This window comes from Myodes glareolus, chromosome 8 (genome assembly GCF_982192425.1).
Source record: "Myodes glareolus chromosome 8, mMyoGla1.1, whole genome shotgun sequence".
Lineage (NCBI taxonomy): Eukaryota > Metazoa > Chordata > Mammalia > Rodentia > Cricetidae > Myodes > Myodes glareolus.
This window is the reverse complement of record NC_142033.1, coordinates 30,320,478-30,457,814: the sequence shown is the minus strand read 5'-3', so window position 1 is coordinate 30,457,814 and position 137,337 is coordinate 30,320,478. Positions and strand designations below refer to the sequence as shown.

General features: G+C 45.2%; 1 protein-coding gene and 4 long non-coding RNA genes across 7 annotated transcripts; 2 read left to right on the top strand and 3 right to left on the bottom strand.

The window, feature by feature from the left end:
* Positions 1-21,055: 21,055 nt before the first annotated feature.
* On the bottom strand, positions 21,056-47,492 carry Hopx (HOP homeobox). 3 transcript variants are annotated; one of them, XM_048446340.3, is made up of 3 exons: positions 47,129-47,492; positions 28,061-28,217; positions 21,056-21,814 (listed from the first exon to the last, which is right to left on the bottom strand). In XM_048446340.3, the coding sequence occupies exons 2-3, from the start codon at positions 28,202-28,204 to the stop codon at positions 21,737-21,739; spliced, it is 222 nt and encodes a 73-aa protein (XP_048302297.1). In that variant the 5' UTR covers positions 28,205-28,217; positions 47,129-47,492; the 3' UTR covers positions 21,056-21,736. The 3 variants fall into 3 exon arrangements, with proteins under 3 accessions (XP_048302297.1, XP_048302296.1, XP_048302295.1); XM_048446339.3 differs by lacking the exon at positions 47,129-47,492 and adding an exon at positions 28,900-29,043; XM_048446338.3 differs by lacking the exon at positions 47,129-47,492 and adding an exon at positions 28,400-28,538.
* A 28,033-nt stretch (positions 47,493-75,525) lies between these two features.
* Positions 75,526-81,941, top strand: LOC146893817 (uncharacterized). Its single transcript, XR_015002548.2, has 3 exons — positions 75,526-75,589; positions 80,365-80,459; positions 81,074-81,941. It is a non-coding gene; the product is annotated as an uncharacterized LOC146893817 (long non-coding RNA).
* A 16,903-nt stretch (positions 81,942-98,844) lies between these two features.
* On the bottom strand, positions 98,845-109,140 carry LOC146893815 (uncharacterized). The gene is made up of 2 exons (XR_015002680.2): positions 108,409-109,140; positions 98,845-101,092 (listed from the first exon to the last, which is right to left on the bottom strand). It is a non-coding gene; the product is annotated as an uncharacterized LOC146893815 (long non-coding RNA).
* Positions 99,349-106,329, top strand: LOC146893816 (uncharacterized). The gene is made up of 3 exons (XR_015002679.2): positions 99,349-99,435; positions 100,396-100,486; positions 106,204-106,329. It is a non-coding gene; the product is annotated as an uncharacterized LOC146893816 (long non-coding RNA).
* An 8,136-nt stretch (positions 109,141-117,276) lies between the features above and the next one.
* Positions 117,277-124,082, bottom strand: LOC146893814 (uncharacterized). Its single transcript, XR_015002678.2, has 3 exons — positions 123,353-124,082; positions 120,845-120,921; positions 117,277-117,934 (listed from the first exon to the last, which is right to left on the bottom strand). It is a non-coding gene; the product is annotated as an uncharacterized LOC146893814 (long non-coding RNA).
* Between the last annotated feature and the right edge of the window lie 13,255 nt (positions 124,083-137,337).

Below are 137,337 nucleotides of genomic sequence, written 5' to 3'. Positions count from 1 at the left end.
TTTGGAGAGCATCTGCCATTTCCTTTTGTGGCACTACCTTCCTCAAGACAGGGTTTCTCTGTGTAGCTTTGGAGCCTGTCCTGGAACTCGCTTTGTAGACCAGGCTGGCCTCAAACTCACAGAGATCCACCCACCTCTGTCTTCCTAGTGCTGGAATTAAAGGCGTGGGCCACCATGCCCAGCAGGCTGTGAGTTCTAAAAGGCTTGTCTGAGGAGGTCCTGGCCACTGGCCTGCTTTGGCAACAACCATACCAGGGGCTGTGAGGAAAGGGTGCCTGGAGACATTCATTCTTTCAGACTTCGTGTGAATTTTCCTTTTCCATCTGGGAGGTGTTCCCAGGTGAAAGAATGCTCCCACCCACTGTAGCGTGCGTCTGCCTGCCTTTCTGGTTCCTATGGTTAAGGTGCGGCCTGCTAGGACTTCTCGGATGATGGGCATCCTGGAAGGGATTACAAGAGAGCGTAGGCTTCTAGCCAGGGATAGGGAAAGGTGGCTGTAGGGAGTGGAGATCGGGAAGCAGAAGCCTTCAGGGTAAGTGGGAAGTGAGCCACACCCAGGTGCCAGGAACACAGTGGCCACGGGTAGGCAGCTTTGTGGAATGACTGTAATGCCTAAGCTTGCATATATTCCTTGGGACTTGAAGAGTTTGAAAGGACCCCCTCCCTTCCTGGCTTCATCAGACTTAAAACATGGCCAGTGTCAGGGGGGCATTGTAAATTAAGGCTTCTCTGGGATGGTTACCACATGGTTAGCTATTTGTAGAGGAAAAAGAAATGTATCATGTGACTTCAAATGTTCCAGGGAAGCAGTGTAGATATATGAGGAGAACGGAACAATATGATGCCATGTTTAACCCCTCTGGGCCTCCATTTTATCACCAATAAAATGGAAGCCAAAATACTATTCTTAAATCCTGGCTCCCAAAGACCACCATGTAGCTTTGGAGCTAATAGCTTGCTGAGGTACGATGCATCAAGACAGCATTAAAGAATGCAAAGGTTTTCCCTCTTGGAGTAGTTTAGACCAAGAGTGAGCCCACTTTTGTCTGCTCTGTTGTCTGTCTCCTGTGGTCTGCCCATCATCTGTGTGTCTGGTGTCTGTGGCTGTGAACTGATGCTGGGGCCACATCAACTCTTATGAAGGAAATGCCTCCCACGACAGGGCTGGCTTCCAGGTGCAAACGTTTAGCCCATCGTTGTCACGGCAGGAAGCATGGCAGCACGCAGGCAGACGTAGTTCAGAGTTCTACATCTGAACAAGCACGAAGCAGGACGAGAGAGTGACAGGACACTAGGCCTGGTGTGAGCTTTTGAAACTTTAAAGACCACCACCTGTTGCATGCTTCCTCTAACAAGGCCACACATCCAAAGCCACTCCCCAGGAGTTTATGGGGGGCCTTCTCATTCAAAACACAACAGATATTTGCTGAGTTTTTATTGATTTTTTATTTATTTATCTATTTTTTTTTATTTTGGAGACTGAGTCTCTCTCTAGGTAGTCTATCTCGTGGTTGGCCTGGAACTCACCGTGTAGACCAAGCTGACCTTGAACTTAGAGATCTCCCTTCCTCTGCCTCCTGAATATTGGGATTAAAGGCAAGGGCCACTACTCTCAGCAAGGGATACGCTTTCTGCAGAACTCTTACCACAGTTTCACAAGGAAAGACTGACCCCACCTAACCCAGTATAGCACAGGCTATTAAACAGGCTGAGCACCAGTAGGAAAACAGAGTGGTTTTGCAACATATTTTTAATGATTATTTGGGAATTTCACATAACACACCCTGATCACACTCACTTCTCAGTCCTCCCTCAACTCTTGTGACCGCCACAAAAATGGGAAAAAAAACCCCACAGGTCCAATTTGTGATGTTCATATACTCACTGGAGCAAGGTCAAACTCCCAGGGGCCAGCTCTTAAAAACAATAAATAAACAACAAAACTGAATCCTTCCCCACCCGCACCCATGCCAGTAACCATCAGTTGTTGAGGGCTACATCTCAGCATCTTCACCACGTTTTTTTTAAGAGTTCCCGATCGAGCAGTTTTAAATGGTCTCAAAGCATATTATTAATGTTGCAATGTTGGACAAAAGTACACATTTCTGAAGGGCAAGACGTTTTCAGATAAAGCTATCCCTAAAGTACAGCAGCTTGGCTGTGGCAGCACCTACCAAGGGGAGGGCTTGTGTGTGATATTTATGAGATTTAAGGGATCTTACCTAAGGTATATCTTTCAGGAGGAAAGTCTGCTTAAGATTAGACAGAAGGGTGACAGGTATTCAAGGTGAGTACTGCCTTGGCAAGCTGGCGAGGCTACTGGGATCCGTTTAGGATGGTAACAATAAAGGTTATTGACAGTTTTATCTTTGTGGGCAGGCTCCCCGGAGTCATATTCCGATGGTGGAAGTGAAAACCAGGCTTACAGAGACAGTAAACTGTGTGGTGTAGGGGTTTGAGGTCAGGTCTCTCCAGTTGCCTTCAGCACTGCTGTAAAGATGAAGGGAGACAATGAATGAGACGCTCTGGCTCCAGATTCGTGCACGGTCAATCCTCACAGACTGTTTCCGTTCATCTTGTTATCATCTTATCCGAATTCCAGCCTTCTTATCAGCTTGCTAATGTGTAAAACTCAACCTCCAGAATTATTTTCTCATGACCTACGGAGTCATCTCTTTCAAGAACGTAAGCACATTCAGAAAAAGGTGTCTCATTACATGTTAAGAACATTTACACCTCAACAGGATGCTATTTATAAAATTCGAAAAGGAAAGTGTAGAAGCTTAAAACACAAGCCTTCCTAAGCCATTAGAAAAGACAGCTTCAGAGGTCCTCCAGTCATCCCGGAAGAGCCTTGCCCATGCTCACTCAAGGCAAGACAGACAGACAGTAGCACCAACCCAAAGCCTCTGACTCTTGTTTAAGATTAATTTTGATTGGGGCTTGAGAGATGGCTAAGCAGTTAAGAACACTTGTTGCTTTTGCAGGAGACCCAGTTCAGTTCCCAGCACCCACATGGCAGCTTACAACTCTCTATAATTCCAGTTCCAGAGGAGCCAACATTCTCTTCCGGTTTCCACAGGCAGTGCACACATGTTGTGCACAGAGACACACACAAATAAAATACGTAAGTGATGGAGGAGGGTTATCTGTCTATTGTGTTATTTTCATTGGTCAATAAAGAGACTGCCTTGGCCCATTTGATAGGACAGAAAATTAGGTAGGCGGAGAAAACAGAACAGAATGCTGGGAAGAGGGCTATGAGGCAGACGCCATGGAGCCAGCCACCAGGTCAGACATGCTGAATCTTTCCCGGTAAGCCATATCTCGTGGTGCTACCATGAGATTATTAGAAATGGGTTAATCAAGATGTGAGAGTTAGCCAGTAATTAACTCTCTAGAGATAATGGGCCAGGCAGTGCTTAAATGAATACAATTTGTGTGTTGTTATTTCTGGGACTAAGCTAGCCGTGCAGGAGCCGGGCAGGATGAAAAGCAGGCCTGCCCGCAGCCCCTCACAACACGTAAGGGCATAAAATAAAAGTAAACAAATCTAAAAATTTCTTTAAGGTTTATTTTTATTACCTTTAATGGTGTGATGTATTCTGTATGAGTATGGACTTGTGGTGGCTTGCATAAGAATGGCCCCAGAGGTTCATCAGGGAGTGGCACTATTTGAGAAGGATTAGGAGGTGTGGCCTTGTTGGAGGTAGGCTTGGAGGTTTCAAAAGCCCATATTAGGCCCAGTCTCTTTCTCTCTGCCTGTGAATCAGAATGTAGTTCTCAGCTATTTTTCTAGGACTGTGACACCTGTATGCCACATGCTCTCTGCCATGATGATAGTGGATGAAGCCTCTGAAACTATAAGCAAATCCACAATTAAATGCTTTCCTTTCTAAGAGTTTTGCTGTGGCCATGGTGTCTCTTCACAGCTATAGAACTCTGACTAAGATAAACCTCATGTATGCAGTTACCCACAGAGACTAGAAGTGGGCATCTAAATCCCCCGATCTGGGTTTAGAGGGGGCTGTGAGTCACCTGGTGTGCTTGTGGGGACAGAATCTCTGTCCTCCACAAGAGCAACAAGTGCTCTTAGCCACAGAGACAAATCTCTGTCCCTGAGGCTCTGACTGTTAGCATGGGGGGTCAGCTCTCTGCTTCACTCGGGTGTGTCCAAGCCTTTGGTATTGGGGTGTCCCCTGTCACAGAAGGGAGCTAAATATGACGGTGGTAGAAGGAACGCTCTGTTATCTCAGGAGAATAAATCAGGGTTGGTCTTTGTCTTAGGGTTCCTATTGCTATGAAGAGACACCATGACCCCAGCTTTTCTTTCTCTCTCTCTCTCTCTCTCTCTCTCTCTCTCTCTCTCTCTCTCTTTCTCTCTCTCTCTCTCTCTCTCTCTCTCTCTCTCTCTCTCTCTGTCTCTCTCTCTCTCCCTTTCTCTCTCTCTTTTTTCCAAAACAACTCAGCATTTATTTGGCTTACATTTCCAGGTCACAAATCATCATCGAGAGAAGTTAGGGCAGGAACTGGAGCAGGAACTGAAAGCAAAACCTTGGAGAAATCCCCAGCAACTTGGGGTGGCTCCCTTACAGTTCAGAGGTTCAGCCCACTTTCATCATGGCAGGAAGCATGGCAGTGTTCAGGCAGACACAGTACGGGTCACATCTTGATCGGAAGGCGGCAGCAAGTCAACTGTGACACTGGGAGAGGCGTTAACATAGGAGAACGCAAAGCCCCTTTTAATTAACTGCTCTTATCTAACTCCTTACTCCCTTTCTGTAAAGGGTGCGGAGAGAAAACTTTAAGCTTACTTTCCAAAGGTATCGGCGAATCAATCCCACACCAGTTATGTTTTAAGGGGTTATTTATTTTGGGGGGTAAAACTTACATACACCATAAACCGTCAGGAAGGGAGCCTAGTCGCTGGAGCAGGAGCCGGGAGCAGGAGCTGGGACCAAGCGCCGGGACCAAGCGCCGGAACCAAGAGGGCCTGACCCGGGATCTGTGGCTCTTTTTAAAAGGGAAATATACCATGCCCCAGTGGGCTGGTATTTCAGTGGCTATTGGCTGACGGAGCGGAAGGCGCTCCCCTTCGCACTGTGGGCTCGTGCTTCAGCGACTATTGGCTGAGGCAGCGGAAGATACTCCCACAACACAAAGGAGATTTTTAAAAATCATTATAAGATAAAATGAGTTGTACATTAAAGGCACAAAACATTTCTCAGTGTTTTTAAGGTATGTGCAGTTGAAGGGGTCTGGCTGGGGTCTTCCATCTGCTGTGGAGACACATTCTAAGCACATATGACTTGTTCATTTAAAGCAGTGTGATATGAAAACTATGTCTTGCAATGCAAAGACCCATTCTTTCTGGCCTCTGAGAGGCGCCTTTAGCTTGCAAATATGTGAGCATGATCTGCAAGCCCCAGGTCAGGACTCTGATATTTGAAAACGCCCAAGGTCTTCCTAGGTTGGTGTTCACCACGTTGCCATTCTGTTACCGACAACTGCTCAGCAGGAAAGACTAAGTCCTAGAAAAAGAACATTCCAGTGGCGATGCTGTGAAAGCTTAGATGAACAATGGGACTGTGTGCCCCTCGCTACTGTCTCACCAGCAAGAACCACGCGGGACACAGGATCCTTCTGCAGAAATAGCTTTTATGTCTCTTGGGAGCTAGAGCATAAGCCACATGGCGGAGACCCAGATATGAAGGAAGCCATCCCTTATATATGAAACAGACCCTGCTTCGGACGTGTCACTCTTGGGTTGGTCCGCTGCTCCCAGTCCCAGGTGATGCCTCGGGAGTAGGCGGGGACACAGTGGGAAATTACCGAGCACATGTGCGTTCACCTGGCGGTGAAGCCGGATGTCAGCGCCATCTTGATGATGGAGAATGTGGCTGTGGCCTTCTACAACTGTGAATAAACACAGCATTTCCATAGTAAAAAGCCTGGAAGAAATAAAATGCTTGGCACAAGGAGAATAATACTGTGCTCCAACTCAGGAGACAGCCCTGGGAGAAAAGTCTGAACATGTTTTGAACACTGAAAGCAACACTAAATCAAAAACACAGCCCCTTTCCATTCCAGAAATAGTTCCCTTATTCTCTGTTTCCTATGGGAAAAATCAGAATTTAACCATGAGAAGAAGCCAGAACCTTGCTGATTTAATAGAACTTGCCTCTTTGAGAAGGTAGACCAAATCCAGACATTTAGTTCACAAGTGGAAAAAAAATCAAGTTGTGTTCTGGTGTTGGTTGCTTCTGTTGAAGAACTGGATTACTTCACGCTGTCAGGATTCCTCCTTACACATCGTGGGGCAGTGCTTGTTGGGACTCTGGGGAACTTGGAAACAAGGCTCTGACAATGATGATTGGGAGTCGTCAAAGGCAGAATTACAAGCACAGCCTTGGAGATGCTGATAAAGACTGGGAGATGAGGAGAAATTATAGCAGCAAAAGACTCGGGTGTCGAGTGTGGCCCCGAACCACTAAACTGATGTCAAGTATAAGCGACGTGTGAATCACGATCTCTGAAATCCCATGATCTCTAGAATCCCGCGATGTCTAGAATCCTGCGATCTCTGGGGTGGCACAATCTCTGGAATCTCACGATCATCTCTGGGGTGGTGCGATGAGTAAAAGCAAATTGGATGTTTCCAGGGCTGGAGGGATGAGAGGAGGCAGGGTGAAGAGGGGAGGCAGGGGGAGGAGGGGGAGGACAGGGGGACTAGCACAGAGGACTAGGACCATGATTCTGATGGGCACCTGACATTGTATATTCATGCAAGCTCACAGACTGTGCAGTGCCACTGTGAATTCGGCATTGACTGTGAACTTTAGTTAAGAATGACCTCTTCATTTCGGTCATCAATTCTTATCAACTGTATCCTGCTAATGTAAGATGTAAGCTTCGCTGGTTTTCTATCTGTAAACTTAAAACTCCAGAAAAAAAAAAAAGGAATCTAGGCTTTTTTGTTTGTTTGCTTTTTTAAGTAAATGGGTGGCAGAGAACATTGGCTGTGTATTACATTCCTGGGGAAATCATGACTCACCCGATCGGGCTGAAACATGCTGATTTGCAAGGTGTGAAGATTAAGGACCAAATGAGAAAAAGACCTTGCATCCATTGGCAACATAAGCGTTCTCCTTCAAGAGACTCCCATGAGTATTAGTCATTTACTCAGATGAATCAATTTTATCTTTTAGGGAAAGTTCCAAATCTCCCTTAACTTGTTTGTGAAGTAAACACTGTGTCTTAGCAATTCTCACCATAGGATTATTCCCACCACCAAACATATATGAAGGTGATTAACGAGCTGCTTTAAGTAATGGCAATTCAAAGGTGACTCATGCTTTTTAAAAGCCATGGCAAGATTAGTGGCGAGAAGCACGCATCTTTTTGATCTGAAGCAGCACATTACTTTTACTCAAGCAGAGAAATGAATAAGTCTTCAAGTTCTCTGCAGCGGTAGTTTGGACAATCCAGAGACTTCAGAGTGGCTCTCCACAGTCAGATTCCAACCTCCTCCAGCCCCGAGGCTACCTGCTGCTTTCTTTTCTACCCCACTAGCCAACTTTTGGGTAGCAAAACCCGAGCACAAACTTACATCTATGAAATACGGGACTTTATAATTCTCCTTGCTTTCTGACTCTGAGCCTTTCGCCACCCAGCTAGTGGGAAAACAGTTTCATATTTTTCTGGGGTTCCCAAAGACTCTTCAGCGCCAGGATATGAGGGGAATAGGGACAAGCATACGGAATCAGGAAGACCTTTGGGTGCTGGTCCCCTGGTTACTGCTGAGACAAGTTGCTCTCTCCCCGTGTTCTCGTCATGTCCTCTTAACTTTCTAGAGGGGCTGCCTAGATGTGGGTGTGTGCCAGGCTGCCACCCACCCTGCTGGCTTGCACATAGCTATTCCTTTCTAGGGCTTTCTTTCCTTCCCGGTGACTGTGTTGACAGACACCATCGTTTCTGCTCTCACAACCTCCCGTCTCCTTCCCCCACTTTTTTAAATTCTCCCCTATGAACACCTCTTCCCAGTTCAGAGATGGCACAAATTCTTTTTCTTTGGTCACCTTCACAACACCTTAGCCCTAGAATATTCTAAACATCTCAGCTTTTGGAATCAGGAGCAAACCCAATTTCAAGCTGTACTCCTTTTTTCTCCTGCTGTGTTCTTTCCCCGAGGCGATGAGGCCGGAGCCTGACAAGAATAGAGGAAACAGAAGTGTCCTCCAGGGAGACAAAAGAAGAAACTTGCATATCGCTTGGCCATATATCTTAGAGTTGGCCCTTCTGTATTTTTGTAGTTTTTTTTATATTGAATTTGTAGGTTCTGTAACTACAAATTCAACCAAAACAGATAAAAACATACAATAAAGCCCGTAACCTATATGCATATCTAATATTTGCATCTATATTGGACATGTACAGATCCACTTTTTGTGATTATTCCCTAAACAACTGTTTATAGAGCATTTTCATTGTATTAAGTACTGTAGGTAATCTAGAGGTTTCAATAATATGTCAGGGCCTGCATAGGTTATATGCAGATATCTCAAGCATCTGTTGACTTGGAATTTCTGCATGGGACATTGAAACCCCGTGGACACTGAGGGCCACGGTACCAATCTGTGGTATTTTGCCCTCTGGTATATTTTAAGCTGCCTCATAGCAGGTTTTTGGTTTTGTTTTTTGTTCTCCTCAGCAGGGTAGACTCTGAGGTTGCCCCTGAGAGTCTTGGTGTGCCCCGCCCTGAAGACTTGGTCAGTACTGAGGAAAGTTTGGGGTTACCCTGTGGGTTCTAACAGCCACACACCTGCTGCTAAGTCACAAGACTTTCCATCCCAATCTTTGCCAACAACTGCATTTTCTTTCGGTCACCTCTAGAGACACTGAATACCTCTAGACAAAAGTTCGCCAGACTGAATGGAATTTTAAAGCTGCTTCTCATGAAATGGAAAGATTCCAGTCCAAGCACTTAAAAGGATGGCAGATATTAAAAATAACAGTGCTGCAAGGAGAGAATTCCAGAATTCACACAGCATGCCCTGTTGAGCACAGGCACCAAAGACTCATCGTAAAGCCTAAACACGAACTTGGGGGTTACTAAACAAGTGAGAACCCCAGAAAGGATGACATACAAGGCAGGTAAGTTTTGATGGAAGGAGGTGGGAAAAGGGGAAGAAAAGGCCATAGACTCCAGGTGGGCAGAAATGGAATGTGGTTCTCAGACGCTCATCCTGAAGTTCCCTTGGCCCAGGCTCAGCCCTGCTTCTGCAGAAAGGCAATGCTCTGAACGCCACTGCGTTCCTTGTTGAGAGCTGTCCCACGAAAGCATTAGTCATTCTCCTCTCAACTGGGCACAGGGCCCAAGGCTGCGTATTTATCCTGGTATGCGGTTCCCAGGGGTTTCTGCTCACTCCATGGGATAGAGTCCCGGGGTCTAGGCAGTGGTTCATGCCTGGGAGGAAAGACCATTTGCTCTTTGCCCAGTGTCTCCATCACTTCCCCCTCGGGACTGCCGGTATTCTCCAGCTCTTCCACTGTAAGCCTTCGAAGGTCATTAATGCTTTTCTTTTACCCTTCCAGCACCCCCCCCCCCCAGGAAAGCACGATATATAGACATAACTTCACCTAGACAAACGTCTGTTGCCTGCGGGAAAAGGAAAACAGTTGTGTCGCAGTCATGATTTCTGTTTAAAAGGTTCTGCAATGCGTGGTGAGAACGGCCTAGGGGACTCTGCAGGGACATCTTGGCTCTGGGGTGGTGCAGTGAGCATCATTTGGGGAGTCGGCTGGGTCCCTGTCCCTTCTCCTCTAGTTACACAGCTTTGCAGCCAGGATTTTAGCTTCTCTCACTATCGCCCAACTCTTTACCTTTGCAAAAAGCCATCCTGTGGCAGATGTAGTGGTGCACACCTGCAATCCCAGCACTTGGGAACCTGGGGAGACTGAGCTCAGAGAGGGGCAGGGGAGATAACAGGACACTATATATGTTACCAAAATGTCTGTGCCATCAATAGACAAGCAGCCAAAGAAAATATCACACTTTGGGTTTTATCAGCATTAAGGACTTTGGTGCTTCTAAGGACAGTGACAAAAACGTGGTTCTGGGGCTGAAGCAGTGGCTTGGTCATTGACAACATTGGCTGCTCTTCCAGAGGACCTGGGTTTGAGTCCCAGAACCATTTGGTGACTCACAATCACCATAACTTCAGTTCCAGGGGATCCGATGCCCTCTTCCAGCCGCATAAGCACCATGCATGCATGTGGTGCACAGATACACAGACAGGTAAAATACTCATATACATAAAATATATATGCTCCGAATGGGGAAAATATTTGCAAATTATACATGTGGTGAGGCTCTACTATACAAAATAGGTAGAAAAAATTTTTTACGACTCAGCAAACATAAATAACCCAACTTAAAATGAACAAAGAAAACTCTTGGCATGGTGAAGTACATTTTAGATTCCAGACCTTGGTGTGTGGAGAAGGAGGATAATGATTTCAAGGCTGACCTGGGCCACTCTAATGAAACCCTGTCTCAAACGTGGAAGGGACAAGTAAAGACAAGGCCTTCACGTTGGGCTTCTCCAAGGACGGTGTGTGAATGGCCAGCGAGCATGCGCAGCAGTGCTCACCGGCATCCCTTAGTCATTAGAGATGAACCAGTCAGCGAACGTCACGTTACACCTACCCGAGCGGTTTCGTTTGTTTGTTTTCTAAACGGAGACTGTTGACATTCTCCTGGTACAAATACAGAATGATGCGGCTGAACGCAGTTGGCCAGCTCCTCAGAAAGTTACATCAATTCAACACGGGCTCCAACCAGGCCACTCCTACTTACGTTTTGGAGAGTGGGAAATATACGTTCAGAAAATAGATGCTTGGGTGCAGAAGTTCACCACGGTGTCACTGAGCGCAGCGGAGGCGTGGAAGCACCGTGAATGGCTTTCAGTTGACGTGCAGGTGAAACACTACTGAGCCACATGACAGAGTATTACTTCACCTTGAAAACATCATACCAGGTGGGGAAAAGACATCATATGCCACAGTAGTCTATGTATTTGAAATGTCCAGACAGGCTGCGCACGGTGGCTCACACTTCTGCCTAATACTCCAGCCTGAAATAAAAAATGCTCGTGAGTTCAAGGCCATCTGGGCTGCAGACTAAGATCCTGGCTCAAGAAAAGAAAAGAAAAAAGAAGCAGCAGAAGTGGAGAAGGAAGAGGAAAGGAAAGCGAAAAGCTGATGAAATGCTTCAAGGGCCAATTAATGAAAGTGGAGACCTCACTGGGATGTAGGAGCTGCGGGGTGAAGGGGACCAACTGACTGCCACGGCCCTTAGTTTCTTTGGGAGGATAGTTTAGTGGCGGTGGGTGATGAATTCCCACAAACTAGGTGGCTTATGTAGATGATTGTTTCTCAGCTCTGGAGATGAGGAAACCAATAGTCAAGGCGCTAACAGGTCCCTTGTGTGCAGAAACCCCTCCTCTTGGACGGCAGGTGGCTGTCTTCACTTTAACACGGCACAGAGCAGGAAGCTTTTGTGGCACTAATTCCATCCTGTCCTGTTCTCAAAGGCTCTACTCTCGTGACCTATTGCCTCTAAAGACACCACCTCCATTCCCTCGCATATGCGGATTTCTGCACATAAGGATCAGAAGGACACAAATATCCGCTCCAACACAGGGGCTGATGAAATGCCCTGGCAGTAGATAGCAGTGATCAACATTTGAGAATAGTAGAAGAGAAGCCTCTAAGTCATGCTTTCATGTGAATTACATCTCAGTTAAAATTGTAAGTTACTACTATTGTATGTGCAACATAAACTCGTGTGTTTAGTAACCTGCTAAATACTCTCCTGGATCTAGCTTCTAGAACTGAGAGCTACAGATCTTACCTTCCTTTACACGTTAAATATCACAAGTGAGCTTGAAAACATCCGGATGCTCAGACTACATCCCAGACCAGTGAAACCAGAACCTCTACAGTACGGTCCAGATCAAGAGCGGCTCGCTGTCGTGGTTTGGATAAAATTGGCCTCCATAGGTGTATCGGGAGTGGCACTGTTAGGAGATGTGGAGTAGTACTTGTTGTAGGTGCAGTCTTTTGGGGAAAATTGTAATTCATTCTCTTCCTGCTGCCTGCCCGTCTGGATGTCGAACTCTCAGCTCCTCTCCAGCACCATGTCTGCCTGCACTCCACTGTGCATCCTGCCATGATGATACTGGACTGAACCTCTGAACTGTAAGCTAGTCCCAATTAAATGTTTTCCTTTATAAGAGCTGCCATGGTCATGGTGCCTCTTCACAGCAATAGAACACCGACTAAGACAGTCACAGCCCTGGAGTACCACAGTCTGCAGGTTACATCCATTATGGAACACGGTTTCTCATTTTTGTTTATTTTTATTGCTAAGACTATTGTAGATAGGGTCTCGTTATGTAGCCAGAGCTGGTCAGAACCTTCCTACATAGCCCAGGCTGCCCTCAAATGTGTGAGCCTCCTGACCAACCCACTAAGTGCCGCAGGTACAGGTGTGTGCTACTGTACCCTGCTTCCTGTCCACTACTTCCTGTCGGCTCCCAGCGGTGCCACACCCGCAGCTGAAAGTCAGAGTGGCCCCTGCGTTCCTGCTAATTCATTTTTTTTTTAACTTTTGTGGGAACTTGGGATGCTCAACATTTCAGAAGAACTGATACTTTGGGCTCTCTCTTATCCTCCTTGGATTCGATTACTGTGATTCCGCTGTGGGACAACACGCATTTGCTCCATGTTAGAGCCAAAGCTGGAGTCCGTCCAAGCGTGCTGGTACCTCTGCTCTGAAAACCCTAGATGTTCTATGTAGCGAAATTCTAGGCAGAAACTCAAGATCTCAAGTGCCAGGGACATGCAAGTGCAAACACATGCCTGTGCACCCTCTTCGATGATCTGACTCAGACACCCCGGCCTCTGTGGGCTTGGTCTCCGGTGTACTATGTCCTCCCTCGCTAGCGTGGCACCAAGCCTCTTGGCTGTCACATCCATAGTTTGGCAAATGTGTCTGGGATGCTAACCCAAGCCACAAGGGACTCAATCAAACTCACCCATTAAAGAAGAAACTTTTCTTAATCACTCTTCCCCAGAAACTGGAGCCAGCTGGTGGGAAAGATTTGACTGAGTAAAGCAACAAAAATCTGAAGGGCAAGGAATGGCCTGGGGAGCAGAATAAAGGTGGTTTCTCCTCTGAGAACTTCCGTGCTCACCGATGTTGGCGGACTGCAGTAACAAAGCGCGTGACTCTCAGCGGCTTACACACACAAAGGAAAACATTCCTCACACACTTCATCTCTTAGTAAGAAAAAGTCAGTTCTCTTCAGGTATCAGGCAATAGCCTGTCCAGGGAAGATAGGCCCTATTGTGGGATGTCTTTCTGTATACTGTGAAAGTTTCATTACCATTGGTTAATAAGGAAACTGCTTTGGCCTATGGCGGGGCATAAATTAGAGGTAGACAGAAAATCCAAGGAGAGTGAGAGAGAGAGAGAAAGAAGGCCAAGTCGGGGAGCTGCCAGCAGCCACTGGGGAAGGAAGATATGAGGTATCAAGCCACAAGCCTTGTGGTAAAATATAACATAATAGAATTGGGTTAATTTAAGAAATTGTTAATTAAGAGCTAATTAATAATAAGCCTGAGCTAATAGACCAAACAGTTTGTGATAAATATTAAGTCTCTGGGTAGTTATTTTTGAACTGGCGGGCAGGAGAGAAACCTCCAGTTACAGGGATTCAGGAATGTGCTGTTGCTGGCCTAAGCCAACCATGGCAGTTCTACTTACTTTTGGTTCATTTATCAAATCTTTAATAAGCTCCTGCATTAGCACCAGTGTGTACTGATGTACCAATTATAGGCATGAAGTGGGTTTGTGGCTGGATGCCTAACGATGAGAAGGAAGGACAAGACTGATGGGGAGATGCTGGGAAAAGAGCTTTCCTTCTGGGAGAAAATAAACAAAGAGATGCCTAAAAGGGGAAGCTGGGCTTTCTCCTTCAGGGTTTGGACTCTGGCTATGGGATGTGATGCCTGGAACTGAAGCTGTTATTTTGTGACCATGAGGAGAAAAGAAGAGAATCCCAGGAATGGTGAGAGGAAGAGGGAGAGGCCTGGCCCAACTGCTTAACCAAATCTGGAACCTGCATCTGCCTCTGCTGTGCAGGACGCAGGCATTAGACTCTCCATTCTCAGCTAAATACTCAGGCCCTTGTAGCCAAAAGTAGCCTAAAAGATACACACTCTTCCCCCGTTATCATTTTTGGGTTAAAAAAAGTAAATATATTCATAAAAGGATAGAAAATTTGACATATTTACAGTTTGATCATAGAAAGATTTCTGTTTCAAGATAGCTTTGTAAACATCATGTTGTGTGAATTGTATTCTTTGTGACTACAATGGCTACTTTTGACTGTTCATTTGATACAATGTAGAACTTTCTGGGAAGAGAGTCTCAATAAGGGGTATTTGGATTAGGCGGACCTGCCAGCATGTCTGTGAGAGGCTGTCTTGGTTACATTGAATGAGACCAGAAGATGCCCCTCACCCTGGGTGGCACCATTCCCTGCGTGGGATCCTGGGCTGTGTAAAAATGGAGTGAGCAAGCTGAGCACCCGGTTGCATGACTCTGTTCTGTCTCTGTTCTTGCCTGTGGATGTGACCAGCTGCTTCCAGTTCCTGCCTTGACTTCCCTAAAACCAATTGTAACTTGGAATTGTGAGTGGATAAATCTTTCTGTAGTAAGCTTTCTTATTAAACTATCTTTGGGATACCAGTCTGCAAAATAATGACCCAGAGACTTAATAACAATTATGAAAGCTTGGCTTAGGCTTTTCCCCAACTAGGTCTTATAGCTTAATTAGCTCATTTGTTTTTAAATCTACGTTCTGCCGCGTGGCCCAGTTATATCATCTTAGTACAGCACATCCAACTTGCTCCAAGTCTTCTGGTGAAATTGCATACCTAGATTCTTCCTCCCAGTCTCTCTCTCTCTGTCTCTCTCTCTCTCTCTCTCTTTCTCTCTGCCTAGAAGTCCCGCCTATTCTCTCCTCTCTAGCTATTGGCCATTTAGCTCTTTATTAAGCCAATCTTAGACAGAAACACATCTTGACAGCGTAAACAAGTGTTCCACAACACCTTTCTCCCTAAAGTTGCTTTGTCAGGGTATTTTATCCCAGCGATGATGGTTTTTGGAGGTCTCTCTGAATTTTGCCCAAATAGTAACCTAGCAAACACCCTATTCTTAGTCAAAACTTCCTGGCTGAACTCAATGGAATCCCAGCTAAGGAGTCAGGTTAGCAAGCCAATGATATTCAAATAAATGATGGCAATTTAAGATTTAATTTTTTAATTAATAGGTCAAAAGCTGTTTATTGGAAGAGTTGGCTGAGAGTTGTGGATATTTTGGGTGTTAGTTCTTTTGACGGTGTTACTAAAGGGACCATCTAACGCACTGTGAGATTCAAGTGCAAATGTGTGTTTGCCTTGATTATTACAGATCCAAAAGATTTCTGTGTTTGCCCATTTCTCAAGTAGCTGGCTGCTTTGACTAGCAGCTACCATTTAAGGAGTAAGTATTATGCTGGTCTAGATGTCAAGTGACAGTATGTGACAGCTACCACTGAGGACAACTTGATGAAGGAACTCCACAAAGAATATTAAAGGACACCAACAAAGAATGGTGTAGTATTAGGGGTGACAACAGTTATCACTTCTAGGCTTAGACTGGGCCAAGGAGGGAAATGTTGCGGGAAGGCAGAGAGACGGAGTTGTGGCAACTGTCTGAGCTGAACTTAGTGACTGTCACGCCGCAATTCTGGGCATGCAGAGGCAGGTAAAGTCACTGAGATTCTCCTTATTTCTCCTGTGACCTCCCACTAGTGACTCTCATGAGCCAACCTAAGTCAGAGGGCAAAAGAAGCTGGCTGAGGCGACTGTGTCTCCGTCCTTGTCCACAGAGCAGGGTGGAAAAGAAAGGTTAGTAGATCCGGAAGGGCAAGTAGACACTCTCCAATTGGGTGCCCTGTCTTTCCTTGTCACTGACTTTAGAACCAGTTAGTAGGTAGGCAGCATTTTGATCCATTCTTTGATGACTCTGTGCTTTTATTGTTTAGGACACAGACTGGAGTCAGTAAGATGCTTCATTTGTTTCTTGTCCAGGTACTTTACTGCATAAATGTCTGGGACTGGAGTGTTGGCTTGATGATACTGCTCAGTTCCTTGGAACCTATTCTTGCTGTTGAAGAAGTAATTCCAGTTTGGTTTTTCCTCTTGAATTGAGAGTGCTGCCCCCTTGGGGTGAGATACAGTCATGTGCCTCACTTTGACCAATGAGATGCTGAGTCCAGTGCATGTGTCACTAGCTGCCAGGGAACTTTGTGAAAGTACTTCCCTGTGGAGGGAAGCTCTACTGAAAATTACTCTTGAGAGGCTGAGGGTCTCTTACTAGAGGCCAACCCTGGGCTACTTGGGAGGAGCCTTTCCAAGATCCCAAAGTGGCACATACCATTTCCTTGGCATGCTGGGTGTTTGGGTTATCTATTACCTCATAGAGCATTATTCCGAAGCTTAGTGCATTAAAGCAACAGACTTTAAGTAGCACAAACAATTGCAAGAGTGGCCTAGTCGAGTAGTATCTATTCAAAGGCTGCCATGGTTTGACTCCAGCAGGAAGATGCCCCTCCAAGGACAAGAGGATGTCTCACCCAGCTCACACACGTGGCTGTTGGCAAGACTTCTCATGGTTGCTGGCTGTTATCTGGAGGCTTCCGTTCCTTGCTAGCTGGGCCCTCCTGAGAGCTGTTCAGTAGGACAACCATTTTCTTCACTAGGAGTCACAGAGGAGGGAGGAAGATGGCAACTGCTGTCTTTGAGAATCTAATCAGGAGTGACTTCTTCTGTAGTGTTTGCTGTGCCTTGTGAGTCACATAAATTGCTATGGTGGGGTTGGGAGTTGTGGTCTTTAAGAAGTGACTGGGTTAACAAAAGAGAACAATACCCTCCTTGGGGGAGTGGGATGGACTTGGAGCTGTAAGAGTGGGTTTTATGACCAGGGCAGCTCCCATATTACATTTCTATCATTGCTCCTGGCCCTTTTTTACTTTCTTCATGTTTTATAGGAACTCAAGACCATGACAGATGTGACTGCTCAATCTTGGACTTCTCACCTTCCAGAACCACAGGCCTAAGAAAGCTAGCTTCCTTTAGAGGTCACTCAGGCCCAACTATCCCCCACAGAAATGGAAAACAGACTAAGACACGGAGGAAGATGTATCCTATTTTGCTTCTCTGTTCTTGTGATAAAATACTGACCAAAACCAACATGGGGAATACAAAGCCTATTTCATCTTAGAGCTTACAGGCCCTCATTATGGGAGCTAAGGCAGGAACTCAAGTCAGGAACCTGGAGCTGGGAACTGAGCAGAGACGGACCATGGAAGAAGCTGTTTCCTGGCTTGCTCAGCCTGCTTTCTCATACAATTCAGGACCCCCTGTCCCCCTGCCCAGGAGAGGCCCTGCCCACAATGGGTAGGGCCTTCCCACCTCAATCATTAATCGAGACAATGCCTCACAGGCATGCCCACAGGACCGTCTGATGGTGACAATTCCTCAACGGTGGTGGTAGCACACACCTTTAATCCCCCACTTGGGAGGCAGAGGCAGGTGGATCTCTATGAGTTCATGACCAACCTGGTCTACAGAGTGTGTCCTAGGACAGCCAGAACTGTTACATAGAGAAACCCTGTCTCTAAAAACAAAAATCCAGGTGTGGAAAAGCAGCTTCCATTTGGAAGAAGAAGAAGAAAGAGAATCTTTTCTGCATCGCTGAACTCGGAGGATGACTCAGAGGAACTATGAGCCAGCTCAGCGCTGTTTGACGCACTTAGATATGCCGCTCAGTTGAGATTCAAATCTTCTTACGTTTTCCCCAGCTTAGGCAGCAAAGTCTCACAAGAAGTCACAGTTGCTGTGGGCCTGGAAGATCATCTCTTCAGGGCGTACACTCTGCCTTTGGTGCAACCCAGATGGTGTGCAGTCCCTGATCCCGGAACTTCAGGTTCCACTGGTTCCCTTCCGGGGCGGCTGACAATTACTATCATGGGCTTGTTAGGTTCCAAACCTGGGACAAATGGCTGAGGTGCCTATTTCACATATCCCAGCAGACCTGGCCGCCAGGTTCTCCCAGCATCCCTAGGTCCCTACCTGTTATAAGGCCCTCTTGGCTGGCATACCCACCCCTACCCTGAACTCTTCAGCCCAGGGGACTGGGCTGCCCTTCCCCAGGGGCCCTTCCCTATATAATCCACCATTTTGTTGCTCAGCCTTTGCCTTCTTTCTTTGAACCTCCTGGCTGCTGCACCTGGTTCCCTCCTCCCCCTCCCCACATGGCCCAGCTCAGTCTGATCAGGTCCACTCTGGACTAATCCAGATGTCCCTGCCTCTGGCAGTGCTCTCCCACATAGCTATAGTAAACTTTCTCACTAGGAATGGTCTTGTTTTCTTTCCTTTGTATTTATTTCTTTTTTTCATTCATGGCTCTCCCTCACTTCCATCTCTTATCTCTCTTAAAATGCCCAGGCAGCCTCCTACCTAAACTCCCGGGATCGACTCTGGATTTCCCCACAACAGCCTCTCTTCCTCCTCCTCCTCCTCCTCCTCTTCCTCCTCCTCCTCCTCCTCTTCCTCCTCCTCCTCCTCCTCTTCCTCCTCCTCCTCTTCCTCTTCTTCTCTTCCTCCCTCTCTTCTCCCCTTCCTTCTCCCCATAGTTTCTCAAAAATATCAGGATGTTTTCCTAAACAAAACTTAGGAAGACTTTCCCACTTAGGAAGACTCTCTTTATTCTCTCAGGACAAAGAAAGGGCTTGAGCTGCAGTTTCTAATATGGCTCCGAGTATATTATTACCCCCAATACGGTACACTAAAACAATAGGTTAATACGAGGGTGGTGGGATCCTGGGTAATTTTTATAGTTTTTTTTTTTCAAACATTGTTGCTAGTTCATGACAAAGGACACTGCCTGCTCTGTGTGTGTCTTTTAATCAAGAAATGTGAAGTGGCTCCTTCAAGCGCTGCCCCCAGCGCTCTAACTTCTCATTAAGCCTTGTGTGGCAACATAAACCATCCCCAGTCTTCTCCAGTACTTGTAGGGATAATAGTCGCTTATTTGCAAAACTTTAATAAAGATTGCTGTCCTTGTTTTGTAATTCAAAAAATGGCAAGTCAAGTTGATTAGAACTTGCAACAAATTCCCATCTGAAAGTCTCTTTGCCCTCCCAGCACGTGCCAGTCAAGGACTCTGGATGCTTGGGTACCCAAAGTGGTCTTTCAACCTGGTAAGATATACTTTGATTAACCTTCCTTGTCCTGAATTGTTCTTGCTTGCAGCATGGCTCAGACATACTTGAAAGACTTCTAACCTTGGGCTGATAAAGGCGTTGGCCTCCAAACTCAGTGATCTGAGTCCATTCTCGGGAACCCATACCGTGGAGGAAGAGAACCAACTCCTGAGAGCTGTCTTCTGAGGATTACAACAGCAGAGTGACCCCCCCCCCCCCCCGTCATACATAAATGTGAAATGGGATCTGACCCAGGGTTAGACCTTGCTTGGCATCCCTCGCTGCCCATGGACAGATCTATGCAACGTCTGCTCTCCCCACGGTCATCTTCCCTCCGTGCATAGATGGTATCAAGAGAAAGAAAAGGAAAATTTACTCTCTCTGTGCTCTCTGTCACTGTATGTCCACCTTCCTGCTTTGTCCCCACCTTTGCCCTTCTTCTTGGCCAGAAGGAAGTCAGAATTTAACCTGGGTGCTGACAGCTGCTCAGAACACGAATTAGGTTACAGGGCAGTGTGCCAGACGCCAGGCCATTCTGTTCGGGCTCTGCTTCATAGTGTATTTGTTTACAGAGAACTGTTTTAAGGTAGACAGAGAGGAAGCTGACCGAGGATGTTTAATAGGATCTTGTAAACATTTGTATTAGCGACGATCCTTAGTGTCCTACTCACGGGCTCTATTTTGAAGAAATGGAAAGACTGAGCCAGCATGGTAGGTGAGAGTTCAGAAGTGTGTCAAGCATCACTCTTGGATGGCTTAGCATGAATTTCCAATCTCCATCCTTCCCTGCTTTCCCACATTCACAACCTTGATTTGCTGGTCATGTGACCCACCTACCTCCCTATGAAATGCATACTCCGTATCTCAGCATCCATCCATTTAACAGCCAGCCAGGCATTAAAGGTTTTGAAGTGGAAATGCTGTGCACCTGAAATCTCAGCCCTTGGGAGGAAGAGGCAGCAGGAACTTGGTTCAAGGCCAACCTGGGCTACATAGTGAGACTGCCTCGTAAATCAATCAACCAATCAATAGTAGCAAGTGTGAAGACAGAATGACCTTAAATCCCCAATGACATTAGGGAGCAACTCTAACCGCTCAAAATTACCTACAGAGTTGATGAGCTGATGACTTTGTTTGCTTTGCTTTTTCAGAACCAGGGTTTCTCTGTGTAGCTCTGGCTGTCTTGGACCTCGATCTCTGTAAACCAGGCTGACCTCAAACTCAGAGATCCTCCTGCCTGCCTGTGCCTCTCAAGCGCTGGGACTGAAGGCCTGTGCCATCATGCTAGGCTCAGCTGATGCCTCTTAAAAAACCAAGCAAGCAAATGAACATACCCTAGGCATTTGACCATTGTAACCAGGTTACTCTTCTGTGTGACGAGTACCCCATCACCTGAGATGTTCTGTCAGACAAAGGGCTGGAGCCCCTTGAAGCAGTGTGGCTCATTTGTGGGACCTTGTGGGAAATGCAAATTCTGCATCTGAAGGTCAGGCCTGTAGCCTGAGTCTGCATGCCTTATAAGCTTGTAGTTAATACTGATGGGGTAGATCCTGGACCACACTTGGAGTAGCAAAGAATTGGAAAATGGAGCCCTTTCAGCGATTGTCTCCTCATAGGCTTCCTAGTCAGCTTTAAAATTGAGTGAGTGAATGAATGAATGAATGAGTAAATCTCCATGAATTTTCAACAAAAACTCTTTTATTTAGAATATCATTTTTGAAACAAAAAGCAGTTCATTTTATTCAGCAAAATAAACTTAACAAATTCATTTAAATAAGGTAAACTCCAGACTCTGTAAATTCTTTTCTTAGCTACTTGCTTTTCTGCCACTTCGAGTCTGAAGCTGCTAGCTTAGGGTTCTTCCGAGGTAACACAGAAACTTTGACAATACACCCATGTGCTCATTCGACTACCAGTGAACTCAGTGAAATAGAGGGAAAGGGCACAGGGGGGTGAATTCGGGAGAAGTTCTGCCTGTTCTAATAGCTTTTCTGTAGAAGCCTGGTGGCTCTGAAATGAATGGTACACGTGATTTGCTACTGGCAGCTGATTACCGTAGGCAGACAGAAAACCATTCCACAACGTCTTTCATTGAAATCCAAAGGGAAACGCAAGCCCTGCCCCTTTTCAGCCAAGCCATCGCTTTACACAGAACTGCATTTAGCTTCCTGTTATTTTCTTTTTTAGTTATATACATTTTTTAAAGAAAAAAACAAACATTGTATTAAATAGCAGGCCAGCGAACGACGGGACACACAACACTACACTGAAACATCGAAAGAGCCTGGGTGAGCCCAGGTGAGGAGCCGCAGGTGGAGTTCAGGAGAGCCAGGGAGGCTGCCGGTGCCGCTGGCTCCCTAATCTGTGACAGACCTGCATTCGGAGGGCAAGCCTTCTGACCGCCGCCACTGGGCCAGGCGCTGCTTAAACCATTTCTGAAAGAAAGAAATGTGAAGAATTACCTGTCATGTACTGAAAAACTGAAATGTCTATTTCATGTCTAAGGGTAGTTTGTGTGACCCAATTGGGAAGGAGAGAAACAAGGCCTGTGGGGGTGGTTCTCTCAGCACAACCCCAACCGTGCTTGCCCCGGAAAATCTGTGCATGCCACATAGTCTTCCAACTCTCTCTCTCTCTCTCTCTCTCTCTCTCTCTCTCTCTCTCTCTCTCTCAGGTTCTCCTTATTTTCTGTTTTGTTAACCTCATAGGACTTGCATTTTTCATTGCCTGAACACTCTTCTAGAAGGATCCATGAACACCAAGACTGTTCTCATCTTATCATCCCTGCATCTTACCCCCCCACCCCCGTACACAAAGTCTCGAGATGTAACCAATTAATCCTTCCTTAGGCACCCATGGAGTGGAGCGCTGAGCAGTGAGAGAGGTGGGTTTATCCAGGACTCATAATCCAGCTCAGTGTCCCTCAAATACTGAACCCTGACCACTGTCAGTAGCACTTCTGGGGAGGCCTCAATGAGAGGCTTCTGGAACGGATAAGGGTGGCCTACACGTTCCTGTAAGCTGTAAGGCAGGGTGGCACTTTTCACGAATTGGCAGCCTTTACAACATCACTTCAGACTCAGGGCTTTGGAGACAACGGAATTAAATCTGTACTGGGGGACAAGGTCTGAACCAGCAGCTCAGAAGGAAACTAGGATTTGAAGAAACCAACTTTGAAAGGCACTGTTAAGGAAACAGAAGAAGCAGGCTGCTCTCCTTGGAAGACATAACACACAGTTTTCTCTTGACCCCCGCACCTCCCGTGTCATGGAGGACACAGGTAATGGTCAGATTATACAGCGCTGATCTAATCGATCAAGATGTTAGTGTAGGTGAGCATTGCGGGAGGAGCCAATAGTCAACTCTACTGTCACTGACTGGCTGCAAGAAGTCTCTAGGAACAGTATCAGTCAGTCAGCTCATCTGTGAACAAAGAGGTAAGCTTTGGTGGTCTCTGTTGCCCCTTGTGGGTTTCCTAAGGTTTCCCTAATCTAGGGTTAAGAAGGCGGACAGGGTAGATCAGTAATAAAGCCGCTGTGGGGTTGGCTGATAGAGGTGGCCCTAGTGGGAAACATCTATTCAGCTTTCATGTTCAGCCTTACAAGTAGACTGGGCCCTGTTGGAGAAAAGCTGGTCTCTCCTGAGATCTAAGGAGCCCAAGATCAGAAGAAAGGATGTGAACCACAGGACGGAAGAGCCGCTGACAACCTGGGGGCAGGCTGTCACTCAGGCAAGGGCTCTCAGCACACTGCTTTGCAGCCTACACGTGCCTGCGTGCATGCGTGTGTGCACTGGGTCAGGGCTCACTCTCTCAAGCTGCAGTTCACCTGCTGAGTCTCTGCCTCTACCAGGACCAATTGTCCCTCCACCCTTATCCTGGGGGTGGCAGCAGAGAACATCAATAAAAAGCCAAAGGGTGAAGTGGGGGGACCATCAGAAGGAAGCCTTCTCTAGGGCACTTGCTTCCCGCATGCCTCATTTCACTCTGGGGTACCACTCTTTTCTCTCTCTCTCTCTCTCTCTCTCTCTGTGTGTGTGTGTGTATTATTTATTTTATTTTCTTCCTTTTCCTGTTACTGCTTTTGAAACAGGCCCAAGTTGCACAGACTGTCCTTGAATCCGTTATGTATCTGGAGACCTTGAACATCTGGTCCTCCTGCTTCTACCTCCCAAACACTTGGATTACAGGTGTTCCTGGTGCCTGGTTTAGTCAGTGCTGAAGATGGAAACTATGGCCTGGGCATGCTGGGCAAGCACCCTACCAGATGAACCACATCCCCACGGGCATCACTAAAGAGAGGGCTCATGAGAGAGTGGTTTGAACCCAACTTTGATGTGACGAGTGGGCACATTCTTTTCTTTTAATCTGTGTATGTGCTCAGTCAAGTCTGGGTCTGGTTTGAGAGCAGCATGGTGCCAATTTCGTTAACGAGGTAACTGTGGGGGTTTTGAAGCTGCAAGTGCTGATTAAACAGGGTTTCCAGGAACTAGCGCTGCATAAATAGCAGCATTTTAAAGACTAATTAAAACCTAGAAGAGAGAAAAAAACCCACACTTTCTATCAGGACTCATTTAAGACAAAGTGGTTAAGCTGGCCTCATTCAAAAGAGCCCCCCCCACCCCTGCGTCTTCACATGAAGAATATTGATGGGTCATTACCCAAAATAGCTTCGACCTGAACCACATTTGTGAATTTGCAAGGTACAATCTAAATGCTTAACAAATTAAGTCTCTGGTACTGAGAGATGGGAAGAGGTGTGAGAAAAGCTCAGCTGCTTCCTGAAGAAAGGAAGGAAGGAAGATAGATAGATAGATAGATAGACAGACAGATAGACAGACAGACAGATAGGATAGGTAGATACATAGGTAAAAGGGAGGGAGGGAGAGAGAGATTGAGATTGTCAGTGCAGGTTATACATCATAATCCAGCAAACTAGCTACTGGTAACAAAATACACAATCTCTTGCTAGCTCCTTTTCTGTCTAGCTCTGGATCTTGTATCTCCTGACTCCCATAAATCCTAATTTTCCACCTGGCTTTGTCTCTTTCTCTCTGCTTTGTTCCAGCCATCCCCCGGGAGAGACATTCATCCCTTGTTTGCCATGAATGGGTGCTCTCATTACCCCTGCTCACGCATGGAAATTTATTTACTCTGGGTGAACAGATGATAATTGGATACTGGGGTTGGGAGGGGTCGGGGCAAAACAACATTGTTCTTGTCCTTTTCTCTAACAACTAGCATTTCGTTCTCTTCAGAGCGAGACCTTTAGAGGTCTTATCCCACTGCTAAAACTTGCAACAACTAAAAACACTGGATCCTGGGAACAAGCCCAGAACACCAAAAAGAGATAAAAAATACTGGGAACTTCCTCAAGAAGCAATGCCAACTACACTGTACTTGTGTGTGTGCGCAACTGTGTGTGGAGAACACTATGTCTATATTCAAGTGTGTGTGAAGAAGACTCTGTGTGTGTGTGTGTCTGTCTGTGTGTGTGTGTGTGTGTGTGTGTGTGTATGAAGACGACCGTACCACTCCGGCCTCTCGGGGTGAAAATGAAGCACTGTTCCCAGTCCCTTTTACACTGACTTCCATACAGTAAAAGCCACAGGGAGTAGGATTCTGTAGGATTTCATTTAACTTAAATGTAGCAGATATACAGAGGAATGAGAAACATTCCTCCAAGGATCCCAACAAAAGCAACTAAAGAAGGCCTCTCGCCATGAGGCCCTTACTGCCCATTGGCTTCCTAGAATTCGGTTTGATAGTGGGATTGTTACAAGGTCTGCAGATGTACCGGTGACTCATGAACACAAGGACTGGCTTTTCACACCATGTTCAGAGACGTGCCTCCCTCACACCTTATGAGGATATTGGTATAGCACCCATGCAGGATGGGGGGAGGGGAGGAAAAGAGGTCTACAAGGGTTCCCAGCCAGAATGCGTCTGCATTCTGGTCTTCCTCGCCTTCGCTAAAATGTCCACAGTGTGAATCAGGAACGACCTCTCAAGAGTGGATCGTGTGTATTTCTCTGTTACTAACATAATACTTGGCCTAGGGAAATAATGTGATGCTGAATATTGTGATACCTCTCTGTAATCCCAGCAGTCAGAAGCTGAGGCAGGAGGATTGTGAGTTCATGACCAGGTTGGACTACATAGGAAGAGCCTGTCTGTCACACTCTGTAAGGGGGAAGGGGCCTGATTCTGTCTCTGGAGATGGTTGGTGTCAGGATGGGACCTGGCGTCTGTGATGAAAACCGTTTTGGCTGGGAGAGGATCATACTAGTGAAGAGAGGCAGGGGCTGTGCTGACAGTAGGTGTCAGGGGAGAACCAGCAAGTGCTGGCCTCCACAGAGGTCTATGAAGCATCCCTAAAGACCTTCTACAGATAAAGGCAATTGTCTTAGCTTGCAGTCTCATTGCTGGACTTTGTGTCTGCAGAAGACACTTTTCTTTTTGTAGAGGACATCTTTTAAAATGTAAATGTTAGAGAAGAACAGACAACCAGTATGCTGAAGCTGGTGTGTGGAGCTAAGAAAGGATGCGGAGGTGGGACCCAGTCCAACCAGAAGTGACAGGGCAAGCAGGAGCCTCCTTCAGAAGCCTCCTGCAGAGAGTCTGAGCTCTGGGTTCCAGGTACTTCCCTACGGGTCTAGACAGGAAGATGGGGGCAAGCTGAGCTGCAGCAGGCCTCTGGAGGAAGAAGGTGTTGGCCCGTGGCAGGAAGAGGAAGCCAGGCCCTCCCAGGAGGCTGACTCATCCACACCCTCTTGTCATACTGGCTGCACCATTTGTGCATTTAAGGGTGGCAGAAGAGGCAAGGCAGAACTACCATGGGCACAGATCCCTGTCGTGCGAATTTCTGCATTTGTTGGTCTCAAGCACTGAAAGGCAGACACCTTTTCTTTCAGCCCCTGCTGGATTTCATTGCAATTCTTTCACAGCAGAGAGATCTGGAGAAAAGGTTAGCAATAGCCTGGAATGCCCATTACTTAATGCACAGGCAAACTGATCTTTCTGTCCTTCCTTCCTATATCACACACACACAGCTGTTTCCAGCCCTCCTCTGTGGAGGTCGTAGGGCACAGAGTCCCAGGGTCTAAGGCATGGAACCAGACTGTTGCAGTTTTAGCAACTTCAGCTTTCCGGGCCTCGGTTCCTTTCCTGAGCTCACAGGGCTTGCTCTCTTAAGACAGTGACAAGACAAGTGGTGTTACACTCAGCAAGTATCTGAAACAAAGCATGCCAGGTATTTGAGCCATAGGGCAGGTGGCTCAGCTTAGTGGTACAGGCTATGCTTAGCATGCTCAAGGCCTTAGCTTTGATCTCCAGCACCACACATGCACACATGATGGTAAATACAGACAAACATGACTATTCTTTGCAGGTTGAAGAGACTTCAGGGTTAGTCCCTAATTGGTACTGTGTGCATGATATACAATAGCCTAGTTCTTAAAACCTGAGATATCTTTATGATCACAAAATACAGTGTGGATTTCAAACTGCTAGTACTTCAACAGCTTGTCTTTCCATGGGCTCCAAGACACAGGAGCTTTTAGACTTGGATTTCAATAAACCATCATCTTCTATTGGGTTCTGATTCTGGTTAGATAGCCTTTCTATTAGATCCGGGACTGGAAGGATTACATATGGGTAAATTCTCCGTGTTGCCCCGGGCTTATTAAAGATCATTTAGGGCTTGGGGCTCAGGATTTTGGTCCCAGGATCCCGGAGAGCACTCATTACAAAATTTTAAGCTTCAACTGAGCAGGGTGAAGAGAGGACAAAGCCCCTTCTTCTTCGATCTACTAAACTGGAAGGAATAAGAACATCCCAATTTCAGCACAGCATTGAGAGGCGTGAAGTGCTTGGAGGAAGGCAGGATCGGTTCATCGTGCAGAGCAAATCATCTTTCCGTGACCAAAGGGAAAAGAGAAGTCAGAGTTTAAACAGGACTAGGCAGGGAAAGTCGGCTAACCGCTCCAACACTGCGCCAGGCGGCGCTGCAATCTTTACCTTAAGCAATTTTCTGGATTAGTCGGATGACAAGGAAACCTGTAACAAATATCATCACGCTAGGGGGTTTTGCAGCATAACGTCAGCGGGCTACCTTCTTGGAAAACTCCAGGGAAAGACTCTAAGCCTCAGAACCAGGGGATTAATAGAACAACAACAACACCCGATCCGAACCACGGCAACGAGCCAGTTAGGTTGTGTAGCCGAGAGGCATGCAGCACCGCAATGTGGCAATGTGGCGGGAAGAGCGACTTAACGATCCTGGCAGGTGCCTGCCACCCCCGCCTTAGGTTCCTCCTTTTTGACAAACCTAAGGACTGAATTTATAGCTGATCGCCAAAGTCCCTTCCAACTGTGATACCCCTGATGAAAACAAACCTTCCTGAAGATCTCCAGCACAGAGTAGGGAGTTCCTGAGCTGGGAAACAGAAAGCACAGCAAGTGAACTGCTCCAACCAGAGGAGAAAGTATGGTTCCGGCTCTGGGAGGCAATGGAAAGTCAGAAGGAAAGTAAATGGTGGTGGGTTGGGGTTTGGGAGTGGAGGTGGACTGGTCGCTCAGGGAGCTGCGGAGTGATACACGGACTGGGATCCACGCAGTGGAGTCCCGCGAGAGGCGCGGGGACCCGACAGTCTCCGGCGCTGCGCTAGGCTTGGGGACTCACCTGCGTCTCCTCCTCCGTGAGGCCCGCCTCGGCAGCGATGAGGCACAGCGTGGTGGGGTCGGGATGCTTGTTGACCTTGTTGAAGTTGTATTCCAGGATCTCTACCTGGTCCTCCGTGGGGCCGGTCGTGGTCTCCGCTGACATGGTTCTGGTACGGCTGCGGGGGAAGAAGAAGCGCCGGGTGAGCGAGGCCGGCCTGTCCCCTCCCGCGGTCCCACGGAGCCCCCCTCCGTCCCATCTCCGGCGAGCTGCGGACTGCGGAGCTCGCGGGCGCCCTCCCCGGGGACCCGGAGGACGAACTACGGAGCAAGTTCCCAGCCTCCCCGCACGGTCCCCAACCTAGCCAAGGATGCAGAGGAGGATGGGGACGCCACTCGGAGGAGACAGTAGAGGAAGCGCCTCAAGAGCTGCCTCTGGAGATCCGGAGCTGATCCGGAGCTGCCCTGGGGACTTAGGACACACGCGGGGCAGGGCTCCCGGCCGCCTGGGCACGCCTCCCGGGCCGCGCACCCGGCCTCCGCAGCTAGCTAGCACGTGGGGACCTTGCCAGGGAGCGCTGGGCACCGCACACTTTGGAAAGACGAAAAGACGCCCACAGCACAAGTTGGGAAAATGGAGACCGCACATTTTAAAAAAGAATAACACCAATAGACATTTACTTTTTTTCCTGATTACAAAATAACTCATACTATAGAAAAACCTGAAGTACATGAAAATCACGGCGGAAAAGTTAAATTGCCCACATAGTTACAAATTACAGCTATAAAATTTTAGAAGACGCTTTAAAGATCTTTCCAATTTACAGATGTGGAAATGAAACTACAAAGATAATGACTTACTTTGGAGTGTTGGAATGAATGGAGAAGACTTATCCACCTGCATGCCTTGCCGGGACCGCTGCCACCACCTTTGCCCACTTTCCTGGCAACTTCTTAACCTAAGCTGTGAACCCCAGACTTGCTATTGCCAGGCCGCGCTCCCAAGAGCCCACCCCACCGTGCTGCCCTGTGCGGAGGTGATAACTTTCAAAACCTACACTATTAAGCAGGATCAAAATCAACTGTTACTTAAAACCTCGAACTTCCTCAAAGGAAAACAGGTCCGCCTCAGGCTTCAAGGTCTCTTACCGGTCTTCACTTTTAAGACAAATATTGCTGGCAGACTGGGGCGTGACCTTCCTGCTGTGTCCCCTCCCCATCTATGTAGTAGCTTCAGACTTGGGGCTAAGAAAACTGACAGAGGTACTCCCCCGTCCTGTGCCGCGGGGTTGAAGACTGGGAGGTAGAGAACGTTGGTCTTCAAGATATTCTCCGCTGTAGATTCGGTACAGGCTTGGCCAAGCAGCAGTGTGCTACGCAAATCACCCTGATTTGTTGCACTAACAAACAATTGCAAAAGTCCTCAGCAGAGACGGGAGCCCGTTAGGATGTGGTTTGTGCCTGGGGGTGAGCTACCTGCATAATGTGCCCAGTGCTTAGACCTCTTCACTGTGGCCTATACCTCCTTCTACTTCCTTGAGGAGGTTTCAGACAGGACGAGAAGCTTTGCAACTACGTGGGGCTGGGGTTCAAACCACTTGTCAGGTCGCCATGAAATCATTATCAGGCAACTAGATGTTCCTCAAGTTAAAACGTGTACCAAGTCTCTGTACCCAGGTCATCGGGGGGGGGGGGGGGGGCCATCAGGTCAGCAATACCTCTCCCATTAGCCCACAGCCTCCCTTCCTAAGACACACTCTCTCTGGAAAGTTATTTCCTCACAGCCAGGGACATCGAGGCAGAGAACCCAGAGCTCTGCCCATTTCCAAGCATAACCAGTGCTCTATGGTACACACACTGAACCTTGGCTCAAGGCTGGTGTTTCGCTAGCCTCTTTTCAGTAAGTCAGTCTGTCTTCAGGTTAGTGGGAGAAAGTAGGAGGGTAACAGTGTGAGTGCAAGGAGGGCTTGTTGCCACGTTCAGTGGGTGTGTTTCTAGTTAGACACGAATCCCAGCCAAAGCCGTCCAACTGAAGCCACCCACCACTGTTCAAGCTGCCAACCTAAAGAACGCAGCAAGGACAACGCTGCCTCTGGTCTTCTTGCCCTGGAATGGTTTCCGGTCCTGCTGGCTCTTCCCCCAGAATCCCTGTTACTGCCTTGTAGAATCCTTGGGCCTCCAGAAATATCACACTGGGAACCCCATTCAGATTTATGGACATGTTTTCCTGTCTCTTTTGTAACTGCTGCTATCTAACTGTGGGCTGCTAACATGCCTCCGTGGGATCAAGTGGTGACAGGGGTGTTGACTTCGAAGGATTGCTAGGATTAGTCGGCAGGACCATTGATGACTGCTAAGGAGACACGTGGGAGGGTCCTCCGACAGCACCTTGCTCTCCAAGGTACACTAAACAAGCGTGCTTGGTTTCTAGCCATGGGGATGAAAGGGCTCTACCGTCAGATGGATTTGTTACTGCTCTACAGAACTCAGGCACTATTATTTCAGCCCTCTCTCATTGGCAAATGTTTGCTTTTGCTTTGTTTTCTCTCTCTCTCTCTCTCTCTCTCTCTCTCTCTCTCTCTCTCACACACACACACACACACACACACACACACACACACACACTCACACACACACACACACACACACTGTATAAAATCACACTGCCCTGGTAACCTTGGCCTTGTAAAGGTTCTTAGCTGTTTCCAGTAAGGAAATAAGGAAACTCTTGAGAAGTTTCTCTGAAGATAGTCTAAATCATGTCAGATACAGAGAACTAAGAACGGTTTCGAGGCTGCTGAACATTTAATCTCGACACCAGTTTCACAGTTGCGGTTGTCCACCGCTTATGAAACACTTTGGAGAGCAATTTGTCCTGTCATTGTATTTTTCTTCTGTGGTTGGCGAAGTCGTTGCACAAGCCTTTTTTTCGAGAGGTTAAATGAAAACAGCTGGCTTTTTTCTAAATCAGTTCCAAAGCCTGGGCTGTCGGTGTGTGGGTCCAACAGCCTTATGTCCCATGAGCCCACGGTCCTTTGCTTTGTACATACACCTACGCTAAGTAGCTCACATGAAGTGCTGCAAACTGGTATGCATTGGCCACCTTTTATCTCCTTCCTCTCCCAGCATTATGACCTCTCTGTTATGCCACTCACACCGAATCCGTAGAGAAACAAATTCCCCAGGAGTCGGCCACAAGGGAAAAGTGGGTGAATTCTTTCCCCCACCCCTTAAGACAGGGTCCCAAGCTTGCTATATAGCTATTTATGATTTTTGAACTTCTGAGCCTCCTGATTCCACCTCCTGAGTGTGTGTGTGTGTGTGTGTGTGTGTGTGTGTGTGTGTGTGTATCTGTGTATATGCTGGGGAGTGCCTGCTACCTACCAACTGTGAGGTGGATCATTCCTTCGGGATATTTCCCAGTTTTCCTTGCCTGTATTTTTGTTGTGTTCACTGTGAACTTCCTAAAAGTAATTGGCTCTGAAAACATTTTATCTTTTCAAGTGAAAAATAAAATGGTGTGTGGCTCCTCCTCCAAGAGAAGTGATGGGTGTCTGCTCTAGAAGACTGGGGCTCCTTCTACTTGTTGGTTCCTTGACCACCGCTCCACAGAAGGTAAAAGGGGGCTCATCCAAACTTTCAGTATCTCTGAGAAACTGACGAAAAGGAAGACTCTGTGTAAGGGTTTGAATGAGGGTGGCCCCCATAGGCTCATATATAGATGTTGGGCTCCCAGAAGGATTAGGAAGTGTGGTCTTTCCCCAGGAGATGTATCACTGGGGTGCGGGCCCACACCAGGCCCAGCCTTGTGCTCCCCGCCGGCGGCCTTCCACCTGTCACCGGAATGAAAGCTCCCGGCTACTGCTCCAGTGCCATGGCTGCTGCCGCATTCCTGGCCTTGATGCTCAGGAAGCAAGCCTTCAACTAAATGCTGTCTACTATATGTTACCTTGGTGATGGTGTCTCCGCATAGCATGGAACAGTGACTTAGATATTTGGGGTAAAGCGCAGTGGGTAGAACCTAGCATGTGCAAGGCCCTAGGTTCTATCTCTAGCCCTCGTGGATCTGCCCCTACATTCTGGCACCCATGATAGACACGCCCGAAGAGGTGTCCTTTTACATAGACACCTCCTTACTACTGTCCTTGAGCTAAGAGCAGTGGCTGTCAAACCCTGCTGAGTCCTAGGACCGTCGGTGGCTGTGTCTAGGCCCACTCCTCACCTCCTGAAGGAGAGCCACATTTTAGGAACCTAGAGTGGGAGAGAGAGGGACAGCATTTCAGCTACTCTCACATCTTGCAGTTTAACGACTCGAATTAACTGTAAACATTTGGAAAGTTCCACGGCTTACCTACCTCTTCTTGGCTACGCGTCCCCTCAACGTTTGAGCAGATGGTAGGCTGAGATAGTTTTAGGAAAATTAGTTTAAAGATAAGTTTTAGTTTTTAAAGATAATTTTATTTCTTGGGCAGTGCCAGGGGCTGAACATTCTTGTGCATGCCTTCTGCAGCCCCGCTAGGGGAGTTCTCTCGGTGATTATGAGGTCTGGACCTGTTGGTTTACAGGAAGCACAAGTGTTTCCCTTTGCAGGGTAAGGACAACATTTGCTGGCCAAGCTCTCCAGTAAAACTCTCATTTGAATGGCGACCGCATCCCGAGTCCCTGCCTCAGCACCAACTGTGCTGTCGACCTAATCTCTACTGGAGCTGTGTGCTCTGCCCTCCAGGGGGCCGTCCAAAACTCTTGGAGTTATTTTCATCCCGGCTGTGTGACCTCTTAGGGTGAAAGGCCCCATCTGATTACTGTTTGCTGTGTAAAAGTATTTCCTGTTCCAGCCCGTAACGGGATTTGAAGTATTTTCTTTTTTAGAGCTTGGATTTGGTCTCCAAACTAACTTGGTTGAGTCCCCTGGTCACTGGAACAATGCTGAGATATGGATAGAAAGCTAGTCACTAGGAATTCCCGTCGGTGACGTGCTGAAAGCCTGGTCATGTTGCTTCTCCAGAGCTCTTAGAAGCCAAAACTTGATTTTGCCCTTGAAATGATTTAGTCAGTTAACCCCGCACACACACTCACCAAGGAACTACCAGTCTCCAGGTGGACACTAAGTGATGGATGGGAAGAGGATGGGTGATGGACAGACGACTACAAAGTGGGGAATGCATGGTGTATCTGCATGGTGATCACCGTGTGCTGAGCTGTGGACACTGTGTGGTGTATCTGCATGGTGATCAGCGTGTGCTGAGCTGTGGACACTGTATGGTGCATCTGTACGGCGATCACCGTGTGCTGAGCTGTGGACACTGTGTGGTGTATCTGTATGGTGTACAGTGATCACCGTGTGCTGAGCTGTGGACACTGTGTGGTGTATCTGTATGGTGTACAGTGATCACCGTGTGCTGAGCTGTGGACACTGTATGGTGCATCTGCATGGTGTATCTGTACGGCGATCACCGTGTGTTGAGCTGTGGACACTGTGTGGTGTATCTGTATGGAGTACAGTGATCACCATGTGCTGAGCTGTAGACACTATGGTGTATTTATATGACTGTGTGCTGAGTTCTGGCTTTTCTTTGGCATTTTAGTTTCTTTCAAAACGCTCTTTTTGAAACCACAATGGAATCGGTCATGTTCTACAATCAAGAAATGTTTACTAACTTGTCTGCAGGGTCAGGGGAGGGCTGAAAACTCCCTCTTTTGTTTTAGCTGCAGGAAGGAGAAAGGGCAGCTTCTGATTTCATAAGCATCACGGTTGGTTCATGCCTCCAAATATGTTCTCCTTATGCTGTCTGGCTGTCACAAGCCCCAGGCTTTCGCTGCAGCACCCATTTGAGTCTTTGACTTAATCATCCATCTTCACCTTGGGGGAAGAATTAGTGTGGTGAGGACTGAAGATCCTTGCCAAAGTGGCCTGGGCCATTGCTGACCTGCTGTGGTCGACCTAATCTTGCTCCCTCAGCTTCTGGGATGACATCCATGTGGACTTCTATGCTTCTCTTTCAAAACTCCTTGTGTTTTTCTTGACATTAGTCAACAGCGGTGATGGAATATACCCCGTTAAAGCCTTGTCCCGACACCATGTGACAGGTGAAGAAGCTGAAGTATGCTCTGTAAGTATATTCATGTATGTATGTTTAACCAGTTGACAGTGACAGCACAGCCAGAGCCACCAATTCACACTGACAGGCATGCATGCATGCATACTATTGCGAATCATGCTTCGTATGACTCAAGACTAAAAGATTGAAATGCCCACTTCACCCGAATCCATGCTATACCAACTGGTTGCCAGCAACCAGACCAAGTGTAGGAGCCCGCTCTTACAAAGTCAGCGAGGGTTGACTCGCTCGGGATCCTCGAAGCCAAAGGCAAGTCAGGTGAAAGAAGCTGAGACAGAAGACAGGATAGAATCCGGAGGTCTGCCCGGCGGCCGACTGGTCAAACCAAGCAGCCACACAGTCCAGAGTTTATTTCGGAACTTACATATATACAAAAGCAGGATAAAGTATGGCACAGACGGTCAATCAGTATCTAGCCACGAGACCATCCCTGTCCTTGAGCGAGCAGCCTCCTCTCCAACATGTGCTTGCTGCTCGGAAGCAGCCTCACTTTCTATCTTGATGTTCCTGAGGTTTGTCGTCAGCAGTATACAGTCTACTAGATAGAGTGTTCTTTTCTCACGGGCTAAATCAGAAGTCTCTCACAGTCCTCAAGGTTATAGGAAAAAACAAAGCAGGCAAACTTGAACTCAAAAGACTTATAAGTCAGAATGGACTCCAGATGGAAACTGAGTCACACATGGGCACCCACAACCACGAGCCTCATTCCTGCAAGGTTTGCCTGGTAGAGGTGACATCATGCTGGGGTTCTGATATTTTGACCCTGCTGCAGAATTGGGCATCCATCAAGGAGTAATCCGGGTCTTAAAAATATGAAGCGTTGCCTTTTCTTTTTAGTTCTGCATTTTCTGAGCTTTCATAAAGGCCCTGTGCTGCTTTTGATTCCGTTCGCTGTTCCCAATATTTCTCCCTACGTTTGCTCTCTCTCTTCTTGCCTTAGAAATCCTGCTGCCCTAAGAAATGTAACAGAATTAAGGACAAAACGGCAAGATGGCTCTGTTGGAAAAGTGCTTGCTGCCAAGTCTGAGGGCCTGAGTTCAAATCCCCAGAACCCATGTAAATAGTCAGATGTGGTGGCAAACATTTATGATCCTAACAACAACAAGATGGGAGGAGGAGACACACAGATCCCTGCTAAGATTGCTGGCTAGCTCTTCTAATTTACTTGGTGAAGTTCCAGGCCTGTGAGAAACACTGTCTCAAAGAAAATGGGAAGCACCTGAAGAATGAAACCCAAGATTGTCCTCTGATCCCCACATGTGTGTATGTACACTGCACACACACGCACACAGGCACGCACATGCACACATGTATGCACACACACACTTGTGCTCACACATGAAAATGTGCATACACAGACGTGCAAATGTACGCACACACATTTCAAAATGAAATTTGAGTTAATATAGGAAAATAAAACCCATCAAATATCCTGACATCTCATATGCTAAGCATTAGAGAGCTCACTTTGCTCACTGCTACAAGGAGATACGCTAGAGCGGTGCACACCTTACCCTCCCATGCTGTGTTCAAAGCACTTACTCACAACAATACAGTATTTCTTGTGTGATATGCTGCTGTTCTTAAATGCATGAGAACTGAGGATCTCCTGGCCGGACACCTGGAAAGAACCGTTTGTGCCTGACTTTTCTGGGTTACAATCTCTCCCTTTTAATCTTCATGGACTGGGAAAGCCCAATGGTGGACATTGGAACTGTTCTTTATAAGTCCAATGTTGTGGATGAAGCCTCATTGTGAGAGGATGTTGGTGGGAGATCTGGAAACTGACGGGTGGGGTGGGGCTCTCATCTGCAGTGAGCCTTCTGCGCAGCGCACATTGCTTTGTGCTTCCTTGTTGGTCCTCCCGCATAAGAGAGTGAATTTCTGCTCCTTCCTCGCCACCATTTCCTTGCTTTCTCTTTCTTCCCTTTCATCCATGAGACTATATTCATAGGATGGAAGAGGAGGCCAGGGAGGTGGATAGGGTGACGCGCATCTTAATTCCAACAATTCTACGGCAAGGTTGGAAGTGGAGGGAGACGCTTCAGATCTCAAGGTTTTAGGGGGCAGAATGGAGCCTCAAATGCAGAAAAACTGACTTCTCCATTCATGCCCTTTACCACCACACCATATTTCCTCAAACCCAGAAAGCCCGATTTCTCCACCCACATTCTTAACTCCCACGCCGTATTTCCGCTGTGCTGAGTAGCCGAGTGAACAGATGACCCTTGCTGTGTGTAAGAGAAAACAGGACTAAGTGATGCCGCAGGGTCACAAGTGAGGCGATGCCCCATGTGCCTGTGGCATGACCCAGCCCATTGGAGGAGTCAGGAAGAGCAGCTCACACCACCAACTAGGCTGGCTCTCCTGCTGCACATGCTCCTCTTTCGCTGGTGCAGATGTAGCCGAGAGAGGACACTGGTGGCGAATGTGCCATACAAATGAGAAGGCATTGCGGCATTCAACAGAATGGAGTGGATCGCTTACCTTTGGGGAGAGCAACAAGGGCTTAGTAGCTGTTGCTACCAGTCCATCCCTACATCGTACATTTGCATTGAATCGATCCAGGAAGTTCCTGAAGCAGGTTGCAATGGTTTAGATTTTTCTATAGCCTCTTTGGAAAACGGGAAGATAAGAAAACAAAACCACCAGAGGGGCGGGTGTCTGGGAACGACTTCCAGCCATGAGTCAACCATTTAGTTGACCCTTAACATCCAATTCTTCTCACAGGCACCGGACTCTTTTCACTGAAAGCCTCCCGCCTGCCTAACTGTTCCGGTCTTGCATATGAAGCACCGGGAACAGTGAAAGACCAGAATAAAGCTTTAGGCTCCTCTGAGCAAGCTGCAAAATGAGTAATGAGTTCGACCCAATCTCTTTGGAGATAAATGGACAAGAGAGGAAGACCTGCGTGAGTAAACAATCTGCCTTTTATAATGAGGTTCACGAGCTCAAAGGAGTCTTCCCCAGAAAGATTATGAACTTAGATAGACTCCCAGGCTAGCTCACAGCAGAGAACACAGCTAAAACGCTGTATGATTGTTACTATCAGAGGAAATTATCCTGCTGAAATAGCCCAGTGAAGCCATTTGCTTATTTGGAAAGCAAACGTTTTTCTTAAGACGATTTTAATTAAAAACTGGCTTGGAAAATGAGGTTTTGGTGTAGATGTTCATGGAACTTGCAAGAAACTCTTGAAGATTTGGGGACTTATAGCACAATTCTGATTATGCCCGAAACTAGAAAAGGTCCTAAGGCATGGTCAGATCTTTTGTGTCATTAAAGCTGTCCCTGTGACGTGAATGGAATAGGGAGGGACAGGGAAGAAGAGAGTGGACACAGGTTATCTAAGACATGGTTAATTACACTGTTACTGCTACCAGCAGGCGATGGGGGGGCAGGTGCCTGCATTTTCCTTTCCTCCTCATCCAAAAGACGGGCACAGGTTGCAGTTTTGTGCCCCACTCTCTTAGCATGCCACCAAGTGGCACTATCACACAGGGACAGTTTAGTCACCCATAAGGGTTTGTGGCAGTTAGAACAAAGCAGAAGCTAGGGACTTTAGGGTATGTAGCATTCTTTACAGACAGAATGCTCGTGCATCTGGGTTGGGTACATTGTGGAAGTTGCATTTTAAATCCTCCTTACTGGATGAAAAGATTAACCAGTGTGGAGTGATGGGCAGGACACGGGCAGGGAGCCAGAGATGGATTCCATTTTAAACTCTCCACAGTCCTCAGAGGACCTTGGCTATGTCCTTTAACTTATTTGAAATTTGATTCTCTTCTCTTCAAGTAAAGTATGTCCAGAGACTCAGCGGAGCCGACAGGCAAGGAGCGGTGACCGGTAGTGGCGATGCTCACGGAACAGTTCAGAATCGTGTAAGATGACACACAGTTCCACAAGATTATAATTAAGTCTTCATCCACAAAAGGAAGGTTTGGACCAGAGGATCTGGAGGTGATCTCTGTTCTGAGTAATGGTGTTCTGAACAGTGCAGATATTAAATGACCACGACCTTTGTTAATAACAGTGTCCTGGGGCCACTCGTGGGAGAAAGAGGCCTCATCTGAAGACTACAAAGGTTTTGATTTGATGAATATGTTGTACCAAATTTCTACTCCAAAGGACTGCTGAGTGACCCATGAACCATAGTATAACCACGTGCTTTTTCACAGTCAGTCTGTTAAATTATATGTAATACAATTTGTCATCTAAGCTACAACACTTATGGAATAAGGGCACCTCTACAACAGGCCACAGTGGACGCATCCCAAGCAAACCAGAGCATCTGGTCCCCTTACTGTCTGTCAGATGTGTCATTTAGGTATGGGACAGGAGCTCCTATGGGACTTAGCATGTCTGCTGCTGTTTGGATTAGCAAGATGCAGGCCACATTAATTAGGATGAAGGTCATTTTGAAGGAGGGTAACACTGGAGCTCCGAGGCTAAGATGATGTTCTGGGCCCTCCTACCTCCTGAACGCTGGTTTCTTTTGCTGTATCTAGACGTTGTCTGGGAGGAAGAGAAAGGCTCAGGGTGTCCGCCCGCCGTGGGGCGGAGTGTGGTGCGCTAAAGTTTAGCAACTACAAAAATCCACTTCGCAAAAAGAGTTCATTCTGCCGCCAGACACAAATAAAAGCCTCAAACCCTTCATCCTCGAGAATTCTAGGGGTACCCATGTGTTTAGGGAACTTCAGACCAGAGAAAAAAGAAGGACAATATCTGGGGAATACACAGAACGATCAAATTCACCTTTGAAAAAAAATTGATGTTTATTGTATCAATTAGAGATTTTCATGGGACAAAATGATCGTATATCCTAAAGAGAATCATTAAAGATGAAAATATTTGTATGAGCAAGCATGGACACAAATAAGAAACAGATCAATTTTCTATAGTTTGTAACGAATAAAAAGTTGTCCCAAATATGCCAAAATGGCAGCTAATGGATTTCTTAATATGTCTTGGAGTGTGTTACTCAATATGGTTGCTCGTTTAATTCTTGAATTAAATTTGTATAGAAAAGTATTAATTAGCTTCATTAGATCAATAGCTTGCAAGTAGGGTGATGTGTCTGTCATGTGAAAGTATTCGGATGATCAAAATGTAAAAGTGGATGACAGAGATCAGTTTGGTAATCTAAAACATGTATACAGTAAGGGTAGGTTATACGTGGGTGGGTAGACAGCATAAAGGAAGACTGTGGAACCTGGGTATGGCAGTAACACAAGCATCTAGGGCTGCCCAGGACAGGAACAACTGGAGAACCACCATAAACGGGCTGCCCAGGCTCAAGCATTGCCAGGGCATAAATGGTGGTGATGATGATACATGGGCTATGGAGAATGAAGTCAATAAACTAGTCGTATTCTGCAGCTATTTGGACATTTTCAAATATTAAAAATTAAAGAATTAAAGTTTCCTTTGTGAGTTCGAGGCCAGCCTGGTCAACAAGAGCGAGTTCCAGGACAGGCTCCAAAGCTACAGAGAAACCCTGTCTCGAAAAACCAAAGAAAGAAAAAAGAAAGAAAGAAAAAGAAAAAGAAAAGAGTTTCTTTCTACAAATATTCTCAGTCTCGTTATTTGATCTTGGACAAGGTTGTGCATTTGTAACTCTGCAGATGTGGCACCAGGATTTATTGATTTATTTTGAGAATCTGTGCTGAATTCTACAATATTTTTACTCAAATCCAAATGACAGGGTAAGAAACAGTTGTTAGGAACCTATAGTATTGCGCATGGATCAGGAGGTGAGGGCCCTGCCTGGACTTCCTTAAGTCATTGCACTCTGCCTAAAGCGAGCAAGGATGCTTCCCCAGATGGTCTGTGCATCTTGAAAAACCCAGGGAAGACTCACTGACAAAATGGAGGTATCACTTTGTCCAAATACGCTTTAATCAAGTGTTACTTTTTATGATCCAACTACCATCCTTATTTTATGACCGCGATTAGGTAATGATGAAACGGCACACCACGGGCACCTGTACAATGCCAAAATATGCCAAAGTCCAACTACCCCAGCTGCCTGTTGCCAGGAAACTCAGTTACACTTTTTCCACAATTGAGCCTTTTTTATGAACAGGTGCTCAGCTAGTGGGACAAAGAACAGATGTAAATATTTAGCCTAGTCATTAACACCACACACACACACACACACACCTAAGAGGACAGATATACTAGAAAGTTCTGTGGAACCCAGGGTAGTTCAGACATGCTGCAGAAAGAGAGTGGATGGAGCTCCAGGAAGTCCGAACTTTGGAAATGCGACTCAGTCTCCACGTGATGTTGCACAGCTCACACTTGCTGTGGACCTCCGGGTCTGAATCTTCCACTGCTGCCACCTTACTCCAGCTACCCCACGACATTTGTGTAGGAGTCAATGAGATGTCTATGAACTGCAAACTATAAACACTATTGACATTCACGGTACGAACCCAGCTTTCCCAATGGCTCAAAGTGCAATGTTGGGCAACTGAATGGCATCCAATTTTAAATCATTAAATGGCAAAATGACTTAATGTTTTTTTAACTCAAAACTGAAGAATGACATGATTTCTTAGAATATGTCATTTGCTTTGTCCAGAAAGCCACTGCACCCCTATGTGTGCACCTGGTCCCCAAACAAGAAAGAGTTGAATCCCCTGAAACTGGAGTTACGGACATTTGTGAGCTGCCATGTGCGTGCTCACAATTGTATCTGGGTCCTTTGGAAGAGCAGCCAGTGCTCTTAACCGCTGAGCCATCTCTCCTGTCCCTAGTTAACAAATGCTTTGACATGAGACAAACAAATGGGCAAACACATGACAATCAACAGACTGACGGTCTGTCTATTTTCCAGAACTTGCTTGTACATCTTTCTGTACCTTTGCATACAGATGGTACTTGAGGGCATGAGAACCCACCGAGCTGTGGCCCACACCCATCCCTGACCTTGAATTGTTTTCCTTGAAGGTCAAAGTGAGTAACTGGCCACTGGCACAACCGCCTTTCAACAGCATAATTAAGTGAATTTTAGTCTTCTCCTAATCAAGTTAAATACATCAGGTCCCCTTGCAGCTTCTTAGAGATCTGCCCCCGAGGCTGCTTAGTCATTAGACGCTCTCAGAAGAGCTTCAAAAGTCTGAACTCTGAACTGGATTGAGTGAGCAAATGACAGGGAGCCTCTCGCCCCCTTTAATCCTGCTTCACAGTTCCCAGAGTTACCAGGTGACCCCGAAGAACAGAACGAAGAGTGAGAGGAACACTTAACGTAGTGACAGGCGCTTCCAGCATCACTTACTTATAGAGCGTTTCACTCCCAGCCACCAGCAGACTAGGGAGGTGGGCCGAGAGAACTGCTTATATAAATTTCCTTAGGGAGAAGCCACACAGGCAGGAAGTGGCAATACATCAACAAAGATTGCACTGTGTAATCAGATCTGCCACGACCTGAAGGATTCCAGGAAATTTCCATCTAGATCCATCTAGATCCAGAATGACTGTCATTGGTTTCCTGATTAACAGTTTCAAAGGTCAGAACCCACTCGGTGTCTACCTTGGGGTTTTCTTGTTTGTTTCCACCATATGCGGATAGACTGGGTCACTTGTAAACAAACGGGCAGGGTTTTCATTTTATAGAAACCACCAGAGTAAGTTATAAGAAACATGGAAATGGGTAAAACGAACGTCCCTGTTTTGGACAGCACGTCAGTTGCTACCTACGTGGCCACGAATGAGTAATCACCTGAAACAAAGCAGCTCAACCTTGTGAGGATTAGCCCCTTAAGCCCCCTACATTTATTCTGAACTTCTTTTTGCTTGACTGATATGAACAGTGATCTCCTTTCAGTGTAAGCACCCGGCTTCCTTCAGGGAACCCGTAAGACAGGGGAACAGTGCCTCTGCGGTGTTGGGAGACCTGGGTCCCTGCGCCTGCTTAGCTGAAGGCTGAATTCCAGGGAATTAGCTCGCTCTCTTGAACTTTCATGGGTTGTAATCAGAGATGATCAGATCATTTGTGACTCCAGCCAGGGAAGACAGGGAAGATGCAGTTATTTAGACTCCCCTTGGGCGCCTTCGAGATGGCTCAGCCAGCAAAGGCACTTGCTGCCAAGTCTGACCATCTGAGTTCCATCCTCAGAACTCCTTGTGGCAGGAGGGAACCAGATCCAAGGTGTCTTCTGACCTAGACACACACACGCACATACACACAGACACACACACGAACGCACACTGGCACATGCCCATGCCCCCTCATACACACAACACACATACACATTGTGGCACATGGACCCACCCACACCTGACACACACACACACAACACACACATTGTGGCACATCACACACGTACACACACACACACACACACACACACCACATGCTAAAAACCCAGTTAAGACTTCTAATCTTTGGGTCTCCTGCTTTAAAATAGCATTGCAGCTAAGAAGGTACTCCCTGCTCTGAGGGCTGGGCCGTCTTCCTCCAGGACTAGTCTGTGCTCGTACCTGTGAGGAACTATTCAACATCTCACCGAGGATAGATGCAGGGACTTTCCTGGCAGCTGAAAGGGATGGGCAAACCTGCACCTGCCTTGTTGTATGCCACCCACTCCAAATTTCACATATGGCCGGGATCAACAGTGTTAGACTGGCAAGCCTCCAATGGGGCCAACTGAAATACAGAAGCTGTGAGCCGGGAGGGTGTGCCATCTGCACCAGGCCACACTTCCTCCGTCTGCGCAGTGGAGATCATCTGTATTCCCATCAAGCCTGTGCCCACCAGCATGCCCTGGGTAAGCATGCAGGAAGGTGTTTCTTCCACGCTTGTTTTTAACTGGGTGGGCGGGTGCTCTGTGCATCCCTCCAGGCTACAGGCCACATCCCTGTTACCCACAGCCGCATTCTCTCAGCATTTTGGAAGTCTGAGGAATTCATCAGTGTTCAAAACCTAATCCAGGTTACACACCATAGCCATTAAAGACAAAAATCCAAGGGACCTTTGAAATGAGCCATTCTACACAGGAACAGTGGTGAAGGAGATGTACACAAAAGAAAGTCATCGAAAGAAGAAATTCTGTCACTTCTACACACATGATTGACCAGCTGTGTGAACCCATTGTTTGTCTAAAAACATTTCTCATGAACTCGAAATGGCAGGAAGTAGTTTTGACTTCAGAATAGCAGCGGTACCCAGTGTTGGCCTACTGCCCTGATGCTTACAGCCTAGTATTTTCTGAAAGGTTAGTTTCTGGGGTTCAGGATAGAGTTCAGCTTGAACAGGCTGCCTCCCCTACTACTGTCCTCTCTCTCTCTCTCTCTCTCTCTCTTTCTCTCTCTTTCTCTCTCTCTCTCTCTCCTGCCCTTTCTCTCTCACACACTAAAGCAAATGTATTTAACAAAGAACTGTCTAATTCAGAAAAGACAATTTAGCAAGGCCCAGTCTTCGATGGTGCCTATAGGATGAGACTGAAAAACCTATAATCTTGACACTCTTTCTCTCCGTGGTTTGGAATTAATTCTGATGAATAGGGATTATACATTTTTGCCTGAAAGTGGTTTTCTTAATTGCTTACTTTAAAATTCAAATGATAATTATATTTATATAACATTTCAAAGCTGGTGTGATAGCACAAACCTATAATCTCAGGACTCAGGATCTGGGGGTAGGAGGTTCAAAGCAGACAGCAACATATCAAATTTGAGGCCATCTGGGTTACATGAGATCCTGCCTCAAACAATCAAACAACAAAATCAGCAAAAAAAAAAAGAAAGAAAAAAAGAAAGAAAAAAGAAAAGAAAAGAAAGGAAAAAAGAGAGAGAAAGAAAGAAAAGGAGAAAGGAAATAAGAAAAGAAGACAGGAAGGAAGAGAGAGAGGGGGAGGAAGAAAAGGAAGGAAGAAGAAAGGAAGAAGACAGAAGGAAGAGGGAAAGGGAGAAAGGAAAGAAGGAAGAAAGGAAGAAAGGAAGAAAAAAGAAAAAAAGAAAAGAAAGAAAAACATTTGAAAGAACTCCCAGATAGGTTATCTTGTTAGAACCTATTTAATAACCCAGGGTTCATTAAGTAATTACTGTCTATTAAGATCATAACTTTAATTGGTTTGCCAAAGGTGGGTAAACAAATCCCTGAGAGAGGGAGACTTTGGAAATAGCACAGTTGGACGCTATCTTAAACACAGGCAGCTTGCCAGGGCAGGTTCAGTGGGGCCCTGTGGCCCCATCCCCACTCCCACACTAGCACCTGCGTCCACACAGGTGTGAGGAGGAGGTGAAGGATGGTAGGAATGGCCGAATCAGGAAGACAGATGTCACCCGCTCATGCTTTTGCCTGGGGCTGCCCTGCCTTTATACTGATAGATAGACCCATCCTAATGTTTCCTGGGGGAACCTCTAAAGGATGATACAGGAGGATCACTGTGAGTTTGAAGCCAACCTGGGTTTCAAAAACACCAGAAGAAAAGGGTATTGAAAAAAAGCCATTACTCCCCTAGATCTCATCTGCCCCCATACCCCAAGCCTCTTCTTGGTCCCCTTTTCCAGGCCACCACTGACCTGCTTTATCCCACCTCAGATGAGCTCACATACAGCGTATGCTGTCTCAGCCAGGTGGTGGTGGTGCACACCACCCAACACTTTAATCCCAATACTCAGCAGGCGGATCTCTGTGAGTTTGAAGCCAGCCTGGTCTTAGTCTACAGAGTGAGTTCCAGAACATGTTCCAAAGCTACAGAGAAACCCTGTCTAGAGAAACCAGAACAAACCAAAACAAAACACATGCTATCTCCCACCTCTTTGTTAGCACTGCCTTTAGCATCTCTGCTCTTGCTCCCAGACCCAAATGCTCTCGTCATAGCTTGTCTAGAACAAGACCTTTGCAGACATGTAACTCAGCTTCAGTTTCGTGGCTATGGAGAGCCCGCTGTGTCAAAGGTTTAAGCCCATCATCCCTGCTCCACACATCTGCTAGCTTCTTGATCCACAGCTTTAAGCTCCTTAAAAAAAGAAGGCTCAACTCTGGGGGAGCGGTGGCTGGGTGAGGTGGGGGGGTTGGGGGGAGAGGGGACTGTGAAGAGGGGAGGAGGGGAACTGATTGGGATAGAAAGAAAAATAAATATAAATAAACAAAAGAATAAATGAAAAAAGAAAGAATTCTATGCAAATAAAAAACAAAAATCAAGGCACAACCTTGATTTAGCATTCATGGACTTCCCAGGGGTCTAGAAAATGTGGATGAGTCTCCTCATTGGCTGTCCAATGCAGAGGAGTCAGACTTTAACCGCATACACACCCTCAAAAAAATGGACTCAGCCTCGGGCTAGGCAGTGGTGGTGCACGCCTTTGATCCCAGCACTCGGGAGGCAGAGGCAGGTGGATCTCTGTGAGTTCAAGGCCAGCCTGGTCTACAAAGCGAGTTCCAGGACAGGCTCCAAAGCTACACAGAGAAATCCTGTCTTAATTCCCCCTCCAAACAAAAGGCCTCAGCTTGCATTTATACATATCTGTGCATACACACACATGTACACAAACACATACATGGCAGTTAATAATCGAACTGACATGACAATAAAAGACAAAGGGAGGACATGGGAAGAGTCCCGGGGAACATAGCTAGGAAGGACTGGGGGAAGGAAAGGGAGCCGAAATGCGATAGGATTCTATTTCAAGTAAAAACATATTCTTTTTTTTTTTAAAAAAAAAAAACATCTTTAAAAGCAATGTGTTGGATTTGAACATAAGCCCAGCGCTCAAGTAGATCTCTGTGAGTTCTAGGCTAGTCTGATCTGCATGGAGAGTTCCAGGTCAACCAAAGCTACACAGTGTGAAACAGAGTCTCAAAAAAAAAAAAAAAAATGGCTGGGGTGAGGCTCCTTCGTGGTAAAGACCTAGGAATGGGGCTGGAATTCTAGCACATTCTAAAGCTTCATCGCCAAATCTTGCTTTTGTCTATTTGAGGCAGGGTTGCTCTGAAATTCTGTAGCCTCAAACTCAGCGCGATCCTCTTGCCTCAGCCTGCAAGAGCTGAGATTACAGGCAAGAGCTATCACATATGCCCGCACCTCTGAGCCCTTGACCCAAGCAGCTGAACTACGGATGTAATGTCAGTTCTCCTCCTTTGCCCCACTTGCATTTTCTCAGCATCAGTCAAGTCCAAGCCGTTTCCCCCGTTCTCTCCCACCTCCCCAGCCTGCATCTTCTGCAGTACCTGCCCCGGATACATAAGCCCTGTCCTGAGACAAGCTGCAGGAAATGGTTGGCATCTCTCTTCAAGACCTTCTCATCTGAAATACATGATACACTGTTCCTTTTATGCAATGACTCTTCCCCCACCTAACAGTTGACCTTGAGTACCTAGATACCCCGTTTGAGCTCAAAATCCACAAGCCTCTACTTTCTGGAAAACCCAAAGTGCAGCGTTTCTTTTCATTCTTAACCGATAGATATTTTCATTACTGCAGCTATATGGAGAACAAGAAATAGTAATATATATGTAGCACTGTGAGTTCAGAACCCAGCCAGAGAGTCACTTCGCCTACACCAAACACAAGATATATATTTTAAACACGATTATGTTTGATTTTCAGATAATAAACTGAGCAGTAAAGTAGCAGTAATTAGTATTTAAATGATGGAATGATAAATAACAGTTGCACAGGTGATGAAAATGGAAGCAAGAAACTGTAAACAACAACAAACACCGCTCTGCTTCCCGCTCCAAATTCACCACAATCTGGGGCACACTTTTTGCAAAAGACCTGGTTTATCACCCCAACAACACTCTGACTCTACCCTGGGGTAGTGAGGATGGGGCGGGGAGAACACTAGGGAGTAAGCATTATATTTTTATTTCCCCTTTCACCTCCACCATTCTCCAGCAGAAAAGAAACAAACAAACAAATAAATAAAAGCCCAAATGCTTGAAGTCTAGCATTTTGGGCTCATCTCTAGACAAATTCATTTTTCGCATTCAAGGCCAACCTCAGAAAGCTACTTACGTGTATGCCTGGGCGAGTTCTGGGCTGGAAGCAGCGGGTGCTGGTGCCTGCTGGCTTAAATAGCCTACTGTCTGACGCGGCTGCTGAGCGCACGTTTATTTACGCCTGGGAGTGCACACTCAAGCAAGGACCTGAAAAACCTGCAGCGTGGGCAGGCGGGAACCACTGAAAGTCTGCCCGCCCGCCTTGCGTCTCTCCCGGTTATGCAGGTTTGATGCTCAGGCGGTGACTTCTGAGAGTCTCGTGAAACTTTTCATTCAGCTCTGTCCCCTTAGCCACCAAGATTACTTGGAGGGTGCCGCTGAGAGAAGTGAACGAGCAGCAGGTCCCCGGCTCTTTCCCTGGCTTCCTTATTTGGACCCGGCTTGAGTTAGATGTTTCCGCCACCTCTCAAAGCTTTGGTCTGCCAGGCTGAATTCACACAGCCCTGCGGGCGACGCGCCAAGCCCAAGCGCCTGGACTGATGCCCAATTAATGAAAAGCTGTTTTCTTTCGGACACAGAATGTACAAACAACGAAAAACTAAATCAGAGGGCCGACATGAGACAATTTTCGGTTCCTTTCAAACACTCGTTTCGTTTCTTTTCTTTTCTTTTTTTCTGCATTTGCCCTTTGTTAATGAAATTCCTGTCTGAGAGATGAAAGATTCACGTTAAAAGGTAGTGTGGATGCGAGGCTGTGTGGAGGTAGAGCCAGGTAGGATTGTTCAAGGGCTCCTGTGACTGGTAGTGGAGATGCTAGGGTGTGGATGTGGGTGTGCGTGAGGACCCCACTGGTCCAGGTTTATTTTTGTTTTATTAGCTAGATAGGCCGTCGGCAGTTGCAGCACTGAGCACATGAGACTGTGAATTGGAGGGGAGGAAGGGACTCCGGGCTACTGAGATCATCTATGGGAGTATCTGTGTACACAACACAAACTAGTGCCTGCCCGGGTACTCGCCCTGTGTGCCTCACCTACCCGGAGAAAGAAGAGCCCACTTGATTCTCCTGGGAACTGGAATCACATTGAAAGAATAGCAGAGACTGTTGAGATAAAGGGAGACAGTGACTCTAATACATGTGTAGGAGCGAGAAGAGGGACATCCCGGTTCCGGGGGGAATTCTTTAGCTCTCTTCTCTTGGTCCCTTCACCCCTAACTCTTCCGCGACCACATCTGGACTCTTATGGCCCAGGTATCTTTGGTACGTGATCTGTGTCTCCGTGTTCTCCTGACCTGCAGGGTTATTATAGTCATGATCATGAGCATAGTCTAGAATGGGGTGGGGGAAGCTCAGGAGTGGCGCTCTTGCCCAGCTTGTATGAGGCTGTGTTTGATCCACAGCAGGGCAAGGACCAAACAAAACAAGCCTTTCTGTGTGATGATGACCTTGTCTGCTTTGTCCCTTCTTGAAACCCTAGCAGCTGGCATTGTACCCAGCATGTAGTCGGTCCTCAACAGACGTGTGTCGTTCTTTCCATTTCTAAAGTCTTTTGGAAGTCACACAAGATAAGGGGTTGGCAACAGCAAAGACTCATCTTGGTCCAGGCGAGCTTGTTCTGTCCTTGTGCAGCATGTTGGCATCTAGATCTTTCTCTTGCTCTCTCTGCATGCCATGGAAGTGTCCCCAGACATGGCTGAAATCATGAAGCAATGTGAGTCACCAATTGAGAATAAGACCACTACCACAGTTTAAAGTCAAGTTGCTGTGAAGCAGGCTTTAATGAAATACTGCCCAGGTGGATGGGCTCTGATCAGGTCCGGTTCCAGGAAATGGCCCAGAATCACAATTTGTAGTGGGTTAAGAAGCTGGGTGATGGTGATGCATGCCTTTAATCCCAGGACTTGGGAGGCAGAGGCAGGCAGATCTCTGTGAGTTTGAGGCCAGCGGAAGAAAGAAAGAAAGAAAGAAAGAAAGAAAGAAAGAAAGAAAGAAAGAAAAGAAGGGGGAGGAAGAGGAAGGAGAAGGAAGAAGAGGAGGTGAAACAGGTCCAAACAGGGGCAAGCACACATCCTGATATAACTCCAGCCTGTGGACCTGCCATCCACATGTGATCAAGTGTATCTTGTGAGTATGGGTCAAATAAACTTGTTTAGAAGAATGAAAAACATGCTATCTCCCATACAAAACAGCTCCCAGCATTTTGGGAACTGTCTGTCCTTGGGCAAGGGGCTTGCAGATCAGAGGCATTTTTGTTTCATGGATCTCTTAGGCATAGTAATTAAAATTTAAAATATAACTTTGGCTCTCACTGCTGTTTTTATATCCCTTAAGAAATCTGAGGGCATGTGGCTTCAGTGTTCAATGACGCAGTGATCTTCCCAGAAACCCTAGATTTTTCTCTTCCATCTTGTGAGATCTCCCCCCTCCAGTGCAATGGCATTATCTCCGGTCACAGTGGCAAGGTGACTACGGTAATTCTGTGCATCCTATCTGTGAAGAAAAGCCCTGGTGTTTTTAGTCTTCCTCTTTGTTCGTTTAGAGGAGAAATCTTTCCAGAGACCATGTACAGATGTTCACTTGTGACACCTGGGTCAAATGGCTACCACGGTAACTACCCCATCATCTGTAGAGAGGAAGACAAGCAGGCAAACCGCGACTCATCTCCCAGGTTCAGGGAAAGGAGTCATACGACGTAGCTATGCTGTTCTGACCGCTTGTCACTATCAGGACTTGGCTAATGGGGAGCGTGGCCCTTCGTATTTAGGCATTTGTACTGGCTTGCCCTTGGGGTCCTGACAGGATACGTCCTTAGCTGCCTCCACTAAGAGCACGTCCTGTGGACAATCACTATACTCCTTATAAAAGGTGGACCTTTGCCCCCCTCCTCCTCTTGTCCCCAGGGACTAGTCTCTGCCCTCTCCTCTCTGCCCCCTTCTCTCTCCTCTTCCAATAAACCTCCCATGTGAATCCTGTTGTACAGCGTGACTCCCTTCTGGTCATTTTTTTTTTTTTTTTACATTGTAACAATGACTAGCAACAGTTCTGTCAACCCCTGGGATGGTATAAGTGACGATCTAAGCTGTGTTCCTGCTTAGGCACAAGATCAGAACAGTTTTCTATCAGTTCTCTCTGGGACTCATTCATTCATTCATCCATTTCTCTAGTCAGAGAAGCTTCTGTTGCCTCCCAGTATCTTAAGACTATTTCAGTAGCTCCAGGAAAAGGGAAGCTGCTGGCTGCAGTGTCCTTCACAAGCACATTTGGATCCAGATCCTTGTATCAACATTGCTCCCCAGAGACCAGTGCACAATGGGCCAGTGTCCTTGCCTGCCAGATGGGACTGGCGATGCTACTGGTGACTTAGAACGGTTCTGATACTCCACTGATTCTAAGATGGGGAGGCAGGCTCCGGAGCTTTGAGGTGTCTTTTCTTCCTACTCCTCCTCATCTACTGTTTCAGGGAATTTCATTGAATTCCAACCTCCACACGGGACACATGGCTCTGTTCTCCTGGAAGCTAACAGACTGCAAGTGAGCGCAGGCGGGTAGGCTGTGCTTTTCCTCCCGTGTACTGCTGAGGATCTTCTCCTTGCTTTGAGCACCAGGAACTCCTTTCTTCATGGTGGTGGAGAAAAGAAAGGGGAGGGGGAACTTAGAGTCACAGCTCCAAAAGAGAGGGGATGCCTGGGATGGTTGGTGTTAGATCCATGTTTGCTCTGTTACTGAAAAGTTGGTTCTTAGGAAGGAAGAAATCTGGGCTTTTGGATCACACTTGAGATCAAGTCCCACCATTTCTGTTTACCAACTGTATGATTCAGATAAACTCATATAAGTTCTCCTGACCTATTTCCTCTTATGCAAAATATGAGTAATGCTATTTGTTGTATAGATTCATTACAAATGCTAATGGTTATACCTGGGAAGTACTTAGCAATGCTGCTGGGACAGTGGCAGAAGTAGCAGCCATAAATATTTACAACCTGTCCGTAGTTCTTTCCGAGGAACTCATGAAAGGTAGTTAAAGGTCAGCTGCCCGGGTGACACAGCAAACGTGGTGGCAGAGCCATCTAGAAAGCAGAGGGGAACAACTCCTCTCCTCCTTCTGCCAGAAGCTGGAGGGCACTGATTGCCAGGAAGCTGGTTGATGAATAGAGAGCTTGTGGAACCAAGCAGAGGGAGAGGGGAGGCAGGGAGGGAGAGGGAGAGAGAGAAGGTGAATGTTCTTGGGGGAACTTCAGACACTCCGGTGATGGATGTAACCGTCCAGAAGCCCAATACTGAGCTACACTAGGAAGCACCTCTGTCCAGGAATGAATGCACACCCCCTCAGGGTTCTACCGCCAAGCTATAAACTTGAGCATGGAAAGGCCGGCCGCTCTGCTGCTCTGTGCTGGTCTAATGGGAAGGCTCTCCAGGTCTAACCTGGCTGGGACCGGAACAGTGTGAGGAGCCCAAGGGGAACTGGCAGTTGACACGGTACCTGGACAAAAAGAACAGAGACTGGTCAGGAGGGAAGCATTTTCCTTCGGCTCCTGGAGGAAGTGTTCCCCAGTTCCCCACACTGATTCTTGGTGGCTTGTGGCAGACACAGAGCAATAAATCAGTCTTTCAGTGAGTGATGTGTGCTTCATCCCAGGCTTGGGTTCCATCCACTTATGACATGCTTGTGACACACTTATTGTCCTATAGAGTCCTAAGTCAGTTACTGTCAGGGAGTTAGACATGGCAGTCCACCGTCATACATTACAGTAGGTGCCTGAGTGAGGCTGTTCCGAACAGGGTAGCCTACGATAGTGTGTTCACTGTCCTATGTAGAACCAAAGTTCTCCCAATTCCTGCCCAGTGTCTAGTGAATAAGGAGATGATAGTTCTCAGTTTTCTTTATCATACTATGCATGTGGTTGGTTGAAAGTGAGATTCTTTTGTAACTGGGCGGGGGAGCATCACCCCTTTGGTGAAGAAAGGTACAGGGAGGCCTCGTTCTGTACAGCCAAAGCCCGGCTCCTCTCCCTGATACCAAGGTTTGCCAGCATCACCCCATTGGTGAAGAACAAAAGGTACAGGGAGGCCTCATTCTGTACATCCAAAGCCCGGCTCCTCTCCCTGATGCCAAGGGTTGCCAGCAGCTAGCAAAAGCTGCTCCAGAAGCAGAATGGTGACATTCTCAGGAGGGGTGGGGGTGCGGCCTCACCTGGAGACTTCTTTCTCCATGAATGACTGCAGTATACAGCAGGTTGGGGCCACCCAGCCTGACCATAATCTCAGAATCCTAGGGAGGGCAAGGAAAGTGTCCCCCACCCACTTCTGAAATGTCAGGGATGGGCCCTGTGTTCTCAGAGAGCAGTGGGCTGGGAGCTGAGAAGACAACTGGGTACTTAACCTGGACACTCTGGTTCTGCTGCCCAGCACAGCCTGAGAAGCCGCTTGTGTATCTCACAGCTAGAGAGACAGTGCCCCAAGTTCAACCTGCTTAAGACACTTGATGTCTGTGAATGGATTTTATTTGGTGACAGAGAGAGGAAAAAAAGGGAACTATAGTAATGAAAACATGAAGTTTGGAGACGAAGCTAAAAGAAAGTTAAAATGTTTGACACAATAGAGAAAAGGTGGGGAATTGTTTGAGCTAAAATTGTAGATAAAATATCTACAATCTACAAAATAAAAAGAGGGAGGGTCCTGATTTAAAGCCATGGAGTTAGTTTTACCCTACCCTCTTTCTCTATCCCAGAGGCACTAAGGCACTAACGTATGACTTGCAGAGACAGTCATATGCCCTTTGTGCCCTGGGATCCTTGTTTTAAACTCCTATCCTCTAAGGTGAGCCTGTCAGGCACAAGTAAGTGTGGAAGAGGCACTGACTCTCCCACAGGAGAAGGATTGGACTAGCACAGGGCTCAGAGGATGGTTCCCCAACTCAGGGCAGATGGAGAGAAGATCGGTGTATGGGTGTGGCTTTGTCACCTGACTGAAATCTCCTTTCAGATCCTCTCAAAGTCCTGGTTTTTCCAACAACCTGACCTTCCTCTGGGGCTTCCCATACTTCCTGGCATCCTGCAATAGAGGACACCACTGGGAAAGAGAGACACACAGGACTAGGGATCTCTCAAACAGGACTCTCCCAACTGCATCCTTCTATCATGAAATTGGGTAGGGCCTAGCTTTCCTCTGTGTCCATGAAGGCATGCTAGAAGAGGGAACCCTTGTGGTAAGGAAAAGAGTAAGGAAGAACGGGAAGGAGGGAAGATGAGTTATCCTTGGAAAGTGTCTAAAGGTTCTGACCTCTGGTTGAGGTGGGATGTGTGCTCAGAATACATTATAGTGAGATTTTCTTCACTAATCCAATGCAGTCCTGCTCCATGTATTCAGGCAGAAGCTTGACTTCATGTTCATATCTAAGTCTCTGGCACTGGCATCACTATAGCTAAGGATTTATAGTCTCTTTTAGGATGGCTTCTGATGTAGCATGTTACATGGATGTTAATTGTTGTACTTAGGGTTTCTATTGCTATGAAGAGACACGATGATCACGGCAACTCTTACAAAGGAAAACACTTAATTAGGGCTAGCTTACAGTTTCAGATGTATAGTCCATTACTATCATGGTGTGAAGCATGCTGGCATGCAGGCAGACATGGTGCTGAAGAAGGAGCTGAGATTTCTACATCTTCATCCCATGGGCAACAGGAAGTGAACTGAGTGTCACACTGAGGGAAGCTTGAGCAAAGGAGACTTTAAAGCCCACCTCACAGTGACACATTTCCTCCACACAAGGGCCACACCTACTCCAACAAAACCATACTTCCTAATAGTGCCACTCCCTTTGGGGGCCATTTTTTTTTCAAACTATCACATTAGTACACTCAACTTCCACATCTCTTAAGAGTCAACTGTTGTAGGATATTATTTCAAGATGTGTTTATTTGTTTATGCTGTGGAACATTTGTCTAATGATGTAAAAATGTGTTGCATTTTTTTATGTTGCATTTGTTTAACTCTGTGAAGCTGTTGCCTGTCTAAAACACCTAATTGGTCTGATAAAGAACTGGACGGCCAATAGTGAGACAGGAGAAAGGATAGGTGGGGCTGGCAGGCAGAGAGAATAAGCAAGTGGAGAAATCTGTGAGAAGATGGAGGGGTAAGAAAAGAAGGGGTCAGTCACCCAGAAAGCCATGGAGTAAAAAGTAAAGAAACGTATATAGAATAGAGAAAGATAAAAGCCAAGAGGTAAAAGGTAGACAGGATCATTTAAGTTAAGAAAGGCTAGCAAGAAACAAACCAAGCTAAGGCTGGGCCTTTATAAGAAAGAATAAGACTCCATGTGATTTATTTGGGAGCTGGGTGGTAGGCCCTCAAAAAACCAAAGAACAAAGAGTGAAAACAAAAACCAACTACAGTCAAGTCCCAGACTGGCCTCTCCAGTGGCCTCTGAGGGACCAGAGAGGGCTTGTTGTCCTGAGTTGATCTTGTGAAGCTGGCACACCTGACTCTGCCCTCTGACTCAGACAGAATAGACTCCAACCATTTCAGGATGCTCCAGTAGATACGTCATCTATCCCTTGAGTCAAGAGCAATTTAAGGTGGTGTTGAGGTTTGAGAAGAGGGTTTGGCAATAGTCTGGCCTTCAGTTAAACCTAGGGTGACCACATTCTAGTTTTTTTCTACAACTGTCATGATTCTAGCACCCTAAGTCCTGTGTTCAGAGAACCCTTGCCAGGCAATTCTTTGAGCATTAGTTTGATCATCTGTGAAATGAATGTTGTAATAATCTTAGTGTTTGAGGACTGTATTAGGGTTTGCTAGAGTAACTTATAGTATGACTATGTATGCTATATAAACATATGTATATTCTTATGTATACATATACACACATTCATGTGTGTGTGTGTGTGTGTGTGTGTGTGTGTGTGTGTGTGTGTGACACAGATCAAAGGATACCAGGTAAACTCTAACATAATTTCTTTATTATAAGGGGCAAACTCATAAAACAGGAACAAGAAGTCCAAACTCAGCTGTGTAGCATGGGAACCACACAGAGAGAGAACCCTGGGTGGCCAGCATTTTTCTCCAGGTACCCAAAAGGTCACACCCTAACCTGGTCCCATCTTAAAGATTATTGGCTGACAGAGATTCCCCATCACCTCCCCTTTTTGTCTAAATAAAAGAGTCCCAAACCCAATGCAAAACTATATACACTAAGAACAGATATTAAGTATAAAATTAGGATTACAACCAATAAAACAATATTAAGCAAGGAACACATGCTAAATATTTTAATAAACATTCTATTCTAAAGAGTCTAAGTCTTGCATTGGAAATGGCTTGGCTAAATCATAAGAAGATGGTAACTATGACTATCTAATCTTCAACCCCATTGAAGGCCTAAGAAGGGAGATAATATTACTTGAGTAGGCAGGAAGTGCAATCAAGCAGCTTCCAAAGCATGCAGTAGATGACAGAGACAACTGGCTACCTGAGCAATCACTCAAAGTCTCATTTGCAATGTTGAAGCAACCAACTTTGGCTAAGGCCTAGCATAACTGACAGACCATTTCCAGAGGCAGGAAAATTTTCAGAACCATCTTACCCTGTCTTAGCAAGGTTTGGCAGTCTTTCTCTTTGCGTCCTGCTTATCCAGCCCAGATACCATGTACTTTGTCAGTGGTCAAGGCATGGACAGTTCCTTGCCCAAAGGCTAATTGTGCCAAGAAGAAAATAAACTCCAAGAGGAGTGTTTTTGGTGCTCAACATTCTCTCAGGAATAGATTGGTGCTGTCAGGAGCAATTGTGTCTCATGTCAACATAACCCTAAATTATTTAAATGCCATATTTTACAGATCCTTGAGGTGATTGAAGATTACCTATCTAGACAGAACACAATCTCTATGTATCTAAAGAACCTAATTAATCTGACTATATATATAGCAAATATGAAAAACTGTTGACCTATAATACTTAATACCTGTTTAACTTAAAGACTAAGACTTCATAACAGAATATTAAATAATCTATAAACAACTGTGCAGTAAATGAGGACTATTTTTTTCTTTGGTTTTTTCGAGACAGGGTCTCTCTGTAGCTTTGGAGCCTATCCTGGAACTAGCTCTTGTAGACCAGGCTGGCCTCAAAACTCACAGAGATCCACCTGCCTCTGCCTCCTGAGTTCTGGGATTAAAGGTGTGTGCCACCATCACTCAGCTAAATGAGGTCTATTATCTCAAAATGTAAACATGTTTAAATGTTTGATCAGAGGTAGGACTATATAGTGCAATATAATAAATATATCCTAAAAATTATATGAATATACAAAATGTCTTAAACAGAGATAGAAACATGCATACATACAATCTGACAAAATAACTTTGCAAAGGTGTACAAATATTGTAAATAGAAATAACAAATATAATTTGAACTTGTATCAATATACAATAAATTATGCCAATGTAAATTGTCCATAATTAGTTCACAAGTATTCATTCTATTACTTACTATTATTATACTAGTGTGTATAAGTTCACAATAAATTACTTATTATCTCATTCAATCTTTCCTCTTTTTTGAAATCTCTGGGCCTACACAGTTTCCACCCCAGCCCTCTACCCTATACAAGATAATACTTTATAGTTTATAGCTATACTTCATAGCATATACTTTATAGTTCAGTTTGACCTTTCTATAATTGCCTGACCTGTAGAATTGTTTGATATACCTGTAATATGCTTTATATTATAATAAGAAAAAAAACTGTTTCATTTTCTTAGATACATATGCTGGACCATTGTTTGCCTTTATTTGTACAGGTATACCCATGATGACCATAACTTCTAATAAATTCGTGATTACTGAATCAGCCTTTTCTGAACTCAAGGCAGTTGCCCATTGAAAACCTGAAAAGGTATCTACGGTGTTGTACACATATTTTAATTTTCCAAATTCTGTAAAGTGGAACACATCCATCTACCAAATCTCATTCCCTTGAGTACCCTTTGGGTTGCTCCCTGTAGGTAGCAGTGTTTGGTTATAGAAAGAGCAAGTAGGTCATCTCTTTATAACCTCCTTAGCTTTTTCCATGTAATAGAAAACTCTTTCTTTAAACCTCTGCTATTGACATGATGTTTTTCATGAAATGCTAAGACCTTCAGCACACTTCCAAACAATAATCAATCAATTTCTGTATTACCTTGTGCTAGAGGACCTGGTAGATTCATATGGGATTGGATGTGTATTATGTATATGGAACAAAGCCTATTCCTGATTAAGTCTTGGGCCTGAATGAAGTCAATCAGCAGTCTCAATATTCAAGACAACTTTTTCTGCATGTTGCAAATCAGTAACTATATTGCCAGGTTCTTTAAAATCCCTTAGTGTCATAAGAATAGTATATAACTTTGCCTTCTGGACAGAATTATTAGGGCTTTATTCCATCTCACTTAATTCTTCTGATCTGTAACCTGCCTTTCCTGATTTATTTGCATCAGTATGAAATGTATGGGCTCCAGTCATTGTCACATCATGTACAGTTTGGGGAAGAACCCAAGTAGTTCTCTTTATAAGGTTAAGTCTATCAATTTTGGGATAATTGCTACTAATTTCTCCCTCCCAAAATTAGCACAGGCTCTTTGCCGTGGTTCATTGTCTTCCCATAACTTTTAAATCTCATCAGTAGTAAAAGGCACTAGAATCTCTGCTGGAATGTTAATCTGTGTATTCCATTGCTGCAATAGGTCATGACCCCATAAATTCGTTGCAATATTAGCTACATATGGCCTCATCCTTCCTTTCTGTCCTTCTAGCCCTATGCATTCAACCCATCTCATGCTTTGTTTCACTTGAGATAAAGTTTTAATTTCTAGGAACTGTATATCTGCCTCTTGAGGAGGCCAATTCAGATGCCAAGATTCTGGAGTAATGATACATCTGTACCTGTGTCTATCAAGCCCTCAATTACAGTGTCGTTTATACACACTCCTAGTTTTGATCTCTGATTATTTATAGAATCCTGCCAGAATATATGTTTCATATGTCCTACTGGAGTTTTTGATTCATTCTCAACATCTATTCCATCATCCAGACTAGTATGTTTTTTCTAATTTCCCTGATGAGATATATTCTCCGCAGTAACTGGGAATGATTGGAACACATTAGACTTGGGGGCCTGCAAGAGGTCCCCCAAGGAGTTTCCCAATGGTATCAGGGTATCAGGTTTTCTTGTCTGTCTTTTGTTGACCTCTGTTCAATGGTTCAATGTCAGTCTTTGTACCTTCTACATGTACCTGAAGGCTGAGTCCTCCTATTCTTACTATTCCCAGAGGAGATATTATTCCTAGGAATTCCTTGTCTACAATCCCTTCTCAGATGCCCTATTCTAACACAATTAAAACATTTGGCATTTTGGTGTCTCCTCATACCATTGGAAATTGCTTCTCCTACCCAAGCTTCAGTACTATAGTCAAATGTCTCAACATTCATTGCATATAAGATCCATTCATCTATTGGTGCTGATCTACCCTTTAAAGGCCCAGGTATCTTTTTGAATTCTAAGTTGGCATTTTCAAAAGCCAGAGATTCAATGAGTACACACCTAGCTTCTGGATCTGTTACTCCTACTTGTACAGCCTACGTTAATCTTTGTAAAAAAGTCACTAAAGGGTTCCCTCTGACCCTGTTTAACTGTAATATATGATTCAATTCTCTTTCCTGATTCCTGAATCCTGTCCCAAGCATTTAAAGCTGCTGTGCTACATAGGGACAGGTGTGTTCATCATAAAGAGCCTGGTCCTGAGGCAGACCAGTGCAGAATTTGATCTTGGGAAATCTCAAGTCCTTTTGCTTTTCCCTGTTGTTCTAAAATTTTTGCTTCTTCTTTCTAATAACACTTCCAAAAAAAGCTGTGGTTCTTCTTCTAGGACCACTGAGATTAATTGAAGCCAATCTTATGGGGTTGCCTTATTGCTTGAAGCCCTCATTTTGACCATTTCCCTAACAAATGGTGAATGTAGGCCATAATTAACTATTGCTTGTTTAATTTCTTTTAGATCACTCATACGTATGGGTCCCATGTATATTCTTTGACTACCTTAGGGTACTTGGTGCCAGGTGGTCTTTCTGAGGAGATCACTGGATTGGCAGTTAGAACTCTGGGTAAGCCATCCTGGTGTTTGGTACATACTGATGAAGCTGAATTCTGTCTTTGTACCTTTTGTCCCTGCTCATCAATTTTGATAAATTCCTCTCAATCTTTTCAAATCTTTTTGCCACTGCCACTTGTAAAGTCTGGATCTCCTGTCTGGTGTTCTGTTCTAATGCCTTCATTGAGGATTCCAAGTTATGAAGTCTGTCCAGCAAAAATAGCATCTCATCCTTGGACGTAATTTTTATAGCATACATATACCTTCCTGAAGAGATACCCTATCTGTTAACCTGTCATAACTGTTCAACAGATTCTGATTAATACATTCAACAGCACACATTCTCTCAGACAATGTCTCAGTACTGTATGATCATGTGTACTGCCCAAAATTCTGCCCACTTGAAGATTTCCCTTTGGCACTGTCTTTCAGGGTTGTCCCAGAAAGGGGCTAAAATGCTGCTATCCACTTCTGGGTGGTACCGGCATGTCATGCAGAGCCATCAGTAAATCAGACCATAGTCTTCTCTTCCTCAGTCACCTGACCATAGGTCATACCTCATAAGGCTATTGGTGTATACTTGGCAGGAGACAGCATTGTAATGGGAGTAGAAACCATAGACAACTTATTTATGTAATTTGGGCAACTTATTTATGTAATTTGCTTGCACCTTCAGGACCTGATCATATATGTACCACTTCCATTTGATAATAGATTACTGTTGTAACATCCTACTTCCTGACTTGGTGGGTCAGACAACATCCAGCTCATATGGGCAGCTCAAATCGCATGGTAATTTGGTGGCTCATGGTCAAATATTCAGTTTTCACTAAGGCCCCAAAACAGGCTAAGAGCTGCCTTTTAAATGGAGAATAATTGTCTGTAGATAACAGTAGAGCCTTACTCCCAAATCGCAAAGGTCTCGTCTGTGATTCACCTCTAGTGGCCTGCCAAAGGCTCCAGACAACATGACTATCTGCCACTGCCACCTCAAGTACCATCAGGTCTGCTGGGTCATATGGTCCAAGAGACAGAGCAGCCTGCACACAGCCTGGACCTATTAAAGAGTCTTCTCCTGTTCCAGGACCCACACAAAGCTAGCAGCTTTCTGAGGTATTTGGTATATGGACCAGAGTAACGCACCCACGTGAGGTATGTACTGTCTCCAGAACCCAAAGAGACCCACTAAACATTGTGCTTCTTTCTTGGTGGTGGGAGGGGCCAGGTGTAATAACTTATTCTTAATTTTAGAATGGCTGTCTCTGCATGCCCACACTACTGGACTCCTAAGAACTTAACTGAGGTAGAAGGCCCTTGAATTTTTGTTGGATTCATATCCCATCCTTTGATATACATATGTGTTACCAATGAGTTCAAAATAGTTGCTACCTCCTGCTCACTTGGTCCAATGTCATCAATATTGTGAACCAGTGTGACGTTTTGTGGAACAGACAGGTGACCAAAATCCCTTCTAACGAAGTTAAGCCACTGGGCTGGAGAGCTAATACGTCTGAGGTAAAACTGTAAACGTAGACTGCTATCCTTGCCAACTGAAAGCAAACTGCTTCTGGTGGTCCTTCTGGACAAACACTGAGAAAAAGGCATTTTCTAGACCAAGAGCTTCATACCATGTGCCAGGAGATGTATTAATCTGCTCAGGTTAGGACATCACATCTGGTACAGTAGCTGCAATTGGAGTCACTGCCTGATTGAGTTTTCGATAGTCAGCTGTCATTCTCCACAATCCACCTGTCTTCTGTGCTGGATAGATGGGAGAGTTAGAGGGAGATGTAGCGGGAACCACTACCCCTGCATCTTTTAAGAAATGGTGGCACCAATTTCTGCAGTTCATCCAGGGACGAGATGCTGGTTTTGATTCACTATTTTCCCTGGCAGAGGAAAATCTAAAGGCTTTCATTTGGCCTTTCCAACTGTAATAGCCCTCACTCCACAGGTCAGGGAACCAGTGTGAGAATTCTGATGGTGTCTAAGTATATTCTGTTTGGTTGTGTCACCCCAGTCCCTGGCATCCATATATCCAAAGGGTCTGGAATATTCGGGTGGAAAGTTCCATCCCAAGCCTCCTTCCCTGAGAGTTGCCTCAGTCCAGACTCCACCTCCGAGAAAGCCTGCCAGATGATGACCCTTCTCCAGAGATGCTCAAGACTACTCCCACAGGGTATTTAAACAGCACCCTAGAGAACAAACATGTGGTGTTCTGGTCTCCCTTCCCCAGCTCCTCTCTGGAGGACTGGAAAGTCATCCGGGAGCATTGGTATCCATTAAACCTGGGCTTTTTCTAATTTGGTCTGATTTGGTCTGATTTGGATTACTGTGTCAGTGGAGAGGTTTATCAGGGTGCATAAACTTTTCAATATCTATCCCAACTATACAATCTGGAACTAGGGAAATAACCACAGGATGAGTTCAGGAACCCACTGTACCTACTGTGAATCAGACATAAGCCAAAACTCTATTAATCACCTGACCTCCATGATCCTTTACTTTCACTGGAGGGATACAATATTTCTTAGACTCTCCCGAAATCATCAATTCAGAACCAGTTTCCAGCAGGCCCCGGAAAGTCTGATTGTTTTCTTTCCCCCACTGTAAAAGGTCTCCGGTCCCTCTGGGGAAGAATGGAGGAAGGTTAACTATAAAATGTTTAAGTATCTTATTAGGGTCCTTCCTCAGGGGAGCCTGGCCATCACTTCATTCAAGGAGTTCTGGGTCTGTCAACTTGCTCAAGTCTGAAAATTCGGTCACGGACCAAGATTCTCCTTTGCCTAAATCCAGTGTAGCCTTTTCTTTCATTTGCTTCAGAATATTTCCATGTACACACATCGAACAAAAATTCAGTAGGCTTATTATCTATTTCATGCCTGGAAACACCATAATTGATTATTCGGTACCAAAGGGCCATTGGAGTCATGCAACCATAAAATTCACATGACCTACAGTGACCATTACAGGTTAGGCCATTATGAACATGGCTTTGCCTATGCTGCCTGCTGTGGGACAATGGTCTGTACCCTGTCACTTACATTTTAAATAAATGCTGATTGGCCAGTAGCCAGGCAGGAAGTATAGGTGGGGTGACCAGACAGGAAGTAGAGGCGGGACAATGAGAATTCTAGGAAGAGGAAAGTTCTGCATGACCTAGCCTCAGAGGAAGCAAGAAGTGACTGCCTCGCCAAAAAAGGTACCGAGCCACATGGCTAACACAGACAAGAATTATGGGCTAATATAAGTTGTAAGAGTTAATAAGAAGTCTGAACTAATGGGCCAATCAGTTTATAACTAATGTAGACCTCTGTGTGATTCTTTGGGATTGAATAACTGCAGGACTGGCAGGACAGAAAACCTCAGTCAACAGCTGCCAATTATGATAACTACAATCACCTTGCCTTTGGCTATTCAATGCTGTCACCTGGCCCCTGTTATCTTGGGGCCCAATTAAATCCATTGCATTTAATTCAACTGAACAGCAGTATAGCATCCATGCTACTACGTGTATTACGGTACTACACCTGTAGCTCGGAGTCTGCACTACAGTTTCTCTAGAGTAATAAGAACCAAATGTTACATTTTCGGTTTTAATTGCTATGCCTAAGGATCCATGAAACAAAATGCCTCTGGTCTGTACGCGAATCTTGGGCAAGGGCCTGGAGATTTAAACACATACACACACAGACGGAGATCCTGGAATCCTGAGGAAGTAGGCTCCAATACCAGTGAAGGAATGGACTTGCTAGCAAGGTTAGAGCATGTGGGCAAAGAGCAAAACCTTCCTTCTCCCACGTCCTTCTAGAGGCTTCCAGCAGGTGAGGCCCAGATAGAGGTGGGTTTTCCCAGCTCAAACAACCCAGATTAAAGGTATGTCTTGCCAACTCGGAAATTCAGATTAGAAGCAGATCTTACTTCAAATTAAGCAAAAACCCCTCACAGGTGTGCCGTCCATTTTTACTTGACAACCAGAATAGCCATCACAGGTGTTATGCTTTTGGCCCTTTAAGGGGTAAGCCACGCCCACTCCCGGCGACCTCTGACCTCTCCCCGCCATCTTGGATCACTCACTGTTCTCTTTGGGGGTGAGTGCCTCTCCTCTCCCCCGTTTCCCTCTTTCTCTTCTTTCTCCCCTCTCTCTCTCTCTCTCTCTCTCTCTCTCTCTCTCTCTCTCTCTCAGACACCCCCTTCTTCCTTTCCCCTCCATAATCCCCTGAATAAATATTTAACCTCACTCTACACGTTGGGTCTATCCGTGTCTCTGTCTCCTGCCCGCCTGCCAAGTGTCTGCCTGCTGCGGGGACCAGCCACCACTGCCTGCCGCCACATGGCCGGCTTACTAGGATCTTGCAGGGACCCACAGCCAGTCTCTGTCTGGACTGGCTGCTCCCAGAGCCTGCTGCCTGCCGTCACATGGCCCGCCGGGGCCCGCTTGCCTACCTGCACCCGTTTTAAAAACAGGGACTAAGGATGATATATCACCATGTTGTCTAGGAAGGAAGTGAATGATCGACTTTAAAAAAACAAAAACAAAAATCAAAAAGCCTCTCACTCTTCTCGAAGGACTTGATGTTTCCTATCCAAGTTCATTTTTGGCTTTTTCAGACAGAGGTGTGAGAAAAGCAGTGGAGGATTCTGGAAGCTCTTCAGAAAGCCTCAAGCTCGGCTAATGCAGAAGAGTGGATTAAGAGCTCTCCCGGCCGTGTGATTATCTGATTAAGGGTAAATGGCAGAAGCAGCTGCCTGCATGCAGAAGTCACTTCTAAGGGCTACAACGAAGGAGTCACAAATAGGAGCTTATGAAGCCTTTTCTTTGCGGCTTCTTTGTTGCCCCTCTGCTGTTGCCTGCAGAGATTCTTAGCTAATAGACCCATTCTCAATGGCTGTATCCCAGTAACTACTGTTTAGTGGCCGAACAAGAAAAAGAAGTTAGTGTTTTCTAAGGGCTCCCTCGCAAGGCATTTGCTGCACAAGGGTGGATTTCACAGGCATCTTAATTCCTGGCTGCAAACGCGGGGAGCTGTCTTGGAGACCAGAAACAGCAGGCAAGCACTCTGTTAACAAAAGAGGAGCAAGCAGATTATTTATTCAAATATCCTGCTAGAAGGAGGCCTAATCAAAGATGCCATAGAAAACAAGCTGCGGGCAGTGAGGGAGTGTGTCAAAGGGATTCAGGCCCTTTCTAAACGGAAGGAAATGACTGGGTGTGGGGGTGAGGGGCACTGGTCTTCAATTATCGGGCAGAGTTAAATCAGAGCTGTATGCCAAAGGCTGGGGAATTATTTAAACTGCAAACACCTTTGCCATCTTGGCCCTCCCACCCCATCACAAATCATTAGAATCGCTGCCAGTTTCCCATTGAAACTGAAGGCCTTTGAAAGTTGGAAACTCAGTCTGCAAGACTCTGGCGCCTCTGCTGATAATGAACTTGTCCGTGTCCAGGACTGTTGGTGACATAGTTTTGCATAATTAGAACACCTTTGAAAACAGCAAGAAGGGTGATCTCCAGTCTATTTAAATTTGCTGATTTACATAAACATGCATGTAGCTAGGGGTTTTCACTTCTAAGGTAACCCCATTGAGAGCTGCTTTTGACATGAACGATCTGGCTGAATGCCAATGGGAGTAACAGGGACCGTTTTAGCCTTCATAGAATTGCTCACCAAACCCTGGGGAGAATCCACAAAGTAGATGTTTCTAGATTACCAAATCACCTCTTTCTGTTGGGCTTCTCACCCTTTCCCAGGGAAAATTGAATTCTGAGACAGTTGTTTTAAAAGTCAAGAAATTTAATTATCAGAGTGACGCCTTAAGGAACGACTTGTTACTGGTTCCTGCAAAAGAAGTTACCCCAGAGATTTCTGTGAACTGTGGTCTCTGTGGGTCAAGAATGCTATGATTTCAGCTGCAATATGGCTGGCACTTCTGCGTTCCAGGGCCACGCGTGTGCGGACAAGCCCTCAGGCGTGACCCACGTGAATATGGTTTCATCGTGTACATGTGACACAGCTGCCTGAGCCCTTGCGCACATGCGTGAGCTCTGTCATCTATGAATGACATAACTACGCTATTCCCCTGTGCACATGCGCTAGGCAGCTCTTAAAAGCTGGAGGCGCCATCTTCTTCTCTCTCTCTCTCTCTCTCTCTCTCTCTCTCTCTCTCTGTGTGTGTGTGTGTGTGTGTGTGTGTGTGTATGTGTGTCTCTCTGCACACCAACCTTCACCAGACCTGTACACCCCTCCCATAAACTCCTAAGCAGGTTTGTTGCGTGTTCCGTGTTTACTTCTCACTCGCATCGTTTTAATTTTGAAGAATCCAGAGAGGACTCAGTAGGGAGATTTTGCACCTAGGGCCTCGTAAGTGGCTGTGATGAGACTCCAGGGGAGCCTTGCCGGGCACCTCCCTCTGTGCCTGGTCCCAGGGCTTTTCCATCTTTTCCATGAGGTTTCTTCTCTTGACTTCATTTGAGCTTCTTTACACTATGGTGACCTCGGGTGACCTGCTCCAGTGCCAACTGCTCCCAATCCCATCCAGGCTGCAGCTGCATCAGCATTCACCGCCTGGTCTTAGAAACCATCTGGTGTCACTTCTGCGGCACTCTGTTGGTTACCAGCCTCGCCCACAAGACCTAGCGATAGAAGGAAGGCTCTAGAAGGGCAGTTCTAAAGATTGCAAACTGTTGTGACCCTTTCTGGGAAACACAATATACGCCACAATGAACAGAACTGTCTAGGGGAATCCTTGTATTTTAAGACATTATGTCACCCTAATAAATTTAAAAGTATGTCTAGAAGAACCTGCATCCACCACTTTAACCCCTTCTTCTCAGGGTTCCCTCTGATTCTTCAGTGCAGAGTGGCTAGGTGTAAGGGACTGTGTCAGCCTCCTGAGGTTGCTGGAATGAAGTGTTAGACACCAACTGTCATAGGCAATAGAGTCTTGCTGGAGTCCAGCTCCTGTGGGGTGCAGGTTCCAAAGAGGAGCAGTGGAATCAGCGAAGGGAGGGAGGAGACCGACGTGGTCTGAGAGTGGATCCTGGTGTCTGCCACTTGATTGGGAAAAGTTACACCTTTTATGCCCTGTAATTGCACAAAGGATTTAAATGGGAGAGAGGGGCTCATGATCTGGGGTGTGGCTTGTGATCAGGGATTGAGGAAGCTAGCATTGACCTTGACAAATTAATAGACACCAGGCACAAGTTCCTCCAAGACTCCCTTTTTAGCAAGCAGGAACTTTCTTCAAGCCCCTGAGGGAATGAGCACTTTTGTCTAAATGCCTGACCGTGAGAAAAGACTTTCTTGGGAGGAAAGGGATCAGATACTCCATTATAGAATATGGCCATGACTGGTATGGCTTAACTTATTCAAAGACAAAGCTAGACAAATATTGTGAACCCAAGCAGACCTTAGGAATTTATAAATCCTGATTATATATACCTGACTTAATCAAGCATTTGTTACCAATCTAAGTTTTCTAGCAATTTGGCATTAACTTGTGTGGGAGTAGCCAGACTTATGCTATATGATTTCACGACGGCAGGGATTTTTTTTCCAAACAACTATTTTGTTTAAAGAAGCTACCATTGTATACATTTTTAGTTGGACTTGACCTATCCCTCTCATTTTATCTTGAAGATGTTCGCAGATACATGGCCACTGAGTCTCACCCTTCTCAAGCTGTTGGCCTTGGGGAATAAACCTAAAACTATCTGTCTAACCTTCCCCCTGGAATGTCTTTTTACAGACCCTAAAACCTCTGCCTTACTTACAGATTCCTAACCTTATCCACTTTTGCAGTAACAAATGACCTACGTAATATTCCTTTAAAAATATGCTGGTGTGCCCAGCCGCACGGCCTGTCCAAGATACCCGGGCAGCGGACTCTCAGAGGAGCCGTGAGCCAGGCAGAGGCTGCCAGAGTGGTGCAGATTCCCCACGGCGAGCAGCAGAGCTGGCTATGGGCAGGCAGGCAAGAGACAGAGACATGGACATATAAAATGAGATTAAAATATTTATTTGGGGTTATGGAGGAAAAGGAGAGGAGGCAGAGAAAGAAAGGGAGAGGGGGAAGGAGGAGAGAAAGAAAGACAGAAACAGAGAAAAGGAGAGAGAGAAAAGACAGAAAACACGTGTGCACACACCAAGAGAGGAAACAGAAAGAGAGAAAGATGGCAACTGAGAGGTCAGAAGTCGCTGGGAGTGGGCGTGGCTTGTCCCTTAAAGGGACCAGAGATCAAAAGGAATAACACTATATACCCCTTAAATAACAACCTAAAGTGGGAGCTTTCTAATTTCTATCAGCAAACAGGCAGATTAAAAAGTTTCTATGCAGCCATGCTTAACTCTGGCTGGCCGGCATCTTACGTCCGTCTGCTTTTCTTTTCCCTGGACAGCCCACCCCCAACTGCCTGTAAACACTCCTTTTCTCACTCCTATTCCTTTTCTCACTCCAATTCCTTCTATTCTGTCACTGCTACCACTACCACTGATCCTGCAGAAACCGGCAGGACTAGTTGGATCCGCAAGGCAGCTGTTTCCCGTTCCAGCCCTTGCTTCCTGTGTAAGGGTAAAATGCTGTGGCACAGTTCCCTGAGGGGCGCAGCAGGCCACTGAGCGGTGGATGGGAGACCACGGTGGGCCATGAGGGGAGGCTGGGTCCACGACCGAAGCCTCCAGTGGGTCCCAGGTGGGTGAGAGGTGGGTCCCACGAGGAGCCACAGCAGGGGAGAGACAGAGATGGATAGGCATGCCATGCAGAGAAAATGGGTATTTATTTAGTGGGTTATGGAGGGGAAAGAGAAAGTGGGAAATGGGAAAAGGGAGAAGAACAAAAAGAGACAGAAAGAGAGGGAAAGAGAGAGAAAGAGAGAGAGAGAGAGAGAGAGAGAGAGAGAGAGAGAGAGAAAGAGAGAGAGAAACAGAGAGAGGAAGAGGGAGTGGGGAAAGGAGAGGAGAAGCTACCTCTTCTGGAGAGAGATGGAAAAGAGAGAGCTCAGGCTGGAAGCTGAGGCAAAGAAGATCTGCTTACTGTAATGGGGGAGGGAGTAGGTGGGGCTTGTTTCTTAAAGAGACAGTGCAGACCATTATTACACCCTGCTGCAAGGTGGCATGGTGGCTTGGTGGCATAGCGGTTCATGGTGCTGAGTAATTTTCCTGTCTACTTCATGTATGAAAGAATGTGTAAATGGTGTGGCCACACGGGTCTGATTCTGCTTTAAATGTATGTTCTACGTGGCCTCTATGTCTCTCTTGCTATTTGTATCTGTTTAAAATTCCCACCATGGCTCTGAATATGTGATCACCGCCATTTCGACTAAGGGCAGATCAGATAACCTCACTACCATCTTGACTAAAGGCAGGTCTGGTGACCAAGTCCCACCATCTTGACTAAGGGCACATTAGGTAACTAAGTTGCCATCTTTACTAAGGTATTCCTTGCCAAGTCTTGTGGTTTACTTATGTTTTGTCTCTAAAATCCTCTTACTAACTCTGTTACATGTATGTTTTGCACAGCAGTGTGCTTTCATCAGAGCCCACCAAAGCATCTACTTCACCCAATTCCTATTTAATGTGTGTGTGTGTGTGTGTGTGCATGTGACTTCTGAGTTAACTTTATGTATTAACATAAGTTAGCTTTAGCTCTGTGCTTATATGTGTATAAAACTTAAATTCAATTGTGTGTAAATATGCATATACCTGATGTTAATTGTTTTAAATTCTTTGTTCATCATATCTATTCCAGACAAAGAAAGCAAGAAGTCTCACTTTTAAAATTGGTATATACTTTTAAGTTTTTTACAAAAATACTGTATATGTGATCCAACCCTGCTTTAAAATGCATTAAGCTATTCTCCACCATCGTCAGTTCTGCCCTTAAGCTTCTATTGAAACGGTTTTTTCTTCTTTGTCCTTCACCAGTATAAATCTCACCTGCTAAGTTAATAGTCAGTACAGTCAAGCTCGGACTCTGTTCTCCAGACGAATTCTATACTGTAATCTTAACTTATCTATACCCAATAAACAGTCCTCAACTACTCAGAGATCTGGGGAAGATGGCACTTAAATGTTGAATTACTAAAAGACTTTCATAACAGAGAGACAGGTTGGTTCCTAGCGGCAGCGCTCTATTTCCTCCAAAGAAGATGAAGACAGATGGGCACAGAACAACATCCATCACAATTTGCTTCATCAAGTGAAAGGGCTAACCATGGAAAAAACTGCACTTCGTCTAAACTTCTGATGGTCTCCAGACAGTGGACAGAATCACTGGAATCAACAGCCTCGCGGCTGCAGGCTTGTCTTCCTACAGATTTTCTAATTTACAGGATCTTCTAGAGCCTGGCAGACCCTGCTTCTAACAGCAGAAGACAAATACAGTCCTGATGCACTTGCCCTCGACGACCATGGAGGATGCTAAGGAGTGGCTCTAGGTAGTCAATAGAGTAAGTCCTCTGTCATTTTTTAAATTAATAATTTAAGTAAAAGTTTATCCTTCTCAAAGATCTCTGATGCAGTTTGACAGCTGGGAGGTTTTTGTCAGTTTAAAAGGACAACCTCAAAAAAAATAAAATAAAATAAAAGGACAACCTCATCAAACAAATTTCAGTACAGCTTCTTGACTTGTTCTAAATGAAAGGCGTTTTATGATATACAAATGGAAATGACGAAGGTGTGCACCTGCAAGTTATAAAGGTGTGAGGACAAATGCAAGCTATCAAATCTCTCTCTCAAGCTGTCTTTCAGTCTTAAAGATACTTTTTATTGTGCAAAAGAATCTGTCACAGTCATTCTGACATAAATATGCTGCTGTTTATACAATGTATATGTCTAAAACTTATGTTTTCACAACATAATTCTTATGAGTTCACAAAATTCTTATGAGTTCCAGGGAGCCAAATTGAAGAATTTACCTTAAACAGGTCAGATACACCCCTCTCAATTCCCTGGTCCTGAAAATAATTTTTTTGTCTTCTTCTTAAACTTAACTTTGTTCTCTGCTCTGCTAATACCTTGTCAAGTCCAAGAGACACCAGGACAGTTCCACAGCACAAATCCTGGAACAGGAGTAAAGTGACCAGTTACCCCAAGATGTGACCAGCACCCAGCTTTCTCAGGCCCCCCCCCAAGAAACACTTTGATGCTCACAAATAAGCAAGAAGCAGTCTTAAGAATCTGCTGTCCCAATTCCCTCACCTGCTATGCCTAATTCACTGCATTTTTATTATAAGAAAAAGATGGTAATGTTGTAATCTGCTGGGTACCTTGTCCCTTTAAGAGACAAGCCCCACCCACTTCCAATCCCCTCCCTCCACTGAAGCTGAGGCAAGCAAATCTCCTGCCTCCTTTCCAGCCTGTTCTCTCTCTCTCTCTCTCTCTCTCTCTCTCTCTCTCTCTCTCCCTCTCTCTCTCCCTCTCTCTCTCCCTCTCTCTCCATCCTTCTGGAGAGGCAGCTTCTGCCTCTCTCCTTTCCCCTTCTCTCCTTCTCCCTTTCCCCCCTTCTTCCTTCCCTTCCCCCTCCATAATCCATTAAATAAACTCTATACCCCAGCTCTCTCTGCATGGCATATCTGTCTGTCTCCTGCCTGCCAAGGGCACCCGCTGAGACCTTGGGTCACCTTGTTTATGAATGACAGTTATGTATATTTTTTGTAAGGACAGCAACCCTAGTAGGTTAGGAGCCTAGCCTACTGTACTGTAACCATAACTAATTACATATGCAAAGATTCTATTTCTAAATGGGTTCACACCCTGAGGTTCTGAGTGTTAGAAATTAACATAAGGCTGGGCAGGGATGGAGTCCACCTAAACAGGCCTAATGTGAATCTCTTATGATTCTGAGAATGGGAATAGAGGAGCCAGGCCCACGCTCATGTCAAAATCTAGAATTTTCCATCTGGTTTTTCCTTCCATGCTCCCTGACACCCTCCCTAACATCCTGAAGCCTTCCTTAAAGCTTACGTAAGGGTTTTCATTAAGGCTATGTGATGGTTAATCCGCAAAGTCAACTTGACAGGTTTTGAACCATCTCGGAGACTTCCGGGTGTATTACCAGAGGTTGAACAGAAGAGAAAGAACTGCCCTGTGTGTGTGTGTACAGCAGTCCTGTGGGCTGGGGTTGTAGGCTGAATTTTAAAAAGAGAGGAGTACCAACTTTCATGTCTCTTTGCTTCCTGGCAGGCGGCAAAGTGACTGGTTCTCAAGCCGCCTCCACGCCTTCACCGACATGATTGACAGTATCCATGAATTGCCACGCCTTTGCTGACATGATTGACTGTATCCATGAATTGCCACACCTTTGCTGATAGAAGGACTGTACACTTGAGTCCTGAGCTAAAATAAACCCTTTCTTGCTTGGGCTGATGTTGTCAGTTATTTTTTCATTGCTTTAGGAAAAGCAATTAATATTGGCTCTTCATTCCATCAAACTCGTATTGAATATTGGGGCTGAAACCATGGCCCACTGACAGAACACTCGTTTAGTATTCGTGAAGTCCTGGGTTTAATTCCCAGCACCACAAAAATAAGTATTATCAAACTGATTGTCAGATAGTAGCCTCCTCTTGCTCTTACATTGCTATAGTCATAATCTCTTGTTATGTAACTTGAAGTTGCACAGCGTTGTTCAAGACTATGTTCCCTATCACCTGCAGGTCAACAAATGTCTGACTTGGTGTCTCTCCTGCCTCCTGCCCAGTATGACATTTTATTTATTTTTCTTTTGAAACAAAGTTGGAATTAACTAAGAAAAGGTTCTAATACAGAGTTAAGTCTGGGTATTAAGGGAGAAAAAATGGGAAAGATGCTTAAGAAAAGGACAGTTAGCCAGGTATGGTGACGCAGGCCTTTAATCTCAGTGCTTGGGAGGCAGAGGCAGGCAGATCTCTGAGTTCAAGGCCAGCCTGGTCTATGTAGTTCCAAGGCAACCAGAGCTATATAGAGAGACCGTGTCTTAGGAAAGAAAGAGAGAAGGGGGGAGAGAGAGAGGGAGAATGGTTGCATACACCCAAGTGTGGGCATGAACTTCTCAAAGAGAGAAAGAATTGCCCAGACGTTGTGAAATCCATTTTCTTCGAATATTTAAGTGAAAAGAGAAGACACATATCCAGCTGCTTTCTCGGGAAAGTCACAAATCTTTGGTTTTCCTGTCCCAGCACTTGTACTCGGCATTTTCAAATTATCACCCAGTCATCAAACAGTCACTTCCTGCTACATCCTGTGAGATATGAAAATTCTTGACAATTTTAGCACACAGAAACAAAGCAAAAAGCATCCAAGTGACCCTATATGAGGGGCAGATCCAAGGCACAGGCACTTCAGGAAGCTACCCTCAGGCAGGCTGTCATGGCCATGGCATTGACTCCGTCTTCTAGAACTCACGGTGTCCATGTTCGCTTCTTATGTCCTGAAGAACAGAAGCGAAAGGACATGGCTCTGGCTGGAAACCTTAGGAGCCGTCAGGGTACCAGGGCTGCTGACACCCTGGAGAGTCCCAGAACCTTAAGGGGAGCCTCTGAGGTTCAACTTCTGAGTCAGCAGACAGGCACTCTGGTCTATATGGGGTGCTGAGATCTGAGCAACTCGTTGCAGGAACGGCAAAGGAAGGGAGGCAGAAGCCATTCCTTCTAGTACGTAGGAACAAGCTGGAAGTCTCTGGTTTAGTTTTAGTAACTGTTAGCAGTGAATTTTCCAGTTTGGGTTTAATACTAAATACTATCAAATTGATTATCAGATATTAGCCCCCTTTCCTCTTACATATTTACAGTCACAATCTCTCTCAATTCATAGCTTGAAGTTGCACTGTGTTGTTCAAGGCTATGGTTCCTGTCACGGGGCTGCGTCCTCTAACAGTGTGTTCTTAATGTTGCAAGGTGCTTCAGGAAAGAATCCCAGACTGTTTGTGTGGCTGCCTCTCCTGGAGAAGCTGGAAGGCTCCACAGCCCTCTCTAGTACTTGTGAAGTAGCTTGTTTTTTCCTAAGGACCTCTAATTGCCACATTCTGCCTATGCTTGAGTGCAAGGAAATCCTCGGCATGCAAATTATGTTAGGTGAAGTGCCTACCCGGACTAGCGTCTCACACTTAGGCAGGTCCTTGAAGCAGAAAAGCACGCTCCAAAACACATTCCCCTCCTCTGAGGTCACGCTGACCCTGTTCCTGCTTCTCTCTGTCAATCACAGCCCATCGACTTTCCACTCCGCAGAAGCAAGGCAGAGACGGTGTGTTTCACTTTTACTGTAGAACGGTACATGAAGCCAACCTCTTTCTGAACAAGAATACCTGTTGGTTTCATACCAAAATGCCATCTTGATCCTCACCCTTAAATTCTAGGTAGAGGGATTTAAGAATTTAGGTCAATTATAGAAACAGCCTAAAGCTTGGGGATCATTTCAGAAGAGGGGCCGGAAAGAGTGTAAGAGGAAGAGGTGTCTGCTGTGAGATCCTATCTCCTAGAAATTCTAGAACTTACGCCTGTGAAACCGCAACAACATGACTGCCCAAACACGGCCTGAACAAGGGCACCGATAGACATGTTAACATGGAAATGGGGGAGGGGCTTATGGGGCCTCAATCCTAGACAAAGTGATGAACCAGCCTGCCTCCATATTAGACTTAAAAACCATATTATAATAAAGACAAACTAGATTCATTCCTGTTTATGACTAAATTTCTGTTTTGTGCTATGCCCCACCTGTAACTGAAATATTAAGTTGGGAGCGTCATCCCAGTCCCTGGCATCCCTGTCCTCGAAGCATTTTTAATTCTGTCTCTCCCGAGCAAACACATTTACAGAGCATTCACATTGTATCAGAGAGTGTAACTAATCCGGAGAGGGTTTAAAGTATGCTAAACGACTAGCTCATGCTATGTTCAAACACAATGCCAGTTGACAATGGAAATACGAGCACGCCCACATTTTGGTACCTGTGAAAGTCCTAGGACCACACCCGCTACCACACAGAGTGAGGGCGACAGTATATGTGGGTCACTTAGGGAAGTGTCGATAGTGAGCACAATCCATTAGCCCTCACGATTGAACATCCATCTACTACGCATCAGACACTGTGCAAGTAGGTTGCAATTAGATTATAAAAGGAAAAAGTAAAAATAAAACGTGTCCTTGGTTGCAGTCCTAGGCCTGGACAGAACAGATTTCATTTGATCTAGACAAAGATTATGTTTTCCCCCCTCCACAGGCCTTCCCAGATAGAGCCAGCACTCTGCATCAGAGAAGAAGGAAGCTGGCCAAGGATTGCCAGTACCATGGAGGATACTGAAGGGCTCGGCGGATACGGAGACCTTACAGAGGATAGGAGCAAATGGAGGTCCCCTCAGACTCCCCTGTTCCAAACAATATAGCCTTCCATCCTGGCAGCCGCCCCTGGTGACTCCCAGCTCCCGTGACGTCTCTCACAACCCTGTCATTCCATGGGCACCTCTTGCTAATGGTTCCCTTCAGATTCCCATTACCTCATTGCTGGGTCATGCCAAAGGACTCTGAACTAGTCTCCTAGCCTCCTGCCGGCCACACCTCCTGCAACCACCACTGGATTTCTAAAGAACTGGCCCGAGTCTCACGAGTTCACTGCTCAAAGCCTTCGAGGGACTGCTTGGTGTCAGTTGAATACGCCGCAGCTTTTTACACCCCTATTCAAGCCCCTCCCTCATCTCTCCCCACGCCTGGCACCTTGTCCTCCCGTCTACTAACTCTTGTCCCTCTGTCATCCCTCAGCTTGGTCCCATCCGCACTGACACCTCCCCTGCCAGGAAGTGGCAGCTGTCCTTATCTGAGCCACCTTCTCCAACGCCTTGTATTGTCCACGAGCCTCTCACTCCAGCATGCGCTAGGCTTTCCTGTTACACTGTGACTGCCTTGTAGCCGGAGAATTAAAGAGACGATGGTTGTGTCAAGGGGAGATCTGGAGGCAGCCTGGTGGTGAGGCTTTGGGGCTCAGAAATCAGACAGGCTGTGTTTGAACCACCCACTCTGTGAACTGATGTGATCCCTGATCTTTCCATGTCCTTATCAGAAAATGGGGAAAACGATCACGCCTACCTTGTAGAGCAATCATGAGGACTCTGAATTAGTATGCAGGGAATCCTTAGAGGGACTGGCATGCACATGAAGTACACTCAATGTTATTACTCCTTTCATTATCAAAGCAAGGCTTATCATGGGCTAGATACCTCATAAATGACGTTGTCTAATTCTTGGAACAACCCAGAGACAAAATGGGACCCTACTCATGGTAGAGACGAGAAATCTGAAGTTCTGAGGAGTTGAGTCACATGACCGGTAATTAGATCGTGCTCAGCCCCTTTGAGTTCAAGGACCATTGCTTCCCCGAGTCCTGAAGCAGAGGAAATAGCTGAGCTTCCCACCCTTCAGTGTCTCGTAAGCTGCTCCAAGGAGGTTTGTTTGTTGCTGATACTAACGAGCCCTTTATGCTCCTGGGTGTTGCGGTTGCTGTCTGCCCATCTCTGATTTCCTTCTGCACTCTTTTCTGACCTCCAGACCTAGGCAACCAGCCTTTTGCATTAAAGGTCATAACGGGGTGTGGTAGCACAATCCTGAAACCCCAGGACTCAGGAGGTGGCGGCAGGGAGATTATGTGTTCAAGGCCATCTGGCACGAAATGATATTGTCTCAAACAAAAACAAAAACAGAGGTCAGTCAACTTTTCCAGAAAGGCCTGAGACAAAACATACTCTAGGCTTGGCATACGGCCTCAATGCCCTCACTCAGCTTTGCCATGGCTGTGCATAAGCAGCCGAGCGCAGTGTGCATGCATGAGAGTGGCCGTGTTCCCAGAACAGGAAGCTAGTCAGATCTGCCGTGCTCACTGCAGGTTGCTGCCACTTGGTCTAATTTGAACACGCCGTTGAATAAAAATGCAACGATGGTTAATTTTCTGTGTCCACTTGGCTAGCCCACAATGGGCCCAGATATTTGGCCAAACATTACTCTAGGAATTTCTATGCAGATGTTTTTTCAATGAGATGGATTGAGCAGATTTTGAACAAAGCATTAACTCATCCAATCCATTGAAAGCTTACTCGACCTAAAAAGGGAGAGAGAGAGAGAGAGAGAGAGAGAGACTGGCTTTATGGATCAGGAGAGAGCTGTCAATCAGACTGCTTCAGGCTTATCCACAGCCCTGGATCTTCTTTCTGAACATACAACAGTCTGTCTTCAGACTAGTCTACCTGTCTTCAGGTTTAGATTCAATAACTTCTGTAACCACAGGAGCCAAGTTCTGTGCACATACACACCCATTGGTTTTGTTTCCATGGAGCGCCCTGGAAGATGTGATGTCATGTTCCATCTTCCCTGGGGGCAAGATGTGCCAGGGAGATTAAGGTCTGGCCAACAGAGTGTAAGGCACACACACCGCTCTGGGGCAGCTTCCAGGAAATGGTGGTCTTTACCCTTCGGCCTGCCATCTCTCCTTTACTCTTCCTGTTGTTGGGAAGGCAGATGCCATGGCTCAAGGGCCACTATAGACTACCCTATAGCAGTGAAGCTGCTGGACTTGGATTCCATGTGTAGGTTCTCCTGCTTCTGTATCACAGATGCGTACTTTTTAGCTTCCTATCAGGGCTTTTGCGCGAGATAAAAATACAGCCCAATCAGCCGGCGGTGGTGGCGCACGCCTTTAATCCCAGCCCTCGGAAGGCAGAGGCAGGCGGATTTCTGTGAGTTTGAGGCCAGCCTGGTCTGCAAGAGCTAGTGCCAGGACAAGCACCAAAGTTACAGAGAAACCCTGTCTTGAAAACCAAAAAAAAGAAAAAAGAAAAAAAAAGAAAATACAGCCCAATCTTGTTTAAGCCACATTAAATGTCCCTACCCAGCTGACATAAACCCTAATGGACCCAATGTTGTGACCCTGGAGCTAGGAATAGTCAGTCTTCCCTCTGGTGACCATGAACAGCTTCAGTGCTAATATTTCCCAGAACTTCTTTTGATAGAGAATGACCCAATTTAAGTCTTTTCCACGTTAAGAAATCTCTTTCATAGAAGTGAAATGAGACTGAAGAGCCCCAGAGAAACAGATTGCTCCTGGGAGGGTATGGGGGAGAACAGAAGAGGCCCAGAACTGAGGACTGTCTGATGGTAGTAATCGCACCCTGGGGGTGCCGAGCAGGATGGGTGTCGCAGTCCCCACAGTCCCATCAGGGAATTGTGTATTCTGCGTCAGGAACGGATGTTTCCAGCTGTGCGGATCTGAAGCCCAGCCTCAGATTAGAAACACAGCTGGAGTTGGCTGTGAATGTTTTTGTCCTGACTCAGCAGTTTGCGCTCAGTCCTTACCTGACCTTGGGCAGCTTTTCCAGCACACACACAGTTCAGAGTCAAGGAAGTGAGAGACAGGTGAGGTGGCCCAGGAGGAGGGGCCTCGGTTACCTTTCTCCTGCTGTGATAAAACGCCAGGACCAAAGCAACTAATTCAAGGAAACTCTTGTGTAGTTTCATGATGCCAGAGTACAGGAAAAGTGTTAATCCCAGAGGTCATTAATAAGGTCAATACTACAATTTTTGAGCCAAATTTGAAGCAAGGGTTTTTTTGTTTTGTTTTGTTTTTGTTTTGGGGGGGGGGTTGTTTTTTGGTTTTTTTTATTTTTATTTTTTATTTTTTATTTATTTTATTTTTTTTTTTTGAGATAGGGTTTCTCTGTAGCTTTGGAGCCTGTCCTGGAACTAGCTCTTGTAGACCAGGCTGGCCTTGAAAGCCCCCTGCCTCTGCCTCCCGAGTGCTGGGATTAAAGGCATGTGCTACCACCACCCGGCTGAAGCAAGCTTTATTAAGTACTGGTCAGGACCATGGATATGGACAGATCCATACCCGGGCTTCCCGGAGTATGGCACAGAATTATATTAGTGAGGGGCTTAAAAAGGTAAAACCCATAAGGCTATGTACCCCCTACCTTCATCCAATCAGGGGCAAGCATGCATCCGGATGTACTTCCTGCCTATGTACCTCCTGTGCACATGTGTTCAAGCACATCCTGCGCAGTTGGGGCGACCAAGCTTGTTTACAGAAGTACCTGATTATATGAACTTTCAGTTTGTTTTTCTGTTCCTTCAGAAGCTTCCAGCCCCAAACCCTTCCTGTTAGGCGCTCCGAGCTGTACCGCTCTCTGGGAGTAAGTCACTCGGTCAAAACAAGCCTGGCTCACATTCATGGGCCGTGCTTCTGCCCCGTTTGCTAATGAAGACAGGAGTACCATTTCCAGTTCACGGAAGATTACACGGTTGGAAGTATGAGCTTGAAACCTGGCTTGCTCTCTGTGACCTTGGGCAAATTACTTAACATCTCTGTGCACAGGCTTTTACATCCACTAAGTAGGAAGAATACTCATCATGGAAGATTAAGTTAAAACTTATGAATTGCAAAGGACAATGTTTTTCCCTACCACAATAATCAATAAGCCTACATTAGCTTTGTCATCTTCCTGCCCAGAAGCCTGCCCTTTTGCAAACTCTCAAGGCAATTTAGCATCACTTTTTCTACCCACATTTTCCTTTGCTAAATATTCCTGGGAACACCTGAAATATGAGACAATGTACCCAGTCTGGACCTCTTCTACAAGGTCATTAGAAAAGAAATCTAATTAACAGAATAAAATACTTTGTCTAGACATACTATTTATTTATTTATTTTGAAACATGGTCTCACTATGTAGCTCCAGCTGACCTGGAGTCTCTATGTAGATCAGGCTGGTCTAGAACTCAGAAATCCACTCTGCCTCTGCCTCCAGAGTGCTGAGATTAAAGGTGTGCACCATTATGCCCCATTGGACATGTCCCTCTTATTCATGGGGGATTTAAGAGCTCCAGAGCATGACAGAAACCATAAAAAGTATCACACTGTATAGATACTATGTGTCTGCCTATCCAAACAAGCACACATAAGATAGTTTGACTCATAAATTAAGCACAGCTCCAAGATCAACAACATAACTTAATGTGTATCACAATATCCACACCACCACAGTAGGCTGAGAACTGAAATGGCTGAGTGCTAAGCAAGCACTAATGGGCAGGATGGCTCCGAGACACTGCATGCGGGGATCATTCACACCCAAGGCTGGAGGGACTGATGGGATCAGTGTTCCTGACACAGCCTGCAATTTAAAGTTCAGGAGTTATTTATTCTTAGAGTTTTCCACTTAATACTTTTGGACTGTGGTTTACTTGGGTACACAATGCCAAGCACCGCAAAGCTGTGGATTAAGGGTTTTCATACCAGAACCAAGCTCCCCAGGCCCCACAAACCCTCCACCTCCTGATGTCCTTCTCTGCTGGAAGGCATAGTGGGCAAGGACTCCTCTAGCCTCAAGCAGGGGCAGGCACCCCACAGATCAGCTGACATCTCTGATGCTGTTCAAGTTCGTATCTGCTTTTCTTGCTTTCTTTAGCTTTTTCATGGAGCCAAGAATCTCTTCTCGCCCCACTCCTCCCAGTACCTCCCAGTACATGCCTCGCCTGGCTTCCTACCACCTTCCCAGGGTCACGGAGACTCCCTTTTCCTCATCAGTCCAGACAGACTTTCAATCGTGCACCTGCCCATCTCTGCTTAGAAGCTACCGACTTTGGAAATGCTTTGGCCAAAGTTAATTTTCACAAAAATCTTGTATGCTGTGTGATTTTTATTCCAAACCAGACTTCCCAGGGCTTTTCCTTTCCTTTCCTTTCCTTTCCTTTCCTTTCCTTTCCTTTCCTTTCCTTTCCTTTCCTTTCCTTTCCTTTCCTTTCCTTCCCTTCCCTTCCCTTCCCTTCCCTTCCCTTCCCTTCCCTTCCCTTCCCTTTCCTTTTCTATAGGGGTCAAGAGTAAGTGACGGGAAGGCAATAATCTTTCATTATTTTCTTGTCCAAGCTGCTAAGGACCTTATGTGAGAAAGTAAAGACCCTGCAATATTCATCTGAGGTCCCCTTGATGCTTGAGGTCCTGGCTTTGGCCATCTTGTCCTCATCTGAGTGGAGTGGTCTGGTTCTGACTGCTAATTGCTGATCCAAGATAGAATCGCCAGAGGAGGGAGAGGCCCTAGAGATTAGTTAACTTATCTCTCAGCATCTTTATGAGATCAAAGAAGACCAGTTCATGACTCTCCTCAGATTAAAAATGCACCGTTGGTGGACCCTGGCAATGACTGGGCCAGAACTAAAACATAGGTGCTATTTTCCAGAGACGAAGATGCCACAACCTGCGTGAGGAACTGGCCTACTGTGGAGACTGCCTGACTAGATCTGTATGTTTAGAGCAGCTCTCCAGGGCTGGAAGGTAGGTGATGGAGCTGGTACCTCTACCCCTTCAGAATCTCTGAGAGTTGTTGGATTCCCAGAAAAATTCCTTCTGCTTCTTAAGTGTTGCTTAGAACCAGTTTTGGGAGACCTGGAAAGGGGTCAGGGGCCCAACTACTGTCCCAATCAGACAGTACAAGAGACAAATGCTGTTCTTACCCTTTTCCTCCCCTACCTTCCAGGAAGATTATACAATAACAAATCCAAATTCCTTGTTTTCTACCTTCGGGTTCACCCTGTTCTTCACAAGGAGACAGCGGCTGACCCCACAGAGTAATAAGGTCTCTATTCAGCTCTGTTTGCTGGGCCTTGGCCCGTGGTCCAGCTAACTGGTTCCCACAGAGCACAGGCCAGCAGGGGAGGCAGAGATTGCAGGAGTAAAAGAGTGTGCTTCCGGCTTTCCTGTGGATTCCAGAATGTGGTAGAAAACCGCAGAGTTTCCGGGTGAATGCTGCAGAACACGGTGTTGACTGTTCACTGCGGCACTGGGTCAGGGCTGGCATGCACGTTCCTGCCTGTGGATGTCTCCTGAGAGGGGCTCCAATGAGGGAGCCCAGTGTCTTCCCTTGTTCTCATTTAACTCTGCTCTCCCAGAGGCCTTTGCATCAGAGTGATTCCTACTTCCGAAGGAGACGAGTGAGCCATGCTGAGACATTGCAGGAACCCTCAATTCTTCTCTTCTTCATACCCAGCTCCCAACCTGCCAGGTTATCCTGCTCACTCCATGGTCAAAATGGGTTTGGGATCTGCTCCCACCTGATTCATTTAGAGGACTCCAGCTGGCAGCGGATATGTGTTAACAGATTACTCAGAACTGCCTGATATATCACTGAGTCTGCGTTCCCTGAAGCCAGTGCAAATGTGAAACATAAATGGGACAGTTGCTGTCCTCAGGATGAAGGTCCCCACCAGGGAGTCCCCACCAGGGAGCCCTCAGCTCTGCTCTCAAGGCCTTCCAACCAATTGGATCAGACTCACCCCGAAAATGGGATGCTCCTTTAACCAAAATGCATGTGATTCGGTGTGGAGGCCCAAAAATATGAGCCTATTTCTTCCTTGTTTGACGGTCAAAGGATTTGGAGATTACTTCTAGGCTCAGGATGTGGTTCTTTTGACATTAAGATGGCTCATACAAGTAGATCCATTCCATCCTGACAGATGGTCAGAATAGGCAAACGTATTTCTGCTCCTTCTTTTGTAAATATGAGGTTACCTGGGAAGTGGTGCCTTCAGGATACTTGTTCTAGAGTAGCTTCATTGCCTAAACAACAGAATGCTAATGATTTGATGGCTCAAAATGTTAAAGCAAATAACTGTTCCAGTTGTTCTTTGTATCATGGTAATGAAGTCTTTTGTTACCTTCCTCCCCCCCCCTCACCTTTTGAATTGGGTATAAAAGTGTATGGAAAAATAAATGTGGGGACAGTTTCAGTACTCACTGGAATGTTCTCCCGGTACTTTCTATGGTTTCAGTTTTATTATTTTCACATGTCTCTGTTAGTCTTCTGCTGTCACTTTAAGAACTAACCATGCCCACCCAGCCACTTCTGACCTCCCCCTTCGCCATCTCTCTCTTGTATGGTTGTCTCCTGTCGTGTGCACACGTTTTTCTCTGTCTCTGTGTATGTCTTTATATTTGTCTATCTCTGTCTTTCTGTTTTTCTATTTCTTTTTAAGTAATAAATGTTTACCCTTATGTTTATTTACTATGTCTTGTGAGCCTTTTATCCTCCGTAACCGCCCGCCTGATTCCCCCGGCCGCATGGCGTTGCAGGGACTCACGGCCATCCTTGTCAGACTCAGCGAGCCGCCTGGGACATCCCATCATCATATTCTTTTTAAAAGAACAAAAGTCTCCATATCTTTTACTTATATTTCTAAATTCCCACGCCCCTCCTCTGGTAAGAAGTATTTTTGTTGAGGCTGATCCCTGACATATGGAAGGTCAATATCCCAATATGGCACGGTCACCAACATATGGTGTCGAAAAGTGGGGCTAACTGGTGAACCCCGAAATGCATTGAAGTGTGGCCAGACATACAAGAGAGTATGTGAGGGACCCTGCAAGAACATTGCACCATAGGTGGAGAGGTGAGTAATGAACACTCAGAAAAAAACAGTAGATAATAAAAAAGGAAAGAGAAAGGCCAAGCAAAAAAAAAAAATCGGGAGTAAAATTGTAAATATTTGTAAATATGGGACAAGGAAATAGTATTGAATTATCTGTATAGTTTCTTGGATGTATCTTGGTACCTAGAGGAGCTGAAGTGAAACAAAAACAAAGGCAAAGATATCTAGAGTTTGTAAATATTATATTCCTGCCCCTGCACTGGCAGCATATCTGCCACTGCCTTCGGGCTGCTCTGGGTCTCGGGAGACAAAAGTGAGGCCTTACCTTCACCCCTGCAAGCTACAGGGCTATGGTCACCCAGCTGCAGTCTCTGCTGCTGCTGAAGGGGAAGAGTGAAGGGAATGCAGCATTTGGTCTAGCAATGGCCTGGGTTACCACTGAGATTGTGGCAGTTCATGCTCCCACGCTGTGTGGTGGAGCCAGGAAATGTAGGAGACAAGAAAGTTTGAAAAGCTATACCTTCATAGTCAACAGTCAGCGCCCAGAGCCAGCCAGTAGAAATGCCTAGAGGCTATTTGGCCCATGAACCAAGGAATCTATAATGGATAAATCAATGATTTTAACAGAGGAGAGGATTCAGGAATTCTTCTAATTTTGTGACTACCAGATTTAAAATAAAAAAGCAAGGGTAATAAGAATCAGTGTGGCTATACCAGGCTACACTTGTGGATGCAGCAATCTTAAAGCTGCTGCAGACACCTGGGAGTTTATAAATTTGTCAGCCATCTCTAACACTGGCCTCTGATGGGACTGTTAAGCATAAAAAGCATGACCTGTGCCCGGGCACAGTAGGCAATGAGGAATGGGCACCTCCTGGTCCCAAGTTCCTGGTCAGATACTACCAAACAGAGAGCATGGCTTGTACCCCACCGCGCAACCCAGCTTTAGCTACAAGCCTAGCCTGACCTGACAGCCAAGCTGCAGAAGAGTAGCCTCAGAGAACTGGAGCTTCAGGCCAGTGTCTGTGAAAATGTAAATGAGCAAGTAAGCCTGTCAGCTAGGCAGATTTGCAGCTTGGATTAGAAACAAAGTTTACAAAGTTTTAATAAGACATATGGTGGCCAAAACCTTATTTAAAATATCCTGAGGAAGACCTTGAGCCACTAAGTGAAATTCTTAAAGGGAACACTGATCCAAATATCAGTAGATAGCTTACAGAAGCTGCCAGACAGGTACTCTCCCAGGTAGAGTATGATACACAGAAACAGCACGTTCATTATATTAACTATGATCAGCCTTGGAAGCATATATATTACTTACAAAATTTACTCCTACCACCATTTTATGGCAAAATGGTCCACTTCTATGGCTGCACCTTCCCATTTTGCCAGTTAACGTGTTAAACCATTATTTTGAAGCAGTAACTTGCTTAGCACAGAAGAGCAGTATGGAATCTAGGAGGTATTTTGGCACAGATCTGGCCATGATCAATGTTCCTTATACTAAGCAACAGATTGATGGGTTGTTTCAAGATAGTGATTCTTGGGGAATTGCATTTTTTCAATTTGAAAGCCAGATTAATAATCTTTTCCCATCTGATCATTGCTGTAATTTGCACAACTATATTCATTTATTTTTCCTAAATTTGTAGCAAAAAGATCCCTTAAAGGATGTTATGCTAAATTTTAGCAATGGAAGAGCTGCGTATGTCATTAATAGTGAAAAGAAATTGTGGAGCATACCATGGCTCCTCGAGAACAACGTAAAAGGATAAAAACAGGAGAATTAAGAATTGTCACACACTACCTTAAGTGCACCTTTTATGGATGCCCATGAGCAATCTGCTGCAGACAGGTTTTGGCATCATGGCACCAAAGCGACCTTTGCTGAGGCAAGGTTAAAAAAAAAAAACAACAAAAAAAAAAAACTTGTACTGGATTATGGAAAAGACCTGACCCTGTATTAAATTTAGGGTAGAGGATATGTTTTGCTTTTTTCACAGGAAGAAAATAAAGCTGGATGAGATGACTACATATATAGCAGAGGAGTCCCAGCCCTGATGACATCGCAGCTGCTGATGACTCCATAGGAGAAGCAGAAAGGGGTTCCTGAACCTGCGATCCTGACCTCCTCGTACCCTCATGCTGCAGACTGAGGACAGGGGTACCTGAACCAATGTTCCTGACTCACTACAACTCATTGCAGTCTGATCATGGTGACGACTGGTGATTCTCAGCCTCTTGATGGACTTGTCATGCAAACTTCCAGACCTAGTAAGCCCTGTTTACTTTGGAGCCAGACCAGAAACAGATTGAACATTTGACTGTTTTACTCTTTGGGACACAGAACTCATTTTGCCAGTATGGTATTCAATCTATTTGAAATATAGGACCTGAGAACTGAGACCTCAATTTTCCCCTCAGGGTAGAAAGGACTCATTACAAGGAGTGACTGAAGCCTCCCTTCAAATATGAGGCAGTTAGCTTAAAGGTTTTTTGCTGCTGCTCAGAGACTGGAACAATTACTTAATAGCAGAATTACAATTGGACTCTCACACATCAGAGAAACCTTTTCTTGTCTTTCAGTTAGAATGGATTTAAGAGAATTGTGATGTGACAGATTGTGTGTTTATTGTTAATTTCCACTCTAGAATTTTGTATTGACTTGTTAATGTTTGTAACTGCTTTTGTTCAACATACAATGTTAAAAAATGTTTGACATTACCAATGAGTTTTTGGATTTGACATATTTGATAGAAAATTTAGACTTGGATACAGCTAAAAATTGTTAAGAAACACTCTAGGCCTGTAGTGGCATTTCAAATGTATTTTAATAAATAAAGACTGCCTGAAGATCTGAGAGTAAAACAATCCTGCTGCTCAGCCTTACAGTCCAGGTTATGGTAACACGCACCTTTAGTCCCAGTAGCCACACTAATTGCCATAGCAATCGAGTGATGCATGCCTTTAATCCCAGTGGTGCACGCCTTTACTACCAGCTCTAGAGAGGAATATAAAACGGGGGGGAGACAGCTCTCAGACACAGTCACATTCTGAGATTCCATTTCAGATTGAGGTTGAGGTAAGAGCCAGTGGCTGGCTGTTTTACTTTTCGAATCTTCAGGTTGAACCCAATTTCTGACTCTAAGATTTTATTAATTGTGCTTCATTTGATGTTCACATGAATTCCAACTCCACACCTACTGGGACCAGATCAAAATGTCCATGGGACGAAGGTCTCCCAACTCTGCCCACCTTGCTTGATTTCATCTACTGAGTAATTTATTTTTATTTTTATTTTTATTTTATTTTATTTTTGCCAAAAACCTCACTACAGCAGAGCTACCCCTTTGGTGGGTCCGCTGTATGGCAACTTGGCAATTTCCTGGTTCACGCATGCTGTTTTCCCCTGCTGTGTGGCAATGTGTGCAGTTTTTGGTTTATGTTACCAGATCACAAGCTCTGGGTTCCTTGATATTTTGGGGAAAAAAAAAAAAACAAAAACAAAAACAAAAAAACCTTTCTCCATGTATAGAATCAACTTAATTGCTCTTAATTTCTCAAGCATATTTGTCAGTATTTAAGCAGGTGCCAGCGCGGAACGGAGCGGGACTATTAATGCCGCAGCTGGTTGTATCTCTTGGCCACGCATCCGCAACTGCACACCTACTGGCCAATAAAGATTATTACACCTACAATAATTTACTGAAATCTCATAACAAAGGTAAGTCCATTTGATTAATAAAAATATCAATAAATTTTAAAGTTATATAATTGCAGACCATATCACCATCCAGGAATTTAATAACCTTTTTGCTTATATTATGAATGATATTCTGCAAAGCTTTTATGGTTTTTCTGATGTTTCCATTCATCTTATATTGGGAATCAGCTTTGTTTTTCATATTATATCCTTAAAAAATGGTTTGTTAACAGAGACAAGAATGAAGCACTTTTAGAAATGATAGAGTCATTATGGTATAATAATAAACAGCCAGCTGACAGGATTTACATCATTGAAAATCAAAAGTTAGCTGAAAAAATTAATACCGTTGAAAAGGAAAACATTAATTTGAAAAAAATCAATCTATGTTAAAGGGTGCTAAAAAATTCTCTCAAAGAATTCATAATGTTGAATTTGACAGTTAAAATATGTTAAAGAGTTATGATAAGTTAGAAGATAGGTCATTTTTCTAGGAAGGCACTCTGCATGCCATCTAAATAATATCCAAGGATGAAAAGTTATCATTCATGGAAAAATTTCATACCATGGAATCATATGTCAAAAATGAGGACCAGAGATTCTGTGAGTTGATGAACTCATTAAAAATATTCAAAGGTCAAGAGATTTAAGCGTTACAAAAGATAATGGTTTAAAAAAAATTGAGGAAATTATCAGAACTACTGAGCAGGGGATGGAGGTACAAGAACAGGGTTTAGCCTCACTAGTACATATCAGAGTCAGAGATGACTTACTAAGGGTTCTAGCTATATACCCTGTAATCTCCTCTGACAAACTATCCAGTACTAATTACCCAAAAGAATTCAAAGAATATATATGGCAACCTATAGGTATGAATGATCTAAAGGAAATTAAGCAAGCAGTAGTATCTTATGGCCTGCAATCACCATTTGTTAGAGAGATGGTAAAAACATGGGATTCAAGCAATAAGGCTACCCCACAAGATTGACTTCAATTAGTTTCAGTGGTCCTGGAAGACAGGCCACAACTACTATGGAAACAATGCTAGTGAGATGAGGCAAAAATTTTAGACCAAGAGGGGAAAAAAGCAGAAGGATTTGAGGATTCCCAAGATCAAATTCGTGGTAAGGGAACTTATGCTAAGCCTCAGGAGCAAATTCTTTATGATGAATACATCTTGTCCCTATGCAACACAGCAGCCTTAAATGCTTGGGACAGGATTCAAGAATAGGAAAAAGAATTGAATCATATACTAGGGTTAAACAAGGCCAAAGGGAACACTTTAATGACTTTTTACAAAGATTAACTAAGGCTGTACAAAGAGGAGTAACAGACCCAGATGATAGATGAGTACTTATTGAATCTCTGGCTTTTGAAAATGCCAACTTAGAATGCAAAAATATATTTGGACATTTAAAGGTTAGATCAGCACCAATGGGTAAATGGATCCTTGTTGGGGGAGGCTGCTCATTCATTCCTGGCTATTTAGACCCAAAATAACCACATAGAAACCATATTATATGTAATACTGTTTGGCCAATACCTTAAGCATATTTCTAGCTTGCTCTTATATCCTAAACTAATCCATCTCTATTAATCTGTGCATCACCATGAGGTCATGGCCTCCAGGCAAACTTTTAGCATCTGTCCCTGGTGGTGGCTACAAGGCTTCTCCAAGACTCTGCCTACTCTTTCTATTTATCTCCTTAAGCCTGGCTTTACTCTGGTAAGCCATTGGTCAAAATCAGCTTCTTTATTAACCAAAGGCAATAAAACATATTCACAGCATACATGGCCTCCCACATCAGATCCTACATACAATGAACATTGAGACATTTGACTATTATACTGAGTCATGGGTAGGAGAAGCAATTTCCAAAGGTATGAGGAGACATCAAAATGCCAAATGTTTTAATTGTGGTAGAATAGGACATCTGAGAAGGGATTGTAGACAAAGAATTCCTAGGAATAATATTTCCTCTGGGAATGGCAAAAATAGAAGGTCTCAATCTTCTGAATTATGTAGAAGATGTGGCAAAGGCCAACACTGGACCAATGAATGTAGATCAGCAAAAGACAGACAAGACAACTGATACTATTGGGAAACTCTTTGGGGAGCCTCTCATCGATCCCAAGGTCAAACATGGTCTGGCCATTCCCAATCACTGTGGAGGACCTGTCTCACCAGGAAAATTTTTTAAAAAATCCTTTACCTGCTGTAAAAAAATCACTCTGCTCTGAATAATGGAGTAAACGTGGAGGATGAACCAAAAATTACAATAGGAAGTAGGAAACGTATATTTTAGTAGACTTCTATAAATTATCAAAGACAAAATCTAAAGTGTTTATAACTAACATTGTAATTGGGGAATTACTGGACATGAGTGTGGATATGACTATCATTACTCAGGAATCTTGGCATCCAAACTGACCTCTTCAAGAGGCAGATGTTCAATTCCTAAGAATTAGAACCCTATTTCAAGTGAAACAAAGCACAAGTTGGGTTGAATACATAGGGCCAAAAGGACAGATAGGAAGGCTGAGGCCATATGTGGCTGATATCACAATGAATTTCTGTGGTCATAACCTGCTGTGGCAATGGAATACCCATATTAACATTCCTGCAGTCCCAGAAACTCATGTTTCTGGGAAGGATAATATTAGGTGCTATATAAAAGAAGGTCACTAGCCATTCAGGCTGTACAAGAACACAAAGCAACTAGCAACCCTTTAGAGTTACCAAAGGCCCTACATTTAAAATGGTTACCTGAGGAACCAATATGGGTTAAACAATGGCCTTTAACAGAAGACAAACTGTAGGCTTTAGAACAGCTGGTACAGGAGGAACTAGATGCTCACCGTATTGAAGTATCAACCAGCCCTTGGAATTCTCCTCTATTTGTTGTTAAAAAGAAATCTGGAAAATGGAGAATGGTGACAGATTTAAGAGCTGTCTACAAGGTAATACAACTTATGGGTCCTCTATGATCTGGAATTCCTTTGCTTTCCCCATTACCTAAAGGATGGCCTTTTATAGTTATTGATTTAAAAAAAAACTGTTTTTCACTTTATCTTTACAATAAAAGGACAGAGAAAATTTGTCTTCACAGTGCCAACTTATAATAATTCTTAGCCTACTAGGAGATATCAATGGACCATCATCCCACAAGGAATGCTCAATAGTCCCACCCTGTGTCGATACTTTGTAAGTCAGCCACTGGAAATAATACATAAACAGTTTCCTAAATCTATAATTTACCATTACATGGATGACATTTTGCTATCTGATTCAAACATAGATATTTTAGAAAGAATGTTTGAAGAAGTAAAGAAAGTTTTGTCAAAATGGGGATTATAAATTGCTCCTGATAAAATGCAAAGAGGAGATTCTGTCCATTACCTAGGTTATAAATCAGTTTTACATAAAATTAGAACACAAAAGGCACAAATTAGGAGAGACTAATTGAGGACTCTTAATGACTTTCAAAGATTACTAGGAGACATTTCCAGTCTATCACCTGCTATTGGGATAATACCTGATCTAATAATTCATTTAAACGAAACCTTAGATAGTGACAAAGACTTAAATAGTCCCAGGGAATAAACAGCTGAAGCTGAGAAAGAATTAACAGTGGTTGAAGAGAAATTACAGAAGGCACATGTGGATTGGGTGAATTCAAATCTTAACTGCATTCTAGTCATATTGCCTTCCAGAACTTCCCCTACAGGAATTTTAGTGTAGAGGGAGGATATTATCTTAGAATGAATCTTTTCATCACATAAAGCAAGTAAAAAGTTAAAAGCTTATATGGAAAGGTCTCTGAATTAATTATAAAAGGAAAATTGAGAATTTGTCAACTAGCAAAACACCCAGCAGAGATTATAGCGCCTTTTACTACTGATGAAATTAAAAAATTATGGAAAGACAATGAACCATGGCAAACAGCTTGTGCTAGTTTTTTAGGAGAGATTATAGCAATCATCCCAGAAGCAATAGAATTAACCTTACAAAGAGAACTACTTGGATCATTTCCTGCATTATATGTGACACACTAATAACTGGAGCCTGTACATTCTATATTGATGCAAATAAATTATGTAAGGTAGGTTACAAATCAGAAGATTTAGGTAAGGTGGAACAAAGCCCTTATAATTCTGTCTAAAAGGCAGAATTATATGCTATTCTCATGGTACTAAGAGATTTTAAAGAACCTCTCAATATAGTTACTGATTTGCAATATGCAGAAAGAGTTGTCTTACATATTGAAACCACTGAATTTATACCAGCTGGTACAGAATTGACTTTATTGTTCATCTAGGTTCAAGTTATAATCAGGAATAGGCTTTGTCCCATATACATAACACACATCCAATCCCATATGGGTCCACCAGGTCTGCTAGCACAAGGTAATGCAGAAACTGATCGACTATTGATGGGAAATGTGCTGAAGCCCTCAGAATTTCATTAAAAACATCATGTCAATAGCAAAGGTTTAAAGAAAGAATTTTCTATTACATGGGAACAAGCTAAGGAAGTTGTAAAGAGATGTCCTACTTGTTCTTTCTATAACCAAACACCACTACGTTAAGGGAGTAACCCAAAGGGTACTCAAAAGAATGAAATCTGGCAGATAGATGTGTTCCACTTTACAAAAAATTGTGCACCATACCATAGACACTTATTCAGGTTTTCAGTGGGCAACTACCATGAGCTCAGAAAAGGCTGATTCAGTAATCACACTTTAATTAGAAGTTATGGCCATCATGGGTATACCTGCACAAATAAAGATAGATAATGGTCCTGCATGTGTCTCTAAGAAAATGAAACAGTTTTTTACTTATTATAATATAAGATATTATAATAATCCTACAGGTCAGGCAGTTATCAAAAGATCAAATTGAACTATGTTAAACAAATAGAAAGGGGTGAAAAATACCCCCCCAGAAATAAATTGCATAATGCTTTATTAACTTTGAATATTCTTAATGCTAATGAGAATGGAACAAAGGCAGCAGAGAGACACTGGATAATAAAAAACCTTCTGAATTAAATCAGCTGGTATATTTTAAGGATGTGTTAACCTCAGAATGGAAACCAGGAGATGTGCTACATTGGGAAAGGGGTTTCACTCTTGTTTCCACAAAGGAAAAAAAGCTATGAATACCATTAGGAGTATGTTTACTCACAAAACATTATCTCATTGCAGATGAACCCTCTTGACAAAAAATTGGCTCAGAGACACAGAACCCAGAGGTACTTTCTCTCTTAACCCCTTGCTTACAGATGCTAACAGTCAAAAATGGGTTTGATCAGGGCTGGAGAGATGGTTCAGAGGTTAAGAGCATTGTCTGCTCTTCCAAAGGTCCTGAGTTCAATTCCCAGCAACCACATGGTGGCTCACAACTATCTGTAATGGGGTCTGGTACCCTCTTCTGGCCTGCAGGCATACACACAGACAGAATATTGTATACATAATAAATAAATAAATATCAAAGTTTAAAAAAATGGGTTTGATCCTTTTTCTTCCCAGGTACCTAAGACATGAACATATATGATTAGAATACATTTACTAAAGACAAATAAGTCTGGGAAACAGAATAGTATTCACCTAAGGCAGATATTTCCATCTGTCCTGTTGCAGAAGCAAGGCTTTATTAAAATTAATAAAATGGGAGGAATTGTGGAGGCCCAAAAATGAAAGCCTATCTCTACCTTGTCTGATGGTCAAAAACTTTGGAGGTTGCTCAAAATGGTTGACAAGTGTAGTTGCATGTCCCAACTCCGGATGTGAATACTTGATTCTCTTGATATTAAGATAACTCATACAACCTTCTTTTGTCTATATGAGGTTACCTGGAAAATGGCTGCCTTCAGGATATTTAGTCTAGGTAGCTTTTTGTCTTACTCCTACCTTTTTGGGTCAGGGGCATTTAAAACAATTGGAAATTAATCGCAGGCCAATTCCCTCCTGGTACTATTCTATATGTTTCTCCATTTTATTATTTTCATTCACATCTTCATATCCTTTACCATATTTCTAAATCTCTATGCCCCTACCCTCAACAGTGGTGGCAGCACACAGTACTCCAATGGCTTCCTGTTAGATGCAGAGTCAAAGCCCTGCTCCCCTCGGTCCTTTTCCCCCTTTAATTCCAACATGATTTCCTAGCGTTCTTCCTCCTTTGCCCTTCACCCCTGCTCCATGTAAGTAACTACATCCACATTGGGAGGGAGACAAGATAGTGGGCATCAGCCTCAAGGTGCCAAAGCAACTAGGAGTCAAGATAAACTGCACTTTAATGTGGCATCAAAATTATCTCAAGTATCTGTGATATACAAACACTAACTATTGGAAGAAGGACAAGACCGACCGACCAGCCCCACGACTTTCTCAGCCTGTCCCCTTTGCCACCTCTTGGCTCTGACCATAGCCGCTCTAGTGGTTCTTTTCTTCCTGCTTTGCCCTCAGATGCCTATAAGACCCCCTCCCTCACTGGCTTCTCACGTTTTTGCTGTTGCTCTTTTTGCTTTGTGTTTTTTACACTGAATCTTGCTCTTGTGGTTCAGGTTGGCCTCAAATCTTCAACTCCCTGCCTCTGCCTCCCAGGTGCTGGGATGGTAGGTGTGCACCACTGTGTCCAGCCTCAGCTACTTATTTCCTGACTATTTATTTAGAATCCCAATGCCCCTCGCCAGCACCCTTTGACGGTTGCCCAGAGATTTGAGATATCTAATATGCTGTTTTACTTATTCATGACTCTCTGTTTCCTGACAGGTCACCTGGCAAGCGTGTGACATGCAGCAAAGGTTCAGTAAGTATGTGTGAGAGGAAGGAGGGAGGGAGGGAAAGAAAAAGGGAGGGAAGGAAAAAGAGAGAGGAAAGCAAAGCGAGAGTCCTCTGTCACTGGGCAAGAGGGTGTGTGTTTCTGTGTGTCTGTGTGTTGATGGATTTGGGCTGCCTGCTCACAAATAATGACATGGAGACTTATTATTAATTATGAAAGTTCAGTCTTAGCTTAGGCTTGCTCCTAACTGGTTCTTATAACTTAAATTAGCCCATATTTTTAAATCTGCGTTCTTTTACATGGCTCAGTTACCTTTACTCTGTACTGCCCAGTCTGCTTCCTATGTGTCCGGCTGACGCCACTGCCTTTCTTCTTTCCCAGGACCTCTTTTCCCCCAGAAGTCCCACCTAACCTCTTTCTGCCTAGTCATTGGCCACTCAGCTCTTTATTAAACCAATCACAGTGACGTATCTTCACACAGGTAAAGGAATATTCTGCAATGTGTGTGTTTGTTTATGTATCTATGTGTCTTTGTGTGTGTGTCTATGTGCCTGTGTGTCTGTGTGTGCGTGTGTGCATACGTGCGCGTGCCCTTGTGTGCGAGTGCACGCAAGTGTGGGTGCATACATAAGGAAGGACTTTACCACTGCGTTATTAAAGGCAGAACTCCCTGAAGAACAGCAGTAAATTCTCTTGCTAACTTAGAAGCAAGCTTAGTTTTTCTTCTCCCTAAGAGGAGAAGGCGCTGGGAGCCAATGTGTCCTCTTAGATTAATTGGCAGCTGTGGACTGGCTCTGTGATGTCTTTTCTAGGAATTAACTGAATGCTGCTTCCACTGAAGCCCAGGAAAGTCTGAATCCCTTGTGACTTGTCTCAGATCTGGTGAGAGTCTCTACAGCGTTTGACTTAGTAACGCCAAGAGATTTACTTCTCTTCAAGTTACCGCTCAACTTTGATTCTCTGTCTCTGTCTCTCTCTTCTTCTGTCTCTGTCTCTCTCTCCCTTTCTCCCTCCCTCTCAGTGAAGAAATTCTAACAAAGACACTATAAAATATAAGTGATATTTTGTGTTGAAGAAAATCATAACTCCTACTCAGAAGAGACAGTGAGACTGTGTATTCCTGCAAGAGGCTATTGAAGAAGTCATAGTTTCTGAGCTGATTCACAAAGTCAGGGCAGATTAAGCAATGTTCCCCAGCCTCCCACCCCTCCACCCCTCCCCATGTGTTAAAAGCCTGTCTTCGGGTCTCTATTGTTTCTTTATTAGGTTTTGTTTTCGTTATTGGCTTTGGACCAACCACTTAGGTTAGTCAACGTGATTTCCTAGTGAATAAGGACAGGATGTATTACCAAGATCTTGTCCCCAACTCAACTCAATTCCCTTTCTTGAGGACTTTGCAGAGAGAGCTGGAGATGGGTGCTCACTGTCACCATGATGGCATCTTTGTCGTGGTAGCCCCTGTAGCTTTAGCTGAAAGTCCACATAGAACATAACAGGCTTTTTATCCCAGCCCTGAGGTCAGGTTCACTGCCCGACTTCCCTGACCACATAAATGATTCTAACCACACTGCAGGTTTCTGACAGAAGCTCGGGCCTGTGGGCAATCTGGGGATGATTCAACTGGTCTCTCATGTTGACCATATATAATTTTCCCTCAACTCCTTTGTACAAGACTGAGCCTTGGGGTCTCTGGAGGCCTGCATAGGTTCCTCCTATTTTGTTTCTCTTCCACAGAGGTGATAGGGCCCTCCACAGATGACTGGTTTAGGGAGATGAATATTTGTGGGGGAAGACACTGAGTGTGGGAAGTGAGGAGGGTCTCAAGAACAACAGCTGCCATGCTCAAAGAGAGGAACTGGCCTGAGTACAAGGGCCCCTGTCTCCTTCTTGGGGCACTGTGGGGACGGTGGCCCCTCATAGCTGTCCTGAGTGGAGACAAGAGCTGAGCCTTTGTTCTTCCACATTGAAAGTCCTTTCTACTGGCTGTCTCCAGGAAAGGAAGGTCATCTTGGTGGAGCCCACCCACGAGAGAGACTCGATGAAACTCGTTAGCAGAGGACCCTCCCAGAAGTTGGAGGGAATGAGCACAGACTGAGGAGCATCCAGAGCTCCCAGTAGTGTGGCCTTCTCACCTCTGGGCTGCCTTGTGCCCCAGGGGCCTCTAATACTGTAGCCTGGGAGGTTTGCCTGGTTTTTATTCTCTCTCCTAATTCACTGTATGTGTCCCTGGAGCTAGGATTATTAGGATAATAATACCTTCTTTGTTATCTACATTCTGCAGTGTTGTCCTGTTCGATAACGAAACAAAATGTACTGCCCAGATGTTGGGCAGAGGGGGCAACAGCAAACTCCAGAACAAAGCTTCCATACACTGCCCTCTGTGGAAGCCACAGACAGTGGAAAATGTTCACATGATGCCAACTCCCCAATGGGATGCTCCACAGACTCTTCCTGCCTGGTGTGGACACAGGGAAGAGACAGTCGTTCTCAAAAGGGCTCCAAAACATACACTGCTGGGAGAGGTTGCCAGAGAATGAGGTCAGAAGAGTATGGCGAAATCTTTATATCCAGCAAAGGGAGTATGGACTTCATGGGTGGAGTTCGGTCTCCTTGCTTAACTGTGAGGACACAGTATTTCTCCCTCTTTTGCTCTTCTGTACTACCCACCACGTGAGAGCACCCAGATGCACCACCCACAAGAAACAGACCTTCAGCAAATGTGGAACCTGACAGTTGTATTGTTTTAAAAATTACTTTCTTTATAAATTACCAAATCTTGAGAGTTTTGCTATAAGAGCTCAGACAAACTAAGATAAGTCCTGGCTCCAAATAAGGTCTGGTATAAGTTTCTGGTGGACACGAATTTGGGGGATCTAGTGGTTTGAATGAGAATGGCTTCTAAGTGTTGGGGAACACTATTTTAAGGTGTGTTACTGGTGTAGGAGGTTCTTCTGTTCATGTGTTGCTTTCATTGGTTTATGAATAAAGAAACTGCTTTGGGCCTGATAGGGCAGGACTTAGGTAGATGGAGAAGACAGAACTGAATGCTGGGAAGAAGGGTAGAGTGAGAGACGGCATGGATCTTTTGCCTGAGATGGAAGCTGGTTAGAATCTTGCTGGTAAGCCACAGTCACATGGCAATACACAGATTCATAGAAATGGGTTAAAGTAGATGTAAGAATTAGCCAATAAGAAACTAGAGGTAATGGGCCAAGTAGTGTTTTAATTAATACAGTTTCTGTGTGATTATTTTGGAGCTAAGCTAGCCAGGCAGCCGGGACAAACAAGGATCCGCTCCTTGTAACAATTGGCGGCCCAACGTGGGCAACTAACTCCACATAAAACCTAAGAAGGCTTAAAAAGGAATTCTAGAAAAAAAAAATACAGAGTTTAACACGACGTCTTGCTGTTTGCTGGCTGCTTGCTGCAGCTCCTAGAGAGATTTTCCTGATTCAGCCATAGCAGTAAAAAAAAGTTGTGGTGGTTTTGAAATGCCGGATTTCTGGGCTATGTTGCCAGTGCAATCTCTGGCTCTTTCGGGAGACCAGTACTTAGATGGGGGTTGTGAGCATGTGCTGCATGTGGCTTGCTTGATGGCAACTTGGACTGGCTACACATTCACCAGTGTGGACCCTTTCCCCTGGGCCCTGAGAGCCAGGGCTGCACAGTCGGCATGGGGGAACACCACCTGAGGTCAATGTCTGAGACTGGAGTGAAAAGCAAGCACCAATACTTGAAAGTCAGGTTCAGGTCCTTGTGTAACCTGGTAAAAGAAAATAGAAAATTAAGAGATGGTCAAGCATGGCTATGCACTCAGCCACCCTATATGATGTAGTGAGATTAGAGGAAGTCAGGGGAGGCCAGGAGGAAAGAGCGTGGACAAGAACCCTCTTCCGTCTGGGCAGATGATGGTATTGCTACTTAGGAGGGCAGACTGTGATGGTCACTGTGATCTCAGTACATGGGAGGTTGAGGCAGGCAGATCTTAAGTGTTAGGCCAGCTTGGTCTGCACAAGAGGACTCTGTCTCAACACAACTGCTGATATATAACCTGAATGTAGTGGGGGAGATATGAGAGCAAAGATTTGGGAGGGCAGGAGAGAAGGGGTTGGTGAAATGGGTTTACTTTTGGTGGTGGGGAGCTTAAGCATTTCAAGTAGATGAGAGCCGTGGGCAGTGGGCAGGTGGAGACACGGCCAGGAATTCAGTGCATCCTGAGCCTTCATGCGACTCCACATCCCTGGTGGTGATGAAGGAGTCACACGGAGGGACAAGGGATACACCATGAAGACCCATCAAGGGATGTGCAGTGAAAGTTACCCCAGGCAAGAAGTTTGAGGAGAGATTGAAAAGATAACCCTGAAGCCAAAATCAATTCCAAAGGGTGTGAAGGCCATCGCTTTTTAGTGGATACCTACACGCCACAGGCCGAGCAAGTTTAATTTGAAATCTAAAGTCTCAAATAGTCCAAGATCTGGAATTTGCCAACATGTTAAAACAGGGTATTTCCTTTACAAATTACTAACAAGTATGATGCAAAATTATCTTCAGAATGTCTACATAGAGTATGTGAAGTTATCAGACAGCATATGTGGACTTGAATTCTAATCCCTAAACATCTCTTCAGCTATGCAAATATTCCAAAATCTGTAGGGTAGTAATCTAAAAACACTTCTGATGCTGCCCCTCCCTAAAGAGAGCTCCTCAGCATGCACACACAAGTGCCCGGCTCCTAGTTGTTCTGTGAATGAATAAACAGACTGAGAGACAAGTATCACAAAGATAAGCAGGCGTTTCCAGAAGGTACACATTCACAGGCTGTAAGGAGGCCAGAGATGGATGAGGAGAACTGAGTGTTCCAGGCCAACCCACACGGGGACAGGAAGAACGAGGGCAGCCTCTGTAGTCACATCCTAAAGGGTGCAGCCTGAGTCACCATCCCTCCCAACACAGACCCAGGCTTTCTCCAGTGTGCTGACTGAAGGAGGTCCCTTCCATAAGGCTTCTCAACTGTAGCCCTCCCCACCTCCGCCTGATGTCCTAGGGTGGAACCTCTGCCCTTCGCTCAGTTCTCGGGTTCTCGCTAAGTGTTCATGGTTGTATTAGCTTTCTACTGCTGAGCAGTTTCCAGGGCCAGGATTGTAGGCACGGCTCAGCTGCAATCTTCCTTTCAGACTTTTTGAAAGCTAAAATCAAGTCCAAGCTTAGGTGGCAGCTTCATTTGCTTTCTGCTGCTGTGATAAAGACCATGACCAAAAGCAACTTGGGGAGGAGATGGTTTATTTCCGCATACAATTATGATCAGTTACGAAAGGACGTCAGGGACAGAGCTCAGTGTAAGAGCCCTGAGCTAGCCATTGAAGCAGAAGCCATGGACAAACACTGCTTACTGGCCTGGCACTGTAAGAGACCAGGAGACACCGTCGGTGGAGAGGTGCAGCCGAGCAGCAGTGGAGACCACAGTGTGTTGGAGAAGCTGGGCCAGCGGCTGTGGAGTAGAGCTGGGCTCAGCCTGAGAGACACACAGTGGGTGCTATGGATGGCAGAGCCAAAGAAGTAGATCCCAGGCCCTCCAGAGTCCAGAGGACCATGAGGTAACATCAGGCACTGAACTTTCACACTGTTTGAATTTGAGTTTGGATTTGATTATGTCTGTGCCTGGGTCTTCCCTACTGGAGTAAGAAAGTATCTAACTTATTTTTTACCTATTGGTGCCCACGTCAGAAGGACTTTGAACTTTCCAAAGAGACATTGGCTATTTTAAAGAGACTCTACTTTTAAAGTATTGAAAAAATTTAAACACCACTGTACTTTTAAAATATTTTTATTTTTGAAATTATAATGTAACTATGTGATTTTTCCTTTCCCTTTCCTCCCTCCAACCCATCCCAAGTACCCCCAACTTGCTTGCATGCAAATTCATGCCCTCTTTTTCTTTAATTGTTTCTATACATACATATATACATGCATGCATGCATATATACATACTCATAAATTTATAAATATAGCCTCTTATTCCATATAATGTTACTTGTTTGTATATGATTTCAGAGCTGAGCACTTGTTATTGAGAGCCCTTCCCTGGAAAAATATTCCTCCCTCTCTCCGTATTTCTTTGTTGCCTGTAGTTCCTTATCTCGGGCTAGGTCTCATGAGACTTCCCTCTTCCATGTCAGCATGTCTTTGTCATGAATGTTTAGGTCATGTTAAGCAGCTATGTTGATGAGACTTCACAGGTGTAGCTTCTTTAATATTTCTGGGAGACAGTCTCACAGCAAACTTCCTGTGTCTTTGTGTCTCTGGTTCTTCCAGTCCTCTTCCACAGTGATTCCTGAGCCTGGGCTGCCAAAACTGTGTCGAAGATGCATCTCTGCCTTCGGATCAGTTGGAGTTTTTGGTAACAGTCTCTCTTTGCTGCAAAGAGCGTTTTCTTTGATGAGGGTTGAGAACCACACTTACGTACGGATGGAAGAACAGATACTTAGGATGCAATTAGGGTTTGTGCTAGTGGTTGCAGTTTCTGCTCCAAGATCCATGACTTCTCTAGTCCCGAGCAGTTGGCTAGATTTCCAGCACCAGGCATGATCTCTCTCTTGTTGAGCAGACCCCCGACTAGAGAGCTGGATTTCCTGTTATCTACTGCACCGCGAGGGTTATCATGCCATGCTGGTAATTGTTGTGGCTCACAGGTGTCATAGCTAGGGAGAACTCTTGGTTGTTTCCCTCCCCTGGAAGCTTGCATCACATCTTCTGCTACTATGAATGCTAGATCTCAGGGAAGAGACTTCCGGGTCAGATTCAGCTTGGGTCCTCTGCATCCTGTGTCGGAAGTGTGTGGTGTCTTCAGCAAAGACCACTGTGCTTTTAAAGAACTGCAAACTGTGGGGATTTTAAAGTTATATTTTATATGTGATACTCACATGAGATCTTGGAAATGGCGTGTTTCTGGGTCAAGTTAACAAGGAGTCAGTTGTACTAGTTAGCTTGTGGACACAAGCCAGGGCCTTTGGGAAGAGGAAACTTCAACTGAGAAAATGCCCTCATCGGGTCAGCCTGGAGACCAGTCTGTGGGACATTTTCCTGATTAACGATTGATGTGGGAGGGCCCAGCGCACCGAGGCAATGCCACCCTGGGCAGGTGGTCCTGGGCTGTGTAAAAACAGCTGATGGTTGGAATAAGAATAATCACCATAGGCTCATACATTTGAATGTTTGATTCCCTGGTGGGTAGAACTGTTTTGGTGGGAACTGGGAAGTCTGGCCTTGTTGGAGGGGGTATGTCACTGAAAGAAGGCTTTCAAAACCCGATGCCAGGCCCGGTTTCTCTTTCCATGTCTCCATCTTATGCATAAAGCAGAAACTCTCAGCTCCTGCTGAACACCATGCCTGCCTGCCTGTTTGCCGCCATGCTTCCAAACATGACGATCATGAGTTAACCCTCTGAAACGGTAAGCTTTAAGTTATGCCTTCTTCTGTAAGTTTCCTCGGGGACAGTTTCTCACCACAGCAACAGAGCAATGACTCAGACAACTGTGCCGTGGTCACTATCACAGCCATAGAAACCAGATTGGAGCAGGTGGGATTCACTTCTACGAAGTGGTTGTTGGAAAGACTCAGTTCCTCTTTGAGGGCTGTGGTGCTGTATGAGCGACTGGCCACAAGCCACCTTCAGTTCCTTGACATGTGAGCCATTCCAACGTAGCAGTAATGAGAGAGAGTCTACTAAGAAGGCTGAGGTAATAGTCTTTTGTCACTTAATCATGGAAGTGACAGCCTGTCCTCACCAGTGTATTTGAGTCGTAGACAAGTCCAGTCCATATTCAGTAAGGCAACCTCATATAAGAGTATGCGTGTCCAGAGGTGGTAATCACACTCTGGCCACGCTGCAGCAACACATTTCAGATCTCAGAGTCCTTCATCTGCCCATTCTCCTCTGCAGATATTCCCCGAATCGGGATAACATTTCTTCTCTCAGTTCCTTCTTGGCTCCTATTACATAGGTTGATTTTATCTTCTGGTCTTCTTCTGTGCTATACCTCTGTTTATTTCATTGCCTGAGTTTAAGATACAGAAGAATAATTCTGGAATTAGCCAAAGCAATTAAGAAATATTTAAATTTTAGTTATTATTATCATGTGTGTGTGTGATGTATGTGGGCACTCGCATGCCACAGTATACAGGTGAAAGTCAGAGAACAACTTTATGGGTGTTCCATGGATTGAACTTAGCTCCCAAAGCTTACCAACAAGTGCTTTCACCCACTTTTCTTCCTACCTCTATCCCAGTAGAAAAACACAGAAGCAGCAAAGCCAGAATCCTCTCTGAAGAGTGGAAGAGAGGGAAGGTCAAGCAGGCAGAGAGAAATCCTCCGCGTCAGTGGTGGAAGTGGAGTGTGGAGAATGGATCCAAAGCTAATGACCTTTGTCCTTACCTTACTCCAGGAGACTCACGACAGAGGCGCTGCATCCCACCGTGCACAGGCTGCCAAGCAGAGTACAGCTGCCCTATAAGAGCTGAGGACTGGGAGTGGTGGGGCACCTTCCTTCCCCATCCACCTCACCCAGGTCTTTCTTTTGAAGCAGTGAGTTAGGTTTGAGCACTTGAGGACCAGTGAGGAGAGATGCTTCTAGCTCTCTATACCCCATCAACTACCACCTCAGGGTCTTCTCTTTGTCTTTCATCATAAAGCCATCTCCTCGGTTCCACAGTGCCAGCAAGCCTCTCTTGGGTCTCCTGTGCATTTCAGCTGCTAGCATCTCCTTTATAAGCCCTTTTAAAGCTTAAATCACACATTAAACCCCACACACTAGTAGTGGGAGACTTTAACACTCCACTCTTACCACTGGACAGGTCAGTCAGATAAAAAATGAACAGAGAAATAAGGGAACTAACAGATGTTAGGACTTAACAGACATCTATAGCATATTCTACCCAAACAGAAAATAATATACCTTCTTCTCAGCACCTCATGGAAGCTTCTCTAAAACTGACCACATACTCAGTAACAAAACAAACCTCAACAGATACAAAAAAATTGGAATAACCCCACATATCTTATCAGATCACCATGGCTTAAAACTAGAATTCAATAGCAACACTAATTCCAGAAAGCCCACAAACACATGGAAATTAAATAATGCTCACCTGAATCATCAATGGGTCAAGGAAGAAATAAAGGGAGATATTAAAGACTTCCTAAAATTCAATGAAAGTGACCACACAACATACCCAAATGGGATACAATGAAAGCAGTGTTAAGAGTAAAGTTCATAGCACTGAATGCCTATATAAAGAAGCTGGAAAAATCCCACACTAGTGAATTAAGAGACATTTGAAAACACTAGAACAAAAAGAAGCAAACTCACCCAGGAGGACTAGACAATAATAATAATAATCAAATTGAGAGCTGAAATCAACAAAATAGAAATCAAAAAATTGCAAAGAATCAATGAGGCAAAGAGTTGGTTCTTCAAGAAAATCAACAAAGAGACAAACCTTTATCCAAACTAACCAAAAGGCAGAGAGAGAATATCCAAATTAACAAAATCAGAAATGAAAAGGGGAACATAACAACAGACATGGAGGAAATACTGAGAATCATCAGGTCATATTTAGAAAACCTGTACTCCACAAAATTGGAAAACTTAAAGGAAATGGACAACTTTCTGGATAAATATCACTTGCCAAAATTAAATCAAGACCAGATAAGCAAATTAAACAGACCTATAACTTCTGAAGGAATAGAAACAGTCATCAAAAGTCTCCCAACCAAAAAAAGCCCAGGACCAGATGGTTTCAGCTCAGAATTCTACAAGATATTTTTCAAAGAAGAACAATACTCCTCAAATTGTTCCACACAATAGAAACAGAAGTAACATTGCCAAACTCTTTTTATGAAGCTACAATTACCTTGATACCCAAAGCACAGAAAGACATTACTAAGAAAGAGAATTACAGACCAATCTCACTCATGAACATTGATGCAAAAATACTAAATAAAATACTGGCAAATCGAATCCAAGAACACATCAGAACCATCATCCACCATGATCAAGTCGGCTTCATTTCAGAGATGCAGGAATGGTTCAAAATATGAAAATCTGTCAAAGTAACTCACCATATAAACAAACTGAAAATAAAAACCACATGATCATCTCATTAGATGCTGAAAAAACTTTCAACAAAATACAACATTACTTCATGATAAAAGTCTTAAGAGAACAGGGATACAAGGAAAAACCTAAACATAATAAAGGTAATTTCTTATGTTTATACAGCAAGCCAACGGTGAACAGCAAACTAAATAGAGAGAAACTCACAGCAATCCCATTGAAATCAGGAACAAGAACTATTCAATATAGTTCTTGAGGTCCTAGCTAGAGCAATAAGACAAGAGGAGATCAAGGAGACACAAATCGGAAAAGAAGAAGTCAAACTCTCACTATTTGCTGATGATATAAGATAGTTTACATAAGTGACCCCAAAAATTCTACCAAGGAACTTCTATAACTCATAAACACTTTCAGTAATGCAACAAGATACAAGACTTACAAAAAAAAATCAGTAGCCCTCCTGTACACAGATAATAAATGGGCTAAGAAAGAAATCAGAGAAACATCACCCTTCAGAATAGCCACAAATAGCATAAAACATCTCCGAGTAACTCTAACCAAACAAGTGGAAGACTTGTATGACAAGAACTTTAAATCTTTGAAGAAAGAAATTGAAGAAGACACCAGAAAGTGGAAAGATCTCCCATGCTCTTGGGTAGGCAGAATTAACAGTAAAAATGCCAACCTTACCAAAATGCAATCTACAGAGTCAATGCAATGCCCATCAAAATCCCAGCAAAATTCTTCACAGACCTCGAAAGAATGATACTCATCTTCGTATGGAAAAGTAAGAAATCCAAGATAGCCTAAACAATCCTGTACAATAAAAGAACTTCTGGAGGTATCACAGTCCCTGACTTTAAACTCTACTACAGAGCTACAGTACTGAAAACAGCCTGGTATTGGCTTTTACCTCTCCAGTTTTCTGAATACTTCATCTGGGAATTGATCTGCTCATCCTGCCAAGATAGGTAGACTAAATCTTCCCCACACAAAATAAATCTTTGGGCCTCTTGTACTCAACAGCTAATGGCAAGCACTGGTTCTAAGACTGGTGTTCTCCAAGGACAAGAAGAGGATTTGGGATTGCCTGCTAGCTAAAAAGCTGTCTCATCTTTTGCTCATTTATTCCTCCCAGATCTGTCCAAAGGCATTTGACAACTCAAGGTACTGTTCTTTAACAGGCTTCAGAGTCCAGGATAAACAGGTTTCAATCTTCAGAGATTCAGAGTTCCCAATTTCTTTTCATTGCCTTCTAAAATGTTCATATCTCTTAACCTAAAGCATTAACCTTTTGCTATAAAATCTGTTCCAGTTCTCTTACAGGTTCATGAGAACCTAGACAACCTAGAAGACCCTAAGAGAGACATACATGGATCTAATCTACACGGGAAGTAGAAAAAGACAAGATCTCCTGAGTAAATTCAGAGCATGGGGGCCGTGGAAGAGGGTTGAAGGGGAGGGGAGAAGCAGGGAGGGGAGCAGAGAAAAATGTAGATCTTATTAAAAATCAATTTGATAGATAGATAGATAGATAGATAGATAGATAGATAGATAGATAGATAGATACGCGTAATGGCAAAAAAAAAAACCAAAAAAAACAGAGAAAAGAGATTTGTTCATTGTGGTCACACTGGAAAGAGAAACAAAGAGATTTGTTCATTGTGGTCACACTGGAAAGAGAAACAAAGAGATTCAGTAACTCCCAAGTCCATCTTGCGGTCCTGACATGAGGGTTAGGTTTGATAGACGGGTGTCATGTCAGCATGACTAAGCACTCCTGGTCATGACATTGTTTTTTCCACGTATCATTGATCCTGCAAGGTGGTTTAAGTCAACAGAACTGTGGAAACTCTTCTAGCAGACAAATCTTCCTGAGAGACAAGCTCCCAATTTGGCTGGCGGCAGGACTACTGTCCTTTCTTCCCACTCCCGCAAGGAGACTCTTAAGGAATTAACTTCAAATTCCTTGAGGTCCTCTTCCTAGGTTTTAATAGACAAATGAAGAGGCACAGTGCCTCTGTTTAGAATATCTTCATCCCTGCCAGGAGGGTTATCCAACAACTAGCCTGATTAACATTTCCCTACTCAAAATTTCTCTTTCTTCCCTTTCTCTGTAAATTCCTCCACCAGCCCTCAAGACCTCAAAGTGTACCTTCTAGACATTCCTACCCACTCTCGGTGTCACCTGTCTTAAGCTGGTGACTCACTGACCCGCCAAGCACTCTCTGCTTTCTTCCCCCCTCCTACCTACTTCTGTCATTCCTCTGTCCTCCCAAGCCTTCCACTTCCTCCTGCTTGCCTCTCCCACCCTCCCCGGCTAAATTCCAAGTCCGGGAGGTAAGCCACGCCCCCAGACACGCCTCCAGACGAGGGCGGCTGAACGTGGTTTCTCCCTTGTCTCATTCCCGCGTCATTTTTCTCAGTCTTTCTGTGCAACATTTTTCTGCACTGAATATCCATGGGTCATCCATTTGCTGAAAAACATGACCTTTGAGAGCAGAGGTGTCTTGCTCAGCTTTGAATTTCCAGTGTCCAGCAAAGAGCCTCGAAGCTGTACGTGTGTAACAGTCAATACGCAGTTGTCGATTTGAAAGGAACTTTTCGGGGCTGATGTTGCTCATGCCCTAACTTATTATTTTATAGTCTTTATGTTTGCCTTTAAGCTTTTTTCCTTTATTTTATCAACATGATATATGATATTAGATATTTTACTGCTTCTTCTTTTTTAACTTTCAACTGACATACAAAAAAACCAAAATGATGTATATGAATGGGCTATTAAGAGATGTTCAATACATGTATACATTGTACAACGGTTTAATGGAGTTAAACATGTCTATTCCCGAACGACTTTATCATTTCTTTGTGATAAGAAATGATAAGAAGGGTCCCAAACCCTTCTTGTGCTTTGTGAATTATCCTGATTGAGTTTGATTTCCATGCTATGCTGTAACACCCCAGAGCTTCTTGCTTCCAACAGTAACCTAGTTATTGGTTAGCTCTCCCATTCCCCCCACCCTCCCTCACCATCACTTCACACCTTTTTCTAGACTAAGAAGAAATGGTATGAGACACATTCCCCTGAAGAGAGAAGGCCAGGGGGACTCATGGGAGAGGTTCTTCACCGAGGCAGTCAGAGTCGAGTGCATTCCACGGCTTGAATTTCCTCAGACTTTGAGCATGCAGTCTCTGGGTGTTACCTGGTGAGCAACACCTTCAACCAGCCTGACCTCATGCTTCTCAATCTTGTCACCCACTGTCATGAGGGAGAGTGTGGCACGGGGCATCTCAGACAGCAAAGACTGTTACATAAGTCAAGTTGAAAATATACTCAACACCTGCTAGGAGCCAGGCCCTCTGCTAGAGGCTGGGAATAGAGAGGTGACCAAGACGGATACGGGGTAGAGACCTCCAAAAGAATTCCAGAAAGAGCAGCTGCTGATGCTGGGAGAACATGAACAGTACCAGGTCCCAGATAAACATCTTAAACTCATTAGCTCGTTTAATCCCCATGGTAATTTCTATCATTGCCCTTATTGGACAGATGGAAAAACAGACGCCCAAAGAGCTTATTATCTCCCCCTGGATTAGCAAGTAGTAGAACTAGGGTTTAAACCTAGGGATGACTTGAGTCAATTCTTAGATACAAGGATTCTGCTTCCCCAACCGGCTTCTTCTCTGATCAACATCCGGTCTTATTCCCCGCCTTCTTCCAAAGGAGGCTGTAGGTGAAGGTGCATATGACATAAGCAATTCCGCCCTCCTCTGCTGCTGGAGGCTGCATACGTGAATGGAGCAATCGACCCTGCATTTCCTCAACATTCCTCCACCCGCGATACTCACTGACCGAAAGAGCCCACAGGCGGAAGCTGTGTCCGTTTGCACGTGTGCATGGAGTGATCTACCCTGCATTCCCCAGCCTTCCGAAAGAGCCTGCAGGCAGAGTCTGGGTCAGCTGACTCCTGGGTCTTACAGGCCTTCTCCATACCTTCCTCTGCCTGATACTCTGTGCCTCCTCCTCTGTTGTGAGCTTTCACAAGCTTCTTTAATGCTGCTATGTAAGAAGCAAAGCGAAAACAACTGCGCCTGCCTTGAGCCTATTGGATGCTCAGCAGGGCACATGGGCTGAGAACAAGAGAGGCTTGAGATGTGAAGCAGAATTAGAGAAGACCTCATCCTGTTTTTGTTTACTCCCACAGAGATGCTTGTTGGGTGTGAGGCTCCCGAGGTGCTAAGATAACCCTTTTGAGCACCCACATTCTCAAAATTTCAAAATTCAGCTTCCTGGAAGATTTCCTCTATAGAATACGGCCTCTTGCTGATAAAAGTCCAGTTTCTCATTGGAATCCTTGTGTATTGCTGATAATATGTGAACTGGTATAGACACTGGGGAAATGGCTTGTGGCTCCTCAAGAAGTGAAAACAGAGCTGGGTGTGGTGGCTTGTTCTTTTAATCCCATCACTCAGGGTGAGGGGACGGGCTGACTGAGTCAGATCTCTGTGAGTTCAAAGCCAGCCTGGTCTACATAGTGAGGTCTAGGCCAGCAAGTGAGACCCTGTCTCAAAATAAAATAGAAAAATAAAAATAAATTAAAAAGTTGAACATGGAGCCAGGTGTGGTGGTGCATGCATGTAATACCAGCTCTTAGAAGGTTGAGGCAGGGGGATTGCAAGTCTGATTCCAGACCTTTCCTCTAAGAAAAAATTATTACATGCCTTTATCCATTATTTATTGCGTGTATATAGTGTGTGAGCATGCTCCAGGGCCATGGTGTGGACATCAGAGGCCAACTTGCAGAAGGTAGTTCTCTCCTTCTGTACTGGGGTTCCAAGGAGTGAGCCCACAATTCGTCAGATTTGGTGATAGGTACCTCTACCCGCTGAACCCTCTCGCTGCTGCCCTGATTACTAAAATTTTCCATTTCGTGAAAATACAATCTAAGTGTCAAGCTCCGGCGGCCTGCCCAGGGCCACTCAGCAAAGTGAGTACAGACTTGGAACAGGAGTTGAGGGCGGGTCCTCCTGGGACAGGCTGAGAGCACCACCCTCCAGAGTCAGGTGACTTTTGACCATCTTTGCCAGCTTCATTCCCCTTCCCCTCTTTTTACTGCTGGCTATTTGAACCCTTTCTCATTTTGCTTCATCCTTTTGAGATGGGATCCTGTTTTGCAATTCAGCCTGGCCCAGAAGTCTTTATCTGTCTACCTCACCTCCAAGTCCTGGGGATGTGAGTGAGCACCTCTGCTGCTCCCTACCTGAATTTTCTTGTGGTCAAAGTGGCAAGATCTTCGTGGCAAAAACCAGGGAAGCAAACTGCAGCAGAGTGGGCTCCAGTGGGAAAAGCACCCTCTCCAGTGTGGGTGGGAGTTTTTCTGTCTCCCTCTCTTCTCTTGGCTGATAAATTTTGGGGATTTCATCCTCAGTAGAATCCCCGCCCTGGGTTGGCTCCTCGCCTTAGAGTGTTGTTTTCCCACATGTATCTCTCCTAAAGTTGCCGTTTGTTGCCATTGGATGGTTCTGGCTGCCATCCACCCAAGGCTTTGCCCATCTAACTTGAACAGAGCCTCCATTAAAGAAGCGGCATGTCCCAGCAAGCTCCAGAGGCATGTCGTGACCAACGCGAGGGAGGACACACCCTGGGAAACAGACCTTCTCTCCAATTGCAGAAATCGCTACTCCCTCAAAGTCCTCAGCATGCTGGAGGGGAGATTCCCGTCAAACCTTCCTTCATCTGCTCTACCCATGCTGCTGGACAGAACTCAGCCTAAGAAAGCAGAGGTGCTGAACACTAGGAAAGCCTCCCACAGTGAGGCCCGCCTTCCGCAGCTCAAGCAGAAGGTTCCCTTCAGCAGAACAAACAGTCTTATTTAATTGTAGAAAAAGGAACCTTCGCAGACACGGATCTACAGGAGTGTGAGGGAGACAAGAGAGACTAACAAGCAGGGGTAAATAAGATGATCAAAATACATTGAGTGTACATTCGAAAATGCCATAATAAAGCTCATTATTATATATACTTAGAATATACTAATGTTAACTTCAAAAATTAAATCAAACCCTTAAATTTGCCTTAAAGGAAGACAGATATAGAAAGAGAAACACTATTCTTACCCATTTTCTTTGAGATCCATTACTTTATGCAATGACTATATGCTAACAAAATATTTTATCCACTTGCTAAAATAATAATCCCTTCTCGGGTAGAAACTGGGCTTCTTGCCATCCCAGAGTCTGAGACCTCATAGCATCCTGCCCCTTGTCAATTTGCCCAGCTGGAGCTGGGAAGTACATTCTTCTCCACCTGAGGCAGCCCTCAGAGGAGAAACCTGAGAGCTGCCTTTTCTCCTCACATCTGCAGCAAGGATCAGGCCACGGGACCTTGAAGTTAAAATCCAGACTTTCTTTCCTGCCTCCTCCCACCAAAGAACACAGTGAAGCAGCAAGTTTTCCACAGGGAAACAGACAGACGCTCCGAAGAAATCTACCGGCACAATTTTCTTCATTTGCCAAAGCCTCAATTAACCTAATTAAGGCTCACCATCCACCTACGGATGAAAACCCAGCTCACTGTCCAGCTGTAACCTAGAACAATAAAAACTTCTTTGAGAATCCAAGGACCTGGAGCCCTGTGTGGGCTTATCAGCTTTTACACTGGATTAGGCCACTGGGAGGATAACAGGACTTCTAGAAGAGATGCAGGAAGGTGGGGGGAATATGTCCCAGCAGGCAAGGCGGGGCTCCAGCCCCTCTTCCTCACTGAAAGACTGTCTGTCTTGCTTCTTGACTTCTTGACGGAGTCCTGGCTTCCCCGTTTCTTTCCTTTGTCTCATGAATATTTAGTATTTTCCGTGAGAACATTTCTCTTATTCTTTTCTGGTGATGCAGGGTGAAGACAGCTTGCATACTGAAGTCAGAAGATCTCGGATTTTAATAAAAGAAATTTCTCTGGCTTGGAAGAAATGATTTTGCTTTCCCCAAACTTTGGTATCTGTTTTGGTGGCCCGAGGGCTGCTCTGAAGCTCTATGATAATGACAATGGAAGTTCTGAGAGCTGTGATGTGCCTGAAATGACTCTGGTGCTTGAGGACAGTACATTGGTTTAGGAGGATTTGTGTGAGTCTTTGACAGAGGATGGCTGGGGAAGCTAATGGAGATGAGGCTGCCCTTGTACGTGTCACACCAGACACCCTTCCAGAAGCCCTGATGGTGTGGTCCTCCCATTGCATCCCGTTGTATAATTTGGAAAATAAGATCTATATTGCCAGCACTTGGTGGACGCTGTCTTTCTTTTCTGACTTCCCATCAGTTAAGTAGGGGTGGATTAGTGACAGGCATTCTGGCATTTGGCTAAAGAAAATGTGAATTGGGGGTACATTGAGATTGGACTGAGCATCAAGAAATGCCTATGTTCCAAGTCACTTCCGTGTCTGGCTAGGTTAGCATGAGGCTTCCAGGAAAGTGCCTAACCCTTCTCACCCAGTCAACTGGTGTCGGAGCATGAAGGTACAGGACGGAGGGCAGGACCAAATCTGAATATAGACATGGCATGGTCTGGGAGGAACAAGATTTGAATAGACAGTGTCAAAAGCTGATCTTAGAGAGCTCTGTTCATCACTCGTGTTCCATCAACAGCAGATGAGAAGACCAGTTCTCCTTAGTACCCAGGGGAAATAGAGAAGTATACTGTCGAACACGAACTTGGTGGCATCATGTACACAAGTATTCAGTATAATAACGTAATGAGACCGTATTTCTTCTTTAACAGGAAAGTCACAGAATGAATCTGATTACGGTCCCTCCGTGGCAGCCACTGCTCTGTTGCTGGATTCCCAAACAGCAAGCGTGGCTGTGGGTATAATGCCAAGTTCTTTGCACCAGGATCAGACCTCATAAGCTCTTGACATGTCAGCTTGGCTGATGAAAGGCACGGGGCATTGCCTCAGATGATGAGACCCAGCTGAAGAAGCAAGTGTTCCTATGTCCAAATTCCTGCACACGTCCAGCAGTACACCCACGCACTAGGGCAAGATCTGCACACGTCCAGCAGTACACCCACGCACTAGGGCAAGAGTCACTTTCTGAGGTATTTCTCTGAATACAAGCAGCAATTTAATGTCGTTTTCTGTATACCTTACCTCTGAATTAATTCCATATATTTTCTTAGAATTACTAACTGTACAGATTCCTAAGAATAATGACTGAGGCAGCTGGATAGTTAATGAGTAGAAAATACTATTGTTTAAAAGTTAGTAATTTTTTATACTTACTAATACTTTTGTCTTAATTTTGTTTTGTTAGTTTTTTCTTTGCTTTTTTTTCCTTTTTTCTTTTTTTTAAAATAGGGTCTTGCTATATAGCTCTGACTGGCCTGAAACTTACTTTGTAGCCCAAACTGGCTTTGAACCCAGAGATCCTCCTGCCTCTGCCTTGCAAATCCTTGGTATTTAATGACAGTGACCACTCCTTACTTGCCAGAATTTTTGCACTTAAACATTATTATAGCTTTTCTTACTCCAGGCAGTCATTGTGCATGCTTCACCGAGCTTCATTTCAGAGGCTAAAGTTGAGCTCAATTTCACTTGGTTTTGATTTTGAGACGCATAGGGAAGCTTTGCCCGGTGTGCACTTGGACCTGCAATGTTCATCGCCTGGTGTAAGTCCAGGCTCTTAGCAGTCTGTTCCAGAAAGAACCAGGGGATTCTTGGGAAAGGGTTCTCCAAGTTGAATAAGAACAATACAGAAGTGGTTTACACTTAAGGGAGACACGATCTCACCTGGTTCTGTGGCTGTATCACAGCCCGATTGGGATCTACATATATAATTAGAGCCAAAAAGGAATAATAATCTAACAACAGTAGTTCAGCTAATGAGTTATAAGTTGTCTTTGTCTGTTTTCAATTGCTACAACAGAACACCTAGGGTTGGGTAACTTTTTTTTTTTTTTAAAGAATAGAAGCTTATTTGGCTCATGGCTTTGAAAGTGGATAGGTCAATGTTTGGGCAGCTCCATCTGGTGAGCGCCTTTGTGCGAACTTCATGGTTGAAAGTGGAGATGCAAGCAAGGGCGTGCCAAAGAGCCAAGCCTTAGGGGTGGACTTGCTTTATAACAACAGTATTCATAGTAACTCAGCCAGTGAGAGCCACAACTTACAACCTGGAGAAAAGCACCAGTTCTTTCATGTGGGCCCCACCCATGACCAAACGTCTCCCACTGACGCCAGCTCCCAATATTACCACGTTGAAGGATGAAGCTTAATCATGAATTTTGGTGGGAACAAGCTAGATTCACACTATAACAAGAACACTCACCCAATTAAAGAACAAAGAGACAGGCCAGACAGAGTGGCACAAGCCTGTGAACTCAGCACTCAGAAGGATTCAGAGTTTGAGACCAGCTTGGGCAGTATGTCAAGACCCTATCTCAAAATAATAATTGAAATAGGGAAACCATGTGGAACACAGGGGGAGAATCACGCAATACCTCTTGTGTGCATTGCCCAAGGCTGCACATATATCCCTATGCAGACACATGCGTAACTGCACGCTGGTTCAGCATAGCAGGGTGTGATCTCAAAGTTCTGGAGGCCAGAGATCCAGAGTCAAGACGTCAGCAAAAATGCTCCCAGGCATCTTGTACAAAAGTCGTTCTTGCCTCTTCACCTTCTCATGCTTGCCCAGATGCTTCTGGTCTTACGTCCACGTCCTTTCAACCCTGTCTTCACACAGCCCTCTCCTCTGTATGTTCCCGGTGTCTGTCTCATAAAGATCCCGACAAGATCCCCCTGGACAGCACAGACTAAGCACTTCCTGTCCTAAGCCTTATGTCTATCACATCTGCCAAGGCTTTTATTCTTTCCTAATATGGTATTGTGCATGGATTCTGCAATTTTATGGGGCCATTTCTTGGCCTCCTACACTGTTCTTAGAATCTAATGACAGTAAAACGCAAAGGGGAGGGGTGGTGTGCGCTCAGCTTTGCCCTGGGCTTCAGCAACAGGGGGCGGCAGTGATACTCCTGACAGCAGACCCTGGTGACAGTTGTACCTGAACTGACTTAACTATCCAGATGCAAGAGAGGACCTGGAGAGATGGCTCAGTTGTTGAGAGTTCTGGATCTGCCACATTTGGAGCTCCAGAGCTGCCGTCTCTGGCCCAGCCCCCACTCCAGCTCGAAGAGTACCTGCACTCACGTTCACATACATCCCTACACGGACACACACGTGTGCCTGTAATGGAAATGTTTCTTTTTAAGACGCTAGAGAAAAATCCTCTGAGCATCCAGAAAAACTTAAGATGGAGAGTACAGGGTGTATACAGGTCCTGACATTTGGAAGGGGTAGGAAGAGATTCCCAGAATCCTCTGGTCGTGGCTCTGTGGTTCAGCCTAACGGAGGAGCTTCAGCTCCCAGCGGCTCAGAGTGCACTGTGCTCTGCTTCCTGGGGAACAGCCAGAGTAGTGTCTGCCAAGGCTACATGGCCCAACCCAGGCAGTCTGATCGATCAGGCTGGATAAGAAAGGCATGTTCCATCCCCACACCAGTCTCAAAGTCAGCCCTGCAGAATCTCAAACTAACCTGGGCTCTCTAAATATAGGCTTGAATTGGGGGAGCGATGGGGGGAAAGCCCAAAGCTGCTTGCCGCAGGCCTGGGCGAGAACACCAGCAATTCCAGGGTTGGCGACTGTGCAGTAGGTGGACACTGAGGTGTGAGCCAGCGGGCTGCTGTGCCGCTGTCCTGCAGGAGTCACAGGTGTGGGATGCAGGCAGCGCAGGACAGGTTGGGGGCGCCAGTAACAAGCCCGACTGTCTGTTGTCAGCCCCGCTGGTCTCTAAGCAGAACCTGAGTTTTTGGTACAAATGATGACATTGCCTTTGTCCTGCCTGGTTGGCCTTGCTAATCTGCTCCTGGATGGGATCCTTTTGCACCTCCCATTCAGCACTGAGGTGGTCCCTGTCACCCTACACACTGTCTGGCAGGGCTCTCACCCTCACTGGCTTAGAGCCAGGCACTGTGGAGGACTGGGAGCAGCTGTGCCTTTGCAGCTGTGGCTCTGGCTTTGAAAGAGGCAGGACTCTGGGAGATTAGCTGCTGTATTGCGATAGGGAGCACTGCGTAGGGAGGAGGAGCATTATGTAGGGAGGAGGGGGCTGGCCGTGTTGTGATGGGGAGCATTACGTAGGGAGGAGGGGGCTGGCCATATTGTGATAGGGAGCACTACATAGGGAGGAGGGGGCTGGCCTGCAGATGCTAGGCATTTTTTCCTTACTCGGAGCCTATTTAGCTCTTTAATTCCTGCACCAAACTTCCCCCCTTTTTTTTAAATGTAGGGGGGTATTTGTTTTGGGCTCTAGCTTCCTGCTGTTGCAGTTTCTGTCAGACCAGTTTGTTTAAAAAGCACTTTAAATAAATACCAGCGAACAGGAAGAAAGTAAAATAATATTTTTTTTATTGCTTGAATTTTACTTCCTACTTGGGGGAGGAGGGTTTAAACAAAGTCCTCCTCTGGATATAGAATGTCGAGGGCCGGGGGGCTCTGAGATGGCTTGGTGGGTGAGGGTACCTGATGCCAACCCTGAGTTCAACCCCCAGGACCCATACGGTAGGAGGACAGGACCTGCTACTGGGAGTACTCTGACCTACACACACACACACTCAGACACACACACATGTACACACACAAGCACACGTGAGCACAAACACTAAATAAACAAGTAATACATCAATGTAAAAACAAACAAAGTACATGGAGAAGAATGTCTGTTGGTTGAGAGAGGATTGAAAAGAGAGGAGCCGTGCTACAAATGACCTCATCCACTATCTACACCAAGTGTAAACACGTCAAGGCTTACTCAGGATCCAGTGACTGTGGGTGGATTTTTATAGCATATTCTTAATATCGCTTATCAATGTCACCTGGCTTAACCTCATAGCTTCCACAAGACAGTTTCCACATAAACATACGTGTGTCTGGCGGGGACAATATGGTCACTGGTAACCTTCCTACCACCAGAGACAGAGAACTGCTTTCTAATCAAAGGGCCACCGTGTCCTGGAGCAGGATGAGCTCCAGAGAGCTCAAAGTGCAAAGAAAAAATGGGAAATTAATCTACTTTGGCCATAGGTGTGAGGCTGAACGGCCTTCATTTTTTAAATTTATTTATTTTTATTTTATATGTGCATTGATGTTTTGCCATGGGTATCGGATCCCCTGGAACTGAAATTACAGACAGACAGGTCCTCTGAGAGAGCAGTCAATTCTCGTAACCACTAAGCCGTCTCTCCAGCCCCTGGACAGCCTTTATTAAGAAGTACCTTGCCATATTAACTTTCTTCTTTGTTGCCTTGTGCCCAGCGGGAAGGCAGTCCCCCTCCCTGGGCAACTCTGCTCCATGAGAAAGCAGGGTTGCAGTGACCCTTGCTGGGAATGTCCTGCTCTGTCCACCCTGTAGGTTGCTCCCTATGAACTCCGTCAACTAGCATCCCTGGTGTCCTATGTTCAGGTTGCACTAGGAAAGCGGAGGTGACAGTAGTTAGGAAGTGGGGGGAGAAGGACAGGTCAGGTATTCAGTCCTTTGTCTTCCTTCCAGCTGAACAGCAGGCTGACTTTGATCTCTGTCCGGCTTCTCAGAGGCTTCCTCTGAACCCCGATACCATCCTCTTTCCCCTTCAGAACTACCCCGTGACATCCTAACTCGGACGTGCTTCAGGATACCTCACTGGTTTCCTTCAACCCCGCCCACACTTTTATAAACAGCCATTCACAGAAGCTTCCTCTTTGCCCTCGGAAGGTATGCCATCTCTCACCGGGCTCCAGTACTGCTTTGCGAGTGCCTGTCTCAGGGCAGAGGCGCTGGCACTTGTCTTCCCGCCGTGTGACCAGAGCAGCCTGGCCTTCTCCTCCTGGATGTCGGCCCCGCGCACCTGCGAGTGCACGCAGCAAGTTTAACTAGTTCATCTCTATTTGCAGCATCTCCACCTCTTAAGACTTTAAATATTTATTCAAGAAAGAGTAACCTGACATCATTCCTAAGACTGTCCGATCACCTGCTGCCAAGAAGGGGAAAGCCGGTGGTAGTCCCCTAATAAACCCAGAGCTGGCGGTCACAGCAATGTTCCGAATCACTGAAGAGAGCGGGGATTTGGGACCATGCCAATGAGAGGCTATGGACCTCTGCATCTGAGACCATGATGCAGGAAACAGGAAGTCAATTTGGCTTCTTTGCCAATGGCACGGGGATACCGTCCACACACATCTGCACGTTGGTGCGCCATCTTCTCCTAGAAGGGTCCCTGTGAAATACCCAAAATGTCCCTGCTGGCTGAGGAAATTTTCTGCACTGGGGTGATGATAATGAGACGCGGGCCAATGCCGGAAAACAGCAGAATCAAATGCTTTGTGCAAAGGCAAGAGGGTATTCAGTGCTAGGCTTCAGAAGCCGCCTCACCGGCTGGTCACAACTTAAGAGGCAGCAAACAAAGGAAAAACCTAAAGCAAGAGGACATAGATCCATGGTGTTGTGTGCTCAAGACATCCTCTATTTATATACAGCAGTCATTGTTTGGTGTAACATGGATGGTTTAGATACTCTGAACTAAACGCACAGTCTTTCTATCCAGAAACTATACTAATTTCCCCCATGTTAACAATTATAACTAATCTTCCGTTAGGTTGCCATATCTCTGGAAACCTCTAAAAAAATACTTGCTTTCAAAATCCATTCCAGCTCTCCCTCCTCAGCAGTGTCCATCATATATATAAATCTATTAGTGAGGGAGATGCCTCTCTGTATGCTGTGAATGTTTTATAACCATTGGTTAATAAAAAAAAACTGATTTGGCCAATAGCCAGACAGAATAGAGCCAGGCAGGAAATCCAAGCAGAGCCACAGGGAGAAGGAAGGCAGAGTCAGGGAGATGTCATGTAGCTGCCAAAGGAGTAAGCTGCCAGAACATTACCTGTAAGCCACAGCCACATGGCAATACAGACTTGTAAGAATGGGTTAATTTAATTGTGAGAGCTAGTCAGTAATATGCCTGAGCCATTGGCCAAACAATTATAATTAATATTAAACCTCTGAGTATTTATTTGGGAACTGGCGGGTGGGAAGAAACCTTCATTCACATTAGTGTTTTACTCTTATTTTTAATTGTATACAATTACAACGTTCCTTCTCCTTCCTCCCTCCAAATGCTCCCATATGCCTTCCTCAGCTCTCTTTCAAATTCCTGGCCTCTGCTTTCATTGGCTGTTATCACATGTATATGTATATACATGTATTCCTAATTATAACCTGCTCAGTCCATATAATTTTACTTGTATACATGTCTTCTGGGACGACCATTTGGCACTGGACAACCCATTGCTGTATTCTTGCCTGGGAAAGGCCGCCTCTGCTGATCCCAGCTTTCCTCAAGTGTCTGCAGTTCTTTGACGAGGGTTGAGGCCTTGAGGGCATTTCCCCATCCACTTTGGCATGTTCGCTGGTGTCTTTGTTCAGCTCACATTTGGGCCGTCATGCGCTGAGACTTTCTGGGTGTGGCTTCTGACATTACTCGGAGACACAATCTCACAGCAAACTCCCTGATCTTCTGGCTCTTACAGTCTTTCCACCCCCTCTTCGGAAAGGTTCCCTGAGTCTTCATTTGAGGACTGTTTTTGTGGATATATACATTGGGACTGGGCTCCACAGCTCTGCATTTTGATTGGTTATGGATTTCTGTGGTGGTCTCTGTCTGTTGCAAAGAGAAGTGTCCTTCATGGGCAGTGAGGACTACACTGATCTATGGGTATAAGGATGAGCGTTAATAGATTGTTGTTAGTGGTTATGCTCACTTAGTAAGTTAGTTGTCGATTCTCCTCCCATAACCATGACTTCCCTAGCAATGAGTGTTAGCCTGGTTTCCAGGACCAGAAAGGGGTTCCCTCTTATTGATCAATTCTTAAGTCAAATTAGGGAGCTGTTGGTTATTGACAAAGTATGTGGCTACTACTGCTCCGTTAGGGTCATTGTGAGTGGCCATCATCTCAAAGCCCCCCCCCAGGGGATCCACGTATCCCGCCATGAGCAATCCCTCGGAGGTTATACAGAGCACAGTCCCGCCAGTTACTGCTCCCCTCCCCGGTACTACATCGTCCTGACCAGCCTTGGTCCCCAACTTATCTTCCCAGAGGATGAGCTAACGCCACTCTAGCATGTCTGGCAAGGGTTTTCCAGAAACCGGTGGTTAGCCTGAGGGATTACCACACATGCCTAGAAAATTACAGAGCTAAGGTTCTCAGCTTTGCTAACACCAGCCTGGAATTTTCAGAAACCACTACACTTTCCTTCATGCCTGACTTCAAGCCTTTGGGTATATCTTCTCTTCAAAGGGTTCAGGCCCACGTTTGAGGTGGTTGCTTTTTCACCCCCTTTTTGAAGCCTTGTCTCAACTTTCAGCATCTGCCGTACCCCAGAATGAACAAAAACAGGGATGGCTCTGCCCCAGCCAGCAGGGCTCACTTTGCCCCAACCAGGCAGCTTCACAAGCGGCCCAGCTGTTTCGTCTCTACAGTGCCCTTGTCTGGCGCCACACGAGGCTTAGCAGAGCCAGACAAGGTTAGTTCAAGAGGAAAGAGGACAGGTCTCCATCTTTTCTCAAGGTCTGTGACTGACCTCTTATGGACAATTGCTTGCATAGCAATATATGTTCATAACTTCTAAAACTAGGAACAACTAGCTATACCAAACACAACGTTTAGTTCTTAGATCACGAATTTCAAATCCATCCATCCTGAAAAATGCATGGGTAGCTAGTTTATGGAGACAGCCCCCAATGAACCATACCTCTTAGTAATTAAAAACAAAACAAAACCAAAAACCTTTAGTTGTTCCCTCCCACAGGGAATCCGGGCTACCTTCATGACTCCCATTGTCCAGCAGGTTGTGGCAGAAGAGACACTCCACCCACTCTAGGCCCAAGCCTAAAGATGGCTCCCAGTTTTCAGTTTCTAAAACCTCTTAGGTAGCTTCTCGATCTTTTGGTTAAGAGCAAGTGCAGGTCTCCTAGCTGGCATGGAAGGCAGGCTACTATACTACAGAGACCACGTAGATAAGAGGTCATACAGAGAGTGCCCCCTGCTCTCTAGACAATACTGTCAAAGCCCCAGAGCTGGGCAATGCCTTTGTGAGGAGGGAACAGGTCGGGTGACAGAGTCTTGCAGTGTAGCACAGGCTGACCTCAGACTTGTGGTAGGGACCACCAAGGCAGCCTGGAACTACACAGTGAGCTCCAGGCCAGCCTGAGCTACAATTTGAGACTGTGTGTGTGTGTGTGTGTGTGTGTGTCTGTCTGTCTGTCTGTCTGTCTGTGTGTGTGTGTCTGTGTGTGTGTCTGAGTGTCTGCGTGTCTGTGTATGCATTCATGTGTATTCCCGTTGTCTTAGTTAGGGTTTTTATTGCTGTGAAGTGGCAGCATGACCATGAAAACATTTAACTGGGGTGGCTTGTTTACAGTTTCAGAGGGTCAGTCCATTATCATCATGACAGGGAGCATGGAGGCATTCAAGCAGATGTGGTGCTGGAGCTGAGAGTGCTACATCTTGACCAGAAGGCAGCAGGAAGTTGACTGACTGTCCCACTGAGGGAAGCTTGAGCAAAAGAGACCTCAAAGCTCACCCCCACATTCCTACATTAAGACCACACCTCCTAATAGTGCCACTCCCATGGGGGCCATTTTCTTTCAAACCACCACAGCCATGTAATCCCAGAACTTGGAAAGTGGAGGCGTGAGAATCAGGAGTCACACTTGGCTACATAAAGAGTTTGAGATCAATCTGAGATACATTAGACCCTGTTCCTCCAAATAAGACAAAACCAAGACAAACAAAACACATATTAAACAAGAAAGCAAAAGAAAACATACAGATGTGAAAATTAAAAGTATTGAGCTAGCCAGATAGAGTGGCACACACTTTGAATTCCTGCACTTGAGAGACAGAGGCAGGTGGATCTCTGAGAGTTCAAGACCAGCCTGCTCTACAGAATAAGATCCAGGTCAGCCAGGGCTACATAGTGAGAGCCTGTCTCTAAAAAGCATTAAGTCAAAATAAACTAGAAATGCAGATGTTGGGTAAAATGTTAACATGGTAAGATAATTCTAGTCAGGTCTTACAGTAACTGACTAGAGAGACAAGGTCCTCTTGACCACTGACAACGGGAAATATTTACTGAGACAGTGGTTATAGTGTGTGACAGTAATACCTAAAATGTGTTCTCAAAATGTAGAATGAGAGCATAGCATTTTATCTCCACTTATTCAGTGCCTAATTATCCAAAAGCAATAGCAAAGACAGGACATGAAGTTGGCAGGTCATGTGCTGAAACCAGATCCATATGTATATGCTACGGAAGCAGGAAGGGGAGAAGACATTAAGAGTGAAGGGGAAACCCACAGTGAACATACATTAGTAATGTGATTACTTTTCTCACTGCTGTGACCAAATCCTTGACAAGAAGCATTTTTTTTTTTTAGACATGTTTTTTTTTGTATCTTTAGAGCCTGTCCTGGAACTTGCTCTTGTAGACCAGGCTGATCTTGAACTCACAGAGATCCTCCTGCCTCTGCCTCCCGAGTGCTGGGATTAAAGGTGTGCACCACCATCGCCCGGCAACAAGAAGCATCTTAAAGGAGTAAGAGTTTGTTTTGACTCACAGTTCGAGAGGATCCGGTCCACCAGGGTGGGGAGGACATGTCAGCAAGAGCACATAAGACAGTTGGTCACATTTCATCTGCCACCATGAAGCGGAGAGCAAACAGGAAATAGAGTCAGGCCATAAAACCTTAAGTCTGACCCACCTCCAGTAAAATGACAACTCCTAAATATTATACGACCTTTCCAGATGACACTAGAGACCAATATTCAAAGACATGAGGGGCTGTGATGGCTAATCATGGCTGTCCATGTGACTACATCTGGAATGAACAAACCCCATCGGCTGGGCATGCCTGTAAACGATTATATTGATTGAGTCATTTGAAATCAGAAGACGCACCTAAAATCTGGGCCATACCCTCTAGTGACAGCCCACATACAAGGACGTGGGAGCAGGAAGCTTTTGCTTTTTTTTTTTTTTTTTTTTTTTTGCCTGCTTGCCCTTTTTCTCACTGGCAAGTTCATCTATTCTGCTACTGAAGCATTCCTTTGCTGGCATTAGAATTATGTGGAATTCCAAATTAGAATTATTTGGAATTCCAATATAGACCACAGACTAGCTGACACATTCAGCCTCGGGGACAGAAAAACTACCAGATTCTTGGCCTTTCTATCAGGAAACATCCATTGCTGGACTAACCAGACGGCAGCCTGCAAGCCACTCTAATCATTTGCATTGTGTATGTATGTGTGTATGTGTATGCATCCATTCTATAAGTCTGTTTTCTAAAGAACCCTGACAAATACAGGGACATTATAGATTCAAATCATAGCAAGTAATTAACAAGAAAGGAAAATAAAGCTAACCAGTTGTCTTCTCTCAGCGAACTCTTTTTCATCAGTCCCAGGTACTTTATCTTGGTCTCCAAAATGACCTCCTATTTCTGGCCCACAGTTCATGAGGTGGAAAGGATGCCAATTTGTATCTATTCTTTCAACCATACTTTCATTGAACAAATGTTTGGTGACCAACGACTACGGTCCAGCAAGCGTCACAGCACTTAACACTGGTGGGACCATGTCTTGCCGTCCTGACTGCTGCTATGTTGTGTTTGTTTTGCTCTGTTTCGGTTGTGCCAGAGAGCACTTCTTAGTCTTGCGGCATATTCAGAGACAGTTCTTCTATTGCACTGAACAGCAAATCTCAGACGTTCTCAAAACCCCATCCATCTCTAGGTAGCTCAGATTCCTTTTTGTGACATCAGCACCATTTATTTAATGTTTGCTGTGGCCCTGCAATCATTATTTCTAATCGAAATCATTTGTTTGTTATTTCAAATCGAAAGAACAAAAGAAGAAAAGATTCTTCTGTAAGGAAGAGGTCTAAGAGACGTTTCTTCTTATGGATCAATGGTCAGGAATAGAGGTGATGATGCATTACAGAACAACGTTGTTTATAAATAATGAGGTGCACTCGAGTGCTAAGTACAGTCAGGAACAGAAACAAAGCAAGCAGGCCTGGGTGAGCAACCCGTGCAGCGTAACAGCAGCTAAAATGTCTCCTGACATTATGACACCAAACTTGAGGGTGAGCTGAGGGGAAAGAGCCTCGTTCACCTGTGTCCCTGTCTGGGGACCTTCTCAGAAGGTCATGAGATGGTTTTGGCTCCATGACTTGAACAGCGCGAAAACTCCCTTAGGTTGGCCTACTAAATTATTGAATAGGCCTAGGCAAATAATAATAGCATTAAATATTTTATCAGTACCAAGAAAACATTTTGAATGTGTAGCGATTTTTTTCCCTAAAAAAATCGAATTCTAAAAATTCAAAAAATGGACGAATTCTAAAAGTTGCAGGCTTCAAAACAAAACCAAAATTCAGATGATAATGTAAGCTTTTGCACATTTAATATGTGAGAATTGGCTTCGTGTTTGCTAACATTGTCTATCCCATTGTGTGGAAAGCCCTTCTAATGCCCTGGTGTGGGTGGCTTTGAGGTGGTGGTCATTCGAGACTTGCTGCACAGCGGTGACGGCCACGGGCTGAGAAATTTAAGACCCAGTTTTAGTTTTCAGTCCCCAGTGAAGCTTACAAATGCTGAAAGCTATTCATTTTAGAGCTGATGGAAAGGTATTGAGAAAGAAAAAGAGTTCCCTGTGTCCCCGTGGCTTCAAAGAGTCCTGTTGACATAACCACATTCACCTAAGAAAAGAGCCCTACTAATGATATCCTTACATATTATGTGTAATTACATTATTACATATAATGAACTAACTCCTCGGTGGCCCTGTTTAATGGGAAGGGAATTCAGGCCTTGAGAGAAGAATCGTGCAGAAGGGGATAAACCAGGAAGGAACTCCCAGATGTTCTGTTTGGCTCAGATTACAACTTCCTTGGAACTTGTGATAAATTCTCCTCTTGCTGAGATTGGTGCAGTCACTTGGGAGCTCCAGGACAGCAGGACTGTATCTTTTTCTTCTCTCCCGGTTCCCACGCCTATCTAGATTCCCTTCCCCTCTCTCTGAGCACGTCACAGTCTTCATGCACGGCTTGGTCTACAGCCTACCTCTTAAGCTTAGCAGTCCCCGCTTGACCAGTCCTGTGATGCTGTTCATCCCCGGCCTTCACCTTCCAACCACGTGTAGATGAGTTTTCACTTCAGTAGCTTCTGGTACCAACCCCTCCGAAGAACTACTAGCCTATACTGTTGACTGCCTACTGGGCGGTTCCAAATGGGTGTGTGTGAGCCTTGAGTTCAGGATGTCCAGAGCTGAGCCCTTTATCTTCCCCTGAAGATCTGGTCCTCCATCCCCAAGTAGAACTTAGCCAGTGTTGGCGAGCTAGAATACCGTGATATGTTGACATACCGGAGAACATCCCACCGGGTGATGGGAAGGCAGCTGTGGAAAATTCCAGTAGATATCTTTGGTTAGTCATCACTGGAGAGCATACAATGATACAGCCACAGATAAATCCTTCCAGGGCTGAGAAATCAGCGTAGGATATAATCTTTGACACCACCCTCCCTAAATTAGCTATTTTTGACCCACGCCTGAAGTCAGAGCTGGTTTTAATACAGGTGAGGTTTTCCGTTGTTTCCACGGTCTGATCTTGGAGACTGACCTTCCTCGTCGGCTGCCTGATATTCCTGCATCACGACACCATCTTCCTTCCATCTGGGGCCGCATTCCTTGTGAAAATAGGGCCATGGGGGAAAATACGCTGGGTTGTCATTGTCCTTTTCTATTCCTGGGAGTGACCAACAGAACTCAAGACATTTTCCAACAAGAAGCAGAATGGGTGGAGAGGTTAAGAGCAGCAGGTACCGCAGATTGGGAAGTGGGCTGCCTGACTCAGACTCTTTACAGACTTGCCAAGTCTGCGTGGGCCTTTTGAATCCATGCACGAACAGGATGTGAGTCTGGATGTGGGAAAGAGTCAAGAAAGGGAACGTCGCACACCCCCTCCTGCCCACCCTCATCCCCACCCTCCTCTAATAAACATTAGTCACCCCGGTGTGGGACTGTCCCAGCCTGTTTGGCAACAGTCTTCCGAGTTGGACACGTTGGTGCCTTCTTGAAGGAACAAGCAAGTTGAAATGGACCAGAGCCTGGGGGCATGAACCAACTCACCAAAGTGTTTCCCTGGCTTGTGATGCAAAAAAACTGTGCAATTAGGAAGCCATAATTTGTCTACGTCGACTGGAAGAGATGGAGACACATTAAGCCCCACTGCCAGGAGCAAGGAGATAAGACTGACTTGCTGGAGCCAAATGCTGTGTGGCGGCCAGCAGCTTGGAGGCTTGGGTTTCTGATGAGAAGACGCTGTTGAGTTACGGCTAATTATAGCAGGAGGTAACTGTCTCCCAAGAGAGAAACCAGAATGGCTTTGCCAGGTTGTGACAAGCAGGATCCTAAGCGGTGTCTGAGAATTCTCTGGAAAGGCTGACCACTGAACAGCTAGCTCTTCTCCTCACTCAGTCAAGTCCTCCCCTGTGGGGTGAACAGAAGATGCTTCAGGTTTCTCTCAACATTTGTCTCGACCAAGTTCTGCCGAGTTGCTGATGACGTCATAGATGTGATCGTATGGCTTGGAAACAAATGTGTAAGCATCTCTTACTCCATTCACTTTGGCTAGGACAAAAGCTGAGCAGCTCAGAACCAACAAAAATTTACTCTTCCTTTCTCTGGATGCTGGGGAGCTCAGCCTATGAGGAACTCAGGTCTTCTCTTGGTCCATAACCCTGAAAGCTGACGGCTTTTTGTGACCCCACACAGCGAAAAGGGTCAGCTAGTGCCCTGGGATCTCCAGAGCTTTGCACCAACAACTAAATCACCTCTAAAAAGTCCCATCAACTATTCCCATCCTCTGGGGGTTAGGATTTCAACATATGGATTAGGGGCAGGAGGGGTACAGACATTCATACGATAGCGGTCACTAACTACTACCCACGTGTCTTTGGAAACACACCTTTAAAAAATGGAATGGACTTGGGAAAAAGTGATGTAGCTTCCTCCTACTTCCTCTTTGGTCTGCATCCTTCCTGCCCACGGCTCTGCCAACTTGTGAGTTTCTCCTTACCATGGTGAAGCGAGCCTGTGCCAAGAGCTGCTGAAATCCGTGTTGATTCATATCAGCACAAAGCACCACTCACTAAGCATCCCAGTCTAGAGTTAGCAGGACCTTAGGGTTTAGAAAGCAGTGAGGAAATACGTCCCTGGTGAGACAGGGCTGCAGCGAAATGTTCACAGGCTGCGTTCAGGAGTCATCTGCAGGGACAAGCGGAAGTGGGAGGGGGAGGATGAACCTATAATTATAGCTAATCTGCAAAATACTGAAAAGAAAGACCTGGGCATGCTGAGCGTGCTGGTGCAATCCTGTAATCTCAGAACTAGGAGGTTGAGGCAAGAGGATCATGGATTCAAGGCTGCATACACAGAATGTATCTTAAAATGGAAAAGGCATTTTGTAGTACTGGAATGGGCATTCTAGGGTCACCATAAGCAAAAATATCAGCAATTGCGGTATTTAAATGTGTCGTGTGCGTATTTCTGCACACACCCCTGTTCAACAAGAAGCTGTTCTTTTCTTATTTCGTACTTTGAAATATTTAGGGGTTTCCTTCTGCCATTTACAGAGTGGTCCCTAAAACTTATTCTCTTAAAATTTAAATTTAACTTATAAACATGTTCCTTTAAACAAGAGGATAGGCATGTGTTCAAGTGAGGGCAAGATGTCCTTGTAAAGAAAGTAGAAAGAGACAAAAGATGCACACAGTCTCCCAATGTGATCACAAGTTGCCAGTCCTATCCTTGCCTGTCTCTGTTCTTTTCTTGATTATAATTAAACCAAGGTCATCTTGCCACACTCCCTCCAGGGAGAAAGAGCTTCTGCAAGGAAACTGTGTCCCCAGCGGTCATTCTTATGGTCTCTGCTCCTTAGGAATGGATGCAGATGGAATGAAGCCCCCTTCCTCCAACCTTCCTTGCCTCTGCTCTTGCACAGACACCCCAGATACCAGGGCATTCCTACCTGTCCCTTGCTCATTCTTCCCAGTGACAGAGACAGCTAGACAGTTGCCCAAAGTCATTTCCACTCTTCTGAACTGAATTTCTCCAAATTTTAAATACTGAAATCTTAATCCTCCTTGTGAATGTATTTGGAGCTAAGGATTTAGGGAAGCAGTTAAAGTCAAATAATGCCAAGAGGATGTGGCTTTCATAATGAAATTTGTGTCCTTCTAAAAAAAAAGAGGAGCATATTCTCTGTGCTATTAACCCTATGAGAATGCAATAAAACGCCATTTACAAACATGGACACAGCCCTTACTGATTCCAGATTTACCATTACCCAGGACTTGGGCTTTCTAGCCTCCAAAAGGTAACAAGTCGCCCCTAATTATATTTGTAGATAGTAGCCCAAATGGACCAAAGCTCCATCTAGGGCTAGAGAGGGCTAGAGAGATGGCTCAGCAGTTAAGAGCACTTATTGCTCTTATAGAAAACCTGGGTTTAATTTGAAGCACCCACATGCCCACTCCCTATCTCCAGTCACGGGAGTTCAATGTCTTGTTCAGGCCTCTTTGGGCACAAAGCCTGAACACAATACACATACATACATGCACGCAAAACATTGATACACATAAAATAAAAATAAATTTTACTTGTAGGGGGCTGGAGAGATGGCTCAGAGCTTATGAGCACTGGCTACTCTTTCAGAGGTCCTCAGTTTGATTCCCAGCACTCATACGGTGACTCACAACCTCTTATAATGCATTCCAGTGCCCTCTTCTTGCCTGCAGGGATACATGCAGACAGAAAACTATAATTTTAATATAGTTTTAATATAGTTATAGTTATATAATTTTATATATATTATATATAATAATTTTATATATAAGTTTAATATAGTGTAATAAATATATAAACATTTAAGAAATGATTTGTAAAAGACTCTCCCTCTTCTGTGCCAACAAAACCTTTATTTTAGTGCAAATATCATTATGTTTTAAAAAATAACTTTTCTTATTCTCGCAGATGAACAAGAGTAGGTGGGTGGCGAAATTTTCACAAGATGGAAACGGAAGTTATTGAGCAAGATATTCAGTGCCTTAAGAGGAAGAGATGGGCTGGGCTTGGCTGCACATGTGTGTGACCCCCAGACATGAGAGACTGAGGTGAGAAGACCATTCGAGCCAAGTGAGCCAGTGAACCAAGCGTATCTCAAAAGGAGGGTGGGTTGGGGGTCATCTTGCTCCTTCCACTTCCTAATTCTGATTCCTGTATATGAAACATACATGTAACATCATTCCATATATGCAGAATGCCATCACAGCTACCAGTCACTTAATGATGAAGATACGTTCTGAGAAAGAGTCACCAAGTGCACACCACGGAGTATATTTACACACATTAAGAGAGCCGTGGTGTTCACGGTGACAGAATCTTATGGAGCCTCCGCTACATTGCAGGTCTGTCATTGGGCAGACGTTGTATGGTGCCCAGCTGTGTCTTCAAGCCCAAGAGTAGAATGTTGATGAAGAGCAGTCAATGAGAGTGCACTTTTTATAGATCAAAGAAAGCAAAAGTTTTAGGGCTGACAGGATGACTCAGCAGGTGAAAATGTTTGCTGTACAAACCTAGCGGAGTTTGATTCCCCAGAACACACTGAACAGTGGAAGGAAAGAAAAACTGACTCCATAAAGAAAAAGCACATTTTTTAAAAAGGAAGCTGGGCTAAGGTTAAGGCACATGCTTATCATCACAGCATTTAGGAAGCTGAGACAGGAGGATTACTTTGACTTTGAGACCAATCTGGGCTGCTTAGTGAATTCAAGGACAGCCTGGGGTATGTAGAAAAACCTGTCTCAAAATAAAAAGTATCTGGAATCCCAGCCTGTGGGAAGTAGAAATGAAGGCTCAAGGTCACCTTCTGCTAATAAATGAGTGCAGGGCTAGCCTGGGCTACATGAAACTATCTCAAAATACCAAAACTGAAATAAACTTTTTTTTAATATAAAAAAAGAGTTTTTTGAAGCAGGATTTCTTTGTGTAGCCCTGACTATCCTGGAGCTCACTCTGTAGACCAGGCTGGTCTCCAACCCATAGAAATCTACCTGCCTCTGCCTCCCAGGTGTAGGGATTAACAGCTGCACCACCACGGCATGGCAAGAAAACGCCTTTTTTAAAAAATTATCTGAATTTTCTGGTATGAGAGTTTGAGCCAGTCTAAGCAGCTTACAGAGATTCTGTGTGAAGACAGGTAGGAGTAACGGCTCGGCAGCTGAGAGCACTTGCTGTGAAGTCGTGAGTGTTAGAGATCTGATCCCAGAACCCATATAACAAGATAGGCACTCCATGAAGCTGTGAGGGCAAGAGAATCATTCAGGCTTGTCAGCTTCTAGCTTAGCCAAGAAAATGTGCGAGCCTTAGGTTTAGGGAGATACTCTGTCTCTAAAGGAATAGGAAGAATGACAGAGGAGGACAACTGATGACATTTTCCGGTCTTTGCACACATATACACACATATGCACACTTGCGCGCATGCACACACACACACATACACACACATCCCTACACAATACACACACACATACATGCATGCACGCGCACACACACACTTTTTTTTCAAAGGAGGGGTGGGGAGAAAGAGCTCTGCCCTCCACTGACTGTTGATGAGACTCTGTTCTGAACTGAGTGTTTTAATTCAACGCCCCCAGCTTCATACTGCAAAGGGAAAAGCAGAGGCTAGGGTGGGCGAGAATAGGAGAGTGGAGCAAAGAAGCATCAAAGAGAAGCCATTAGTGGTCGCGTGAAAGTCTGCAGCATGTGCACGGGAAAAACTTATGCGGTGGCGGCTAACTCTTGGAACCGGGCAACACTCCAAGCTTCAACTCTTCCGGTCTTCGCTGAGTTCCGCCTTCACTCCCGGGAGTTCTCCAGTGTCCAGCAGTACAGCCAGCACTCTGTGTATGGCTGAGTTCTCTGCTTTCATTGCTGTCCTGGAAAATGTGAGCCAGAGTCCTGGGCTGCCCTGCTGGATAGACCCCAGCAGCGCTTGTCGCTCAAACCCAAAACCCACATTTCTCCTCCTGGATTCTCTGTGATAGCTTTGGGTCCCACCCACTTCAGGGTCTCAATCTGTCTAGATACACTACTGTCCCTTTTGGGACTCAACTTCCTGTTTTCCACCAAGGAAGATTTCTTGCTTCCTTTAAGCAGAGTTATGTCAAATTCAACAGAAGCCCGAAGGAAGAGTATGGTAGACTGTCCCAAGTGAACTGTGGTCCCCTCCATTGGATTCTCACTGGTTTCATTCAGCGGTGCGGTGGCACAGCATCACTAGAGGGCTAGAATTCGGAAGGCCTTGAAATACGTTACCACTGCGGGAGTCTGCGTCTACGTTGGAAGGTGCACTCTTGGGCCAACGAACTGAGAGAAAACTCAGTTTGTTTGAGGCATCTGTTGCTCTTATCTGTTTAATTGGGAGATTTCATGAGTTATTTTCTTTGGGGGCATGGAAATAGGGCTGTGTGTGTGTGTGTGTGTGTGTGTGTGTGTGTGTGTGTGTGTATATATATATATAGAGAGAGAGAGAGAGAGAGACAGAGAGACAGAAAGAGAGACAGAGAGACAGACACAGAAAGAGAGAGAGAGAGAGTATGTGTGTGTCTGGCATTAAACTCAAAGCAATCCTCCTGCCTCAGTTTCCCGAGTGGAGGAGCTAGGGTCCCTTACATGTGTGCCATACTGTACCCAACTCCACACTCACTTTTGTCGAGATTGGTTTTATAACTGGATAAGCAAAACTAAGAGCTATGATTCCGGCTGTCTTAGTCACTGTTCTACTGCGGTGAAGGGACACCATGACCAGGGCAACTCTGATAAAGAAAATATTTAATTGGGGTGGCCCCCTTTCAGTTTCAAAGGTTCAGCCCACTATCATCATAGCGGGGAGCACGGCAACATGCAGGCAGACATGGTGCTGGAGAAGTGGTTGAGAGTTCTACATCTTGCAGGCAACAGAAAATCAACTGAGACCCTGGGCAGTATCCTTAGCAAAGGAAACCTCAAAGCCCGCCCCGACAATGACACACTTCCTCTAACAAGGCTATATCCACTCCATCAAAGCCACACCTCCTAATAGTGCCAATCCCTATGAGATTATGGAGGACAGTTACATTCAAACTACCACACCTTCTAAATTTCTCCAAAACAGTGCCACCAGCTGGGGACCAAGTACTCAAATGCCCAAGGTTATAAGGAACATTTCTTACCCAAATTAGCACACCATTCCTCTCCAGCTAATATAGAAATATACCTTGATTTAATCTTGCGATGGTTTATCTCTTCTCTGAATCAGACTTTAGTTCCTCAAGAGCAGGAACACATGTATGTCCACTTAATAAAACAGAAAACATCCATTGAGCTGAGCCTGGTGGCACAGACCTATAACCCCAGCTATTTGATAAGCTGAGGCAGGAGGATTACCAATTCAAGGTGTCAGTGAAAAACACAACTTTTACTTCAAAGAGAATAAAGGTTTATTCTGCACCACACGTGAACGATGTGGTTTAGGAACACATTGTCCCAAATATCATGTGGCAAGAGGCTCGTAAAGTTTTCAGAGTTACAGGACAAAAGAAAATCATAAACCAAGGCACTTGGCAAACTCACTGTTGAGAACAGTAGGTTGATAGAGTTCTCAGGTGATATCTGAGGACAATCTTAGCGCCTGTGCTGGTAGAAGCTGCCGGCCTGTTAATATGTTCCAAAAGGTTTCATGTGATAGTCGTGAGGACATCAGGTCGGACACACGTGAAGGATGAATGACTATTAAGAGAGGTCTAAAGATAGCCCAAGGTAGTTTGGCTGCAGGACTGCATTATCCCATCCCTCAACAATTTCCAATTTCTCATCGGTCAATTAGCCTTGTAGAGACTTTAAACATAACTGTCAATTTTTTTTCTGGGACCTTCAAGTTCACAGAGGCCTTCCTAGGCCCCAGCACGTGTTAAAGACTAGCCTTGATTAGTTCTCAAGACCCAATCTCAAATTAAAATAACAAAAACTCTAGGACGACAGATCAGTTGTAGGGTGTTTGCTGAGCATGAATACAACCCTGGATTCAAACCGTAACAGTGAAAAGCCAACCATTTGATTCCAATCTGATCAGTGTCCAAACTCTCTGAAACAAGCAGCCGTGGTTGCTGTCTGTTTAGCTTGTCACTTACTGTCAGCGTGGGCATAAACATTCTGAATTTCTGCCCGGGACTGAGGGGGTTCCTGGGAAACGGGACCTTCAGTTTTAAAGCTGAGAAAGTCTTATGCCAAAGCCTGGCACCCTGCACACGGGGCTATTGCCACACCAGATTTCCATGGTGCCCCACCCAGAGTTTCACATAGCCGCACAGTTGCCCAATCCTGTTTTCACACGAATGGCTTCCTGTGCCTTATAAAGTTTACACAGGAGGTCCCTTAAGCAAGTTCCACTATCATTTAAATCTGATAGGAAGGCCTTTGAAAACTCGCTGGCTGCTAATTAAATTACTTAAATGGATGTTAGTTAGCTTAGTGGCTGAAAAAAGGAAAAGTTGAAAACCTGTGCGTTTTCTCCTGTGTGGCTCTAGGCCAGAGGTTCTCAACCTCTGGTGACCCCCACACACCATAAAATTATTCCATCGCTTTTTCATCACTGTAATTTTGCTACAGTTACAAGTCATAATGTAAATATTTGATATACAGCCACCCCCCAAGAAGGTCACAAGTCACGTGTTGAGAACACTGCTCTAGGTGCAAGATGTGCTAGGGGAACACATGAGGTCCTGCCCCAGAGAGTCACATGCTCCATCCAGGCTGGCCTCAAGCTTGCTGTGTAGCCAAGGGTAGCCTTAAATTCCTGAGCCTCCCACCTTTACCTCCAGAGGGATCACACCATACCCTGCCTCTGTGGACAAGGTCTTTAAATAGATAGTTTGTGTCATTAAAGCAAGACCATAAGTGTGGGACTCTTATCATTCGGTGTGGTTCATCATTCAGTGTGGTTTATCACGCAGTGTGATTTACCATTCAGTGTGGTTCATCACGCAGTGTGATTTACCATTCAGTGTGGTTCATCATGTAGTGTGATTTATGTCTTAGTAAGAGGGTAAACCTGGAGGTGCAGAATACTGGGAAAAGATTAGTGTTGCTCTAGGGAGAAAAGAGCCTTCTATAAGGCAAGAGAATCCTCAAACCCCTTGACCTTGGACCACACTCTAGAAATGCAGTTCTCAAAACCCAAGGCCTCCGCATCCCCAAGAGTGTACTAAAAACACTCATTCTCAAGTCTACCCCAAAACTACTGACTCAGAAACTGGGCATACTTCAAAAAGTCTCCCAAGAGAACTGAGAACTGCTATTTATATAAAGTATAACTAACTATATTTGTTTTTTAGAACTCAGCTATATTTTTAAGAAGGAATAATGAGATGAGAATGGGTAAAATTTATAATGGGCCCATTATAAAATGGACCAGGCGCAAACATGTTAGTGAGCTTTCTGTTTGTTACTGTAATAAATTTCTAAGCTAATCAGCTTCTGAAAAGCAAAGGTTTCTTTTCGTTTGATTTGGCTTGGTTTGGTTTGGTTTTGGTTTGTTGAGACAGGGTTTCTCTGTATAGCCCTTGTATTCTGGAACTCACTGTATAGGCCAGGCTGGTCTCGGACTCCCAGAGATCTGCCTGCCTCTGCCTCTCAAGTGCTGAGATTAAAGGCATGTGCCACCACAGCCTGGCCAAAGACATGTTTTGACTCATAGTTTTGAAGGTTCAGGTTGGTCTTGTTTCTGTGAAAAGGTGCTATTTAATGGCAGGAACTGTGTGGCAGAGCATACCGACTCATCTCATGGAGAGGTTTTGTGGTGTAGGAGTTCCTTCTGCTTGTGTGTTGCTTTTATTGGTTAATGAATAAAGAAACTGCCTTGGCCTAGTTGATAGGACAGAACTTAGGAAGGCGGAGAAGACAGAACTGAATGCTGGGAAGAAGGGCAGAGTGAGAGACACCACGGATCTCCTGCCTGAGACAGACGCTGGTTAGAATCTTGCTGGTAATCCACACTCATGTGACAATACACAGATTAATAGAAATGGGTTAAATTAAGATGTAACAATTAGCCAGTGAGAAACTAGAGTTAATGAGTCAGGCAGTGAATTAATTAGTACAATTTCTGCGTGGTTACTTTGGGTGTAAACTAGCTGGGCGGCAGGGAAAAAAACAAGCGGGCCCTCTCTCCATGCAACAGTTTTGTGTGTGTAAAAGGAATGAAGCACATGAGAGAGAGGGAGGGGGGAGAGGGGAGAAAGAAAAAGGAAGTGGAAGAGAATGAGAGATCAGAGAGGCTTTGGTCCTTCCAAGGTCACACCCTAATGACCCAAAGACACCCACACACACTAGGCCCCACCTCTTAAAGTTCCTGCCAACACCCAGCAGCACCAACTGGGGACCAAATTTTCACCACATGCTCCTTTGGAGGACCTTCTGTACCAACCAGATTGCTGCATAAGTAACTTAAATAACATCGCACACATATGACAGCTATATCCCAAGTATAAGTGTTAAGAGAGTACGAGTCTCTTATGTACTTCGGTGCCAGAGTCAACAGTTGTCCCTGTGTTTCACTGAGTGCCAGTTATATGACCAACAAAGGGGTGTCCTAAGACAGGTGGTGGCTCCTACTAACATACTTCTTCTTTTCACCTTGGGTGCCATGGCCCACCTCTTTGTAGGAACCCATATCCTAAGGCACCCCTGGGTTACGGGTCAGGGTAGCCAAGACCAGCTAACTCCGTAGCACTCAAGTCCTGCTTCTCAGTCCAGCTAGCTCTGCTGGACCTTCAAGGGCCACACTCCACAGACTCCTGACTGGACTGAGGCTCTGGCCTGGTTCTACGTCTTTCCCACAGGGCCTCTAAGATCTTTTGTGAAGCAAGAGGCATGTTTAGATATGTGTGATCGTCAGCATCCCTGAACATAGTGGAACAATATAAAAACTCTCTATTCTCTGTAGAAGCTGACTTTCCCTCGCCACACAAAGGGCTGGCAGAGACTGGTGCTGCCTGAACTCAGACAGCCTGGCCTCTGTGAGCTGACGCCTCTGTGAGCTGACCTAAGTTACCTCAGGCCCATCCACCTACCCAAAGGACATAGATGGAAACCATATGAAACCACAGAGCTAGACCACTCCCGGGTAGAAAGAAAGGCTTATTGGAGATCAGACCGCAAAGGCTGTCTCTTTAGGGAACAAAGAGAGGCAAGTGGACTTTATACAACAGTCAGCAGAGTGAGGTTCTGTGAGATGCTACAGGCTGTTCAGATTGACAGAACTAGATGCCCCAGCCTGAGGTCGCTGGCCTTTACGGGTAGATTAAAAGAGATTCCTGGCAGACAGAAATTCACCTTGGATATCTGCTTTTCCTATACACAGTAACCCCTCTTTAGCCTCCTGTTTATCTGACTGACCCAAGTCCTTCTGTTTAGGACTTTGTTACCAGCACCGCTGGTTTAGGAAGTGGCTGTGTCAACCCTGACAACAAAAGAAGGCAGTTACAATAACCATCCTTGGAGAGCAGTGCTCTCAACCCTCCTACTGCTGGGACTTCTTAATACAGTCACGTTGAGGTGACTCCAACCATAAAATCATTTTCATTGCTACTTCATAACTGTAATGTTGCAACTTTTATGAATCATAATGTAAATATCCATGTTTTCCAATGGTCTTAGGAGACCCCTGTAAAAGGATCATTCCACTCCCCTCAAAAGGTTGACACCCACTGCTATGAAGGAAAAATTCTTTATTTTATTATTGGTTTTCCGAGACAAGGTTTCTCTGTGTAACAGCCCTAGCTGTCCTGGAACTTGCTCTGTAGACCAGGCTGGCCTCAAACTCACAGAGATCTGCCTGCCTCTGCCTCTTGAACGCTGGAATTAAAAGTGTGCCCACCACCGCCCAGCAAAGAAGGATTCTTATGCCTCATGGCCTGATAGTAACTCTTGCAAACCCCCAAGCCCTTGTGGAGCCTTGTGCAGAAGCCCTTTGCAAGTATGTCTGCCTTGACTTGATGCTACCCTTCTTGTTAATCATTGTGGCCAGGAATGATTGTTTCAAAATATCTGATGTAATCCTCCCCTTCTTTTGCTACTAAAAATCTTCCTTTTCCTCCCTTCCCCACCCTTTTAAACATGTAGTTTCCTACAGCATGCATATCCCCAACACACCGGTCTGCAAGTAAATATCACAGTCCTTAGAGAATCTCTCTGATTGATTGGTTTCTTTTGGGAAAATAACACCCTTTGAGCACACTTGAAGAGAAAGAAATGGCTCTGGTTGGGAACAGCAGGAATTGTCATGAGCCTACCCAAGCAAAGGACAGACCCTCTCACCGAGCCCCGAGGCCAGTTCTCCTCCCATCCTCCACTACTGGTCAGTTTGCCAGCTTTCCACACAGATGTCGCTGTCTAGTGTAGAGCTTCCTACATTAGACAAGAGCATAGGGGCTCTCAGACATTGTAACATCTATTTTCACTTCTCACAGAATTTTCTTGCCCTTCCCAATCCCCACCCAAGATACTCTTACTTCCTCAAAGCCCCCAGAGTCCTGTCATGATGAGCTGGTGAGATGACTCAGTGGGTGAAGGACTTGCTACCAATCCTGACGACCTGAGTTCAGTTCCAGAGACACCCAGAATGAAAAGAAAGAACCGATTCCTTCAAGCTGTCCACTAGTCTCCACATATACGTCATGGCCCCAGTGCCAAACACACCCCCACAATACACACACACACACATCAGTCTTTAAGATGTGATTTATTCTTAAAAAATCTGAAAAGAGGGCTGGAGAGATGGATGGCTCAGCGGTTAAGAGCATTGCCTGCTCTTCCAAAGGTCCTGAGTTCAATTCCCGGCAACCACATGGGAATTGTAATGACCATCTGTAATGAGGTCTGGTGCCCTCTTCTGGCTGCAGGCATACACAGACAGAATATTGTATACATAATAAATTAATTAATTAATTAATTAAAAAATAATCTGAAAAGATGGATGTGCTCCTTCTGTCCCCTCATGCCAGGGACCTGATGCATCACTGACTGACAGCCTCCCTGGTCCTAAGAGCCCCTCCTTTCCCACTATCCGCACCAGAAAGACTTCGTGGCTTCGGTTTCAGGGGGAGTAGGAGAGGGAGAGTGGAAGTGGTTATGTCTTCCCAGCCATCCCTGCTGCTCTTCTCTGGTGCTAGGCTTTGTCCCTTTCAAAGGCCTCCCCCATGGTGTCAGTGGCAGCTGCCCATTCTCTGTGAAGGACTTCTCACGATTTCCGCGGTGCTTTCTACCACAAAGGCAGCCGAATTTAAGTAGGCAGAGAACAGATTCCAGGTCATTCTTCAAGCATCATCGGAGTATCTGGTGTGGAGAGCTGAGTGAATGTGTGCTGTTGACATGAACTATATCAAAGACCCAATGCCTCAGATCCACAAGAATGACAAAGGCAGCCTCCCACCCCCACCCCACCTCCACCCCGTCACACTCATGGAAATAGCAAAGCTTCCTCTGGTGCAAGGATGACCATTTAGGAACAATTGGCAGGGGTGTGCAAAAACTGGCAACTGTAGCTTCCTCCTCCCGGATGACTGCGACCTGAGACTGCTCCCTTACAGAGACCTCCTACCAAGACTAGCTAACCCCTCCTCCTTGTGCTGTACATAGTAAACTCAGAGAGCTTCCAGGCTTCATTTCAGGTGCCCTCCATCAGACTGAGAACAGCCCCAAGTCCCTGCTTATTTCTTATCATTATTCCTGTGTCTGTCACTTCTTCATTCCCAAGACACCCCAGTGAGGTTTCCAGGGCCAACCTGTGCAGGATGCGGCAACCTCAAACACCTGGGATTATCGGGCGATATTGGCCTGACGCCAGATCATGCCTGGGTTTCACGTGGCCCGGGGCTGGAAGAGTGTCTGTGCAAAACTTGAAGAATGGCCATTGTGGAGATGAGAATCTGCCCACTTAGGAAGACTTGAG

What these genes read in the sequence shown, in the direction of transcription:
- Hopx (XM_048446340.3), bottom strand. Translation starts at nt 28,204, where the DNA reads ATGTCAGCGGAGACCACGACCGGCCCCACGGAGGACCAGGTAGAGATC. An exon ending in TCACGGAGGAGGAGACGCAG is followed by an intron (nt 21,815 to 28,060) that starts GTGAGTCCCCAA and finishes TCTTTCTTTCAG; the next exon opens with AAATGGTTTAAGCAGCGCCT.